This window comes from Cervus elaphus, chromosome 9 (genome assembly GCF_910594005.1).
Source record: "Cervus elaphus chromosome 9, mCerEla1.1, whole genome shotgun sequence".
Taxonomy (NCBI): domain Eukaryota; kingdom Metazoa; phylum Chordata; class Mammalia; order Artiodactyla; family Cervidae; genus Cervus; species Cervus elaphus.
The window spans coordinates 21,944,122-22,075,770 of record NC_057823.1 but is presented as its reverse complement, the minus strand read 5'-3'; the positions used below and the strand labels follow the sequence as shown (position 1 = coordinate 22,075,770).

Genomic DNA, 131,649 nt, shown 5'->3' with positions numbered 1-131,649 from the left:
AGAGATGACCGGGAGACTGCAGTGTCGGGAACCCCGAGGGTCTACATGGCCCTCTTCATTTATGAGGTCATTTACTCAGTCCACAAATTATATTTAACAACACTCAACAGGCACGTAAGGAAACTGAGGCATGGGAAGCATCTTGTCCAAGGTCACCCAGTTAGAAAGTGGCTGAACTGGGGTTGAACAGAGCAAGCTGGCTGCAGAGACTATGGTACACAGCCCTGGAGACTCTGATCCCAGCGCCCAAAGGAACCTGACCAAGAAAGAGATTGTGTGTGTGTGTGTTGGGGGGGAGGTTGGCTGCAGCGTCCTCATAGCTGGTGGGGAGCACTCCTCTCGCCTGCCTTTGGGACTCCAAGACAAACTGGTCTTCCTGCTTCAGAGACCTCCCGAGGACCTCCCTGCCTCCCTGTGACCTCAGAACAGCAGGAGCCTTTGAGCACCTCAGTGTCCCTCTGTGTCCAAAGCACGTCCCCATGTGGGTGTGACCATGGATGTCTTCCCCACTAGGTTGCATGCTGTCCTGGTCCCTCTGACAGCTCCAGTATACAAGAGGTGCTCAATAAAAGTTTGACCATTCTGTGTGGTTCAGATGGTAAAGAATTCACTTGCAATGCAGGAGACCAGGGTTCAATCCTTGGGTTGAGAAGATTCCCTATAGAAAGGAATGGCTACCCACTTCAGTATTCTTGCTTGGAGAATCCCATGGACAGAGGAGCCTGTTGGGCTACAGTCTGTTGTGTATTTATCTAGTGACATCTCTTGCACACCTGCTGAGTGCTTATGTTAGATGCATAAATGGCACTGTTCAGTCTTCAAGGCAGTCATATGAGGCTCCCATAGACTTGGCACAGAAAGATCCACCAGCTGGCACAGGTCTGCTTGCCTCTGCTTCCTGAACACCTTTGGTGTATAAGTCCGGGGGCTCAGGCAAGCTGTGTGGCTTCCCAGTGGCATACACACTGGGACACTAGATCCTGGGCCACCTGCAGCCTCCCTGACATCCATGGAGACAACCCCGTCCTTCCAGGCCCCGGGCATCTGCCCAGGGGCCGTCCTGTCGACCACAAACCTCCGCCAGCAGCCAGGCCTTCCTGCCGGTGGTTTTGCTCTGACCAGCTTTCCGGCTGAGCCAGAGTCCCAGGCAAATCAGCCTGCACCTGCCTGCAGCCATTCAGACTTGATCCCCTTGCATCCTGGGGAGACTGAGGCCTGCCTTGCAAAGGGGATGGGGGACAGGAACCCCAGCTTGGCTTCTAGGCTCTGCATTTTCCTCCCACCTCTGAACCATTCTTGGCCCAATTGGGCTTCTCTGCAAAACCGTTCCTTCAGTGAACATTTATTATCTACTGTGCACCAAGAGGAGAAGGGGATACAGAGGACGAGATGGTTGTATGGCATCACCAATTCGATGGACATGAGTTTGAGCAAGCTCTGGGAGTTGGTGAAGGACAGGGAAGCCTGGAGTGCTGCAGTCCATGGAGCCGCTAAGAGTCAGGTACGACTGAATGACTGAACAACTTTGTGCCAAGTACTGAGCTGAGCAGTCAGCAAGGCAAACTGGCTCGTGCCTACAGTCTAGGAGGGGAGACAGAAGAATCTGCTGGAGAGTTCAAGGTATAGATAGATGAGAGCGGCCCAGAAGGAAGAGGAGGTGACCTGGGGGCCACAGAAGGACCCTGGGCAGATCTGACGGAACACACAGGGTCCAGGGGGTGGTGGGAAGTCAGCTCGTACTAGGCAGAGGGACCCGCCAGGACAAAGGGCCCTGAGGGGGCCCCACCCCCGCGGCCCGGCTCAGCTGCCACCCAGGCTTCAGCACTCATGAATGAGTCTTTCATGCCCTGGACGGGGGCAAGGTCAGACTTGGCTGCTCCCTCCCCCGCCCTGGGCTCCTGACTGTCTGAGCCTTGACCTGGAAGAGGGTGGCAGGAAGTTCACAGCTTGCCCGCCGGGTGAGCCAGGGAGGCCCAGGGAAGGGGCAGAACCAGCAGCGTCCTCACAATTGTGTGACACTGAGCGAAGCCCCGCCCCTCCGGGCCTCAGTTTCTCAGGCCAGGTGGGTCAGCGCGGCGCTCCAGTCCAGCTCCGACCCAGGAAGAATCCAGCGCGGGTTTTGCGGGTGCCCGGCGGCCACCAACACCTTCCTCCCTGGGCGTCCCGGCTGCGGCCCCGGGTCCGAGGGGTCCCGGGGAGACCTGGAGTGGGTCAAGCGGCCTTTGGGTTCCCCGGGATGGGCTGAGGCTTATCCCGGCCTTGGTGTCTAGCGCCTGGGGGGTGCTAGGAAACCCCGCCCCGCTGCGTGCGCGCCCCCAATCAGCGCTCCCCATCTAGCCGCCCCACTGTGTGACTCCGGCCGTGCCTGTCCCTCTCTGGGCCTCGCAGGAGCCTGGCGGCTGGACTGAGGCTCTCAGGGGGGGTCAACTGGGTTCCTCCCCCTTCCTGGAGCGTCCCAGCCTTGGTTTCCCCAGTCAGGTCTGGGCCCTCTTTTAAGTCCATGTTGGGGGTCGTAGGTGCTGGGTCGCGGCCCCGGCTACTGCCTGGGAATCCCCCGGGGGTTCGGAAAGGGCAGCTCCGATTGGCTGAGACCGTCTGTGACGTCAGGGCCTCCCCGACGCCCCCTCCCCCCAAGGCACGTGGGGGTGGCCGCCGCAGGGGAGGGGCTCGGGGTCCGGGCGGATTCGGGGTGTCCCCCTAGTCTGAGCCGGCAGCTGGGCAGCGCAGACGCGATTCTCCTCGGACAGATTTTTCACTCGTCCCAAATCCCCCTCCAGCTCCCCCCAGAACGGCAGCTGTTCCGGCGGCAGATGCGCTGGCTAAATCCGCCCAGCTGGTCCTTCCGCAGACCTAACCAACCTAGAGCCAGTGAGGGGGTAGGGGTGTGCGTGTGCGTGTGCGGCTTGGCCTTGACCTATCCCTGCCCCTTGCCCTTTGACCTCTGCCCGCTGTAGGCATTTTGGGGGACTCCTCACCTCAGGTTCAAAAGCACTCCTGGGGCCCTGGGGGACCTGGTGCCCAGAGAGAGTGTGGCTCTTTCCCGAAATGAAACAGCCACTCCTAGGCCTGCTGCCTAGAAAATGACCCATATGATGAATATATTAAATATTACAATGAAGAGTTAAGACTTAGTGAGCACCTACTATAAGTAGCCCCATGATTCTAGAGCGTGACTACATTTTTTTATCCCATTTTCAGGTGTGGAAACAGACCAGAGAGAAACGACTTGGCCACTCACATAGCCAGGAAATAAAGCTGGAAGTTGAACCCCATGCTTTAAAAAAATACTTAATTAAATTTCTTTATTTGTGGCCACGCTGGGTTTTTCTTACAGCACATGAGCTTTTGGGGGCTACTTTCTCATTGAGGTGCGCATGCTTCTCATTGCCTTGGCTTCTCTTGTGGAGCACAGGCTCTAGGGCAGACGGGTTTCAGTAGTTGTGGCTCACAGGCTTAGCTGCCCTGTGGCATGTGGAACCTTAGTTTTTGGATCAGGGATTGAACTCGTGTCCCCTGCATTAGCAGGCGGATTCTTAACCACTGGGCCACCACGGAGGTCCTGAACCCCATGTTTTTAATCATTTCCAGGAACTCAGGGACTTCCTAGCTTGGAAGGTGCTTAAAGCAAGTGACTTGGGATCCCTCACTTGAGGTGATCCCAAGGAGGGTCTTGATGACTTCCTCCTCACCCTCTGCCTGTGCACTGCTGAGCCTGACTTTGTTGCACCATGCAGCATGTGGGATCTTAGCTCTCCAACCAGGGATCGAACCCGTGCCTCCTGCACTGGGAGCATTGGGAATGTGAAGTTTTAACCACTGGACTGCCCAGGGACTCCTATGGGTGCCTCTGTCATCTGGAAACACTGAGGATCCTGGGGGGCCACCTGGAAGAGGAAACTCCACTCTGAAACGCTGGGACATAACTTTTAAGGGCTTGATGGTGTCTCTGAATGGGTTTCTCTGGTGGCTCAGATGGTAAAGAATCTGCCTGCAATGCGGGAGACGTGGGTTTGATCCCTGGGTTGGGAAGATCCCCTGGAGAAGAGAATAGAAATGCCTCCAGTGTCCTTGCTGGGAAATCCCACAGACAGAGAAGCTGAGTCGGACACAACTGAGCGACTAACACTTTCACTGAAAGTAGTTTTTGTACTGAGCTTGACCTGCCCCCAGGGCCTTTGCACTTTCTCTTCTTTACCTGGAATGGTTTTCCCTCTCCCACAGATATCCATGTGGCCCCTTTGCTCTTCCAAGTCTCAGATCTCAAATGTTACCTCCAAAGCAAGGCCACCCTGACCTTGCACCTACAGCAACACACTGTCCCTTTTTATCTTCTTACCCTGCTCTGGTTTTCTTCATCCTATTTTTCACAACCAAACATTGTTTATTATCTCCCCCACAGCACTGTTTTATTCCCTGATGAATTTCTATTGACTAGAACAACACCTAGCAGTCAGTTGTTGTTGTTTAGTCACTAAGTGGTGTCCCAACTCTTTGCGACCCCATGGACTGCAGCACGCCAGGCTTCCCCATCCTTCACTATTTCCCAGAGTTTGCTCTAACCCATGTCCATTGAGCCGATGATGCCATCCAATCATCTCAGCCTCTGTTGTCCCCTTCTGCTCCTGCCCTCAGTCTTTCCCAGCATCAAGTTCTTTTCCACTGAGTTGACTCTTCGCATCAGGTGGCCAAAGTATTGGAGCTTCAACTTCAGCATCAGTCCTTCCAATGAATATTCAGGGTTGATTTCCTTTAGGATTGACTGGTTTGATCTCCCTGCAGTCCAAGAGACTCTCAAGAGTCTTCTCCAGCACCACAGTTCGAAGGCATCAATTATTCAGTGCTTAGCCTTCTTTATGGTCCCATTTCCAGAGTACTTAATAATTGTTTGTTATACAGAAATCTTAGGGACATAGATGTGAATGGGGGCTGGAGGGCAGAAGGCAGCCCTCAGGAAGGCCCATAGAGTAGTTCTTTTTTTTGTTTCATTTTTTTAGTATTTATTTATTTATTTGTGGCACGCAGGATCTTTTAGTTGTGGTGTGTGAACTCTTAGTCGTGGCCTGTGGGATCTAGTTCCCTGACCAGGGATTGAACCCAGGCCCCCTCCACTGAGAGCACGGAGTCTTAGCCACTGGACCACCAGGGAAGTCCCTGGTAGTTCTGGCTTGCTGTGTGTCTAGGAGCCTCAGTCATGACCCTGTCTTGTGCCCCTTTCATCCGGTCCTCCCCAGGACCCCCTCCATCACTCTGCTTCAGCCCACACTGAATTACTTCTTCCTCGCTGTTCCTCCAACTTGTCAGTCAGGCCTCAGGGCCTTTGCACTGGCTGTCCCTGCCCCCAGTAGAGTCATTTTTCCCTCAGATATCTGAATGGCTCCAGGTCTCAGCTCAATGTTCCCCCAACACACCCTCTGTCTAAACAATCACTCCCTTTTCTCTGTTTGGATTGCTTTGTTGTACAATTTTTTAAATTTAATCTTTTATTCTTTTTTTTTTTTTTCGGCTACATGGTGTAGCACATGACATTTATTCCCTAACCAGGGATTGAACCCATGCTCCCTACAATGGGAGCACAGAGTCTTAACCCCTGGACTGCTAGGGAAGTCCCTTCTCGGCTGTACTTTTTTACCAAGAGTATTTCTTTTATCTATTACTTGTTTCTCTTCCCATTTCCCCCTCCCCACACCCCTGCCCCCAGTCAGCTCTACCAGGGCAGGGCCAGAGTCTCCCTTGGTCATGGCTGTGTCCCTGAGGTCTAGAACAGGGTCTGGCACACAGTAAGCATTCAACAAATGTGTTGAACAAATGAGTGAATGAATGAATGGGAGCCTGAAAGCTCTATCTTCATTGTTCGGATGGGGAAACTGAGGCCAAGCTGGGCAGGAGCTCTGGGTCATTCAGTTTCCTGGGCAGCAAAATGGGGCAATGAGGCCAACTCTTCAGGCTTGGGGAGGGGCATCCAGTGAAGTAATAACTTCAGGAGCACTTATTAAGTGTGCGCCCCGCACAGCTCCAGGTACAATACACATTTTGAGCCAGAGCAAGGATTTCAACCCAGCATGCCTGGCCCCGGAGTTTGCCCAAGTACCCCTCCACTGCAGGGGAGAGGGTATGTGTTAGTCAGGCCAGCCTGTATGCATAGCAGGCCTTCAGCCAGGCAGCCAGTCGGGATGGCTGGGGGTTGCCCAGCCTGAGACCCTCTCTCCAGCCCCTTGGATTGAGCTGATTGTGTGTCTGGCTGGAACTCTAAGCACCACACTCACATACCCCTGGGAAACAGTAGAGAGAGAAGTGGCAGGAGCCACTGCCTGATTTGTAAGTAAAACTTCAAGCAATTACAGGGCTTTCTTCCTGTCAGAATCAGCAACATCCCCAGAAAGGCCTGGGTGTGTCCAGGGTCCTCCCAGAAGCCCATGCTCCAAGGCCTCATCTGCATATGCAAATGAGGCAAGGGGTATCCTAGTCCCCAGATGGAGGAAGTGACAAGGGGCCTAGGGACCACTGAGCTCCCCAGCATCTGTCCTGGGGGTGGATAGGAAACTGAGGCACAGAGGGGTCAGTGTCACTTGGAGGGAGGGGGAAAAGGTGTCACATTCTCCCTGTTCAAAATCCACCCTCCACTGTGGGCTTCCCTTCCCAGCCGAGATGACACCAGGGCCTTTGCACTTGCTGTTCCCGCTTCTTGGGAGATCCTCATGTGTTTGGCCAATGTCCTACTCTCTAAGAGGCCTTTTGTTAATTAATTTTTTTAATCCACGATGGAGTGGTGAGCTGCACCTCATCAGGAGCAAGCAAACTGGAGGTAGAATGAAATGAGCGTGGACTCTGCAGGAAATCTGAAAACTCCTACAACACGGATGAACCTCGAGGAGTGATGTTCAGTGAGAGAAGCCAGACACAGAAGGACACACACTGTCTGATTCCACTCACAGGATGTCCCTGGAGGAGTCAGATCCAGAGAGATGGTGGGGTCAGGGGCTGGGGGAGGGGATGGGGAGTCAGTGTTTCACGGGGACAGAGTTTCCATCTGGGAAGATGGAAAAGTTCTAGGCCGAGGTAGTGGTGATGGTTGAACAACAATGAGGAGGTATTTCATGTAACTGAACTGAACTCTTATAAATGGGTAAAATAATGTACTGTTAGGTATATTATCGCACAATTAAAAAAAACAAAGAAAATCAAAACTGTTATGGAGGGAAAAAAGAAACAGCCAGCAACAGTAAGGGTGTGTGTGAATGACCTCAGCTGGTAGCGACTCCGTCATTGCCACCAAGGCTCTCGACTCAACTGATGCTGATGGCAGTGTGGAGGTGCAGTTAGTGAGCTCTGAGCTCACCCTCCACACCCAGGCTCCTTCGGCCCCACCTGGCATGAGCTCAGCTCCAGCTACAAACCCTCCAATGCCTTAAGGAAGCAAAGCCGAATCCTGAGGTCTTGACCCTCATTGGTCTATTTATTCAGCTGACTTTATTGAGCACCTACTGTGTTCCAGGCTCTGCTGGGTGGTGCTGGCGACACAGTGGTGACCAAGACAGAGCCAGGTCCTGTCCTGGCCTGCTCACAGCTCAGGGCAGGATTAGATAGACTTATTTAACAAGTATTGATTACCTGCTGGATGCCCAGCTGGTTCTAGTCATTGGGGACACAGCAGCGAACAGAAGAGACAGAAGTCTCTGGCCTTGTGGAGCTGACATCCCAGTGGGGTTGACAAACAAGAAGCAACATAAATGAGTGAGATCTATTCTGGGCTTAGAGGGTAAAGTGAAAAAACTGAGCAAGGGAAGAAGATGAGGGGACTTCCCTGGTGGTCCAGTGGTTATGACTCCAGCTTTCAATGCAGGGGTGTGGGTTCAATCCCTAATCAGGGAACCAAGGTCCCACATGCTGGGGTATGTGGCAAAACAAGCTTTTTTTAATTAAAAAAAGATGGGGGCCTTGCCTAAGGTGGGGGGGATATTTAGCAGGTGGTAGTCAGTGAAGGCCTCATGGAGGAGGTGACATCTGAACAGAGACCTGAAGAAGATAATGGAGAAAATCATGCAGGTATGTGGGGGGAAGTCAGCTTCGGATCGAGGGAACAGCCAGTGCAAAGGCCCTGGGGCAGGACCATTCCTGATCTGTTAGGGGAGGTCTCTGTGGCAGGAGCAGCCTGATCCAGGAGGAGAGAGGGAGGAGGTGAAGGTGAGGAAGTGACAAAGATTCTGGGGGCAGACCATGCAGGGCCTTATGGGCCATGGAGACCACTTTGGAATTTATCTGGCTTCTCAAATGCCCCCAGCTTTCTTAGACAAGGCGCTTGGTCTTGGTCCTAACACTGCCCAGCACAGGCCTGTAACACAGTAGGCATCAATAAAAACAATGGAGTATTGGCTAAGGTCCAAGTGAGCATCAAGGAAGTTTCCCGGCCCCCAGGGTCCCATGGAGGGATGGGCCAGTCCTCATCGCGGACCTGCCCTGGAATAGCCAGTGAGGCCAGTGGTTCCCCTTGTCCTGCCTCAGTTTCCCCTTCCAGAAGATCCCAGTAGGTGATGATCAGAGTGAAGGCAGGAAGTAACTCTACTGATCCAAATGTGTAATGGGGATCAGGTATGTCCCCAGCATGCCCTGAGGTGGCAGGGGGCCCCTACCCAGGTCTCCAACCGCATCCCTCCCACTTCATCCCTTCCAGTCTCCCTCTCTTTCTGTCTCCTCTCCTCTCTGTGGAGATGTTTCTCCATCTCCCCACCCTCTTCATCTCCCCATCTTGCTCTTTTACTGTCTTGGTCTCAGTTTTCCCCCAGGTCTCTAGATTTATATTCCTCACCCCCATTCCTGCCCTTTTCCTGCCTGCCCTCAAGACTGCCCCCCTACCCCCAAGGATCTCCAAGGGACGGTGGGGGGGAGGGGGGCTGAGACAGCTACCCACCCTCAGCTTCTGGGTCCCTTAGGCCCTAAGGGAATTTGTGTGGGGTGGGGAAGGAGGAGGAGAAATAAATACTCATGTTATTTACATAAATCTGCATCAATTAGCATATCGATTACAAGCAGTTTGTAAGGGAAACAAGTGACTTTAATAGCAAATAAAGCAGACAGCTTGCCCAAGGGAGTTGCTTGTCACAAGCCCACCTATTACAGACAGGGCAAGCCCACGGATGTGAGGTCTCTGACAGGATCTCTGTCCTCTTGGGACACCCATGGACAGACCACAAAGAAATGAGTGAATGATTAAAAAATAATTTCAGATCATTATGAAGGCCAGGAAGAAATGAAGGTGAAGAGCAGCAGCTGACTGGAGGCATCAGGGAGGGCTTCTCTGAGGAAGTGACTTTTGAGCTGAAACCTGAACTAGGAGCCAGTCTGAGGAAAAAGAAATAGGGGAAGGGTAGAGAGAACAACATGTGCAAAGACCCTGGGACAGGATTATGTTGGAGGAAACGTGAATAGGTCCCTGTGGCTGGGCCAGAGTGAGGCAGGGGGGCAGAGGGAGGAGGGGGAGGGCACAGTGGTGGGTGTTGGGGACACGGGGAAAAGTTTGGATTTTATTTTAAGGGCACTAGGAAGCCATGGGAGAGTTTATAGTGAGCAAGTGAGATGATCTGGTTTGACTTTTTAAAAGGTCCCTCTAGTTTGACTTTTTAAAAAGGCTGCCTGGCAGAAAACGATGTACCCAGGACAGGAATGGGCCCCAGGGGAGGAGGGAATAGCCTAGGGGAGCAGCATGGGGACCTAGGCCAGGGTAGGGAGTGAGGAGGTAAAGAGAAATAGGCAGGTTTGAGAGGCATTTTACATGTAAAGATACAGGACTTGGGGAACCAGGAAGTGGGAATACTCCAGGAAGACTCTGAATTCCTTTCTGTGTAGCCTCCTCCTCTGTCTCACTCTTCTCGCCCCATCTCTCCCATCTTCCATTGGGCTCAGCTCATGTCACCTCCTCCAGGAAGCCCTCCTGACTGCCTTGGCCAAGTCGAAACTGTATACCAGAAGTTGGTCCTGCCAGCTTCCCAGCACCCAATACAGCACAGAAACCCTACGTGTTCCCTGAGAAAGAGAGAAGATTCTAGGGTCCTGGAATTTGAAGATGTCTACAAACAAGTAACATTCATCTCTGGTTTTAGCATCTCATGTGGACCTCCCAGGGGCAGGCCCAGTGATATCCCTCTTTTCTTAGTCCCCTGGCAGGGGAAGGGGAGAGCAGAAGAGTTTTGATTTCATTGGGGGAAACTGAAGCATTGCCAGCTTCTTCCCTCACTGTTTTCCTGTAGGGGTCCCTGTGGCTGGGGGCTTCAGCCCTGCTACTGCAATATGAATGAGCCTAGCTGGGAAAGATCTGGAGTGGGAGAGAGGAAAGGCCGGGAGGGGCTAGAAAAATGTCTATTTTTCCTCCTGCAGCTGTATTTATAGATTCCCTTTGATGTCCCAGCGGTTGGTTGACCTGGTTCTCTGCCACTGCGGGAAGACAGGTTCTCAGAGCTGCTTCTGGGAGCTGTGCTGGGAGTGCCTGAATGTGGAGAGCCAGGTGTATAATGACTGGGCCCCTGGGCTCAGGATGGGGGAGGCAGGGAGCTGGCCTCAGTTTCCCTCTTTGCAAAATGGGGCTGTCACGATACCGTTCTCAGAAGGTTGAAAATGTGACTCATCTCAACGTAAATTCTGGTCAATGATTAATTGACTCATTATTCAGGGAACCAATTAAATGGTCAAGTTGGTTCTGAGAGCGTTTAAGGGACTGGGTATTTATCAAGATCTTCCTTCCTTCCTTCCTTTTTTTTTTTTTTTTGCCGCACCAGGCAGCATACAGGATCTTAGTTCCCCGACCGAGGATTGAACTGGTGCCTCTTGCACTGGAAGCATGGAGTCTTAACCACTGGACCACCAGGGCAGTCCCCAGGATATTTATTTCTTCAGTAAGTCAGAATAAGATTAGACTGGTTACAAACTAGTGAATGGCCTACATGTAACAAAACCATAACTGGAGATTTCTTTTTCCTACCAGACAGAAATCTACAAGTTAACTGTAACTTACCAGGGACTGGGCTCCTAACAGACAGCAGAGAGCAAAGTCAAATAGAAGCATTTGCTCATAGAGCAATGCTCACCAGTAGAACTTTCTATGATGATGTGTGTTCAAATTTATACAGCTCTGTGGGTTTGGGCAAATTGCTTATTTTCTCTGGGCCCCAGTTTCTACATCTGTAAAAAGGGACTTCTATTAGTGGTCCCCATGACCTCATTTGGTTTTGGGGAGAATTAAATGAGCTAATCCATATAAAGCAGGCACCCAGTGAGCACGCAATATGTGCTATTGTATTGTTGTCGTTCAGTTGCTAAGTCATATCCATCTCTTTGCGATGACCCCATGGATTACAACTCGCCAGGCTTTCCTGTCCTTCACCATCTCCCGGAGTTTGCTCAAACTCATATCCATTGAGTCAGTGATGCCATCCAATCATCTCATCCTGTCACCCACTTCTCCTCCTGCCCTCAATCTTTCCCAGCATCAGTCTTTTTGAATGAGTCAACTCATCATATCAGGTGGCCAAAGAACTGGAGCTTCAGCTTCAGCATCAGTCCTTCCAATGAATATTCAGGATTGATTTCCTTTAGGACTGACTGATTTGATTTCCTTGCTGTTCAAGTGACTCTCAAGAGTCTTCTCCAGCACCAGCGTTATTGTATTGAGTTAGTGGAAAAGTTCTCTATGGTTTTTCTCTAAGATTGTGCAGAAAAACCCAAACAAACTTTTGGGCCAACCCAACAGTGATTACTCATTGGATCATTTCACCCTGCGAGTCATATAACCTTACTCTGTGCCTCAGTTTTCAATCTTTAAAATGGGGTCAACAATACTTGGGAACTCAGAATCCTGCTAGAAGACAGAGTTCATTCACAGAAAGGCTCTAAACATGGCCTTAGGCACATCATATGCACTGAAGATGTGTCAGCTCTTATTAGTATTGGTTGTGGCAGTAACCAGAGAGGTTGACTAACATTCCCAAAGCCACACAGCTGAGCAATGCCAGAGCTAGGAGTTGAAGTGGGGTCTTTCCAGCTAAGGTTGGGAGCGGTGCCAGAGCTTTCTACGGAGTCAAGAGGGATGATGTTGGGCCTCTGAAGACCCGGCGCCCAGGCTCCAGGGTTAAGCCCCCATGGCAGCTGAACTTCCGTGCATCTACCCCTCTGAAATCCCTGGGAAGCAAGGCATCAGGTGTTCCGGAACAGGCGCCTGCTCTTGACAGGCGGGCTCACACATGGAGAGACAGCTGGTGGAGGACGGGTGGGCCTGGGGGAGGGGCCCAGGGGACAGGGGCACCTTGGCCAGAAAAAGAGGTCACAAGCTGACCCAACCCACCCACCCCCAGGCAGGGGCCATGAAGCCTTCTCTTTCATGACAACCCTCTAGAACCACAGTTCCTTCATCAACATTCAGCAAATATTTATGGAGCGTCTCTGGTGTACCAGGTGCCCAGCTGAGCCCTTCCATTGAGCACTGGTAACAACGAGAAAGAAACAGTCACTTGTCCAGGTCACACAGCAAATAAACAGCAAAGCCGGGACTGAAAGCCAGGGGCTCTTGCTCCTGCCTCAGGGCCTTTGCACTTGTGGTTCTCTGCTAGGTACACCCTCTCTTGGGCCCTAATATCTTTAGCCTTCAGTTTGGATGACACCTCCTGTGGGACGCCTTCCCTCTGGGACTCATCACCTCTCTGATCCCTATTGCCCCCCCCATCACAGCCCTCTGACCTCCATCACCCCACTGACTATCTTCCTCACTGGTCAATGAGCTGTATCCCCAACCCCCACCCAGCACAGGCTTGCAGGCAGTAGGTGCTCATTCAATGTTTGTTAAAGAATATGAATGAAAAAATGAATGAATGAAATCAGGATTTCTACCCATCCCCCATTTCAAAAATTGGCTCCTAGGTCTGGAAGCAAGGGGTGAGAGGTCTAAGGCGGGAACTTGAAGGGGGTGTGCCTGCGTGAAGGTCTTTCTGGCAGTTTCTGATAAGGAGCCTAGCCCCGGACTGGGTGTCGGAGGTAGGAGATGATCGGGCATGAGGGGCGATCGGGGAGGGCGGAACCCCGAAAGCTCCGGCTGTTCTAGTCACAGAATATGAGGGTGATACTGCACATGAGGAGGAGCCAGGGTAGCCCCCACCAGCCAAGGAGTCAAGTTCCTACCTAAACAGCCGGAAGGGGCTGTCCCAGGACACCTCTCCCCTCAAGGAACTGAAAGGTGCATGGGGTGCTTAGAAAGGGGGAGCTGAGAGAGGAAGGGCTGAGACAGAAGAGGAGACTCAGCGAGGGGAGGGGGCTAAAGATGAGGAGAGGGCGACGGAAGGGGAGGGGCTGAGAGAGTGGAGTGGGCTCAGACCCGGAGGGGGCTCGGCGAGGGGGCGGGGCTCGGCGAGGGGCGGGGCTCAGAAAGGTTATGGACACGCCCAGTTCTGCCCTCCCCTGGGTCCCCAGGACGCCAGGGTCTGGAATGTATCACGTCACCGGGTTTCGCATCCTCCCAGAAGCTTGGCCTCGTCCCCAAGCTCAGGGTCGCCCGCCATCCCGCATCCTCCGCCCCACTTCTCGGGTCCTTCAGGTCCCCTCCCCCTAGTCAGCTGTGACCGTATTTATAGCGGTGCGGGGCCCCGATGCCGCTTCACTTCCGAAAGGGATTGTGCCCCTTCGTCCTGCCTTCAGAACCCCCCGACACCTGTTCCCTGCACGAGCCCAGTGGGTGGGGGGAGTGGGCGGCCCCACCTCCCGGAGCCGCCGTGGGGGAAGGGTCTAAGCTCCCCGGCCTCCGCGAGCTCCCTCCTGGTTGGGTGCGCCTCACTCCCCTCCACCCGCCCCGAGCTCGCTCTCCTCCGGGAGCCTCTGTCTGATCGCAGGACCCCCCTCCCTGCACACCGACCCCGAGCCGCTCGGTTCCCAGGCCCCCCGAGGCCCCAGCCCCGCCTGTCTCCCCTCCTCCCTCCGGCCTGCCTATTGTTCTGGATCCGGGGTCCTGGGGCCTAGGCGGGCAGGGCTCTGCGTGCCGGGGGCGAGGGCCCGCCGACAGCCCACCCGTCTCTGGGCAACGCTGAGAAACCTGGAGCGACGCTGGCCCCGCGCCGGACACAGAGGCGGCGCTGTTCCTGCGAGGGGCTGGAGGGCACTTAAGTGACCGCCAGAGAAGGGGATCTCATGCGCGGGGCGGGAGGGTGGGGGTGGCAGATTTAACTGTCCCAGGTTGGAGAGAGGTTGATTGACGGCGGCCATGGGAAAATTTTTCCCTGCCTCCGTCCCCATTGTGTCAACTCACGCAAATCAGACCCTCCTATTTGGCCAGACCCCTCAAGGGGCTCTTTACAAGCCTGCTCGTAGGTGGTGCTCATAAGCTGGATTATGCAATGAACCCCACCTTAAGGATGCTGAAATGGAGGCTGGAGAACCTTTGGTGACTGGAGTGGTTAAGAGACCAGGTTCTGGGTACCCGACTTGGGACCAGAGCCTCAGTCATGCTGTCTCCTTCCTAGCACAGCCCAGCAACCCCTCTGAGCCTCAGTTTCCTCATCTGCACAACTAGTGGAATATAGAACCCACCTGGTGGATGGTTCTGTGGATCCCACTGTCCCTGCACGGGAAATAAGATATTTAGCACAGTCAGGCCTCTCAACTCAAAGAGTGCCTGCATACCAAGTCAGTCAGTCATGTCTGACTCTTTGTGACCCCATGAACTGTAGCCCACCAGACTCCTCTGTTCATGGAGATTCTCTAGGCAAGAATGCTGGAGTGGGTTGCTACGCCCTCCTCCAGGAAATCTTCCCCACCCAGGGACTGAACCTCTGTCTCTTATGTCTCCTGCATTAGCAGGCGGGTTTTGTTTTTTTTTTTCTTTTTTACCACTAGTGCCACCTGGGAAGCCCCAACTCAGAGACAGAAGGGTTCAAACTAGGGGTTGCCACTTACCAGCTCTGTGACTAGCCCGGCGATTGTGTCTCTCTGCCTGTTTCCCCAATTGCTCTTACAATTGAAGCAGTTATGATACAAACTCACTAGTATGGAGTACACCTTCATAAGTGTTAGCTGGCTCTCCAGTTTTCCCTCTTATCCTGTGTTCTTCATGAGAGAGGCTGGGTGTGCCTATATGTGTGGGTGCGGGGCAGGGGTGGGGGGGTGGTGTGGGGAGGGTGTGGTCATATGCCCAGGGCTTCCCAGGCCCCAGACTTGAAGTCAGGGGCTGAGGTAAGTGAGTCTGAGACTGGTCCTGCTGCCTGGCGAGTGATCCCCTATCCCAGAGCCCTCCAGGGCAGCCCCTCCAGCCCTCTTCTTCCAGGCAGTGCTGGTGGCAGCTTCTGTTTCCTCCTGCCAGGCAGTCACCAAGGTGGGTGCCCCTGCCAGGGGCATCTTTTTCCAGAATGCAGATTCCTGGTGTGGGGGCCCTTAGTGGGGAGGAGATTCTGAAGGGGATGGGAGGAAGATGAGTGTAGACAGCGGACTCTCAGAAACCGGGTGGTCAGTGGAGAGGAATGTGGGATCAAGAAAAGGGTTTTAGGATTTCCCTGGCAGTTCAGTGGCTGAGACACCATGCTCCCAATGGAAGGGGTTTGACCCCTGGTTGGGGAATGAGATCCCACTTGCTGCAACTAAGAGGTCTCATGTCACAATGAAGATGCAACTAAGACCCGGCACAGCCAGATAAAAATAAACAAATATTAAAAAAAAAAAAGAAGAAGAAGAAAAGGGTTTTAGGGACTTCCCTGGCAGTCCAGTGGTTAGCACTCTGCACCTTCACAGCAAGGGGGTATGGGTTCAATCCCTGGTCAGGGAACTAAGATCCTGCAAGCAAGGTGCAGTCAATTAAAAAAAAATTTTTTTTAAGTGGATGGAAAAAAAAAGTGGGTAAAAAAGAGAAGGGTTTTTTTTAAAGTGCCTTGAAGGGATTCCCTGGTCCAGAGGTTAGGACTCTGCACTTTCCCTGCCAAGGGTGCAGGTTCGATCCCTGGTGTGGCCGAAAAAAGAAAGTGCCCCAAACCATGTAAACGCTCACAAAAGGGATGCTGCTAAATATACTTTTATTAGATAATAATTAAAATCATTATCCTAATGACAGCGATTACCAGTTCCCGAGGCTCTGAGCTCCAAAGTCTGTCATCCCCTTCAGCTCACAAAGGAGGAGCTAGAAGCTACAGCAGGCGGCCGGAGGCCTGCAGCCCAAGGTTTAGGCCCCAGGTTGTCCACGTGGCAGCATCGATTTCTATTTTAATGTATTGCTTTGGAAGCCCAGGGGGCTGCAGATTCCTGTCTCTTGGGCTGGGAGTGGTAATGAGGCCTCTCCAGGGAGGATAAAAAGCTAGGAACAGGTTCTAGAAGCGTGGTGGTGGTGGCTGAGGAGGGGACTGCCCAGATCAAAGCTGGGAGGTGGGAGGGAGGCCCCCAGCTTGAACTCCCCCAGCTGCCAGTTTGCAGGTTCTCAGGAGCGGGGCTGAGCCCCAGGGCCACTGTGCATTCATAGAGCACACACTGTGTGCTGGGCTCTGGGAACTCAGGGGCAGCTATGACAGATATTAATGAAAGAAGTTCCCTAGTCAAACGCAGCCACAGCTAAGCAAGTTTCAAGGAGTCAGGGGACAGAGGGACTCCAAAGGTGACCTTGAGGAAGTGACACTTGAGCTGAGGACAGAAGAATGAGGACCTGGGAGGGGTGCCTGGTAGTGGGCAACAGGGCAAAGGCCCTGGGGCCAAATGAAGTGTTGACTGTTTCAGAAACTGCATGGCCCCAAATTAAACTCATTTCCCTTCTGTCTCTGAGCCTCATTTATTCCATCTGTGAAATGGAAATAATCATAGAAACTCAGAGAGTGTCTCTCCAGGTGTGTGTGTGTATGGGTCCACCTATGTCCTCCCAGCACACTCCAACAATTACTCTTTTATTACTTTTATTACTCACTCTCCCCCTCCCGAGTCAGATTCCATGCTCCCCAGGACAGAGTGTGTGCATGTCAAGTCCAACTCCGTATGACCCCATGGACTGTAGCCCGCCAGATTCCTCTGTCCATGGGATTTTGTAGGCAAAAATATTGGAGTGGGTTGCCATTTCCTACTCCAAGGGATCTTCCCAACCCAGGGATTGAGCCTGCATCTCTTGCATCTCCTACATTGGCAGGCAGATTTTTTTTTTTTTACCACTGGCACCACCTGGGAAGGAAGTTATGTGAATCTTGTTCACTGCTGTAATTTCTAGGCCTGGCATGCATTAAGTGCTCCATCAATACCTGTCAAATGCATACATAATAAGCCTTATAGAACCACATCCTGGGTTAAGCATTTTCTAACTATTAACCTATTTATCTCTCCCAGAAGCCCCATGAATGTGTGTGTGTCGGGTGGGGGCGGGGTGGTGGGGACCATTATAAACCCATTTTACAGGCAGAAAGGCTGAGTCACAGAGATATTATGTTCCCACATGTCTCACCACCATGTTACATCACCTCTTGGTCTGGATCTGTGGGTTGTGGGTTTGCGTGTGTTTGCATGTCTGTGTACATCTAGATGTGTTTTTAGTGTTAGCAACTATATGAAGATCAAACTTACCAACGGCTTGCACAAGCTGGGAGGGCACCCTGAGCCTGAGGATAGTCGGTGCCCCAGTGTTGGAGGCCAGAGAGGGAGGGCAGGTGGGCAGCAGGTCACCTCCAGTGAGACCGAAGTTCCAGCCTTCAGGCCTTGTTTCCTGTCCTGGAGCCGGTCTCCTTCCCACCTGCCGTGGTCTGGCCCTGGCCCAACTGCCAACCTCGGGAACTTGAGTCCCCCCAGGGATGTAGGCAGTCAATTAGAACTGGCAGCGCCTGTCTAAGTAAAAGGCCTGCTTTAATGAGGAGGCTGGGAGGGGTGCTTGGAGCAGCAGGCAGCAGGCTTAGCCAGGCCTAGCCAGGAATATGGGGTCCTGCGGCCACCAGTGCCCACCTGCCTGCCAAATCAGTGAGTCAATGTGTATGCTCTTATTTGATTTATCCTCACCAGGCTAGAGCTATTTACAGACCTGAGTGGAGCAGCCTCCAACTCATGCAGGCTACACATTTATTGGGTGTCGATTGTGTGCTAGGTCCTGTGCTAGATGTGAGGACACAGCAGGGACAAGAGATACCTCCTAATGATCTAGTGGGAGTGACAGGCATCACTAGGTAACCCACAGAGTGGTAAGAGCTGTGATGATGACACAGGTGGCTTTGGGGACTAAAGGAAGCATCAGGGTAGGCTTCCAGGTGATCCATAAACTGAAATCTGAGGTATAAATAGAAGCAAGTTCCAAAGGAAGGCAGGGAAGAGGAATACTATGGCATAATTAGGAATAATCTCCATGTGTCCTGGGAGATTAAAGCTACATAACCAGTTGTGTTAGGCAAAATAATGCTCCCCAAAGAAGGCTGAGCACCGAAGAATGGGTGCTTTCGAATTGTGCTGGAGAAGACTCTTGAGAATCCCTTGGATAGCAAGGAGATCAAACCAGTCAATCCTAAAGGAAACCAACCCTGAATATTCACTGGAAGGACTGATGCTGAAGCTGAAGCTCCAATACTTTGGCCACCTGATGCAAAGAGCCAACTCAGTGGAAAGATTGAAGGCAGGAAAAGAAGGGAGTGGCAGAGGATGAGATGCTTGGACGGCATCACCGACTCAACGGACATGAATCTGGGCAAACTCTGGGAGACAGTGAAGGACAGGGAAGCCTGGCATGGTGCAGTCCGTGGGGTCACAGAGTCGGACATGACTTAACAACTGAACAACAACAAAGATGTCCTCATCTGAATCCCTGGAATCTGTGAATATTAAACCTGGAATGGCAAAGGGGAATTAAAGTTGCAAATGGAATTAAAGTTGCTAAATCAGTTGACAGTTAAATTAAAGAGATTATCTTGGATTATCCCAGTGAGCCCAGTGTAATAGCTGTGATGAACTTAACACATTAAAAAGCAGAGACATCACTTTGCTGACAAAGGTCCATCTAGGCAAAGCTATGATTTTTCCAGTAGTCATGTACGGATGTGAGAACTGGACCGTTAAAGAAAGCTGAGTGCCGAAGAATTGATGCTTTTGAATTGTGGTATCGGAGAAGACTCTCGACAGTCCCTCGGGCTGCGTGAAGATCAAATCAGTCAATCCTAAAGGAAATCAACCCTGAATATTCATTGGAAGGACTGATGCTGAAGTTGAAGCTCCAATACTTTAGCTACCTGATGCAAAGAGCTGATTCATTGGAAAATATCCTCATGCTGGGACAGATTGGAGGGAAAAGGAGAAGGGGGTGGCAGAGGATGAGATGATTGGAAAGCACCACCGACTCGATGGATATGAATTTGAGCAAACTCCAGAAGACAGTAAAAGATAGGGGAGCCGGGCGTGCTGCAATCCATGGGGTTGCAAAGAGTCCGACACAACTTAGCAACAAACAACAATAACCAGGGTAACCACAGGGACCCTTATCAGAGGGATGTAATGGGAGGAAGACTGCACCAGCTGTGAAGATGAAGGAAGGACTCCCCTCCCCTGCGCCTCCCCACAACTGTTTTTTTTCTTTTTTGAGGTCTTACTTGTTTGAAGTTCTTTTTCTTTTTTTCATTTATTTTTATTAGTTGGAGGATAATTACTTTACAATATTGTAGTGGTTTTTGCCATACATCTTACTTGAGCCGAGGAATGCAGAAGGCCTCAAGAAGTTGAAAAAGGCTAGGAAACAATTCTCCCTGGAACCACCCTGCCCACACCAGGATTTTAGCTCCAGAAGTTTAAAATAATAAATCTGGGCTGTTTCAAGCCAGTACTTTAGAGGCAGCCTTGGTGTTCTCTGGCTGGTAGCCATATCACCCCAGTCTCTGCCTCCATCATTTCATGACTGTCTTCCCTGTGTGTCCAAAGCGGCCTCTCCTTTCTCATGAACACACTGATCAGTGAATTTATGTGCTCAGTTGCTCAGTCATGTCTGACTCTTTGCAGCCCCATGGACTGTAGCCCACCAGACTCTTCTGTCCATGGGGATTCTCCAGGCAAGAATACTAGAGTGGATTGCCATGCCCTCCTCTAGGGGATCTTCCCAACCCAGGGATCAAACCCAGGTCTCCTATATCGCAGGCGGATTCTTGACCATCTGGGCCACCAGGGAAGCACAGTGGATTTAGGCCCCACCCTAAGTCTGGATGATTCCATCTGGAGATCCTTAATTACATCTGCAAGGATAAATAAAATCCCATTCTGAGGTTCCAAGTGGTCATGAATTTGTCCAGGGGCAGTGGGAGTGGCAGGGCAGACAGGCACCATTCAATCAGTACCGTGTGTGTGTGTGTGTGTGTGTGTGTGTGTGTGTGTGTGTGTGTGTGTGTGTGTGTGTGTGTGTGTGTGTGTATGTGCTTAAATAGCATCAAATATATGTATTTATTTGGCTGTTGTTGGGTCTTAATTGCAGCAGGCAGATTGTTGCTCCATGTGGGATTTTTTGGCGTGGCACAGGAACTCTATAGTTGTTGCAGAATCAGTAGTTCTGGCACATGGGAATCTTAGTTCTCTGACTTAGGGATTGAACCTGCACCCCTAAACTGCAAGGTGGAGTCTTAACTACTGGACCACCAGGGAAGTCCCTACAATGTGTGCCTGATTTTGGTTTTCTGCTTTGTCAGCTCCTGCAGGGCAAGAATTCTGCCCATCTTGGAGAGGACATTGAGGCCTAAAGATGGAGAGGAGCTGTTGAGGGGTACAGATTCATTTGGGCTTCGCTGTTAGCTCAGTTGGTAAAGAATCACCACCCGTGCAGAGGTGAGCCTGGCTCTTTTGGGAGCTCATATTTCCCTAGTAAATCCTTTTCTATTCTTTAATTTTTAAGCTTATCTGCATCATTCTTTTTTTTTAAATAAAAACATTTTATGATGGGAAATTTTAAACATATAAATGTAGAGATTAATGCAATGAAACCTATGTAAGCATTGTCAATGTCAAAACTTATCAATTCATGACTGATCTTATTTCATCTTTATTAGTATTATTTTGAAGACAATTCTGGAATCATATAATGTAGACATACACAGATCAGTTTGTATCTCTAAAAGATAAAGATTCACTGTTAAAATATTAATATTTCCGTAATATCATCCAGCAGTCCATCAGCTTTTAAACTTCTAGTTGCATGAAGAGTCATAATTTTTTCTTTGGCCATGCTGTGTGGCATGTGGGATCTTAGTTCCCCAACCAGGGATCAAATGCACACCCCCTGCATTGGAAACGCTGAGTCTTAGCCAGTGGACCACCAAGAAAGTCCAAAAAAAGTAAAAAAAAAAAAAAAAAATCCTACACTTTGAAGTGGATCCAAACAAGATCCACACACATAATTGTTTGATTTCTCTTTACGTCTCTTTATGTCTTTTTATCCTTGCAATTTATTTGCTGATGATCAGCATTCTGTTTTAGGTGTGTGTCCTCAAAAGAACATAGTGATGGATTTTGTTTCTTTGTTGCTGTTTTTATGTGTCTAACCTGAGAGTCTGTGTCTTTCGAGCAGTGAGTTTAATCCATTTATATTTGTTGAATTTACAGAAGTATTTGGATATATTTCCATCACTTTCTTTTATGGTGTTTTATGATCAACACTATTTTTTCCCGTTACTTCCTTTTTACCTTCTCTTCAACCTCCTGCTGAACGTGTGGGATTTTCTCTATTTCCTTTTGTTATTCCCTCTAGTGGCTTGAAAATTATTCACTCTATTTCTGTCCTCTAAGTAGTCATTCTTATCATACTTGTTAAAAAATCAGGCATACTTAGCTTACTATAGCAGAAAGTTAATCAGCGTCTCTTTGTCTCGCTCAATAAGACGAGATCTTAGGATTCATAAACACTGCAGCCTCCCCCACCCACTACCCAACACTCACACTCACACACACACACACTCACACACACACACACACATACACACAGTGAATGTCACTCTTGCTGGTATTTGAGCCCTGCCTTGGCACACCCAAGGATGGAAGTGAGCTGGGAGATGCCCTTGTGGGTTGTCAGTGTCTGCAGCCGCGGTTGAAGAGGCGCAGATGGATTCCAGAGGCCCTAACTTTCTGTGTGACAGGTCCTATTTTGGGCCTCAATTTCCCCATCTGTAGGGAAGTGTTGAGTCCCTCCTATGCTAACATCTGAAGATTCTGCCTTCACCTCCACGTCTTTATTCCCACCATTCAAAAGACCATGCAGGAAATGAATACAGGACTGAAGTGGGGGACGGGGGCTCCAGGAACTCGCAGGAGATGCTAATGTCATTATTTACTTCACTGAGCTAAATAATCTCGGGAATTGCTCATCAGGGCCTGATAATTCGATTGGATTCACGCACAATTAGGCCTTCAGAGCTGAGGAATTCGTTGTCACGTTCAGGGAAAAGCTAGGCTCCCTGCCAGAAAGAATAAGGTGAGGGGGCAGTGACGTGGGTGCCCAGACCCAGGAAATGGCCAACTGTGCCGGAGGGAGGCCTTGGATGTCCTGGTTAGTGGCTCCAGCTGGGGTTGGAGGTGAAGATCCACCAATCAAATTCAACTTGTCGCTGTTCATGTATTATTAATAGTTGATTTATATTTGGGGAATTTTTCTTTCTCTTTTTCAACATCAAGTCCAGAGAATACTATTGCATAAGAACCAACCTCAATTAAGGAACGCAGTTAATGTTTTGTCACTTTTTTCCAGTCTATTATTTTGTTTGTGTTGTTGTTCAGTCACTAATCCGTGTTTAACTCTTTGCAACCCCGTGGACTGTAGCACGCCAGGCTCCTCTGTCCTCCGCTATCTCCTAGAATTTGATCAAATTCTATGTTCACTGAGTCAGTGAGTATTTTTTTTTAATTGGAGTATAATTGTTTTACAATGTTGTGTTAGGTTCTGCTGTAAAACATGGTGAATCAGCTATTATATATGGACACACAGATCCTCTTCCTCTTGAACTTCCCTTCCACCACTCCCTCCCCATTCTTCCCCTCTAGGTCTTCACAGAGTGCTGAGCTGAGCTTCCTGAGCTATATAGCAGGTCTCCACTAACTATTTTACACATAATAGAGTACATATGTCAATATTAGTCTCCCCATTTTGTTACTTTTGCCTGAGATTTTTGGTTTTCTTCTGTGAAATAATTCAGAATGATCAATTTAAAATCTAAGTCAGATCCATCCTTCCTCTGCCCACAGCCCTTCAGGGCTCCCACCTCCCTTGAGATAAAAAACCCACGTCTTCTCCATGGCCCACAGGGCCCTGAATGACCTGCCCCATTCCCTCCCTCCCCTCTTCCTTCTCTCCTCTCTCTCACTTTGCTCCAGCCACACAGGCCTCCTCCCTGTTCCTCTAACACACCAGGCCGGGTCCTGCCCCAGGGCCTTTGCACCTGCTGTGCGCTCTGCTAGGACGCCTTTCCCCCAAAATCTTTCCTTCCTAGTGATTGGTCACCAATTTATCTTTTAATGCCCCTGTTCCAAGTCCCTCTTTGGTGCAGCCTTAATTCTCCCAACGAAACCAGAGCCTCCTCTCTCCTCAATGCCTGGCTAGGAGTCGGGGTGGGGGACAAGAAAGGGAAAGAGACCTCCCCAAGGTCACACAGTACCTCGCCTGGGACTCCCTGAAGCCTCAGATGTGAGTCCCACTGGTCCTTGCTTGCTGTGCCCCTCCTTTGACAGTTCAGCTTCCTCATCTGTATGGGGGAAGATGAGAGTGTCACCTCAGTGGGTGATGATTAAGCAAATCTGCACAGAGAAAGCGCTTAGAACACATGAAAGATGGAGTCAGAGGGATCACTATAGACTTGGATGATCCTGGGGAAGTGGAGAGGAATGAGGGAGGGGCTGGCTTGCATTGGGACCCTCACTCAGAAGCCAATTTGGTTCAGAAGGGGTGGTCAGGGGTGTAGTAGGGGCTAGTGGGGAGGAGGTGGGTTGGTGGGACAAGCTAGTCTGTTCTATTCCAAGAAAAGAATGTGGATTAAGGGGCTGGGGGTGGGGAAGTCAAGAGCATTGGGTTGCCTAGCAACAAAGATGAAGCTGACAGACAGGATCAAGACCACTGATGTCCCAGAGTCTGAGGTTGGGGGTGGAGGTGGCATATAAGAAAAGAGTTGACATTCAGGATTTTCATCAGGGAGAAGACATTAAGCAAAGAATCTGTGGGGAGGGGACATGTTTGTCTAAATCCATTTGTTCAATCCATTTTTATCGAGCACCTACTGTGTGCCAGGTGGTGGGAACACAGCAGTGAACAGAACAGACAGAAGTCCCCGCTTCTGTGGAGCTGATATTCCAGTGGGAAGTGGAGAACTAACAAGATAAATATGTAAAGTCAAATGGTGAGCTGAGCTGGGGACCGAACAAAGTAGGGGGGATAGGGGATGGAAGGTGATCAGGGAGGGCCTCTCCAATGTTGAGCACAAATCTGAAAGAAATAAAGGAGGGAGCCACACAAAGATGTGAAGGAGAGGGCATTCCAGGGAGAGGGCATAGCACTTGCAAAGGCCCTGAGACAGGAACATTACTAGATTAGGAGGGATAGTAACAGGGTAATAGTAACAGGGTACTATTCCTTTTTTCTTTTTTTTACAGATTTTTCACCTCCCTTCTCTTCTCTCTAGTTTTATTTATTTCAGTTGTGCTGGGTCTTCATTACTGCAAACAGGCTTTCTCTAGTTGCTGAAGTGGGGGCTACATTTCATTGTGGTGCATGGGCTTCTCACTGCAGTGGCTTCTCTTGTTGCAGAGCATGGAATCTAGGTGCACAGGCTTCGGTAGTTATGGCACCTGGGCTTAGCTGCCCGGCAGCATGTGCGATCTTCCTGGACCAGGGATCAAACCTGTGTCCCCTGAATTGGCAGGCAGATTCTTATCCATTGTACCACTAGGAAAATCCAACAGAATAACATTCTAACTCAAAACTCCCCTATCAACAGCTGTGTAGCATTCCACAGCATGAACCTAAGGTGATACCCTTAATGAAGCCCCAGTTCTAGAATGGCCCTCCAAGGATCCCCACCTCCTCCTTTATCACACGTTGTTCAATTCCCTCCAACTGGGTGTTAATGGGGTCTCTGACACTTCTTTTTTTAATTATTAATTAATTAGGCTGTGCTGGGCCTTAATTGTAGCATGCAGGATCTTTTTTGGCCGCATGCAAACTCTTAGTTGTAGCATGCGGGATCTAGTTCCCTGATCAGGGATCAAACCTGGGCCCCCTGCATTGGGAGAGTGGGAGTCTTAGCCACTGGACCACCAAAGAAGTCCCTCAGATTCACTTCTCAACAACAGGATATAGCAAAATGTGATGGGATGGTACTTCTGAAGTTCATTAAATTACATGAGATTGTAAATTCAGCTTTGCTATTTCTTTCTGTCTCGCCACAAGCCTGCCCCGATGGAGAAGGCCCCTGGCAGGAGTCTGAACACCACTAAGAGCATGCGACCAGTCTGCGGGGCTGAACCTGTCCCAGTTGTGCTGCGGATGAGATGGGGTCCTCAGGTGTCTCCTTGAAGGAAGTCTCACCAGACCCTAAAGAAAGGCATCTGGTTAAGCCAAGCTGGGTTCCTGACCCACAGAAACTACAGGCAGTGACGTGCGTTGCTTACAGTCTTTACATTTGGGGTCATTTCTTGGCCGCCAGCACGTGTGCTTTCTTTAGACCGGAAGGCGGTTTTCCCAGTCCGGGCAGGAACACAGTGTGGGGCGAGGAGAGAGGAGTCTGTGTCTTGCTGGCAGGGCAGTGGGGAACCTTGGGCATTTGGGGGCAGCGTGGGATGGGATGGAGCTGGATTTTAACTTGGTCATTCTCATTACTCGTTATGTCTGTGCAGGGACAGAGCTGTCAGCGGGGCAGCACTGGAGAAGGCGGGGAATCCAGGATGGGACCCCTGAAGCCTTCTGCCCCAGCAGGCCATATCGTATAGTTCCTCTGGGAGTTTTACGTCTTCCTCATCCTCCAGTCCACCCCACCTCCATCTCTCCCTGCTCCACTCCCTCTGCTGCTGCCCATGACGGAAAATGGAATTATATTTTTATAACTCCTTGTTTTTCCCCTGAACTGCGTTCCATGAGCACTGGGCTAAATTTAAAATCAGATGGATATAGGGTGATCGTGTTCACGCTCGCTCTCCTTTGGGGGAAAAAAATAAGCGCTTCTATTCAGGTGCTGTTTCTCTCAAGAACGTGGGGAAGTGGGAGGGGGGCATTTTTGCTGTGGTGGGCTGAATTGCCACCCCTAGAGACCCCCAGCACGGCCTTGCTCACCGTGTGCTGCAAACCACCAGTTTATATGTTTGTTGCTTCCTCAGGGCCTCCGCCCTTGCTGTTCCCTCTGCCTGGCACACATTTCCCACACATCTCCAGGGCCAGCTCCCCCTTCAGGTCTCAGCTCAAGTGTCACCTCCTCCGAGAAGCTCTCCCTGACCAGCTGGCTCAAAAGGCTCCTCGGCTGCTTCCTATCCCATCATCTTCTTGCATTTTCTTTCTTTCTTTTGTTAAACAATTTAACAAGAACAATTTATTATTTAAAGTGTTATCAACAGACATTGAAGAAGATATGATTAATTTCATTATTATCTGCATTTTCTTTACAGCACTTGTTATCACCTGGAATTCTCTTAGGTTGATGATGGCCTCTCCCAAGTCCAAATGACAGGCTGGCAGAGGCCTGTCCATCCCCCTCAGCTTCTCTATGACTCTCAGCAAACAAGTATTAAGTGGCTACTGCACTAGACTGTGTATTCAGTGGTTCCCAACAATGTGCGCATGCTAGAATCACCTGGGACATGTTAAACCCTGCCATTGTCCTCCACCCTGCCCCTGCTTGCCCTCAGATTCTGAGTTAATTGGTCTGAAGTGGGGGGTGGGTACATGATCCAAAGGTGCCACCAGGGTGTAGAATGAGAGGTTCTAGGTTTCCTCATTGCCCCAAAAGACCAAGCTCACTGCGGTCTTCAGGCCTTTGTGAAGCTGGTGCGTCTGCCTGGAACCTCCTTCCACTTGCTCCCTTCCCATTTAAGTCCTCCACCACTGACTTTCTCTCTTCCTTATAATCATTTATTTTTCATTTTGAGAAAAGTGCAAAGATGAATATAGCAAACACCTGTGTGTCTCCCACCCAGGGCTGACAATGATGGTTAATGTTTGTCATATTTGCTTCAGGTCATTTTTCATTTTTTAAGAAACAAACAAAATGTGGGAGTGCTTATATCTGTATGTTCTCTCAAGCACACTTATATCTAGGAACAGTGAATAGGATTATTTTGTGCATTTAAAAAATGCAGGGAATTCCCTGGTGGTCTGGTGGTTAGGACTCTTGTGTTTTCACTGCCAAGGGCCTGGGTTCAATCTTTGGCTGGGAAACTAAGATCCCACAAATTGTGCAGTGCTGGGAGAAAAAAAAAAAAAGACATTAATGTACTCGTGGCATATATAATTGTGCAACTTATTATTATTATTTTACTAATGTTGTATTTTTGACTGCCTGGGTTCGAATTCAAGCTCTGCCATGTGAAGACTCTGTGACTTTGGGAAAGTTCCTTAACCTCTCTGTGTCTCAGTTTCCTCACCATCTATTGCAGAATAATGAAATATTCTGAAACGTAACAGTTTAAAACAATAAACACTTATTATTGTCTCATTTCTAAGGGTCAGAAATCTGAAAGTGGTTTAGCCAGATGGTTCTGGGTTGGGGTCCCTCATGAGGTTGCAGTCAAGACATTGATTGGGGTGCATCATCTGAAGGCTCAACTGGGGCTGAAGGAGCCACTTTCAAGGCAGTCCGTGCACACCGCTGTTGGCAGGAGGCTTCAGTTCCTCTCCACATGGACCTTGCCATAGTGCTGCTTGAGCATCCTCACAACATGGTGGCTGGCTCCCCCCACCTGCCCCCATCCACTGAGTGATCCAAGAAAGACACCAAGAAGGAAGCCAGAGAGCCTTTTACATCCTAGTCACTCCTGCCTTATTTTATGCATTAAAAGCCAGTCGCTGGGTCCACTCACCCTCAGAAAGAGGAGGATTGGGCTCCACCTCTTGAATAAACTGTCAAAGAATTCATGGACTTATTTTAAAATTGCTACATTTGGAAAAATACAGATACTAATACTCTCTTCTTTTTAGTGGGTACTTTTTAGTAGTCGTTTCAGGATTGCTTTCTAAGAGTTACTATGTGTTATCACACATAGCGTGCTTAGCACAGTACCTGGTACTTAGTAGGTGCTCAATAAATGTTAGAAATCATTATTTTTAAAAAATTCTTTTTATTTATTTAATGAATTTATTTGGCTGTACCAGGTCTTTGTTGTGCCATACGGGATCTTAGTTTCCTGACCAGGGATTGAATCCAGGCCCCCTGCATTGGGAGCATGGAGTCTTAGCCTTTGGACCACCAGGGAAGTCCCTAGAAATCATTATTGTATGGATTTAATTATGTCCTTTTTGCCTATTCCACACTATTGCATTGTTAGAATATGCCCTAATTTACTCAATGGATTTTTTAGGTCAATTCCTGCTTTTCTGTTGTTGTTGTTTTAGTTATATGAAATTCCTTTATTATTATTATTATTAAACCTTTTATTTTTCTATTCGAGTATAGCTGATTAACGGAGAAGGAAATGGCAATCCACTCCAGTATTCTTGCCTAGAGAATCCCACGGGCAGAGGAGCCTGGTGGGCTACAGTCCTCAGAGATGCAGAGCCAGGCACAAGTGAAACGACTTAGCACACACACCTCTCTTTATGTATTAGGTCAAGTGTTTCTCTGAGGACCATGACTAAATATGGAATCAGTGGGTCATTGGCTGGATGCACTCGGCAACATCAACTCTCCTCCATCATTTCCCAAATCCACGGCTCACCAGAGTTAATGCCTCAGGGCCTTTGCACGTGTGTTGCCTCTGCCCGGATATCTACACAGCTTCCTCCTCACTTCCTTTAGGTCTCTGCTCAAATGTCATCTCCTCAGAGAAGCCTTGCATAATCACCCTGTCCCTCCAGCAATCGGCTTCGTGTTTGATGAGAGAACTTGCCATTGTATTGTGCATTTTATTGGATTGTTGATTATATGTCTTCCCCACTGGAATGTCAGCCCTTTGAGGGCAGGGATTTATCTCTGTTTCCTCCACTGCTGCAGTCCCAGCATCCAGAACAATGCCTGGGAGTAAATACTGGCTGAGTGGACACCAGTTCTGGGTACAGCTCTCCCCGGTCCTGACTCCTCTTCTCTTTCCACTGGGTTCCATCCTGAGCTCCCCTGAACTGAAATTAAGGATTTTACTCCTTCTGAAGGCTCTAGGAAAGAACCCACTTTCTGGCTTTCCCAACTTCTAGAGACTGCCTGCATTCCTTGGTCCATGGCCTCTTTCTCCATCTTCAAAGCCAGCCAAGACTGATCATGTCTCTCTCAAACTATTGCTCGCTTTCTCACTTTGCCTTTGTTGCTTCTGTTATCACATCTCATTCTCAGGCTCTGGCATTTCTGCGTCCCTCCTGGGGTGACACTGAGCTCACCCAGGTAATCCTAGCTCACCTCCCCATCTCAAGATCCTTAACTTAATTGCATCTGCAAAAAGTCACTTTTGCCACATAAAGTGATATATGCAGAGGTTGTGGGGATTAAGATGGGGACCTCTTTTTTGAGGGGGAGTTATTATCCTGCCAGCCACAAAGAGATGCAGACATGGATACATTCATTAATTCCACCAACATTATTGAGCACCTACTGTATGCCAAGCTGTCTTGGGTACTGAAGACAGCAGGCGACAAGGCAGACAACCATTCTGGCCTTTGTGAAACATAAGTTCTACTGAGAGAGACAGAAAACACAGTCAGGGAAGCAGACAGAATATCTGATGTTTGCTACTAGGATGAGTCTGCCTGAGGGAGCGATATCTTGGCACCTGACCCTAGAATGGGGGGTCAGTGTTGCCCAGAGTTGCATGCCCCTTGTTCAAGAACAACATGACTTCAGAGAGTGCTCAGCAGAAATAACCTCAAACTCCAGTTGCAAAGAGACTGTTCTTAAACGTCATTTCCATCTTCCCGAAGTCTCAGTTGGGCCCTGGGGGAGGGGGTGTCTGTAACACATTTTCTACCTGCTAATCCCGTCACAGGATCCTGCAGGCATCAGTAACCAATGAGATTCAGATTAAATTGGATTTTCAGTTACCTTCTAGATATGATGAGAAATGCTGATCTTTCTTTGTGTTTGTGATTAAGAGAAAAGGACTTTGAAAAACTCATACAGGGAATTTCTTGGCAGTCCAGTGGTTAAGACTTTGCCTTCCAACGCAGGAAGTACTGGTTCGATCCCTGGTCGAGGGAGCTAAGATCCCACATGCCTTCTAGCCAAAAACCCAAAACATAAAATAGAGCAATAGTGTAACAAATTCAACAAACACTTTTTAAAAAAACCTTAAAAAAATCCATACAGGTATTGATGTTTTAATGTGAGCGGGTATAAAGGAAAATATTAATCAAACACTTATGGGTATAGGGAAAATTGAATATGTAAGAAGTCATTGGCGCAGGTTTGTGAAATATTACCTGTCCATTTTACAGATCCCTATATTAGAGATTCCCTGATAGCTCAGTCGGTAAAGAGTCTGCCTGCAGTGCTGGAGACCCAGGTCAATCCCTGGGCTGGGAAGATCCCCTGGAGAAGGAAATGGCAACCCATTGCAGTATTCTTGCCTGGAAAATCCCATGGATGGAGGAACCTTACAGGCTACAGTCCATGGGGTTGCAAAGAGTTGAACATGATTGGGCGACTTCACTTCATTTTAACCCTATCACAGATCCAATACTTTGGCTATTGGAAAAGACCGTGATGCTGGGAAAGACTGAAAGTAGGAAGAGAAGGGGATGACAGAGGACGAGATGGTTGGATGGCATCATTGACTCAATGGACATGAGTGTGAACAAACTCCAGGAGATGGTGAAGGACAGGGAAGCCTGGTGTGCTGCAGTCTATGAGGGCGCAAAGAGTTGGACACAGCTGAGCGACTGAACAACAACCTGCCCATTTTACAGATTGAAAAAGAGAGTCCTGAGAAAGAGGAAGGACTTCCTATGATCACAACCCACTGGCGGGCGGAAGGTCTTTTCTCCAGGAGGGGAAGGGTGAAGGAGCAAAAAGCTTGGGCTTTGACCTCCGGGAGGTGGAAGACCTAGAGGGCTGTGGGCAGCGGAGGCGCGCGGCCTCACTCAGGTGCTCATGGGCGCCCTCTAGCAGGCGCGGGGAAAATGCATTGAAGAGGAAGCGCAATGGCCGAGGGGAGACCAGTCCCAGCTTTGTCTCTCATTTGCTCTGTATCCCCAGGCGAGTGAAATCCCTCTCTGGGCTCAGTTTTTATCTGCTAACGATGGACCATAACAACTCCTTCTTCCTGGGGCTGCGGCAGGGACTCTGAGATAACGCGCAGAAGGTGCCTGTTGTCCCAGATTCCGGCTGGGTGTGCTGCCGCTGAGTTATTTTAGGGTGTCAAGGTTATGCTCACACACCCTCCCGAAGGTGGGAGGATGAGGTCAGCGGCACCCCCAGCTCAGGCCCCGATGAAGTCACCAAGACAGACGGGTGGGTGTAAGGACAGCGGTGGAAATAGATTTCCCACCTGCGCCCCGTGTCTGCCGGAGAGGTGAGGATGAACAAACATCACACCCCACAGGCTGTGAGACACACCCCCAGCACACTTCGCTGCCCAGGAGACCCCTGCTGCAGGAAGCCTTCCCAGTTGCCCTGACTCTCAGGGGTCTTGCAGGGAGCTGTTAGGGGGAGGATCTTAGAGAAACAGTAGGGACCCAGAGGCTGGTCAGATGGGGGAAAGGATAGTCAGAGGACCGCGAGAAGTGCCCAGAATGCGGGAAAGCAGGATCGGAAATTAGGCAGGTTTGAGTTAGAATCCTAGTTCAGGCTCATTCGCTTTGAAACTCTAGAGCAGTCCTTTCTGGACTCTGCTTTCTCAGCCACAAAGTGGAAAGAAAAGTCTCCTTAAGGAACTTAACAAATATTTAGTGAGTGCCTACTGTGTACTAAGCCCTGTTTTGGGCACCAGGGACACAGGAGTGAACAAGATAGACCCAGCTCTGCCTTCCCAGGGCTCTCAGGCTGGGGGAGACAGACATGTCACTGGGCTGCTAAAATACTGGGGGACTATGGTTGTGGTAGGGGGCACCTAGGGTTCTGTGAACCCCAGCGGAGGACTAGATTCAGCTTGGGGAGGGAGATCAGGGAAAAAAGCTCCTTCTAAGATGACCCCTGGGGAGTGAACAGTTCTCCAGGCCAAGGGGTGCAGAAGAGGGTATCTGGCAGCAGTCTCAGCATGGGCAAAGGCCTGGAGAGGAGAGAAGTTCTGGATGATGTGGTGATGTGACTGCACCTGAAAGAGAGCGGTGGATGAAGTTGTGCCTGGTCACGGACAGACTTTTTTTTTTTTGGACTGTACTGGGTCTTCGTTGGGGCACATCCCATGGCATGTGGGATCTTAGTTCCTTCAACCAGGACTCAAACCCACATCCTCTGGCTTGGAAGGTGGATTCTTTTTTTTTTTTTTTTTTGGTTGGAGGCTAATTACTTTACAATATTGTAGTGGTTTTTGCCATACATTGACATGGATCAGCCATGGATTTACATGTGTTCCCCATCCTGAACCCCCCTCCTACCTCCCTCCCCATCCCATTCCTCTGGGTCATCCCAGTGCACCAACCCTGAGCACTTGTCTGATGCATCCAACCTGGACTGGCGATCTGTTTCACACTTGATATTACACATGTTTTGATGCTGTTCTCTCAGATCATCCCACCCTCGCCTTCTCCCATAGAGTCCAAAAGTCTGTTCTATACATCTGTGTCTCTTTTTCTGTCTTGCATATAGGGTTATCGTTACCATCTTTCTAAATTCCATATATATGCATTAGTATACTGTATTGGTGTTTATCTTTCTGGCTTACTTCACTCTGTATAATGGGCTCCAGTTTCATCCATCTCATTAGAACTGATTCAAATGTATTCTTTTTAATGGCTGGGTAATATTCCATTGTGTATAGGAAGGTGGATTCTTGACCTCTGGATCACCAGGAAAGTCCTCACGGGGCAGATTAAACAAGAAGATCATCCTCAAGTGCCCAGCTCACAGCAGCAGCCCCGGTTTCTAGGCTGTGAGCTTGACCAGAGCAGAGGCTGTCCCCAGCTCTGTCCCCAGAGACTGTACTTCCAGCCAATACCAGGCCCAGCACACTAAGTGCTCATTGTATAGATGAGAAAATTGAGGCTCAGAGAGCACAAATGATTTGTCCGGGTCATACAGCAAGTAGCTGGCAGAGCAGGGATTTGAACCCATCTAATGACGGTTTGTTCAGGAAAGAAATGATTATGGGTTCACGGTGATTATGGGCTGTACTTGGTGCCCATTTAGAGCCCCTAAATGATTATGGGCTCTACTTCCATTGGAACTCCTTTGAGGCTCCCTTTTGTGTTGAGATTAAATCTCAGGTCAAGATTTCTATGGTTCCTGTGGATCCTTTAACTCAACCATTGTGAGTGAATTGCTGTTTTCACACCTTTAAGCCTTTTGCCTGGGATGTCCCCTCTTCCTGAAACACTCTCCTTTTCTGCTTCTATTTTATCTTCAAAAACTCCTATTCAAACATCAAAACCCTAGCTCCCATGCCCCCGCTTCCATGCAGCCCACTGGGACATTCACAGGCAAATTCTTTCTCCCTTCTACTACTTGAACTCTGGAGCCTCCCTCTGCAGGAAGAGTCTGAGTAGAGCTCTGTTTTCCCCAAGAGTGGGGAGTCTTTGAAGCCTACGTCTGGAGAATGAAGCCACTCTGGCTCTGTAATCTCCTAGCACAGGGCTGGGCACATAAAGAGAAAGGGAGTTTACAGTGTGAAAATGAAATGAATAAAGACAGTTTTAAGGTTTTTTATTCTGGAGGTCTATAGTGCTACAAACCTTTTCCCTGATTCACAGCTCCTGCCCGCTACCCTATGCATACATCCTATGAAGTGCCAAGACGATGTCCTTGGCTGGATCTACAGGTTCTAGATGCTAGAACGTCCAGGGCCTTCAGGCATAGTTTGATCAAAAGCCTCAGAACTCAGTCTCCTTCTCTGCCTTGCTTCTGCTGTCCTCCATTGACTTCTGTGTCCAGCAGACCAACCTCTCAGCTGATCTTTAGCAGCTCCCAGCTCTTGTTTCCCCAGGTTAGAGATTCCTGTCTTATAATTATCAATCACGTCCCAGGGCAGGTTCCCCTTGACTAATACTGAGCTGTGTGCTACAGCAGATGCCCTTGGAGCCCTATGTCTCCGCGGCACTGGCAAACACTTATAAGGCTCATCCTGGAGTTTTCACTCTGCCCACAGCCAACATTCCTGGCAGCAGCCCTCAGGCAATGCTGGTTTAGGGCTGGAGGATGACTGTCCCAGCTCCCTCGCTCTTGGGGTGGAACAACTCTGTGGGGTAGTCTACACTGTCTTCCAGAAGCTCGGCACGACTGAACCTCAAGTGGCTCATGACAAACCATGTATCAACTGACTTCTCTATCTAATTTTCTACTCTCCTACCAGTGCTGAGCAGACACCAAGGCAAGGCTGCAGGTAGTTTATCTGGGAGGTGGTGGCGTTTTAAAAATATGCCCACAGGGACTTTCCTGGTGATCCAGTGGCTAAGACTCTACACTCCCAATGCAGGGGGCCTGGGGTCTATCCCTGGTGGGAGAACTAGATCCCACAAGCCGCATCTAAGAGTTTGCATGGCGCAACTAAAGATTCCACATGCTGCAACTAAGACCTGGTGCAGCCAAATAAATAAATAAAAATATTAAAATACACAGTTACTTTTAAAAATAAATTTAAAATGCCCCCAAATTCTTTAACACACCTCCCTTCAGAAAGTGAAGCTTATTTCCCCTCCTCTTGAGTGTAGGCTGAATTGAGTGACTCACTTCTAAAAAATAGAACATGGCAGAAGTGACAGTGTGACTTCTGAGATGAGGTCACACACACAGAAAGCCAGGGCTTTCTCTTGGCTCCCTCTTGCTCTCTTTCTGATCATCCATTCTGGGGAAAGCCAGCTGCCATGTTGAAAGGACACTCAAGCAGCGCATGGCGATGCGCAAGTGGCAAAGAATTGAGGCCCTCCTGCCAACAGCCAAGTGCGGAAGTCAGCTTGGAGGCACAGCACAGACACGGGGACATACACACCAGCTATGTGACACACTCTCGTGTGTGCACACAGGCCACCTCCAGCCTCATATCCACCCCACACCAGAGACATGTCAGGACATGGACTGGCAGATCAGGGGCTGTGGGGAGGCCTGGAGGTCCCAGAGGAGCAGCTGACATTGAAAACTGAGGGTGTGCCAGGACAGGAGAGAAATCATCTGATGAATTTCAGAGTCACACCTACCTCCCCACCCCAGCCACACCAGTGCTCTGCTAAAAGCACTCACGGCCCCCTGATCTTTGCCTTTCTTTTTCTCTTTTGGCATAATTTAGACTTACAGAAAAGTTGTGGTGATAGTACAGACAGTTTCTACTAAGCTTTCCCTAATGTTAAAACCTTAACATCTGTCCCAATGAACAAAGCAGCCTGGGCACGCTAAGATGCACAGATGCTCCCGATGTCCTTTGGATGTCTCCCTTTATTCCATGAGTGCCCTTTTTTCTGTTCCAGGTTCCAATCCAGGATCCCACATTGCACTGAGTGCTCACTCTCTTTTAGAATTGCACGATGCAGTTTTTTTGTTTAAGATATATTTATTTATTTTTGTTTTTGGCTGTGCTAGGTCTTCCTTATTGCCCACAGGCTTTCTCTAGTTGCAGAGATTGGGGACTATTTTCTGAGCAATGTGTAGGCTTCTCATTGCGGTGGCTTCTCTTATTGTGGCACGGGATTAGTTGCACCAGCAAGTGAGATCTTCCCAGACCAGGGATTGAACCCATGTCCCCTACACTGGCAGTTGGATTCTTAAGCACTAGACCACCAGTGAAGCCCACGATTGCAGTTTTGAAATGCTTTGCATTATTCCTATTTCAAGCCCCTCTGGGAAGTCAGCTTTGTGAAGGCAGTGGATAAAAGAAACCAAGGCTGTTGGGACTTCCCCAGCAGTCCAGTGGTTAAGACTCCAACACTTCCAATGTAGGAAACACGGGTTCGATCCCTAGTCAGAGAAGTTCTCCATGGCCACCCTCCCCCTCCCCACCCCACTGGAAAAAAAGGAAAAAAAGGAACTGAGGCTGATCGACAGATAGGAAGTCACTCCAGTCTGAGCCAGAAACAGCTGGGTCTGTGTGATGATTCAGGAGCTACACCTGCTCCCTTGCGGAGCTATCTCACCTGCCGAGGAGAAGGGTGCGAGGAGGGTTCTGAGGGTGGAGAGAACTGCATGAGCACTGGCGTAGCCGTGCGTCCTCGGCAAACCAGGAGAACACGGTCGGGCGGCAGGGTGATGGGGTGGCGGGTGGGGAGGGGGGTGGCGGGTGGGGGGAGGGGAGGGGATGCCCGGGCACTCCGGGATAAGGTCTGTAGGACCCTGTTACAGCGCTGCAGGTGATGATCTGAACAAGGGCGGTGGATCTTGGGAGTTTCTTATCTTCTCGCTGATCAGGGCCAGTCTAGATCTCTGGGAGGAGGGAGTAAGGGGAGGGCGGGGAGGCAGATTCTTTGGATGTGGGGTTGACACAGCCCTGGGAGGGAAGTAGGTGGCCTGCGACGATCTGGAAGAGGTAAATCCTGGGGAGACTGTGGAATCTGGGATCCCTAGAGTCGGACCGGGGAGGGGGGGGCGGGGCGCGGAAATCACAGAGGAAACAGGCTGAGCCCCAAACTCCACCCTTTACCTCCCTCTCTCTGCCTTTACCTTATCCTCACCTCCAGTCATGTCCTCAAACATCTGGATTCCAAATCTTGCCAATGACCTCCCAACTGTCCCTCACCCCAACTATCTCTCCCAGGAGAGACAGCTCAGGCAGATCCTCTGCACCCTGGTGCTGCCTGCCGGCTACCCTCCTCAAGATCTCCAACAGCTTCTCCTCCTCCCCTCTGGGGTGCAATGGGGGCAGGGCATCCCAGGGCAGCCCCCTTCTTCCCCACAGCCCCCTCCTTCCTTGCCCCCCAACTCCAGTCTTGCACACTGCTGTCTACCCACTCTGGCCAGTAGAGAGATATTCCAATATTCTCATCTCACCCAAGCTCTGACATCTTCTGAGGCTCCCTATTACCCTCAGGATGAATTCTGGATTATTATTATTATTATTTATCTTTTGGCCACCCGAGTGGCATGTGGGATCTTAGTTTCTGGACCAGGGATTGAACATGTGCTCTCTGCCTTGGCAGCAAGGAGTCTTAACTACTGGACTGCCAGAAAATCCTGAATTCTGGATTTTTATATCCAACGTTTGATGTCCTGAAGGTCTCTGTGGTCCCATCAGCACACACACTTTTCCCTGTCAGCCCCTAGAACTTCCTAACCCCCCTCTCCCTTGTTCACACCTGGGGAGCCTTTCCATCATCAGCATTTCAGCCCTTTCTACTGTTCTTATTCCTCCAGAGCCTGGGAGTTCCTGGGGGCAGATGATAATCACCCATCCTCACACTGGGTTGAGCACATCCCTACATCCTCTCAGGACAGTCTTTGCAACTGCCCTGCAAGGTGGGTATCATGAGTCTGATTCACAGATGAAGACACAGTGGCTCAGGGGCTTCCATGGTGGTCCAGTGGTTAAGAATCTGCCTTGCAACTCAGGGGATGTTGGGGAACTAAGATCCTACATGCAGAGGAACTAAGCCTGTTCACCACAATTACTAAGCCCTTAGGCCACAACTAGAGTCCTGTTCCACAGCAAAAGATCCTGCATGAGGCAACGAAGATCCCTCAGGCTGGGACTAAGAACCCAAGCAAACCAAATAAATGAATAGTTAAAAAATAAAAATAAAGACAAAAACAAAAACGGGGGCGGTGGGAAGAAAGTAAGAGAAACAGAGGCTCAGAGTGGACCTATGAGATGCCCAAGATCAGTAAGCCAAGAATAAAAGAGACCCTCCTTCCAGTTTCTTCCCTGTGACTGACTCCTGCTCTTTCTTTTTCAGCTCAGCTGTCACTTCCCCCTGGAAGCCACCCTGGTTGCCAGGTGGGCTCAGGTACCTCCTGTGGGCCCCCAAAGCTGCCTGTGTTTTCCCATCACAGCTCTGACATGATGCCCGGGGCCGTGACTCTGTGCACCCGTCTTCCAGATGGAGCAACTGAGACTCTAAGAAGTGAAGCTTCCTCCAGCCGGGAATAACGGAGGGAGGGTGGGGCTCACCACCCTCAGAAGCAGCTGCAGATCCGGCCCTCCCCTCCCCCACTACCCGCGTACCCACAGACCCACACCTGACCGTTTATCTACGCAGACGCCCGCCTCCCACACGCAGGCGGCCGACTGGCGTCTGAGCGGCGGAAGCTTGTAAACACATCCTAACGCTGGGACCGACTCGTTGCTGCGCTCCTTCACTGCCACGGGGAGGGAGATGCGGGGAATGCGGGGTGGGGGGACGCAGGCAGAGGGCTGAAATATGGTTCTTAGGACCTTGCGGTCCCACTTTCCTTCTGCTTCCCTGATAGTTGGGCCGGGGGTGGGGGGTATGGGGAGACGGGCCCTGAGCCCCCACTCCCGGCTGAGCCCGTGACCCTGGGATGAAGACAGCTTCCCACGCTCAGTGCCCTTGGAAAAGTTCCACGGGACTTCCTGGCCTGGTCTGGAGGCTCAAGTAAGGTCCGCCCCTCCTCCCGTCCCCCATCTGTGTCCGACCACCCACTCCCTTTCCTAAGTGGCGTTGGGAGGGGTCTTGCGGGGACAGATTGATGGGTTGGGGACAGATGGATCGCGGCACGTGGGAGTTACGCCTGGGTTTGGAGCGGGGGAGGGTGGCGCGCTGGTCACCGCCACCATCGGCCCCTGGAGCGCTCCGGCTGCGGGGAAGCCGCCAGGCGGAGGAGAAGGGGCTCCCGGAGGTTCCTGGAGAACAGGCTTTCCTACCTCCCATCCTTCCATCGCCCCCGCCGCTACTGTGGTCCCATTGCGCAGGCGCGAGGGAGAGGCCCAGAGAAGGGGGTCGGCCGTCGCGAAACACACAGCACCGCCGGGTGCGAGGTCTGATCTCGGGGTGCAGATGACGCTGGGTGGGTCTAGGATCTGGGGTGACTTAGACTTGGGGCCCCTGTGTCGTGCATTGCGTATCCCGCCCACCTGGGCGACCCATTCCGGGGAGAGCCAGAGCTCAGCCGGCCCTGGCTGTGGGCAGAGCACGCCCCCTGCTGGGCACGGCCGGAATCCGCGCAGCTACGAACATTGGTACTCTGGATAGAGCCCCCCACTCAAAATTGAGCACCCACCCAGCTCCCCGCTCCCCGGCTGAAACTGACCCCTGATACAGAGCTCCCGACGCTGCGCTGAGCCCCAACTCTGAGCTAAGCTCTAGACCCCGAGTCACTGGTCCCAGGCTTAGCCTCCAACCCCGGATAGAGACCCTGGTCTGTTCAGACCATCACTCCCTAAGGATGTCCGACCACCTAGAGGAGCTGTATCCATTGCTCCCAACTCACTAATCCCACCTCTGCCATGACCTGTCTGAGTGGCCTGGGACAGGTTACTTGTTTTTCATCATCTGTGAAATGAGACACCTGTAGGGTATCACAGCATTGTAGGGTTGCTGTGAGAATTTGGTGAGTTAATGTATGTAAAGTCCTCACAGTGACTGGAACATAGTAGGTGCTCAGTAAATATTAACTATAGTAGTAGTAGTGTCAGTCACTCTGTGGTATCCAACTCTTTGCGACTCCATGGACTGTAGCCCACTAGACTCCTCTGTCCATAGAATTCTCCAGGCAAGAATACTGGAGTAGGTAGCCATTCCCTTCTCCAGTGGATCTTCCTGATCCAGGGATCAAATTCATGTATCCTGCATGGCAGGCAGATTCTCTATGGTCTGAGCCACCATGGAAGTCATCAACTATAGTATTGTTATTATTGCCAGATATACTGCTAGGCACTTTAAAAGAAAAATAACTTTGTCAAGACATAATTTATATATCACACAATTCGCCCACTTAAAGCATACAATTCAGTGGTTTGGGATGTTACAGTATTCATTTTCTAAAATTATGGCAAATATATAATAAAAATTACCATTGTAAGCCTTTTTAAATGCACAGTTCAGTGGCATGAAGTGCCTTCACAATGTCGTGAATCCCCACCATCATCTCCAGAACTTTTCCATCATCCACAACACAAATGCTGTCCTCATGAAACCCTAACTCCCCATTCCTGTCCCCCCCAGCCTCTGGTCACCTCTATTCTACTTTCTGTCTGTGGATTCTCTCCTTCAAGGTCCCTCATATAAGTGGATCATACAATATTTATTATCTTTTTTTTTTCTTAAATTTTGACTGCACCTCACGGCATGCAGATCTTCCCTGACCAGGGATCGAACTTGTGCCCCATGTAGTGAAAGCGAGGAGTCTTAACCACTAGACCACCAAAGAAGTACCGAATGTTGATCATCTTATGTTTGGCACCTTAAACCTATTTTTAAGGTTCATTCATGTTAGCATGAATAACTTCCTTCCTTTTTATGACTGAATTATATTTCACTGTTTGGAGAAGGAAATGACAACCCACTCCAGTATTCTTGCCTGGAGAATCCTATGAGCAGAGGAGCCTGGCGGGCTACAGTCCATGGGGTCGTAAGAGTCGGACACGACTTAGTGACTAAACCACCACCACCACCATATCTCACTGTATGGGTGGATTGGGTTTTCCAGGTGGATCAGTGGTAAAGAACCTGCCTGCCAACACAAGAGACGTGGGTTTGATCCCTGGGTGGGGAAGATCCCCTGAGGAAGGAAATGGCAACCCACTCCAGTATTCTTCCCTGGGAAAGTCCATGGACAGAGAAGCCTGGTGAGCTATAGTCCATGGGGTGGGTCACAAAGGCTTAGCAACTGAACAATAACAAATGGATGGATCACATTTTGTTTACCTATTCCTCTGTCGATGGACATTTGGGTTATTTTGTCTTTAGGCTAGTGTAAATCATACTGCTATTAAAATTGTTATGAAAAAATATACTTGTTAAAGTCCTTCCTTTTAACTCCTTGGGGTATATACCTAGGAGTGGAATTGCTGGGCAATATGGTAATTCTATGTTTACTTTTCTGAGAAATGACCAAGCTGTTTTCCACAGAAGTTTCACCATTTTTTATCCCTATCACAAAGTATAAAGGTTCTAATTTCTTCATATCCTCCTGGACATTTTTCTTTTTTGGCTGCACTGCCCAGCATGTGGAATCTTAGTTTCCCAGGATCGAACCCATGCCCCCTGCAGTTGAAGTATGGAGTCTTACCCACTGTACCACCAGGGAAGTCCCTCCTGGGCACTTCTTATTCATTCTTTTATTTTTTGGCCTCGTTGCTTGTGGGATCCTAATTTCCTGACCAAGGATTTAACCTGTGTCCTCCTTTGTGAAATCACGGAGTCCTAGTCACTGGACCACCAAGGAATTCCCTTTATTCATTCTTATTTGTGGGCTTGTAGGCTTTATTTTTTAATTTTTTATTAAAAATTTATTATTTTAATTAATTTTTTATTTTATTGTTTTAAATTATGAAAGTATGATAACATATTTATAGGAGACTTGGAAAATGCAGAACAAGGTTACATATAGTTCCACTATATATTACAATTATCTTTTTAAGTAGATAAAGATTTTTAGTTGGAGTTTCAATATCAAACTCTCAAAAATTAACAGAATGAATATACAGAAGAGTAGAAGGATATGAAGTGAAGAAGTGAAGTGAAGTCGCTCAGTCGTGTCCGACTCTTTGTGACCCTATAGACTGTAGCCTACAAAGCTCCTCCGTCCATGGAATTTTCCAGGCAAGAGTACTGGAGTGGGTTGCCATTTCCTTCTCCAAGGGATCTTCCCAAGCTAGGGATCGAGCCCGGGTCGCCCGCATTGCAGGCAGACGCTTCACCGTCTGAGCCACCAGGGAAGCCCCTGTAGAAGGATATAATAGACCTGAAAATCACTATGAACCAATTCAACATAATGAAGATTTATACAATTTCCACACAACAGTAGAATGCAAACTCTATTATTATTTCCATGTCAGTGCATAGGAACGCCAATACAGAGCATCCGGGATGAGAAACTAGTACCTGGCTGTGAATGGGAGGAGGTGGGACAAAAATTACTGGGTTAAAATCCTGGACCTGCCACTTTCGCTTGCAGGTCCTCAGGCAAGTCTCTTCCACTCTCTGGGTCTCAGTCACCTGATTTAAAAAACAACCAAAAAAAGGGTGGGATAAAGAGACATTTCATCTCTTTTTGCCTCCTGAAGTCTGTGCCAGGGTTGTGTGTGCCCCACGTAGAGGACAGAACTCAAGCTGCACTGGTTGTGCAGCCTGCTCTGGCTCCCCCTGGTCCTAGCTGCAACTGGGACCCAGGGGTTGGAGATTCGGGGAGGAAATGGAGCGGCAGGGACTCTGGGAGCTGCTCCTGGGTCCTGTTCCCAGGACTCACAGCTGCATCCTCTGGGGGCCCCAGCTGGCCCCACCGCCCCACCCGCCAGCGGCCTGGAGGCTCCTGCAGATCTCTCTGGCTCATTCCCACGGACATCGTGCCTGGATCTGGGAAGTCCCCTGGTGGGATCTCCAGGGTCCATCCGCGTAGCGACTGCATTAAACCTAACCTGGAGAAGTTATCTGCAACCCAGAAAGATGTATCTTCAACATTGGGTTAGATTCAGCCCGTCTGGAGGGTACAGCAATCTACATTTTTTATCTACATTTTTTTTTTTCATTTTTTATCTACATTTTTTAATGGACTCCCTGGTCATTATGTAGTAAAGGGTTCCCCGGGGCCGTACTTTAAACGGAGTCCCAGTGGGAGAAAGGGGCAGTCCCAGAGCCACAGAATTGTTGCTTTTCTTTCTGGCTCGCTTTGTCTCCATGGTCCTCATATCTCTGTTTTTGACTCTAAGTCTCCTTCCTCTCCTTTCTTGGACTGGCCCCGGGTTTGGCCTCTCCCCTGGCATCCGGCCCCTTTCGAGATTCCGGAGGAATCCCCCGAGCCGCCTGGCCCCGCCCTAGGCCCCACCCCACCGCGCGGCGATCTGCTTCCATTGGACTCTTCGTACACCGCCCGCGCTGCCATTGGCTGAGCCTACGTCCTCGCTCGCCCCCACCTCTGCCGGCCCCACTGCGATCCTTTCCGGGCGGGCGGGGGCGGGGCGGGGCCGCACAGAAGGGCGGGGCAATTGGAGGGCGGGACCGAGCTTCCTGCTCCGCCCCGCCGGGTCCCAGTCCTCAGGCACGAGTCTCGCAGCCACAGCAACGGCCTCTCAGAGGCGGCCGGACAGAACCTCGACGGTCGAACCAACGACTGAATCCCAGAGTACAGGTAAGCGAGCGGTGCTGGGGCGCCCCGCATCTCAGCATACCTCGGGGGCCACTTGGTCTCTCTGTTTCTGTCGCTCCCTCTGCTCTGACAACCCCCGGTCGATCAGTATTCCTGCCTCAGTTTCCATCTCCCTCTCTGTTTCTCCCTTTCCCTCTGTCTCTCCTGCTGTGTGGGTCAGGGGAGGCGGACTGGATCTGATCTGCCTCCCCCCACCCCCCGCATGGGTAGTGCTCTGAGACCAGAGCACACCCAACAAGGACTCTGATGGACTCTGCCCGTTTCACAGTGCAGGGTGCCAAGCCCCAGGGCCAGATTTCAGAGCCAGGAGGGCATTCCAGGTGTGGGCAGCCAGGCCAGAGACGTGGAGGTGAGGATGTGTGTGACTTCTGGCTGATCCAGGCAGCTGAGGGCGTCCGGAGCCAGGCCCACCCAGACTGGCCACCTGGGAGTTCCCCAATAGCCTGAAGCCTTGGGCTCAGTTTTGTCAGCTGTGAACTGGGGCTTCGTCACTGAGGTAATTGGTAGTTGACCTGACCCAGATCTGTGTGCATCACAACCCCCAATATCCTGGGGGGGCTCAGCTGGAGGAGGGGCAGCCCCATCTGTAAACAGGCCTCTGAGGTTACTTCCTGAGCAGGTCTCAGCCCAGCTGGGGGAGGTGAACGTCCTGGGTTTGGGGGTGGGTGGGTAGCATGGGTGAGGGCAGTTCAGCCCAGTGGTTGGGGAGCTCGGACTTTGGAATCAGACAAACCGGAGTTCCTGCTCGGCCGCTCACCACCAGTACCTTGAACAAGTTGATTCCATTCTCCCAGCTTCAGTTTCCTGTCTGAGGGACATAACAACTCCCCCAGGGGTGAGGGCAGCTTGCAGGATTAAATGCAGGAACATGGGCCCTGCGTGTCTCTCCCCTGATCCCCACCTCCTCCTTCTCACCCCCTTCACTCACTCTGCTCCAGCCACACAGCCGCCACACTCCACCAACGCACCAGGCACTCTCCTGCCTCGGGGTCTTTGCAGGAGCTGTTCCCTCTACCTGAATGCCAGGTGCCCAGGAGCCAACTTTAAAACATAACAAGTTGCTAGATGGGCCGGGCCAAGGGCCAGCGGGGCCAGGGCTGGGCAGCTGGGTGGCTGGGAGGGGCGGAGGAGGAGCCGTCCCAGGGACGCTGTACCTATGGAAACCAGAACAAAGAACTGTCGTCCCAGCCACAGGAACACCTGGGCTGAGCTTCTCCCACTTGGCAGGCCTAGTGGCCTGGGACGCCAGTGGTGGGTGAGTGCCCAAATCTCTTGGGGGAGGCAAACTGGGGACTCAAACCCCACTCTGATGGAGGGTGGGGGTTCCTAAAAGACCAGTCAGGCAGGCCCCGTGGAGGCCCCATGATATCCCCTTCTGCTGTGTGGCCTTAGGCAGGTCAAGGGCTGCCTGAGCCTCAGTTTCCTCACCTGAGACCTGGGGAGGGGAGGGGCCTTTTGGTTGCTTGGTGATCTGATGTGATGGGTTCAGAAGGCCTCAATGTCCCTGTCTGTCAAATGGGGCCACAACAGGGTGCCTAGGACATAACTCCGGCTATTGTCATGGAAATAGCTCCAGAGGCAGGTGCTGAAGAAATGACTCATGCTTGTGCAGGTGTTACAGACTGAGATGACCTAGAGACAGGCAGGACTTGGCCTTACAGAGAATTTGGGCTTTCACCCCAGAATCTGCGACGTATACCCCTCCATCAGATGACTTCCTCCAGCATCTCACCACGTGAGGCATTCAGGACTGGTCTTGGCATCCTCTGGTCAAGTCCTTGGGATCTTCCAAGGCTCCATCCTGCAGGTCTCACTTTTCCCTTCTGTCCAAAGGGGCGGTGGAGGTTGGGGAGTGTCCACCTGGAAGAGACCCTTTCAGAAGTGTTCGCGCTTTGCTTCTATGTGACCTTAGGATATCTGTCTTTCTCTTTGCCTCAGTTTCCCTGGCTGGATAGTGGGGCCCTTGGATGACATCTCTGACTTCCTTTCTGGCACTGAAAGGCCATCTATTCATTCAACAACCTGGTTCTGAGTGCCTACTGTAAGCCAAGCCTGGTGCAGGGTGCCCAGAACCCAGCAATGACCCAAGTCCATGTGGTGCACCCCTTCCTGCCCCCTGGATTCAGCTCACATTCATCCAGAGAAAGTCATTAGGCTTAGCTGTAATTGCATGAAGGACTGGAGGGGCAGATGGATGGGGAAGTTAGTTGAGATGGGGAATTTGGGAGGGACTCCTGAGGAAGTGACATTTGAATTGAAGCTCAATGGCAAGAAATAAATAGCCATGCAGAGACGAGGGGCAATCCAGGCAGAGGGCACAACCCATGCAAAGGCCCTGGGGTAGCACCAGGCTCCATGTGCTGGTGGAACAACCAGGAGGCCTGTGTGTCAGGAGCAAAGTGAGTGAGGGGGAGAGAGGAAGGAGGGGAGGGCAGGGAGGGGACGGAGTAGGTCGTGCATGGCCTTGTGGGCCCCGGGAGGACTTGGGATTTTACTTTGAGGGAGGTGGGAGCCCTGAGGGGAGGACTAAGGTGTTCGCTGGCGCCCTCTGGCGGCTTCTCCAGAGAGGAACCCGGACCGGGGACGCGGACCAGAGACACGATGGAGGCTGCGGAGAGGTGAGAAGTGGGTGGAGCCAGGACTCTAAAGGGCTGTGTCTACAGTCCTGCCAGGTGACCCTCGAACCTCTGCCACTTGCTGTTAAAAATCAACCTGAGTCCCAGCCTCTCCTGTCCTCTGCAGTGGGGTGGGCTTCGGTCTCCCAACATTCATTTTTGCCCATCCGTTCCTTACCCTCAACCCCCGTCCCTCGCCCAATCCCTGCTCTTTCTTCAGTGGAGATCTGACCACCGTGGAAAGTGTCCTAGTTCTTGCCGCAGTCCGGCAGGCAGGCAGACCCTGCCCATCTTTGGGGTGGCCCCCGAAGGCTCTGGGAAACCCCGTTTGAGAACCACTGGTATCCCCTCCCCCCGCTCAGACAAACAGGTAGCCCTCAGCCCCGCTTTCTCCATATCCAAATGGGCGCCAGATGTGAGGTCTGAGTGATGGTTGATAAAGGGCTGGAAGCAGCGGGTACCCTGGTGTTGGCTGGAAGCAGCAGGTGCTCTGGTGTTAGCGAAGAGTATGGAATGGGAACAAAGACCGTGGGGGCATTTACCATGGCGAGCAGAGACCCGGAGCCCCCCGCCATCCAACCCCACCCCAGGCTGCCCTGGGCCCCTGCAGCCAGGGCTGAGGGAGAAAGGTGGGGCGGCAGCCCTGGCCCCGCTGAGCGGGCCCATCAATTATTGATGCCCTTTGTTGGGACATGAAGAATTCATGTGGAGGGCAGGCTGCTCCGTGGACCAGTGGCATGCCGGAGCCGGCCTCACCCCAATCATCAGTCACGTGCTGTATTGTTGGGAATTTTGCCACCCAGTTGTTAATATCCCCGTTATTAAAAATGACAGACTGTCAATAAAACTGGAAGAAAAAATAAATTTAAAAAAATGACAGGCTGTGAACTTACAGTCAAATACATTATGTTTAAAACAAAGGTATGGATGGGAATTCCCTGGCGGTCCAGTGGTTAGGGCTCCCAGCTGTCACTGCAGGGGACCCAGGTTCCATCCCTGGTGGATAAATGAACGGCACAAGCTGCGTGGCACTGCCAAAAAGAAGAAAAACACCCACAGAGCTACAGAATACTGTCCATCCATAAAAAGGAGTGAAGGGCTGACACTCGTTACAATGCTGATAAACCTTGAAAACGGGATGCCCAGTGAGAGAAGCCAGACACAGAAGGACACAGAGTGTGTGATTCCATTTATGTGAAAAAACAGGCAAATCCATGGAGATGGAAAGTAAATTAGTGGTTGCCAGGGCCTGGGGGAGGGGATAGGGAGTGACTGCTGATGGGGATGGGGTTTCTTTTTTTTTTTTTTAAAAGGGACTTCCCTGGTGGTCCAGTGGTTAAGAATCTGCCTTGTAATGCAGAGGACACTGGTTTGATCTCTGGTCCAGGACGATCCATATGCCTCAGGGCAACTAAACCCATGCACCACAGCACTGAGCCAGCTCTCCAGAGCCTGTGAGTGGCAACTGCTGAAGCCTGAGCACCTAGAGCCCATGGGCCCCACCAAGAGGAGCCACCGCAGTGAGAAGCCCACGCCCTGCAACAAAGAGTATCCCCCGCTTGCCGCAACTAGAGAAAGCCCAGGTGCAGCAATGCAGACCCACCATTCCTTCCCCCCAGATAAGAATAATAAATTAAAAAATAGATATTTTATTTACTGGGTTGCACTGGGATCTCTGAACTTTGTTGTGGCTTACAGACTCTTATATGCCATGCATGCGGGATCCAGTTCCCTGAGCAGGGATCGAACCTGGGTCCCATTCTTGGAATCTTAGCCACTGGACAACCAGGGAAGTTCAAGGGATGGGCTTTCTTTCTGGAGGGATGAGAATGTTTCGGAATTAAATAGTGGTGATGGTTACCCAGGTCAGTGAATATATAAAATCCACTGAACTGTACACTTTAAAAGCATGGATTTGATGGTATGTGACTTAAATACTTCAAAATAACTTATAAAAAAGCAAAGGTCATAAATGGTCAAAAATCCTAACTTTCAGGACTTCCTTGGTGGTCCAGTGCTTAAGACTCTGACCTTCCAATGAAGGGGGCACAGGTTCCATCTCTGGTCTGGAAACTAAGATCCCACATGCCAGGCAGTGCAGACAAAAAAAGAAAATATATATCCTTTCTAATTATTTTACTGCATTGCACAATGACCTCTATGCTCTCGAGGTTATTTCTGTTTGGTGGAAATGGTGAGCAGTTTGTTCCAACTCCGTGGTCAAGTTGGAAGCTTGAAACTGGCCATGGCAAGAGAATTTACACCATGGATATTGGCAGATGCTACAAATCAGGGTTTGATGTATTGTTCAGTCATCCTCTAATCCAGAGGCTGGTCAGCCTTTTTCTATAAAGGGCCAGATAGTAAATATTTTTGGCTTTGCAAGCCACATGGCCTCTGTTGCCTCTATTCAAGACTGTGCTTTGATATGTACACAAGTGGGCATGGCTGAGTGCCAACAAAACTTTATAAAAACAGGCAGCCGGACAGAGTTTGCCACCCCCAGTATAATTCCAGGTAATGTCAATAATGAAAATTAAATGTTAAAGGGTGGTGTGTCTCTAGTTGCTTGCTTTCGAATAGCACAAAAAAACCTTGAGGGGATATTCCCTCACTATTGGAAAACCACTGTTGGATTCTGCAAAAAAAAAGTCACTCACTTGGCCAGTGAGTGAGTAAGTGAAGTCCAAGTTTTCTCTTCTCATATGAAAGAGAAGATCCAGCGACATCCATGTCAGAACTGCTTTCATTTATCCATAGCAACCACAGATTGGCTATTGGAACCAATTTTACAACTGGGCTTCCCTCATGGCTCAGCGGTAAAGAACCCGTCTGCCAATACAGGAGACATGGGTTCGATCCCTGGGTCAAGAAGATACCCTGGAGGAGGAAACGGCAACCCACTCCAGTATTCTTGCCTGGGTAATCCCATGGACAGAGGAGCCTGATGGGCTGTAGTCCATGGAGTCACAAGACAGACACGACTTAGCCACTAAACACCACCACCACCACCAGTTAGGCAAAACTGAGAACATTTATCAAGCATCGATTGGCTGCGTGAAATTTACAACGAGGTTTGCTATTTTCTTAAGTTGCACGGCGCACATCCTTTATGTCAGTAAAGTTTATGGAAAACATACGTATGTACCTACATGCCTACTTCCCGCCCCCCCCGGAGAGCTGGTGGCTAAGAACTTTCCAGCAGGTGGTGAATGGGATGAGATGTAGCATTCCCAGTGTACCTAGGGAGGAGTTAGGGCCCCTGGGAGTCGGGGTGGAATCCCCATCACCTCCACGCCCAGCGTCCAGCACCAGGAATGTGTGGGTGGAGAGGCCACGCCCACCTGGTGGAGACCCCGAGGCTGGACCATGCCTAGCATGTTACAGGGACAGTGAGAGAGGAGATGAAGTGGGGAAGGTCGCTGATGGGGCAGGGGTGGGGGCTGGCCCTCCCCCAGAGTTTGCGGACTGAAAGGATTGGGAGGAACAGATCTGCCAGGCCGAGTGCCCTTCCCCTCTGGGAGGGCTCACATAGAGTCCTGCCTCCCCGCCTCTGCCTGGGCAAGGAAAGGATGCTGTCATGTCTAGAGCAACCCGAGGCTCCAGGTCGATGTCTGGTCAGTTTAGGAGCTGGAGTGTCCAAAATGGGGACAGGGACAAAGGTCAGAGCCGAAGAGACAAAGTGGGGTTGGCAGAGGGCATAAGTCTGAGGTAGGGATGGAGGCCAGGGTTCTGGGAAGAACATGGAGTATAGGAGTTGACAGAGTCAGAGATTCAGCAACTGGACACACATTTCACAGATGGGAAAGCTGCCCTCAGGGGCTGGGGCTGGTCCGGGGTCTTGGTGGGGAGACCTCAGAGCTGTGGCAGACTTGGACGGTGGGCTCCTAGGAGGCTGGGGACCAGTCTCCGGTCTCCTCGCTGCGCTGCCGTGCCCCAGGGCCTTTGTACGTGCTGTCCCCTCTGCCTGGCTCATTTTGCCTCAGGCCCCGTCCTTCCAGTCCCAGCTACAGGGGCTCCTCCTCCAGGAAGACTTCCCGACCACTGGCCTAGGTCACCTGCTGTCCCTGGCTGTCACTGCCCCCAACCCAGGCCTTAACTGTCTCTGAAATTATCCTGTTTATTCCACATTCATTGGTTCCTGCTGTCTCCTCCGTCCAGCAGGGGTGACCCCTCTTAGGCGGCTGTTTTGGAAATTCGGAGGGTTTTTTCCCCCACTTGTGATAATAACAGGATGTGCTTGCATTTCAGGGGCAGGGGCCAGGGACACTAGGCATCCAGCTATGCTCAGGGCAGCCCCTCAGCCCACAACTTCCTAATGTCCTGCCAGAAATGTAAACCAATGACCGGGAGTTTTAATTTTCAGTGAACATACCTGAAATGCAACTCCTGGGCAAATCAGGGGAAGATGGAGTTTTGGTCTGTTTGTTTGTTTGTTATGTTTTTGTATTATGGTACAAGTCACATAATAACCACGTTTAACTTGTACATTTCAGTGCTACTAAGTACATCCACGTTGTTGTGCAACCGTCACCATCATCGGTCGCCCGAATCTTTCACTTTCCTAAACTGAAACTCAGTCCCCGTTAAATACTAAATCCCCATTCTGCTCCCCATCTCCCTACCCCATGGCCCCTGGCATCTACCAATGTACTTTCTATGAATTTGACTATTCTAGGTATAATGGAGTCAAACAGTATTTGTCTGCACCTGATGTATACTGGAATGCATTTTTAAGGTTAACCTGCGATATGTCCTACAAACAGATGGGACCTTTGGAGTTCTTTTTGTGATAGAAATTTGTATCTTCGTGTTCACTGCAGTGCTGCATCAAGGGGCAAACCTCTGACAGATTCACTCTGTCATTGAGTGCAGTGGGCCTGAGGTTTTCTTTTTTGAAGATTTCTGTCTTCTTATGTGGACCATTTTCATTTATTTATTTTATAATTTTATTTATTTTTGGCTGTGCTGGGTCTTCGTTGCTGTGTGGGCTTTTCTGTAGTTGCTCTAGTGCTCGGGCTTATTGCAGTGACTTCCCCTGTTGCGGAGGACGGGCCCTGGGGCGCTCGGGCTTCAGTAATTGCAGTCCCCGGGCTCCAGAGCACAGGCTCGATGGTCATGGCTCACGAGCTTAGTTGCTTCGCAGCATGTGGGGTCTTCCCACACCAGGGATCAAACCCATGTCTCCTGCATTGGCAGGCAGATTTGTTATCACTGAGCCACCAGGGGAAGCCCTTAAAGTCTTTGTTGGAATTTTGTTACAATATTGGTTTTATTTTATGTTTTGGGGTTCTTTTTTGGCCATGAGACATGTGGGGTCTTAGCTCCCCAGCTAGAGATTGAACCCACATCTCCAGGATTAGAAGCACAGTCTTAACCACTGGACCTCCAGGGAAGTCCCAATGTATTTAGCATTTTTAAAAAATTATTTATTATTTTTGGTTGTGCTGCGCCTTTGTTGCTGTGTGGGCTTTCTCTAGTTGGGGCAAGCAGGGGCTGCTCTCTAGTTGAGGTACACAGGCTTCTCGTTACGGTGGTTTCTCGTTGCAGAGCACGGGCTCAGGACACACAGGCTTCAGTAGTTGTGGCTCATGGGCTTAGTTGCTCCCAGATCAGGGATCGAACCTATTTCTCCTGAGTTGGCAAGCAGATTCTTTACCACTGAGACATCAGGAAAATCCTATTTAACATGTTTAAAGTGAGGCATTATATATGTGTGTGTGTGTGTGTGTGTGTGTGTACATACATATATATATATATAGGCTTCCCTGGTGGCTCAGTGGTAAAGAATCCGCCTGTCAATGCAGGAGATGCCGGTTTGTTTGATTCCTGGGTTGGGAAGATCCCCTGGAGAAGGAAATGGCAATCCACTCCAGTATTCTCGCTTGGGAAATCCCCTGGACAGAGACACCTGGTGGCCTATAGTCCAGGTGTCACAAAGAGTCAGACACGACTTAGTGACTAAACAACAAATATATAGTAAGGGGCACAAAGGTATAAAATATGCCCACTGGGTATAGGTGCATTGAGTGTTCCGCTTGATGATGTGTAATTCACGTATTGTAAAATTCACTAAGGTGTTCACATCCCAAAACATTCTTCAACTGCCAAAAGACATCCTGTCTCCATTAGCAGTCACTCTCCATTCTGTGCTCCCCAGCCCCTGACAACAGGAACCCACTCTCTGCGTCTGTGGATCTTCCTGTTCTGGACGTTTCCTGTCAGTGGAATCACACCCTGTTGTGTCCTTCTGTGTCTGCGTCTCTCACTGAGCATCGTGTCCTCAGGGTCCATCCATGTGGTAGCGAGTGTCAGGGCTTCACTGCTTTTCAGGGCTGAGTGATGCTCCCGTGTGTGGAGGGACCACATTTGTTTGTCCATCTATATGTGGGTGGGTGTTTGTGTCATTTCCATGTTTTGGCTAGTACAAATGTGCTGCTATCTATGCCCATGTGTGTTTATGTTTTTATGTGAACATATATTTTCATTTCTTGGGGGGGGTTGATGCTTAGGAGCGGAATTGCTGGGTCATGTGGTAACTGTGTTTGTTCGAGGACCTGCCAGAAAACTGTTCCCCACAGTGGCTGCACCATCTTCTGTTTCTACCAGCCTTGGATGAGGGCTTGTTTCTCCCAACCTCGCCAGCCCTGCTTCTTGTCTGTATTTCTGGCAGTAGCCATTCTTGTGGGGTGAGGTATTATATTATTATGAGCTCGACTTCCATTTTCCTCCTAGCCAGTGATGTTGAGCATCTTTTCACCTGCTTATCGGCCATTTATATACCTTCTTTGGAGAAATGTTAGATTTTTTTAACTGAGGTCTAATTCATACACCATAAAATTCACCCCTTGAAAGTCGACAATTTGCTGGGTTTTAGTGTATTCACATTGCTTTGCAGCCACCCAGCTCGATGACGTTTTACATTCATGTAGACCCAGATTGAGGCACAGAACTGGCAACACTCCAGGGACTCCCCTGGTGGCCCAGTGGCTAATATGCCCAACTGCAAACGCTGGGGGCACAGGTTCTCTCCCTGTTTGGGGAACTAGGGTCCCGCATCCTGTGTGGCATGGCCAAAATAAAATTTCTTTTTTTTTAAAGAAATATTCCAGAGTTTGCCTGTACAATCCTGCTCACTATTCTCACCACCTATTAATTTTATTTTTATACCGGCGGGTGGAGATAGACAGTGCTGCCTGTGGACTCTGTTTCAGGGAAGTGAGGGCACCCAAATTATTTTGGAACAAGGAGGTGGCATGGGGTCTAGCCGGCCGGGATCCCTGGGGAGGCGGGGACCCAATCTCTTTTGGTCCAGGTATAGAATCTGCCTGATGAGCAGGAGAACCAGGTTCAATCCCTGGGTCAGGAAAATCCCCTAAAGGAGGAAATGGCAACCCACTCTAGTATTCTTGCTTGTGAAATCCCCTGGAAAAGGAGCCTGGCGGGTTACAGTCCATGGGGTCACAAAGAGTCAGACACGACTGAAGCGACTTAGCACACACATATTCCCAGCCCTAAGACACAGCTGGTGCTCTATAAACGCTCACTGAGGACCTGAATGAGCGTCCCAGCCGAGCCCTGGAAGCTTCATCGGGCATTTCTGGCTCGTGACGACAGTGGGGTGATCTGGCATTGGGTCCGCTGGGCAGTCCCTGGGAAGGCCCTGCCCCCGCCAGGCCCCTCCCGCCGGCCTGCCCTTGGACCTGGATGAGCACAGCTGGCAGGAAGGAAGGCTGGGGTCTATTTTGGTCCCCAGAGTGCTCCCCGGGGAAAGCAGTCATCTCCCTGTCTGGCTGCTTGGAGGGGGGTGCGTTTCTGATAGAACAATGGACGGAGGAGAAGGGGGGTGGGCCACCATGCAGCTGGGCTGGTCCAGGTGTCACAGATCTGGGGACTGGCCCGAGGGGCTAAGAGTATGGAGTCTCCCCCTCCACCCCCACCCCTCTTCCTCCTATGCTTGGCAGGGTGGGGGTCGGGCAGCGCTGCTGCCGTGGGCCCAGGCTCTTCCTGAAGCCAGTCAGTAGGACCAGCCTCCCCTCTGAACCAACACGCACAAGCTCAGGACTTGCAGACGGGAAGGTCAAGGCCCAGCGAGGGGCAGAGCCCTGCCTGGGGCCACACAGTAACGGAATAGGGCAGAAAGACCTGAGCGCCAGGGTTCTTGGGATCCAGGGAAAGGCCTTCTCCTCTCTCTGAGACTCAGTTTATCCATCTGTAAACTGGGGGACCCAGGGTGTTGGGAGTTCCCTCCGGGTTTCAATGTCTGCAGACACCCCCCCGCTTATTCATTCAGCAAACACTTACTGGGTGCCTGCTGAGTACCAGGCCCCAGGCTGGCCACCAGAGCAAGAAACATACAGTCCCTGCCCACGCCGTCAGGCCTGGTGTGACGGACACTGAGACCAAGTGCTCAGAACTGCAATGGAGGACGGACGCTGGGGAACCAGCATAGCCTGGGACATCCGGAAGTCTTCCGGGAGGAGGTGACAGTCACTCTGAGACTTGAATGAGGAGCAGGAGTTTACAGGTGATGAGACCAGGAGGGGTCCACATAGAGGGAACAGAATAGAATGCCCTAGGGACTTCCCTGGCGGTCCAGTGGTTAAGACTCTGTGCTTCCAATGCAGGGGGTGTGGATTTGATCCCAGGTTGGGAAGCTAAGATCCCATATGCCACCTAGTGTGACCAAAAAGAAAAATAAAGAATAGAATGTTCTAGAGAAATTGGTGAGAAGGCATCCTTGCTGAGAACATAGCGGAGAAATAGGTCTGTTCAGAGAGCTAAAGGACGCAGAGCCTGAAGGTCAGAAGTCGGGACAGTGGTCCAGCCTCTTGCACAGGGAAATCTCACAGCCTGGGGGGCCCTCAGGTTGGCCACACGTTTCTGTCCTGAGATGGAGTCAGTTCTCCATCCTGACAGTCACCATCCTCCATTTTACAGACGGGGAAACTGAGGCATAGGGCAGTTATATTGCTTGGCCATGGGGTCAGAGCCAGGAGCAAGCCCCAGATATCAGGGCTGGTTGTGTCACGGGGGATATCTCCCAGCCCCCCAAGACTGAGGGCGACTCCCAGGCATCAGCTAGGGAAGGCAGAGGTAGCTGGGTGCAGAGAGGGTGGGGCAGGCGGTCCCTGTGTTGCTGTGTGGCCTTGGGGAAATGGCTAAGCCTCTCTGAGCCTGGTCTGAGCCATTCTGCAAATGGGCAGCCAGCTCAGTACAATATCAGGCAGAAGTGATGAAATAGGCACCAGCCACTGCTCAGGGCCTGCCATGTGATGCTGAGTCACCCGCACCCCGCTCTGGCCCCAGCCTGTGGACAGGGTCTGGGACTGGTGTAGGGGGCAGGGAGGCCCGGGTCATTCATCACCAGGCCTGTCCTGACCTCTGTGGGCAGCAAGAGGGCGGCTGAGGGTTGGGACTCCTCCCAGCGTCTGAGCTCACACAAAGAGGGGCTTTGTGGGGGCTCCCATGGCTGAGTGGGCACCCACATGGCATTCCTGGTCAGGCTGGCCCGCAGCTGGGGTGGCGGTGGATTCTGACCAGAGCCTGGGGCAGCAGTGGGGGAGGGCTGGGGGTGGGCCTCAGGCTCCCTCATTCATTGGGCAGATGCTTCTGGAGTCTCCAGAAACAGAGTGGATAGGGAATCAGGCCATTATCTCCCCTGGGGCCTGTGGTGATGCAGACCACTGAGGCAGCAAAGCCAGAGTGTGGAGCAGAGATGGGGGATGCCTGGGGTGCTGGGTGACTCATAGGAGGTGCCTCACTGTCAGTTTGGCTGTTCAGGGATGGCTTCCCAGAGGTGGTGTTCAGGCTGAGCTGAGGGATGAAGCTGCCAGGGGAAGAGGCAGGGGCTTGGAGGCCAGGGCTTTGGGGCATATATATGAGTCCGCCAAGGAAGAGGCAGGGGTTTGGGGGCTAAGGTATTGAGGGATGTATAGGAGTTCACCAGGGAAGAGGCAGGGACCCAAATGGAGTGTGGGGCTTGGTCTCAAGAGCCATGAGGAGCTTCCAGCTGGTTCTTAGAAGGAAAGGACTATGCCCAGATGTGCAGTTTAGGAAGAATTCTGGTGCTGAGGGGGAGGCTTCAGAGCCTGGGAAATCTGGAAGACGGCCATGGCAGGAGGGACATGAGGGACAGGCTTCTGCAGTCGGAGGCGTGGTTGCTGATCCAGGAGCACCAGCCTGCCACTCACCTCGGCCACCTGCCCGGTCCTTTCCTGGGCGCAAGCTGACGCATGTCAGTGTTTCTGTATCAGAGGAGTCATCAGAACTCTGTGCTTCCCAAAACCCCACAAATGGCCCTGGGGAGCCCCCACCCAGCTGCTGCCCCCCTGACTCATCTAGGGCCTGACTAAGGCCTCAGGGGTGTCTGCTGTAAACTCATGGGGCTGGGGAGATGGGGTGTTGCTAACTGCGCTCCTCCCCTACCCTGAACAGCCTGAGGCGGGGGCTGGGACCCTGTCTCATGGAGCTGTGGAGTGAGGCCAGGACCCCCGTGGTCACGCAGCCTGAGCCCTTCTCAGCTCAGAGCAAGGCTACAGTGGGTCTGCGAGGCTGGAGCCAGGGCCCGCACGTAGTGGGATTCAGAAAGCCCTACTCATTAATATCCAAAATATATAATCAGTTCATACAGCTCAGTAACAGAAAAAACAAACATCCCAATCAGAAAATGGACAGACCTAAATAGACATTTCTTCAAGGACATACAGATGGCCAATAGGCACAAGAAAAGATGCTCAACATTGCTAATAGAAGAGAAATGCAAATCACAACTACAGTGAGGTATCACCCCACACCTCTTAGAATCAGTTCAGTTCAGTTGCTCAGTTGTATCCAACTCTTGGTGACCCCATAGACTGCAGCATGCCAGGCTTCCCTGTCCATCACCAACTCCCAGAGCTTACTCAAACTCATGTCCATTGAGTCGGTGGTGCCATCCAACCAACTCATCCTCTGTTGTCCTCTTAGAATGGCCATCGTTAAAAAGTCTATAAATAACAAATGCTGGACAGGGTGTGGAGAAAAGGGAACCCTTCCATACTATTAGTGGAAATGGAAATTGGTGCAGTCACTATGGAGAACAGTATGCAGGGTCCTCAAAAATCTAAAAATAGCGCTGCCAGATGATCTAGCAATCCCACTCCTGGGCATATACCTGGACAAAACTATAACTCAAAAAGATACATGCACTCCTATGTTCATAGCAGCACTATTTACAATAGCCAGGACATGGGAGCAACCTAAATGTCCATCAACAGATGAGTGGATAAAGATGTGGTGTATATATATAATGGACTACCACTCAGCCATAAAAAAGAATGAAATAATGCCATATGCAGCAACATGGACGGACCCAGAGATTCTCATACTAAGAGGACTAAGTCAGAGAAAGACAAATACCATATATGATATCACTTATATGTGGAACCTAAAGTATGGCACAAATGAACTTATCTACGAAACAGAGATACCAAAGGAACATTTAGAGATACCAAGGGAACATTTCATGCAAAGATGGGCACAAAAAAGGACAGATCTGGACCTAACAGAAGCAGAAGATATTAAGAAGAGGTGGCAAGAATACACAAGAGAGCTATACAAAAAAGATCTTTATGACCCAGATAACCACGATGGTGTGATCACTCACCTAGAGCCAGACATCCTGGAATGCGAAGTCAAGTGGGACTTAGGAAGCATCATTACAAACAAAGCTAGTGGAGGTGATGGAATTCCAGTTGAGCTATTTCAAATCCTAAAAGATGATGCTATGAAAGCGCTGCACTCAATATGCCAGCAAATTTGGAAAATTCAGCAGTGGTCACAGGACTGGAAAAGGTCAGTTTTCACTGCAATCCCAAAGAAAGGCAATGCCAAAGAATGCTCAAACTACCACACAATTGCACTCATCTCACACGCTAGTAAAGAAATGCTCAAAATTCTCCAAGTCAGGCTTCAACAGTATGTGAACTGTCAACTTCAAGCTGGATTTAGAAAAAGCAGAGGAACCAGAGATCAAATTGCCAACATCCGCTGGATCATCGAAAAAGCAAGAGAGTTCCAGAAAAACATCTACTACTGCTTTATTGACTATGCCAAAGCCTTTGACTGTGTGGATCACAACAAACTGTGGAAAATTCTTCAGGAGATGGGAATACCAGACCACTTTACCTGCCTCCTGAGAAATCTGTATGCAGGTCAAAAAGCATCAGGTAGAACTGGACATGGAACAATAGACTGGTTCCAAATCAGGAAAGGAGTACGTCAAGGCTGTATATTGTCACCCTGCTTATTTAACTTATATGGAGAGCATATCATGCTTTCGCATGGGCTGGATGAAGCACAAGTTGGAATCAAGATCACCAGGAGAAATATCAATAACCTTAGATATGCAGATAGCACCACCCTTATGGCAGAAAGTGAAGAATTCAAGAGCCTCTTGATGAAAATGAAAGAGGAGAGTGAAAAAGCTGGCTTGAAACTCAACATTCAGAAAACTAAGATCATGGCATCTAGTCCCATCACTTCATGGCAAACAGATGGGGAACATGGAAACAGTGACAGACTTTATTTTGGGGGCTCCAAAATCACTCCAGATAGCGACTGCAGCCATGAAATTAAAAGATGCTTGCTCCTTGGAAGAAAACCTATGACCAACCTAGACAGCATATTAAAAAGCAGAGACATTACTTTGCCAACAAAGATCTGTCTAGTCAAAGCTATGGTTTTTCCAGTGGTCATGTATGGATGTGAGAGTTGGACTATAAAGAAAGCTGAGCGCCTTTTGAACTGTGGTGTTGGAGAAGACTCTTGAGAGTCCCTTGGACTGCAAGAAGATCCAACCAGTCCCCTAAAGGAAATCAGTCCTGAATATTCTTTGGAAGGACTGATGCTGAAGCTGAAGCTCCAGTACTTTGGCCACCTGTTGCAAGACCTGACTCACTGGAAAAGACCCTGATGCTGGGAAAGATTGAAGGCAGGAGAAGGGGATGACAGAGGATGAGATGGTTGGATGGCATCATCAACTCGATGGACAAGAGTCTGAGCAAGCTCTGGGAGTTGGTGACGGACAGGGAGGCCTGGCAGTGCTGCAGTCCATGGGGTTGCAAAGATCGGACATAAGTGAGTGACTGAACTGAACTGAATGAAACAGAAACAGACCCACAGACATAGAGAACAGGACTTCCCTGGTGGCACAGTTTAAGAATCTGCCTGCCAATGCAGGAGACGCATGTTCAATACCTGATCTTGGAAGATCCCACATGCCACGGAGCAACTAAGTCCTGTCCATCACAGCTACTGACGCCTATGCGCCCAGAGCCCAAGCTCAGAAACAAGAGAAGCCACCACAATGAGAAGTCCGCGATCCAAAACTAGAGAGTAGCCCCCACCTTCTACAACTAGAGAAAGCCCGCGCAGCAACAAAGACCCACAACAGCCAAAAATAAAGACATAGACAACAGACTTGCAGTTGCAAGTCTGGGATTAGTTGGGAGTTTGGGATTAGCAGGTGCAAAGTATTGTTTACAGAAATGGCTAAACCACAGGTCCTAGGGTATAACACAGGGAACTATATTCTGTAATAAACCATAACAGAAGGCCCTGCCCAGATTCCACCACTACACATTAATTCCTTTAAGAAACAAATTCCCTTAGGTCCCATCATCTCTTCAGTGTGAATGTTGTTTGTTTTTACAAGCTTTTCCTAAAAATAGGTTTTGCTATTTGTTCATAAGTTTCTGCATCCGGTCCTCCAACAACTCTGAATTTCCCTTCCCTAGGCCTTGGAGCCTGTGATTCCCTCCCCATCTTGTTACCTGTCCTCTTGTCCAGGGCCTTCTTGGGCCTTCTTGATCTGCTCAGGAGTCCCTGCTAAGGGCTCTTGCAGCTTCTCTGATGGCGGCACTTGCTGTTTGGTGGAGGGGGGCGGGGTGGGGGGGGGTGGAAGGGTCTCGAGGTCAGCTCTGCGCACCCAGTACGTCTGTGGAGTGGGCACATGGGCTCTCCTGGGGATGGGCTGGTGGCGCGCGTGCCCATTTCTCCCATGCGGAAGACAGAGGTCGCCAGCATTAGCCGCCCACCGGTGCAAGGCCCCCACAGCTGGGCACCACGGGCTGATGGCGGGTCTGTGTGTCTCCCCCCACAGGACAGATGGACACCTTCAGCACCAAGAGCCTGGCCCTCCAGGCCCAGAAGAAGCTCCTGAGCAAGATGGCCTCCCGGGCAGTGGCGTCCGCCTTCATCGACGACACCAGCAGCGAGGTGCTGGACGAGCTGTACCGCGCCACCAAGGAGTTCACCCGCAGCCGCAAGGAGGCCCAGAAGCTGGTCAAGAACCTGGTCAAGGTGGCAGTGAAGCTGGGCGTTCTGCTGCGCGCCGGGCAGCTGGGCGCCGAGGAGCTGGCGCGGCTACAGCGCTTGCGGCAGCAGGCGCGCCGTCTGGCCATGACTGCTGTCAGCTTCCACCAGGTGGACTTCACCTTCGACAGGCGCGTGCTGGCCGCCGCCCTGCTTGAGTGCCGGGACCTGCTGCACCAGGCGGCTGGCGCACACCTAACCGCCAAGTCCCACGGCCGCATCAACCACGTGTTCGGCCACCTGGCCGACTGCGACTTCCTGGCGGCCCTCTACAGCCCCGTGGAGCCCTACCGCTCCCACCTGCGCCGGATCTGCGACGGCCTCACCCGGATGCTGGATGAGGACAGCATATGATGACCTCCGACCCCGCTGCGGTTGCCTGCGGGGGGGCGGGGCTCGAAGTGGGGCGGAGCTAACCCTTTCCTTCCTATCTGACTCTGGCCAATCACCCCTCCTCCAACACATACACACAGGTGACTGCAGCTCCAAGGACCCGGGTCCCCTGTCCTCGGGCCCAATCTCACCGGGCTCGGAGCCCGGCTCAGTCTGCCTGTGCCTGCGGCCTCCCCCAGGCACCTGGAGACCTCTGCCTGCTGTGGCACCATCTGAACAATGCCCCTTGAGCCACTGTCTGTACCCCTCAAATCACTGGGTGTCTCTGACAGCTGGGGGCTTCTCACTTCAGTGTTGCTTGGGCTTTTTCATTCCCGCAGAGAGGGTTACAGGGAACCAAGAGGGGGTGTTACAGAGTGAGCTGTAACCTCCCATTTCCCAGATGGAAGTCCTAACCCCTGGGACCTGTGAATATGACCTGATCTGAAAATAGGGTGATTGCTGATGTGATTGGTTGCAGTGAGTTCATATTGGAGCTGGGCAGCCCCTAATCCACATGACTGGGTCCTTTTGAGAAGGGGACATGTGGAGACAGTCTCAGAGGGAGAATGCTATGTGAAGGTGGAGGCAGAGACTGGGCGGATGTGTCTACAAGACAAGGAATGCCAAGAGCTGCAAGCCAGCACCAGAAGCTGGGAGAGAGCCTGGGACACCGGCCAGGCCCACACCTTGATGTTGGGCCTCCCGAGCTGAGCAAACAAGCTTCCGTTGTGTCAGCCTCCCAGGCTGGGCACTTTGCTCCGCACCTTAGGAAATGAGGCCAGGGAGCCGTGGTGAGAGCTGTGGTGGGCTCAGGCCTACTGGCGAGGATGCCCCTCTGTCTGCTTGGCATCGTGGCCCTGACTCCCAGGAGGGAGGGGTTGGAGTGCACCTCTGATGGGAGGCCGTCGGGAAAGCCATCTTAGACGCATGCCTGTTTTTAAAGGATCATTTCATATTTGGGAAACAAATACACATAACACTTGTTTTTATGACAGGCCTCAGAGACAAAGCTCAACAAACCTTGGCTTTGGCAACACCCAGCAGGTGGGACAATGCTTAACTTGGGGCACGGATGGACACGTGGGGGTGTGGGGAGGTATTTGCAATTTGGTCAGAAGTGGGCAGAGGTTTTAAAAGATTGCAAACCCTGCTGCAGGTCTGGCTGTGTCCGGTTGTTCTGAGCACCCTGGGGGGAGGGGGGAACTGTGTCCGTTTCTGTAGAACCTGGTCTGCTTAGGGGAAACGTTGCCAACAGGAGGTCCGCAGGCCATATTAGGTGAGACGATGGGTTTGCTTAGCCTCAGTGTTTGAAACATTTGGAATTAGTTGCCAACACCTGAAACCAAGGAAATTGCATGTCCCAATCTATCAATAGATCATGAAAACTGTAGAAAACCTACCTGTACTGCCCACTGGTGAAGCTGCAGAGGTGGCCCATCTTTGCTCCGCCACAGTCCTCACCACTCCCTTTTGCCTCTCCATGCCATGCTGGGCTGGCTGGTACAGTAGGACCCCAGATCCAGGGCAGCATTTCTGTTTGGTTTCAGCTGCCTTGAAAAAGCCAAAGGCTTCCACCCAATAGTCAGCTGTTCCCCTACCTTCCACTTCCAAGGCAAACTTCCCCTCTTCTTGTGTGCCAAGAGACAGATCCTCCAATTCAAGAGCAAATGTGTATTTTGATTACACCAAGAAGCCCCAGATGAAATCCTTTGCCCTCTGCTCTGCTGGCTGAAGGACATTCATGTGACAAGGCTTTGGACTTGTTGTCTTGACTCTTTTCATACACTTGAGATTTAATTTAGAAAAAAAAAAAAGAACTGGGACTTCCCTGGTGGTCCAGTGGCTAAGACTTACGCTTCCAATGCAGGGCGCCCGGGTTCAATCCCTGGTCAGGGTACTAGATCCCACATGCCACAACAAAGACCTGGTGCAGCCAAATAAATAAAAAGAATTTTTAAAAAAAGAACCAAAGAGAACTATGTAAATAAAAGCATCTTATAGCTTTTTCTCACCTGCCCGGGGTTTCTACCTATTAAAAATCAAGGTTGGGGTCTTCCCTGGTTGTCCAGTGGTTGAGAATCTGCCTTCCAATGCAGGGGACACAGCCTCCATCTGCGGTCCAGGAACTAAGATCCCACCTGCTACGGGGCAACTTAAGCTTGAGCGTGGCAATGAAGACGCAGCACAGCCAAAATAAAAAAAGAAAAGAACTCCAGGTTGCACACAAATGTTATAGGTTTGCAGCCTACTGGCAGGCTTTATTCCTGCTGAGCTTGATGACAGCCTAGCAGCGGTGGCAGAGCTTGGCTTTGGCAGCCCAGAGGTGGCTCGGTCCTGCTCCTCATCGTGACCTGGGGCCGGGCGGCTCTGCTCACCAGGCCCTTGGGGTAGAGGGGAGGCTTCTTTGTGTCCAGAGATGCTCCGCCCTGCCCCGCCACATCACACCCACCACTCTGCATCTCTGCCAGCGCCCAGGATGTGGAAGTGGTAAGTGATTCCCAACTGAACATATAAAAATTAATATTCCTCTTGGCTGGGGTCTGGCCCTCACGCAGCTCAGGGCCCAGGGAGCACCACTGCCTCTGCCTGTGTCCTGCTGCCTAGTTTCTGCAGGCAGCCTCGGGGAAGCATCTCCTGGGCCCTGTTGAGACCTGCAGGTTGCCATGCTCGGTGGAGCGAGCATCCCCTAGGACATGTGTGCGTCCAGAGCTGCTCTGGACTTGTGTGCTGTCCAGCGGGCAAGACAGGACAGAGGACGAGATGGTTGGATGGCATCACCGAATCAACGGACGGGAGTTTGAACAAGCTCCAGGAGACGGTGAAGGACAGGGAAGCCTGTCATGCTGTGGAACGTGGAGTCGCAAAGAGTCGGACATAACTGAGCAACTGAACAAAAAGAGAGCTGCTCCTGAAGTGGCGCAGGTCGTGTGCATTTGACCACTGAGGCTGCTGCTTCTTTCCTCAAGTCCTGTGGGCCCAAGGTCCCTGTCAGTCACTGGTTCTGAGTGCAGCTGTTCTTCTTGCCTGCGCCTCCCTTGGAATGGCTCCTACACCAGTAGTGCTGGAGCCCTGGGGCTGGACCCCATGCCCTTGGTCAGCCGGCTGCTTCTCTGGCTGGCGGGGTCCCAGCAGCACCTGACTCCTTGATCGCACGAGGGGCGGGCCAGGTGAGTGACAGACACAGAGAGGCCTCAGCCAGCCCAATGCGGTGATTCTGATCATCAAGGACCCGACTCACAGCCACAGGTTTCTTTCCTCCTGGTCAGAGGCCAGGCAGACAGTCCACTGGGGGTCAGACTCCCAGGCCCTGCTGCTAGAACTGGCTGAGGCATTTGGGGATTTCATTTATTTATTTTTGTTTGCCTGGGGTGTTTCATTATTTTTTTTAAGTCACCGAGTTTGCAATCCAGCTTCAAAAAAAATAAGCAGAGCCAACTATAGGGTGCAGAACAGTTGATCTGGGAACTTCCCTGGTGGTCCAGTGGTTAAGACTCCACACATCCAAAGCAGGGGACGCTGGTTCAATCCCTGGTTGGGAAAGTAAGATCCCACATGCCATGCCAAAAATAAAAAGAGCCAGGCTTCCCCAGTGCGTTCCCCTTCGGCTAGGAGTGGCCCCACAGGTGAGGCCATGTGAGCCTTGGTGAGGCTGCCTTGGGTCCGGCACGTCTGCGCCTGTAGGAAAGTCCTGCCAGAAGGTTCCCTCTGCCCGGGGGTGACTCAGTTCGCCTGTCTTCAGCAGCAAAGGACAGTAGGGGACCCCGGCCCTGCAAGCCCAGCCAGTGGGGGGGCACCAGTGCCGGACGCCAAGACTGTGGGTGCTTTTTAGTTGCCTTATTTATTTAAATATGAAAGAACATTTCATTTCTGCCCAGTCTGAAAGTTGGTCCCCTGGGGAGTGAGAAGGCGGCTGGTGTGGGATCACAGGCGGCGGGGGGCTCCCCCGCAGAACATCCTGGAGCCTGGCCTGATCCCAGTGGGTAGGAGGGGATGCTCTGGCTTCAGAAAAGCCATGATCCCGGGAGACGCCCCCCCTGGCCCCCCACCATGTGTCCTGATGCCTCTTCTGATGAGAAGAGCTGTGGGTCTCAGACCCACAATCTTCGGGGTGAGGGAAGGTGGGAGCCAGGTGAGTCCTAGCCCTCCAGACTCCACTCTGGGGCCTTAGCTGTCCTCCAAATGGGGCAACGTCAGCTGGGACAGAAAACCAAGAGCCCCCCAATCCCACCTAGAAAACAAGCACTGGGCCCTCTTGGGGTCCAGCACCTTGTGTGGAGAGGAGCCACCCTCAGAGGGGCTTCAGGTCACAGTTCGCTGCGTGTTGCCTTGGCCACGATCACCAGCTTGGACAGCTCAGCCTTGAAGGCCCCAGGCCTGTGGGACACTGCAAAGGAAGAGACCCTGGGTTGGTGCTCGCCTCTGCAAGGCCTCTGGGTCCTGAGTTGGGGGGTGGGGTGGGGGCAACGATGGGGGCAGGGCAGGGGAGGGGCCTCCAAGTGGACTCCATAAGGAAAGGCTCCTGGCCCTGAGAGGCTTATGGGTGATGGACAGGGGAAAGGTGGGGAAGTCGAGGGCCTGTCTGGAGGGCAACGAGAGGCCATGGGAGAGGCTGAGGTGGGAAGAGCTGTGATCACTTCAGCCACGTTGAGAATAGGTGAGGGTCGGAGGTTTGCCCTGGCAAACTTGTCTGGCCGTGCCCTGCTCTGCAGCCCCAGCCTGTCTCCCACTCCCTGTCTATCCTCCCCATTGGCACTTCCTGGGGCTCAGGGTCTGCCAGCATCCCAGGCCCCTCTGTCCTTGATCTACACTCGGAACAGGCCCTGTGCCCTGGAGGACCTGAGGGCAGGGCGGGCCTCCTTCCAGGCCCTCCTAAAACCCCCAATCACACTACCACCTTCCCTCCCCTCCCACTTTCCACTGTGGTGCCTGGTGGCACCCATGGCCACATGGGTTCCTCATCTCACTTCTCCCCTGTCCCTCAGGACTCTCAGGCTCCCTGACTCAGCTCAACTCCACATCCACTGTCTCACTCACTCATCCCCCATTGCTCTCACCCCTCCGAGCCCCAACTCTAGCACCTACTCTTTCTGCTCTGCATTTGGCCTGCATGGCGGTAGCTGAACAGGGGTCAGAGGCCACAGGGGTCTCGGAGCCTCAGGACGTGACCCCCGGCCTCTCCCGTCACGTGGCACACACGAGGTCCCAACTTCGATGCCTGAACCTGTCACAGGGCCCAGGACGCCCCCTCCCCCACACCCCACGGTGGAGCTGAGCAGACTTCACACCCTCTGTTCTCTGCAAGGGATGGGCCAAGCGTGCCTGCCACCTGTAAGCAAAAAGTGGCTTCTACGTTTATAAACAGAAAGGGAAAATGGCATCCTGTGATACGGGAATGTAGTATGACATTCACATGTCAGTGTTCACAGAACAAGGTCTCATTAGCATGCAGCCACCACATGCGCTGATGAGTGGGTCATGCCTGCCTTGGCCCTGCGGGGGCAGGCCGAGTTATTTCAGAGGGGGTGTTTGCCCCTAAAGCCGAAAATATTTACCAGGTGGCCCTTTTTACAGGAAGGATAGGCGCCTCCTCTCACCAGTGGCCCCTGGATCGACCCCTCATGGGGGTCTTGTCCCCTCTCTCACCTTCCCTGCTGGAGAACCTGGGTTACAGCCCCACAAACTCCTCCACCTACCTGCTGTTTTGGTCACCTCAAACTCCTCATTTTTCAGGGGAACGTCGCTCTCTTTCTCAAAAGCAGCTTTCGACTGAAAGGGAACAAGTGGAAACTTTTCTAATCAGGAAAGAACACGGCTCGGTTTGCTTCCTGGAGCAACAGAGACGACAGACTCGAGATGCTTTTTTAAGCACAGAAAAGAGAATCCAGTGGAAGTAGCGGGTTAATCCACTTACGAGACCGTCAGCTGGCTTCAAACCTCATGCCTTGCTGCAAATCCGAGGAGGGAGGCATCTAATTCAGTTTTTCCCTTTAGCTGATGTATGGAAATGGCATACAAGCATGGCTGTCTCTTGAATGTAATTTTTAAAAATCAGAACTGTGTCTTTCTCAGATCAGTTAGAGTAATGGAGTTTTACAGTAAGAATAGATTACTTTAGACACAATTTTGTGGTTGTAGTTTGGTCGCTAAGTCGTGTCTGACTCTTGCGACCCCATAGACTATAGCCTGCTAGGCTCCTGTTCTTTAAGAAGTGGAGATTCCCAGGTGGTGCAGGGGTAAAGACTCCACCTGCCAATGCAGGAGAGGTAAGAGATGTGGGTTCAATTCCCTGAGTTGGGAAGATCCCCTGGAGGAGGGCATGGCAACTCACTCCAGTATTCTTGCTTGGAGACTCCTCATGGACAGAGGGGCCTGGCAGGCTACAGTCCATGGGGTTCCAAAAGATATGGACATGACTGAGTGATGGAGCATGAATGCATGCAAAGAAGAGACCCAAGAGAGTGATGAATTAACAGACTGATGGTCAGTCTGATGTGTCAACTGGGAGGAGCCATGGTAGCGTTAGGCAATCAGACCCTGGTGGGGGCTGCTGGGGGGGCCACTGCTGTGACAGAGGTTCATCCTGAGCTGACTTTAAGTCAAAGAGATGGTCCTTGATGACCTGGGGATGCCTAGGGGAAGAGCTGAGGCTTCCCTGGACGAAACCCCGCCAACAGCCAGGCCCCCACAGCGGAAGCCAGTTCCTACAGTGAATCTCTCATGTCTGTCTCTTGTTGGTTCTGCTTCTTGGGTTGATAAAGTAGTTTTCACACTGTTCCTGACTCAGATGCAGAAGCAGGCATGGGCTCTGCAGAGTGGCTGGGCTCTGAAGGGGGTTGTGGAGGTCAGGAGCATGGCAGAAGGTGCTGGCAGAGCTGTGAACCACAGGTCACTGGCGCCAAAGGATGTGGGGCCCTCCCAATACCAGTGAGCCTGCCCCCTGGGCCCACTTCTGCCCTATCCCCAGGGCTGAGCCCCCCTGCCTCCTGGCTTCCTGCCAGCTTGGCCAGCAGGGGACATAAGTGGGAGGCTGGTAAAGCCTTACTGGAGGAAGACCAGTCTCTAGGGGCCAACTGGGATCCCCTCTGGGTACTGCAACCTGCGACCCCCAGGCCTCCTTCTAAGGGCTTGGTATCCATCTCCTCATTATTGCCACCTCCTCACCCCCAACCTGGGGGTTGTCAAGGCACAGTCCATGGTGGGCCAGCCAGACAGCCCCCAGTCTGGGCAACACTCACGTAGGCCATGCCGTACTCGATCTCGGCACCCCGCACCTCTGCCTTGAACTGTGTGAAGTACAGGTAGGACTTGCCCTGGGGCCTGCGAAGAAAGGTCGGGAGACAGATCAGCCTGGGTCTACGTGTCCTCCATTCCCTAAGAATCTACTTGGGGATTCCATTTTTGGGAAGGACAGACTGGGTGCCCTCAACATGATTTGCTCTTTGCCAGAACATTCTTCCAGCTCCATGATGGACAAGCCTCTTCCCTTTCTGCACGGGAGCTATTTGAGGACAGGAACACTTGCGTCCATTTGCTGAGCACTTCTCATCCCCTGGACAACATCCTAGGTTTGCAGTGGGGGCGGGGCAGGGTGACATCCCCAGAGGGTGAGAAGTACAGTGGTTACCTAGGTAGCAGAGGAGGGTGCTTACAGCTGAGTGTGCCCCTAAGGGGGTGCTGCTGGGTGGGTCAGCTAAGAGGCAGCAGGATGAGGACCCTGCTCTGGGCCTGTGTGGCCCAAGTCTGCCCACCTGGAGGGCTGGCACTCCCAAGTCCATGTGAGATGGTGGTCTACAGGCAGGGGGATGCAGCTTGGATGACTAACCTGTAATGAGGGGGCCCCACCCCAGCTCCTCTCCTCTAGATGCTTTCCTCTGAGGCCAGGAAGGGGCACAGACAGGCTCTCAACAGGGCTGGTGGTGGCACGTTGAGGACATGGGGCTCCCACCCTCACACTACTCGGTACCCTGGAGTGGGGTACTGCTGTAAGGTACCTCGCAGGAGACGGGGACTGTGCACTGAGGCCAGCACACATTTTCTTAATTAAATGTCACCCTCCCTGTTCTCTATCATATCCCATTTCTTGATCTGTCCCCTGCATTGACCCCGGTCCCTGAGGGTGAGAGCGTAGCTGGGAATTCTGCTGTGTCGGACACGTGTCGATGCTTGAGAAATCGGTCCTGTGGGACCTCTCTGGAAGTCCAGTGATTAAGAATCCACCCGCCAATGCAGGGGATGCCGGTTCGATCCCACATTCCATGGAGCAACTGAGCCTGTGTGCCACAAGAGAAGCCCCCGCACCGTAACAAAGATTCTACATGCAGAAACTAAGACCCAACACAGCTAAATTAAAAAAAAAAAAAAAAATCAGTTCTGCTCGGGCGATCCATTCCAGGCCATGGGGCCCAGAGGAGAAGGGCCAGGATCCGATGACACTGCAGCCCCTCAGGGGGCTGAGCGCCTCCTTCTCAGGCTCCTCGAGCTGGGCTCCAGGCCGTGGGGTTACGAGAAGGGTGGGCATGGTGTCAGCCCCAGGGCGGGAGGTTAAGCCCTTGAATGATGAATGTAACTGAGGGTGATGAAGAAGGGGGCGGCGTCTGGGGACTGCGGCCACTGCCTGAACGCTCCTGCCCCCCGCCCCCCAACCCCCTCTTGGCCTCAGTGTCAACGTGATCTCCTGGAGAGCCCTCCCAGGGAGCTCTCCACACCCCAGAGGATCGCAGGACTCTGTGGGCCGCCTAGAGCAAAGGTGCCTCATCTGAGGAGGGGGAGATCCCACCCCCAGGACCCTGGCTTACCTCCAGATGGTGCAGGTAAAGTGCTGGTGGTCTTCGCTGGTCCCCAGACTCATCTGCCACTTCTGGGGAGAGAGGACAGCAGGTCAACCCAGGACACGCAGCCTCATCATCACGTACACAGCCCGCAGCACACCGGGAATGAACCCCGATGTCTACTCTGGACTTGGGGTGTTGATGTGTCAGTGCAGGGTCACTGGCCCTCACAAATCCAAGTGGCTGCACTCTGATCAGGGGTGATGGGTGAAGGGAACGGGGATACGGGAAATCCCTGGGCCTCCTGCTCAATTTTGCTGTAAAAAATAAAGCCGGTTGGGAAAAATAAAAACAAAAATAAAAGAAGGAAAGACTGTATGCTCATGCTTGCTTGTGTAAGTGCAGAGCAGTTCTTAGAGAAGATGCAAGACTGTGATAACCAAGGCGACACGCAGGACGTGGGTGGAGGCTGGGCAGATGGAAGGTGCCGGAGAGCTTTTCATGTTTTGTTTTTTTTCTTTTCTCTTTCTGAATGACATGTATTAGCTTTTTAAAAAAATTTAATTAAGAAAATAATACTTTAGGGACTTGCCTGGTGGACCAGTACTTAGGTCTTTGTGCTTCCACTGCAGGGGCACAGGTTTGATCCCTGTGAGAACTAGGATCCCACATACCACTCGGTGTGGCCAAAACATTTTTAAAATGAATAATAATACTTTATGATGGTTCCAAAACACACCACTACCAGTTTATTCTCATTTTCAGGGCCTCCAAAAAGTTGGCCAAATGCAAGGTCTGGTGGCCTGAGGTGTTTCTGAGCTTTGCTAGTAAAATGAGAGTGTCTTGTCTTTCCGAAAGAGTAAAGATGGACTCCAATCGCTGATAATTTGTTTTAACACTAGAGCTTTTCCACTAATAAAAACAAGGCCATTTTTATGTTAATTATGATGGGAGTAAATGGTCACTTATAAGCTTTCTGCCTGCAGCATGAAGGCCGGAGCCAATTACTTAGGTGGGGCAGGCAAGGCAAGTGGACCCATATATTTATTTTCTATTTAAAAACTACTGGGACTTCCCTGGGGGTCCAGTGGTTAAGACTCTGCACTTCTACTGCAGGGGGTGTGGATTTGATCTCTGGTCGGCAAACTAAGAACCCTCATGCTGCACGGTGCGGCCAAAAAATAAAATTGAACAAAAAACCAGAAAAAAAACTCCTGCCCACAGTTTCAAGGGCTCACAGTTTTATGCTGTGAAATATACCTGGGATGGTCTTCCATAGCTCTTAAAAGTTCCATGACAGGCAAATCTTTAAACTTTTTTTTTTTTAAGACTATGAAAGCAAACTAAATTAAAACCAAGAGTTTCTTAGCAATACAGCCAACCTCCCTCTGAGTGGTTTGTTAAACAAATTTGACTGTGGTCTTGAGGCTGCAGGCTAGGGTGGGCGGTAGGCGCCCTTGGTGAGGCTCATATTTTGGCATCAGATACGCACATAAGGGTGTGTTTTGGGGTAGCCTGTTCAGATGGAGCCTCTGTGACCTTCTTCAGGAGGCTGGGGAGATCACGATCTAAGTGACCAGGTGTAAGTGATACACGTAAATGGTCACTGCTGTTGTTTTTCATTAAGATATATTGATAAGTAACAGATGGTGAAATGGACCTATTTGTGTATTTTTTAAAGATTTTTTTATGTAGACCATTTTTAAAGTCTTTATTGAATTTGTTACAATATTGCTTTTGTTTTATGTTTTGGTTTTTTGGTCAGGAGGCATGTGGGATCCTAGTTCCCCAACCAGGGATTGAACACTCACCCCCTGTATTGGAAGGCGAAATCTTAACCAGGATCACCAGGGAAGTCCCTGTGTCTGTTCTGAGTTACCCAACTGCGACACAGATCCGTTCTGTCTCTGCAGTTGTCTATTCACCATCCCTGTGGAGTCAGTCCCTTCCTGCAAATTCCCAGTAATCACTGATCTGCTTTATCCTCATAGTTGTGCCTTTGCACAATGCCACCTGAGTGGAATCACAGCCGCGGTCTCCTGAGTTGGTCAGTCTCACTCTGCCTAACACATGTCTGATTAATCTGAGTGGTTGCATGTGTATCAACAGTTCACTTACCTTTAATAGCTTTACTGAGAAACAGTTTATATAATACACAATATGCTCTTTTTAATTGCACATTTCAGTGTTTCCTAGTACTTTCAGAGCTGTGCAACCATCACCTGTATAGCCACTCCCTTTTCCCGGGGATCTTCCCTGCCCAGGGATCAAACCCAGGTCTCCTGCATTGCAGGCAGATTCTTTGCTGTTTGAGCCACAAAGGAAACCCCTACCTAATTCTCACCATCCCCCAAAGAAGTCCTAAACCCATGAGCAGTCACCCCCACTCTCTCCCCCAAGCCCTGACAACCAGGAAACCACCGTGTCTGTGGATCGGCCTGTTCCGGACGTTTCCCATCAGTGGAATCACACCCTGTGTGCCCTTCTGTGCCTGCTTCTCTCACTGACCATTGTGTTCTCAGGATCTGTCCACATAGTAGCGAGCGTCTGGGCCTCACCCCTTTCCATTGCAGAGTGATGTTCCTGTGTGTGAAGGACCATGCTGTGCTCATTCATCACCTGTTGAGGGACACTTGGGTGGCTTCCACTTGTTAGCTATGACGAAATCACACTGCTCTGAACAGTCACGTGCGAGCTTTGTGTGGACTTAAGTTCTCATTTCTAACAGGCGGATACAGAGGATCCAGTGGGCTGTTTCCTGCCAACAGGGCAGTGGGCCAGCAGCCAGAGAGCCGGTGGGTCACACTGTCGTGTTCCCGTGCTCCGCTGTGGCCCATGGTCTCTGATGATCATTGTTCTGGCTGGTGCTGCTGGAACAGGTCGTGCTGGATACGTCTGCTCTGAGGTGTTTCCCTCGGGAAGAATTCCCTCATCCGAAATGGAAGAACTGAGCCTGTCGCTGGCTCAGAATTTGTGACCTAGCCACTGTCCCAGGAGTGAGCCTGGCTCTCCCGTGAACTGTCCACCCGCAGGATCCTGTCAGGGAGGCACTGCTGGTGATGCAGGCTGTGTCCTGCCTCAGGGTAGTGGTCAAAGGGCTGCACCTTGGGGACTTCAGTCACATTCCAGTTGAGGGGACCTGGGTCCTCAGCCTTAGGGGCTGCCATGTCCTCGTGTGTGAAGTGGGGGTAATGACAGCCTCCCAGGGTTCTGAAGATGAAACATGATATGTGCCTGGCTTAGCACCGCTCGGGGTGCCTGGTAAACTGCAAGGTGGGTGGGGACATCATGATTTTATTATCCAATGAACTGACCATGGACACAACCATGGGCTTCCCTGGTAGCTCGGATGGTAAAGAATCCACCTGCAATGCAGGAAACCTGGTTTCGTTCCCTGGGTCAGGAAGATGCCCTGGAGAAGGAAATGGCAACCCATGCCAATATTCTTGCCTGGAGAATTCCACGGACAGAGGAGCCTAGTGGGTTACAGTCCATGGGGTAGCAAAGAGTCGGACATGACTGAGTGACTAACAGTTTCACTTTCACAACCAAAGAGGCAGGGAATGCGCTGATGAGGAGAAGGTGCTTTGGGACTAATCAGGAGCCTGAGATGGGGCATGGCTCTACCAAGAGGTATGGACTGGGGTAGAATGTTCTACCACCTGTCACCACCCCACAGTGGACTGGACTGCTTGGAGAAGCAGTGAGGCCTGGAGGTGTCTGAGGGAGCGGTGAACAATCCCAGGATGCCCGTGGTCCTGGCGGCAGGAGGAAGGGCTGCAACAACCCTTGGTTCCATTGGGAAGGGTGTCACCAGGCGTTCACTACATTTCATTACAATACTGTTGCTGGGAGTCATTTACTTTTATTTACAAATCGGATGTATCCAAAATAAGGAAAGTGGATTTCATGTCACTCTTTTATTTTAATTATCTATTTATTTATTTGGCTGCGCTGGGTCTTGGTTGGGGCTTGTGGGATCTAGTTCCCTGACAAGAGATTGAACCTGGGTCTCCTGCATTCGGAGCGCAGAGTCTTAGTCACTGGACCACCAGGGAAGCCCCAACTTCATATCATCCTTGCCCAGTGGCTTTCGCCTTGGGGTAATTTTGTCCTCCAGCAGACACTGAAGGACACTTAGACATTGTCTAAATTCACAGGTTCTAGGAAGTAGGAAGTGGACACATCTATTTTGGAGGACCTCATTCAACTCACTACATTATGTGAAGAATTACCACAAATTTAGTAGCTTAAAAGCATGCCCATTCATTAGCTTATAGCTCTGTAGGTCAGAAGTCTGGGTGTGGCAGGGCTGGGTCCTTTGTTCAGTCTCACAAGCTAAATCAGTGTCAGCCAGGGGCTTCCCTGGTGGTCCAGTGGTTAAGACTCTGCCTTGCAATGCAGGGGATGCAGGTTTGATCCCTGGTCGGGGAACTGAGATCCCACATGCTGCATGGCATGGTCAATAAAAAAAATGAAATAAAAATGGAAGCCAGACTGCATTCCCACCTAGAGATCTGGAGATTGGGGTCCTCTTCTAACTCACCTGGATGTGGTGGGGTTCAGTTCCTTGTGATTGGAGGGGTGAAGCCCTGATCTCCCTGCCACCAGCCAGGGGCTGCTCTGTGCTTCTAGAGGCCATACATCCTACCTCCTCAAAGTCAGCTGTGGTGCTCTGGTGCACTATTCCTGTCTTATGCTTCCAATCTCTCTCATTCTGTCTTCTGCCATCAGCTGGAGAAACCAGCCAGCATGGAACTCGGGACCTCAGTCGCACACGGAAAGGAATTCTGCCAACCACTTAGATCAGTATGGACGAGGGCTCTCCCCAGAGCCTGCAGGTGAGAGCCCAGCCGGACTGACACCTGGATCTTGGCTTTGTGAAGCATCCAGCTGAGCCGACAGGGACTTCTGACCTTCAGAACCGCGGGATAGGTACTTCCTCTGTGGTCCAGTGGATAAGACTATACTCCCAATGCAGGGAGCCTGGGTTCCATCCCAGGTTGGGGAACTAAGATCTCACACACTGTAACTAAGTCCTCGTGCCACAACTACTGAGCCCTCATGCTCCAGAGTCCATGCACCACAATTAGAGAAGCCCATATGCCCCAACAAAGACCCAGGGTAGCCAAAATAAATAACTGGAAAAAAAAAAAAGAATGATGCGATAATAATTGGGCACTGTTTTAAGCTGTTCAGTCCGTGTTACTCAGCACAGAAGATGAACATGATACTGCTCACAGAGGCTCATGAGAATGGCAGATTCAGGTCTCACATCCCTCTTTCTGTCCATATGTCTGTTCACTCTATGGAATTATGAGTAGAATCTGCCATCACCATTGGACTTGAGCACTATCTTTTATTGCTTAGGCAAGAATAGTCCAGTGTCCTCTAGAGAGCAGGTCTGTATGACAATGGATGCTGTCGTACTAAACTACATGGAGTTTTGAACAACTCACCTCATTGGTCCCTCCTTGAGATGCATAGGTGAACACACAGGTATATTTGTCCTAGAGAATTGAAGGGAAAACGTCTCAGTAGCAGATAACTTAGTAGTAGATAGCATTGGAGGTTCAGGGTCTCAGAATGTCCCTCTGAGATCCAGAATCAAGAAGATCCTGCTTTTGAGTATCTACACTCAGAGGAAGGAGGCAGAGTCAGAGCCTTCTGGCTGATGTCCCTGGAGGCCAATATCCTTGGAGGCCAGGAACTTCCCCACCAGCCTCCCCACTTGGGGAGCTTCTGGCTCTGGACAAACAACCCATATGGCTTCCAGAAGGGGAGATCACATCTCCTCCACAACCCACCCATTTAGGAACATGAAATCCGGAAGTAGGGACACCTGCGGTCCATCTCTGCTCCACTGTGGGCCTTGGGCAAGTGCAAAGCTTTCTGTTTCTTCACCTGGAAAATGGGCCTCACATAAAGAGTCTGGCACAATATCGGGTTGTAAGGAAGTAATAAACAAATAATGACTATTGATATCGTTGTTAGAGTGGAAAGCAGGACTGGGAGAGGAAGCAATTTCTCCAACAAGCTGAGGATGGGCTAGACTAGACCTAGGCCTGCTGCCTCTAGATAAAGAGGGTCTGGCCTCAGATTTCAATGAAAAAGATGGGGGACCTTCTGCAATGGAAGAAAAGAGCAACATCTGTCTACTTCCTTCCTGGTCAGAGCTGAGGCAGAACGACCTTCTGTGGGGCCTGGAGGCATATGCCCCAGGGCTTCCTGCTCTCCTCTCCCCACCTCTGCGCCCATCATGCCCTCCAATAAGGAGGGACTCACTTGAGTCTAAACCAGACAATCCTGAAGGAAATCAACCCTGAATACTCATTGGAAGGACGAATGACTGATACTGAAGCTGAAGCTCCAGTACTTTGGCCACCTGGTGTGAAGAGCCGACTCATTAGAAAAGACCCTGATGCTGGGAAAGACAGAATGCAGGAGGAGAAGGGGACGACAGACGACGAGATGGTTGGATAGCATCACTGACTCAATGAACAAGAGTTTGCGCAAAATGCGGGAGATAGTACAGGAAAGGGAAACCTGGCATGTTGCAGTCCATGGGGTCGCAGACTCGGACACAACTGAGCGACTGAAGAACAACACTTGGGTCTGAGGGATGGGGCTGCTTGGGCACGATGGGCAAGTGAGATGAGTTAGGGACTGAGGCTAGTGACCCAGCCCCCTCAAAGAAGCCAGCCCCCAGGAACCTCGCCTCCTCTTCATTCATTCTAGCTTCCCTACCAAGTCCCGCCCCCTAACCTAAGGCCCTGCCCCTACCGGGGCTGCCCTCCTGGTCCCGCCCCCACCGGTCAGCACCCCCTCCCCAGGCCATGCCCCGCCTAGCACCATCCCTCAAGCCCCCGGGGTGTCTGAGGCACGTACCCCAGGGCCCACGTTCTGGGAGAAAGAATGCACCACGCCGCCAGGCCGCACGTCAAACGCCACCGTCGTGGGCTCGGACACCGCCTCCACCGGCCTCAGCGCCACGGCCGCCAGGAGCAACGAGACCCACAAGTTCGCGCCGCCGCTGCCATTCCTTCTTCCGCTGGGCGCTGCCATCTTGGGATCAGGTTCACGGGGGCAGGGACGGCGGACGGAGCGCGGTGAGGGACACGTAGGGAGTCTGGCGGAGGCCACGTCGTCGTCGGCGCGACCACGTGATCCGGAGGGCCCCGCCCCTCCTACCCGGGCTGCCATCTTGGGGGCGGGGCTTGGAAGTCCCAGGAGCGTTCTGGGGTTGATGGAATTGAAACAGGTTTCTTGGTTTGGGGTCCATTCGTCCCTCACTAGGTAAGTGACTGACCCTTCAACTCTTCTAGTTAGTACGTGTACAACGAATGAAGGATATAAAGGAGCACCACTGAAATTCAGGTTAATGCATGTAGGCAGAATGAGGGAAATGGAAGATCACCATTGAGCAAACAACTCTTTGATTGTTACTCCAAGATTCGTGGATCCATGCTAAAAACTGGTGGGGAAGAGGATTTTTGCATTATCTCAAAGTATTTCCCCCCGAGATACATGATAGCTACAAAGAGAAAAGTAGTAATTTTAGAGGGGCGACACCATCTTTATAGCCCATTGAGCAAAGTCAACGTCGTTAAAAAAAGACGGTGACTTCATGGAGCCACCATGGGATACAGAGAAGGACATTCTGAGTGGCATCTCCGTGGAATTTCTGTGCAAAGTGCACGGCCTCAATCTGATCAGAGCAGATACCAGAGGGACCCAAGTTGAGGGACATTCGACCTAGGTAGCTGGCAGTTAGTTCTCTTTAAAAATGTCATGAAAGACAAAGGCTGAGGAACCATCACAGAATGAGGAGACCAAGACGTCGAAAGGCAACTGGGATCCAGGATTGGATCCTTGCCTTAGTCTGGGTTGTTACAACAATATCTCGCAGACTGGCTGGCTTAAACAACACATTTATTTCTTACAGCCTGTTCTGAGTGGGGGTACCTGCTCATGTTAAGAAATGCTTCCCTCTTTGCAGCTGGCTGCCGTGGACCTGTTAGGAATTGGCTCCATAAATTGGAGGACAGCAGACTATTTGGTGTTTCACACAGCGCAGTTCTTTTGATGTCTCCATTTCCCTACCTCCTGTGTTTGACCTTCAGCATATCCCTATGAAGGATTCAATTAGTGGCCAAACGCTGTAGGTGACAAGGTATTTGGTTGTGAGTAGTTTTGAGTTTCCTCCTCAAGAGGGGTAGGTGTGTGTATGTGTGTTGTCTTCTCAGACTGAACCCCGGCCTCTTGTTTCTGTTTTTCCTTTTTGCCTATAAAACAAAACCCAAAATAGAAACAAACAAAAAACTAAAGGGATTTAAAGAAAAAAACCATCATTCCCAAGATTCTGCTTTTTAATCATGACATGAAATCTAGCAGTCAAAAAAGATTTGGTAACACAACTGCCACGGCTTCTGTCTCCATGGTTAGGACACCATAAACAGGGTGAGTGTGGACATCATAGAGGGTGCATGAAGGAACTCCCTTGTGGTAAATTAACAGCTCTGTATATATATATATATATATATTTTTTTTTTTTTTCTTCTGGATATGAGGCATGTGGGATCCTAGTTCCCTGGCCCAGGGATCAAACCTGGGTCCCTTGAAGTGGAAGCTCAGTCTTAACCAACAGACTGACTACCAGGGGATTTCCCAACAGCTCTGTATTTTGACTGTGGTGGTGGTTCTAGGAATCTGTACAGGTGACAGAATGGAATAGAACTACACACATATATGAGTGCCTGTGAAAGCTGATAAAATCTGAATAAGGTCTAGAGTTTAGTTCATTGTGCTGTATTCACATCATGTTCTTGGCATGACAGTGTATTAGGGTTAGGTAAGATGTAAGCTGAGTACATGAGACTCTGCACTGTTTTTTGCAACTTCTTATGTGTCTATGGTTAATTTAAAACAAACAGGAACTTCCCTGGTGGTCCAGTGCATAGAACTCGAATGCTTACACTGCAGGGGGCACTTGTTTGATCCTTGGTCAGGGAACTAGGATCCAGCATGCCACAAGGCAGCCGCCGCCCCCCCCCCCCAAAAAAAAAGTTTCTGCTTGAGATGGTTGTGGGTTGCCAACTGCCAAGCCTTCTGGGCAACCCTAGTGACTCCTTTCTCATCAACTTCTGTCATTCTGTGACTTGTGATGAGTTGCCTCTCCACTTTCACAGTGGATTATGGGCAAGATATATTCTTATTCCTGAGATGATTCTTAACATTCATTGGCTGAGCTTCCTACCCATCAAACATTTTGAAATCAGCAACATTGTTCAGTTTGCAACATGTTTGACAATGAGCTTATTTCCTTCATATATATAGAGTGTCTACAAATGAATGAAGCCAACATATCAAAAGAAAGGTGGGCAAGGAATTCCCTGGTGGTCCAGTGGTTAGGACTCTGAGCTCTCACTACCAAGGGCTTGGATTCCATCCCTGACTGGGGAACTAAGATCCTGCAAGCCAAAAAGAAATTGAAAAAGGTTGACAAATGATTAGCAGTAAACAAGTGCCTTAAAGCATGAAAATATTCATACACACATAAAAGAAAAATGAGTTCAGATTACAGTGAGCTGCTGTGTTTCACTCCCTAAGCTTTTCAAAAATAACAGGTGGTACTGAAGACTCTTGAGAGTCCCTTGGACTGCAAGGAGATCGTCCCAGTCAATCCTAAAGGAAAGCAACCCTGATATTCACTGGAATGACTGATATTGAGGCTAAAGTCGCAATACTTTGACCACCTTTTCCAGCCAGCTCACTGGAAAAGATTCTGATGGTGGGAAACATTGAAGGCAAAAGGAGAAAGGGATGGTAGAGGATGGCATCATTGGATGGATGGTTGGATGGCATCATTGACTCAATGGACATGAACTTGGGCAAACTCCAGGAGATAGTGAAGGACAGGGAAGCCTGGCGTACTGCAGTCCATGGGATCACAAAGAGTCAGACATGACCTAGCAACTGAACAAGAGCAACACTGAAGGAATGGAACAAGGGGCACACTTCACCAAGAGGTGTGTACATGGAGGCGTTCTCCTTAGAAGGCAATATTGCAATATTCTTCAAAATTAAAAATGAATATGCCTTTCAATAATTCTAGGAAATTAGCCTATAAATTCAGACATGCCAAAAACATGTACAAGGCTGTTTGTTGCAGGATCTTTTGTAGTAGAGGTTGGTCAATGACAACCTGTGGGCCAAATTTGGCCAGCTGTGTGGCTTTGTAAATAAAGTTTTATTGGCACACAGCCACATCCACTCATTTATACATTACCCTTGGCTGCTTTTGAGTTGCAAGGGCCAGAGCTGAGCAATTGGAACGGAGACTGCCTGGCCTACAAACCCTGAAATATTTACTCTCTGGTCCTTGACAGTCTGTTGACCCCTGATTTATACAAAAAGCCCAGAATAATCCTATCCCTTGATAAGTGCCTGGCAAAATAAATTATGGCATTCCCAGAGCAAAACAGAAGGCAGGTATTAAAAAGAGAGACTGGGGGACTTCCCTATGGTCCAGTGGTTAAGAATTTTCCTGCCAATGCAGGTGACACAGGTTCAATCCCTGGTCCGGGAAGATTCCACATAACATGGGACAGCTAAGCCTGTGAGCCAAACTGCTGAGCCCAGGCACTGCAACTACATAAGCCTGCATGTTCTAGAGCCCATGCTCCACAAGAGAAGCCACTGCAACTAGAGAGTAGCCACTGCTTGCCACAACCAGAGACACCCTGAGCACATAAACGAAGACCCAGCACAGCCAAAAATAATTTTTCTGACGAGAGACTGGGGAGGGCTTACCTCTCGTGGAGGTGGGGAGGGCATCGTTTTCCTCTCTGTACCCTTTTGTACTGGTTTATTTATTTTTGGCCACACTGCAGCATGTGGAACTTCCCCATCCAAGGATCAAACTTGTGCCCCCTGCAGTGGATGCATGGTTTCTTAACCACTGGACCACCCAGGGGAGTCCCTGGTTTATTCTTTAAGCCATTGAAAATAAAATTGGACCTTCGCAAAGGATGGAGCGGGTGGTGGCCCTGGGGCCGAGGTCATTGTGCCATTAGACACTCAAGTACCACGAGTGCGCTCGGCACGGGCAGGGTCTCCAGCCTCCTCTCTCAGCTGTTGGGACAGACGAAGAGTCCGCCCCCTGCCCCCACTTGTCGGCGTGTCCTGATGCTCCAACCACCAAATCAAGCCTCTGGACAAGAAAAGATGCAAAAGGAAGTCAGGGCCAGGCTGCCCACGACAGCCTGGGCTGGGTCCCTCAGTGGCACCCACGAGCTGCCTCAGGACCTCTGAGACTGTCCTTTGGGCATCTTCTAGCTGTGGCATGGGGCCCCCTGCTATTTTGTGCCAGGGCAGCAAGGCTGAGCAAGCAACCCCTCTCCCACCACTGCCAAGACTGCCCTGCCCTTGGCTCAGTCACCTCCTGGGACTTCCCTGCCCACCCACGGAACCCCCATCACCAGCCCTGGGGAGTTTAGCTTAGAAGGAACCTCAGGCAGGTGGCAACGCTTCCATCTGGAATTGTTTAATGTGTCTACTTCTTACACGCATAATTATAAAAGAATAAGAATTGACAAAAATATTTTCTTTCCATAATATGTAGAGGTGGTTCGTCTCTCTGGTGGGATTTTTTTTTTTGTTGGGTTTTCTTTTTTTTTTTAACCCGCCCCTGGCAGAATTCTTGGCGGGAGGGAAAGGAAGAGTAAGGATAACCCTGAGGCGGGGAGGGTTCCACTCCCAACCCTGGAAGCCCGGTTAGTGCGGGCCAGGCAGAAACGTGGGACCAGATGGCCGGGCTGGAGAGGGGGCAGCAGTTGCTGGCCAGCAGAGCCTCAGCCGGTCACATTTCAGAGCCTGCCTAAAAGCCGGGGGAGAGCCGGGCCGGAGGGCTGCCCGCTCCCCTGCGCACTACTTGGGTCTGTTGGGTGCATGGCTCCTGTTTCGAGTGCTGGCTGGGGTGAACCCGGCGGCCAGCGGCAGACCCAGATTCTAGATTTAGGCACCCCTAGCTTTCTGTCTTTTAAATAATAAAACACGCCCCACACCCCGCCAAAAAAAAAAAAAAAAATCACAAGAAGTGGGCGCAGGTGGGGAGGACAGGCAACCGCATGCTTCTGCACCTGTGGCTGGGCCCGAGCCTAGGCCTGGCCATCCCCCACCCGACCCTGCCCCCGGGGGTGAGTGGTGCAAAGGCCAGGCTTCTCTGAGTCTCTTCAGGCCTCCAGTGCCCAGTGGAGTTGAGGCTCCCAGACAATGGGGAGTGGAGGGATGGCTTGAGGAAGTGCTTTGTGGACGTTGGCCTCAGTGCTCCATCCTGGCAACCCAGAAGCAGCAGGCAAAAAACCCAGGAGCGTGAACAAAAATGATCAAAGGTGTGGGGGCGAAGGTGGTGGCTCCCGGGGCAGGCAGTCCCACGGGCTGGTGGGAGGAGGCGCGGTGCGGGGCCCGCGAGGCCACTCGGTCCCTCCTGCCCCCAGCATGCGCGATGGCGGCTGTGGAGCCACTTGTGCTCTGACTGTGCAGGCCCCTCCCGAGGTGGCCCCAGGCTCAGAGGTGTTCCTGAAGAAAGTGCAGCAGTGTGACTTCATAGTGCTCGCCGGACTCGGGGCAGCGGATGCTGTGTCTCTCGTTGGGGTAGATCTGGGTGGAAAGAGAAGGCAGGCTGGTGGCACCGAGGACCCTGCACTCCAAACCTCGCCCTCTGAGTCTGGCTCCCAGCATCTCCCCTCAGGGCCTCGGTCCCACCCTCGCCCCCCTGGGAAGAGGTGTTGCTCTGGAACTGAGGGATCCAAGTTCGAATCCCCCCTCCACAGACAACTTGCTGGGCAAGTGATTCTGGGCAGGTGACAGCCTCCCCCCATGACAGCTGAGTGAAAAACTCAGACCTTGTAGGGTCTGTGTGACCTGGGCCAGATAATGCAGGTATGTAAGCACACATGAAAGCCTTGAGAAGCTGTGCTGCTCCTCTGTCCCCCAAACCCAGGGAGCGTGAGGAACTCATATCAGCAGAGGGGCTGGGGCTTCAAATCATGGAGACATTTGCTGCCCTCCACTTGAGCCACTGCATTTTACCAACAGGCCCCACTGGGGATTGGACACACTGAGGCTACAGGAAGGCCTCGCTCTAGGAGGGCGTCCCCCCAGGCTTTGCAAAGTGCTTCCTGGGCCCTCTCAGTAACCAAGGGTGGGACCATCCCCTGAGGGAAGTGGCAGTGTGCTGGTGACAGGGGCCACACCCAAGGAATCACCCAGTCCGAGACCTGGCTGAGTAGCAGCAGGTGGATGGTGACAGACAGCAAGGCAGGCCTTGCCTCTGGCCATGGAGTAAGGGTTCCTGGGGCAGGTGTGAGACCTGCTTCACACCCTAGGAATACATCTAACTGCTCAGAGATCTCCCCTCCTCTACCTTTGCCTTAGTAATCCATCCTGGATGAGTCACAAGTCTCATCATACTGTCCCCAGCTCAGAGGAGTTGCCAGGCTGAGATCAAGACCTGGATTCCTGGATCCTACTGCTCCCACAGCTTCATAGGTCCCACTCTTTCAGGGCCCGGGGCAGTGGCACGCCCTGGGACAGACACCCACCCCTCTACGCCACCCTGGGTCCTGGGTGCCTGGTCACTTCCTCCTCCTGGGCTGTGAGGGCAAGGAGAAGCTCATCTGGTTCCCCACTACGCTCCCAACCCCCGGTCGCGGGCCTGGTCTGTGGCAACAATGTGACGTGGGAACAAGTTTGGCCTGTCAGCCTCCAGGCCAAGTGTTTCTGGGTGTCTGAAGCACAAAGTGGGTGTGCTCCATCCCCCCTCTCCCACCCCCCAAGGGAGCATCCTGTCTCACTTTCAACTTCCCCTGGGAGGCAGAGGCACAAGTCTCCAGGCCCCCATGTGCCAAATGTTTTTCCTGAGAGCACTCATTTGACCCTCAACACCTCTCAGAGGCAGGGGTTATCAAGCCCATTTCATAGATAAGGAGACCAGGCCCAAGGTTAAAGGACCTGCCACCTGTGGTCACTCAGGGAGAGAGGGGCTACCCCAACCAGGAGACTCAGGCCTTCAGGCTCAGAAGGGACACTTGAGGATCCACCCTGGCCCTGCCTGACTCCTCAGCTCTGAAGCGCAGCTGCCGCTGGCCTGTGCTGGGGGTGCATGTGAGGCCGGGGCGGGGCTGCTCCCAACAGCTCTTCACCCTGTGGGAGCCCCGCCGCCCCCCTGCCCTGTCGGCCCGCGCATGCGCAGCCATAGATCCCTGAGGCCTGTCCCTCCTGCCCGGCGACCCTCAGCGTTTCCATCTGTTGAATGGCAACGTGTCCTCCCCTGACAGGACTGAGCACGTGAAGGCGTCCAGGAAGCAGAAAGACTGCGTGGCAGCAGCAGGTAATCAAATCTGTCCTTCTTACCTCCAGCATCAGGCCTCCCCCAACCAACCCCCTGACCACATCCCGCCCCTGGAGTCCACCAGGCCTCTCGCTCCCCACTCCCGGCCCCTTTCCTGCTGGGACAACTGACTGGTGCATGTCCCATGGGCATGTCTACATGGCTGCCTGAAAGATGACGGACTTTTCCTCACCCTTAGGAAAAAATACAGCCCTCCCCTGAGACCCACTCCCAAAGCCGGGCCCTTTACCACAAAAGCCCCACCCTTACCACCGAAGCCCCACCCTCTCGAGAGGGCCCGCCCCCGCCTGAGACCCCGCCCTTACTGCTTAAGCCCCGCCCACCACCGGAGGGCCCACCTGCCTCGTCACCTGGCCCTGGTCCTCAACTCTTCTGCTGGCTGCAACCACGCTGGTTTCTTGTCGCTGAGCTGCTCCCTTTCACTAATTTCCTGTGTCTAGTGTCCTCCACAGCCGACCCCTAGGCCTAGCTGAGTCCCCACTCATTAGCATCCTTAAATGTCACCTCCTCAGGGAATTCCTCTCCAACCCCTGTTCAAGGTAACCCCTCCCCCACCCGGCCACCACCAAGCCTCATACTTTCTGGGTGGGGTTCTGAACTTCAAAGCAAGCTGCTTGGTTTAAAATAACGCGTGTGCTCCCCCAAGTTCCCAGAGGTGGCCAGCAGAGGGCGGAGTGGACCGCGAGACATCTACTGAATGGACTCGGGGACCCAGAGAGCCAGGGTAATTACCAATTACCCTGAGGAGCCAGGCAGTCAGATGTGAGGATGGGGACAGGGATATGGGTTCCCCCTACTGCCCCCCTCCCCATCCACGCTGCTGCCCACCCTGGGAGCTCCTGGGAGGAGCCACTCACCTGGAGCTGGTAAGGCTTTCCTGCGCGGATCAGCTGGGAGACGAGGAAATTTGTATGGAAAAAGTGCACGTTCTCATCCAGGAAGCCGTGCAGGATGAGCAGGCGGTTGGGCCTGGAAGACAAGGTTGGGGTGAGGGTCTGAGGCTGAACCCCCTTCTCCCACCCTGCCCCATGGCAGTGAGGAGGCAGCAGCAGCAACTTGGCAGCAGATGGTGGAGCAACCCAATGATCTGGTGTGACTGGCATGTCTGGGAAATGCCTGGCCAGGAGGGGAGGGTGTGGCTGGTGGTACCTGGAATGCCCTGAGGTCCCAGAAGCTTCTGGAATGTGCTAGGCCTGCCCCACCCAACACCACCAGTGGCTACCAAGTACTTGACATGTGGCATGGGTGGTGGAGGTTGATTCCTTTTGAAATTTTGACATAAAAATAGCTTACTAAGGTGACACATGATTTAAAATTCACTCATTTTAAAGGGAACAATTCAGGGGCATTTGGTGCATTCATAATGTCATGTAGCCATCACGTGGATCCTAAGTTACAGAACATTTCCATCACTCTGAAGCAAACTCTATGCCCATGAGCAGTTGCTCCCAGCCCCTGGCAACCACCAAGCTTCTGTCTTTTATTATTCCAGTGAACTGAGATGAATGCAAAAGTGAATGGAAGTGGCTGCAGAGCTGTGGGTTCTGAGCTTGGCTGCACCATGGCAGCCCCTGGAGTCCAGGTCACCCTCTAGACTGAAGAGAATGGCCTCGCAGGGAGAGAGGCCAGGACGGGGTCAGTCTGGGACAACAACCTTGGTACTAAAGGTGGGGCCAGGGTGGACGTTCACCAGACAAAAGGCACATGAGAAATGGCCCTGCCATTTTCTTTCCAATGGGAGAATCAGAAACCAGTGCCCAAAGCACACATGGAATATCACAGCTGGGCCAACACACGTAGGTTTTACAACCATTGTGGACGTGGGTTCTGAGGCAGAACCCGCAAGACAGAGGCGGTTAGGGTTCAAGACCAACACACGGGGCCCACAGCAGGCCACGTGCTTAGGAGGTGAGGGGTGCCAGGGTGTCCAAAGCAGTGTCACTGTAGATCTTCCTCTCCATGTTTCTGGGGGCAGGGCTGGGGGGCTTCCCTCTCTCCTTGGTCCAAGAGGACCTGGAGGCCTGCTTTCTGTGAGGAGCGGTGAGGGAGGGAGGATAGAGGAAGAGGAGGGGGCGCCAGCGCAGACAGAGAGGGGGTGTGGAAGCCATGCCCACCCAGCCCCAGGAGAACTCAGCTTCAGTAGAGGGCCGGCCTTGGTGACCGGGCAGGCGGGCGGAAGGGGCCTTACTCATTGGGCAGCTTCTCCACGTGCAGGGCCACAGAACCCGCCTCGTAGCCAAGCTGGTTGTTCTCTGGGACATCCATGTAGCGTTCTGTGTAGCCCGTGTCATAGGCCATCCACACTGTGACCGGGGCGCCTGCGATGGCCACCTGGGGGCCACCGTGGGTGAAGGGGTGGCGGGAGAAAGAGACATACACACAGAGGTCACGTCCTGGGAGCCTGCGTTTGGCCTGTGGTCCCGGGGCCTCCCCCGGAGGACATGAGGAGCGGGCATGCACACGGGGGCTGGCGGGGAGGGGCCCTCCGACGTGTCTCCCCCGTGGACCGTGCACTGTCGTGGGAGGGTGGGTGAGCTGGGCGAGCGCTCAGGCTGGACTCGGCCCCTCCCTGGGCCCACTGCCTTCCTGCCTCCTCCTCCTCATCGCCCTGGCAGCGCCGCCGGCCTGGGGGCCCCTCCCCCGACGCTCTCCACACCATGCCCCACCTCTGCCCGTCCGGGGCCGGGGTCCCGAGCTCAGCCTCCCACAGAGAGCTGCTGGCGGGGTTTTGTGCAGCCGGACGCCATCCTGGGGTCAGCAGTGGCGGGCAATGAGGAGGGGGGCTCGGCCCCGTGGGGCTGCTGCGGGGAGAAACAGCCACGTGGCAAGGCCCCTGCCGAGATGCCTCCCCCGGGGGGGCGGGCTCCAAGGGGCACGGGGGCGCTGGCAGATGGGGGAGAAGGCGGGGCGGGACCCACCTTGAACACCTGGGGCTTGTGGATCAGCCCCATCAGCGAGAGGAAGCCTCCGTAAGACCAGCCGTGGATGGCCACCCGGCTCAGATCAATGAAGCCGTACTTCTCGGCCACGAACTGCAAGCCCTCCACCTGGTCCTCGATTTCCACCTGGCCCTGGGGGATGAGGCCAGGTACCCCTCAGTGGCCTCCTCCCAGGCCCATGCCCCACTGTCTCCCTTCCTTCGCAGGAGGCCCTCTCTGGAAGTCACCCTCTCTCCAGGCCCCATGCAAACCTCTCAGGGTGGTGGTCAGCCAGACCTGGCACCAACCCTGCCCTGCCATCTCCTGGCTGGCTCTGATACAGTCACATCCCCTCTCTGGGCCTCAGTTTCCCCATCCCCAAAATGAGGTTAACATGAAGATTTTACAGTGGGTGTGAAGATGAAATGAGATGCGAGGTGCCCTGTATTCAGAGGCCTGGTGTGTGCCAAGACTCAAACAGCTGGTGTTTCACCACCACCTCCATCCTCATCACCACCACTATCACCATCAAGTTCCTCATCACCAGCATCACCCCCACCACCATCAGTACCCCCACCACCATCACCACCACCGCCACCACCACCACCACCTCCATCCTCACCACCACTATCACCATCAAATTCCTCCTCATCACCAGTATCACCCCCACCACCATCAGGACCCCACCATCCCCACCATCCCCACCACCCTCACCACCGCTAGCACCACCTCCACAGCCACCAGTGCCTGTCTGGCGTAGCCCTTGGGGCTTCCTGCTGATCGGGCCTATACTGACATGCCTGGCTGCATCTGGGTATTAGGCACCAGGTGGGGCATATGTGTATCTGTCTCCCCACGGGGCACCGCTCAGAGCTGAGCAGCAGAGTGGACATTTCTCTAGTTCCATAGGCCGCCCCACTTAGGACTGACACCCTGGCCAGGACTGTCCTTGAGGAAGATGCTTCAGGGCCGCCCCCAAACCCCAGGTCCCCCCACTTTCACCACACAAGAAGGGAATGGGAAGAGACATTACCATCTGGTTTTTCAGAGCCCCTTCAAATCGAAGCCCTCGCTGACAGGAGCCCCTGCCGTCAATCACGACCACAGCATAGCCCAGGGAGGCCAGGGTGTTGAGCCGTAAGTACTTGATTCCTTTGAAGGAGTTATTGACCAGCTGCACCTGTGGGGAAGGCAAGGCAGATGTGAGTCTAAAGAGGAGGCCTGCGCTCCATCATGAAGCCTATGGATGCCCCGAGAGGAGGCCGCTGCCCCAGGCCCTCCCTGGGATTACCCCCTCTCTCTTCAGCTACGTTTGCCTCCTTTCTACCCCCCTGTTATATCTAGAAACAGACACAGAAGCTGATGGGGAGGCTGGCAGGCTGGTGGTGCCAGGCGGTGTATCCCCCAAGTAATGTGGCTTATGCTGGTCCCCTACTTCACCACAATTCATGTTCGGGCCTCATCAAGTTCCGGGTGGTGTCCTGCTGGCTGTAGGGTGTTGACAGCACCTCCAGCCTCCACCCACTAGATGCCAGGAGCTCCCCCACCCCAGTTGTGATGGCTACAAATGTCCCCAGATGTCACCAAGCGTCTCCTGGGGGACAGCCACCCCAGCTGAGAACCACTGTCTTAGATGCACCTGCTTGCCAACCTGCCTGCCTGGCCTGTCCCCTTCTCAGAGAGCTGGGCCCAGGGCTCCAAGCTGGTGACCAAGGGTAAGAGTGGGTCACTGCTGGGTGGGTGGCCCAGACACATAGACGGGGTTTTGGGGGCTTCCCAGAGGGATGTAGAGTATCAGCAGGTGGAGCGGGGGAGGAGGCTGTGCAGCGAGCAGGTGGTCCCCAAGAATCCCGTGTGGTCAGTGGGGACGGGAAGCAGCACTAGGAGGGGCCCCTCAAGCCCTGGGTGGAGAGGGGGAGTATGGGGGGAGGGCGTGCCCACCTGTGGGCCTCCATACACAAAGAGAACAGTGGGGTGCTTCTTCCCCGGCTGCACGGCGTGGGGCTTGTAGATCATGCCGTAGAGCCGCACGTCTGACCGCGTGTGGAAATGGAAGATTTCTGGAGGCACGTAATCCGGGGGGCAGCCTGTGGAGACAGAGCGGCTGTGGCTCTGAGGGCCAGGGTGAGCCAAGGCAGGCTCAAATCTGAGTGGGGCCCCCGTCTGGCCAAACCCACACTCCCCCAAACCCAGAAGGTGGGCCAGAAGCACCCCGTCTTCTGTGCTTCCTGGAAGTTACAGAGTCTGCAGGCTGGAAGTGACCTGCACCCTGGGTGTCTGCTCAGGTCAGGCCACAGTCTGGTCTGGGACCCTCTCCGGAGCCCTCGACACTAGTTCCTCTCCCCTGGAGGTGACAGCAGCTCTGGGATCTGATTAAGATAGATTTTATGGTGGGGGGAGGGGTCTTCTCTCTGATTTTTATGGTTACCTCTGTTTTTGCAAAGCAACACTCGCTTTTCAATCCAGTGGTGAAGAGATTTTAAGTTTCTTAAAGTAAACAGGGTGTCAATTTAAAAGGCAAATGAGTCAACAGTGATATAGGCCAGGGGTCCACAGTGTTTACTACAAAAGGCCAGGTAGTATTTTTGGTTTTACGTGCAAAAGAGACATTCTGTGTGTCTGGGTTGTCACCACACTTGTCCCTCTGTATCCTCAGGGGACTGGGTCCAGGGCACCCCCCCCCCGATACCAAAAGCTGCAGATACTCAAGTCCCTCATATAAGATGTCATACACACACCCTCCCGTGTGCTTTCAGTCACCTGAGTTACTTATTATACCTGATACAACACAAACGCTACGTAACTAGTTGTAAACACAGTGTAAGTGCTACGTAAATGGTTGCCATGCACAAGTCAGGTTTTGCCTTTTGGCATGCTCTGTGGCTGGCTGAATCTGTGGCTGGGGGACCTGTGGCCACGAAGGGCTGGGTGCACTTGACTCTGCTGCGGCCGCCCAGAGCAGCCACAGATGAAGCCGGAACGACTGAGCGTGGTCAGGTGTGGCCAGGGGGCCAGTCTGCCCACTTCTCACAGAGGTGACCCACAAACACAGCCAGATTAGGCTTTGGGGGAAAACAGTGTCCCCATGGGCCTGCCTGCACATCCAGGGCTGGGCATCAGGACGCCTGAGCCCCCTTCGCTGCCCCTGTTCAGTGCTGGGTGGCACCTTGTCAGGCCCCTCTCTTCCCTCAGCTTCCTCATCTGTGAACCAGGGCCAAGTTCCAGGACTGTGCTGTCAGATGGAGGAGGCTGCTTATTTACTCATGTTCTGTGAGCAGTGATGGTAAGAGACTGCTTTCCAGCCCATTCAAAGTGTTGAAAGTATTAGTCGCTCGGTCGTATCTGACTCTTTGTGACCCCACGGGCTATGGCTTGCCAGGTTCCTCTGTCCATGGAATTCTCCAGGCAAGAATACTGGAGTGTGTTGCCATTTCCTTCCCCAGGGGATCTTCCCAACCCAAGGACTGAAACTGGGTCTCCTGCATTGCAGGCAGATTCTTTACCATCTGAGCCACAGGAAAGCCTGTTAACACCCACAACCCCCAGGGATCTTATGTCCTACGGTGGGTGTCCTGGAAATCTACAAGGGGCAGCCCTGCGCAGGGGAGGGCAGCCTTATTAGTAAGTGATCCCCATGCAGGGTGCCCTGCAGAGCGTTGTTTACATCTCGTGGGCTGCCACGGGGCCACTCAGTAGGTAATGAAGCATTTAAGAGAGATGAACTGAACTGACTGGCCTTTGCTTCCGCAGCTAGAATTGGAACCCGAGGTCACCCGGGTGGAGGCCTGGCCGCCCTGGAGGCTCCTGGGTTAACTGACCAGCTGCCTCCCACTCCCTGAGGCCCCTAGTGACCAACCCCAGGCAGGGGCCATCTGCTCTGCACAGGTGCACTTGGCTCTATGTAGGGACCCCTCCACCTGGCAGAGCCGGCTCCTGCCCTTTGCATGTGCTCTCTCTGGGACAGCAGCACAGAAACTTGAGGCTGTCTGGGGGGCCCCACGGGACAGTTCGGGGCTGTGGTTACACTTGATCGGTTCTTGGGGCTCTGGGCCACTTGCTGCCTTGCGCTCACCCACGTTATTCACCAGGGCTCGGGCAGCGATGCACTCGGTCAAGGTCTCGGGGGTCTGGGGTTACTCACTGGCTGCCTCCATCATGCTGGCCCAGAACCGGGGCTGCTTGTGCAGAGGGTCGTCGTCAGGGCCGCTCAGCTTGTAGACGTGCACGCAGGGTGGCGTACCCACACTGCTATAGTGGCTGATGAACATGTCGAAGTTCTGCAGGCGGGATGGGGCGCTGAGACCGCGGGGTGCCTCCCATCACCCACGCTGTGCCAGCACCTTCCCCCATCACCCCCACCTGCATTAACTGCCTGCCGTCTATACCCCGTGTGGTGTGTTTGCTCGTGTGACCCTGCTGTTACCACCACCCCTACCCTGAGAGGTGAGAAGAGCCTGTCCCCTGACCAGGGGGGCCCTGGGTGCTGACTGAGGGACCTGCCCATCTTGCTGGTCCTACAGCCAGCAGACTACACTGGCTACTTGTCTGGGTCAAGGGTGGCCCTGTGGTCATGTTCCAGACTGCTGCCTGACATCCTGGAATGTTCCAAGGGAGGGCACATTGGGGAGGGGCCCACCTGGCTCATGGAGCAGCTGTGGGAGAAGCCGGGCGTGGTGAGGCGCACAATCTCGCCGGCCACCTCGTAGCTGACCACATAAAGGTGATGCTCCAGGGGCGTGTCCTTCGTGCCTTGGAAGTACACCAGCTTCGTCTCCTCGTTGACCCAGATCTGCAGGTGGCATGGGGGCTCCTGGTGACATGGCCCCCGGGGCCTCCCTCCCCGCCCCCTGGGAGGGCTCAGTGTTCTGTGAACAGGGAGGACCGTTCTCCCAGAGCTGGCTTCAGCCCGCCGGCTGGAGAACTGTCTGGGAGACGGTCCTGGATCCCGTGGGGAAGAAGCCCACTCCACTAGAGCTGGGCTAACCACATGTCCTTGGTCCGACTTGGAATCAGAACTCCCAGTCTGGACAGCTCCTTCCAGGCGGGCCCAGAGCCGCCGGAGGGGGACTGAAGGTCTACAGTGTGGGGGTACCGAGGCTGAGGGAGAGCCTGTCCTGGGTCCAGCAGCCCCCAGTCCTGGTCCCTGGTGGGGACAGCCCACCCTCTGACCCAAGTGCTCAGGGTTAAGAAGTGTTAACTCCCTGCCCTGCTATTTCCCAGAGGAAAAGCCCATCAGACCTGGGCGTGGTTCTCAGGCAGTGACCTCAGGAGGAGGAAGAAAGAACCTCGTTCTGGGGACGGAAGAGGCACTGCCTTGCGGGGCTGACCGTGCAGCAGATGTTCTGAACAGGCCTTTGTGCCTGGGGACTGCTCCCAAGGATGGCAGTGGAGGGGCAAATTCCAGATGAAGGCACAGCGATGCCCCAAGTGCTCTTCAGATGAGAGAGCTGACAGCCAGAATGTCCTAAAGACAGGCTGGCTCCACTTTTACAGAACACCTCCCTGGGGCCACAAGAAGCCGTGCAACCCTACAAACCCTCTAAAATACTCATGTTCCTGTGCAAACAGGAAAGACCTATAGTGATTCCCCACTGTGGTCACTTCTGAGGACGGAGGCAGGTCATGGGGGCCTGGGGTGAGGATGGAAGGGGACCGTATAGAGAAGTTCAATTTTTACAACAAATGCTGATATGGTGGTTGTCATGTGCTCACTGGAAAATAAATGCAGGTTTTCTGAAAATGGAGGATGTCATCAGAAAATCCCAAACCACCTGTAGTTAAGTCGTGTGCTGGTTTTGTCACCAAGACTCTGCGAGAAGCTGTGTGGGTGGGAAGGAGGGTCTGCAGGTGAGGGACCCACTCAAGACCCGGGACACAAGGGTGGAGCATGTGGCTGTGGGCAGGGACGGCAAAGGGCATTCTTTCCTTTTTTCTTTCTTAAAATGTTGCTTTTTTATTTTAAAGAAAATTTCTAGGTAAAAAGATAGGGTGTGCAGAGGGTTAAACTTTGACCACGAAGAAAAGTTTTGTTTTTTTTTTTCCAGCCATGAGCAGGGCATGTGGGATCTTAGTTCCCCTACCAGGGACTGAACCCAGGCCCTGGCAGAGACAGCACTGAGTCCTAACCACTGGACCACCCAGCAAGTCCCGAGAGAAAGATTTTAATACTGTCCTGTGTGTCTGCCAGCTGCTAAAGGCCTTCAAAATACTTTAAAGCAGGGTTCTCACCTGGGGCACTCGCACCCTGGGCCATTTGGCAGCCACTGGACACATCTGTGGTCATCACAGCTGGGGTGGGGGCCAGGGAGGCTGCTCCACACCCACAGTGCCCACAGTTGCCCCGAGTGTCCACAGCACTGAGGGAGATACTGCTGTGGAGATGGGAGGGTTGGAGCTGTTTGATGGCCACATGTCACAGCAAGGAAACCCAGTCTTAGTGCCTGGCTGGCTGGGCCAAGTGAGGCCATGAGCCCAGGGGTGCCTCCAGCAAGACTCAAGCACAGCAGAGCCACCCAGTAGGGACAGCTGTGGTCCCACTGTCATGGGCACAGTGCCTTACATTATTCCTTACATTACATTCCAAGTCGGACTGCTATTTTCTACCGTATAAACAGTGCACATCTGTGCGCTAACCCGGGTGTGCCTTGGGTGCTCTTGCCTAGAATGGGGGCTGTCAGGTCAAATGAAGTGCAGGTTGACACTGTAATGGATGCCCTCTCTGCCCCCTGCCCAGGAGTGCCCAGACCCCTTCTCTTGGCAGCACACAGGCCACCCAGCTCTGGGCTTTAAAAAGGTTGGCCTACATCTCCTCTTGGGCACTTGGACAGTTTAGGTCTGTCTGAGTCTTTGGACCAGGAGACCTTTATAAAAGCTGGGAGGGCGGGAGGGCTCCAGGATGTCTGATTAAGGGGTCTCTCCATAAAATCAAGAATTCTGCAGACCTGGCCCCCAGTGATGAATGCAGGGTGGTTCCACGGTGGGCCCCACCATTGTCCACAGGTATCTTCATGCAGCCAAAGGAGGCCAAGTGGACACTCCTGGTGGCAGGGAGAATGGGCCAGGCCCCAACCACCAGGATCCAACAAAGGAAACACAGACAACCCTGCTTCCGGACCCAGGATCTCCTGCTGGTGGGAAGTGCAGCCCCCATGGCCCTGAGTTGCAGAGCAAGAGCAGGTGGCCAGGTGGGGGGCGTGGGGGTGGAGGAGAAGCCACAGGTCTAAGGGTCTGAAGGGGTCAGGACTGTGTGTGTGTGTCTGTGCACGTGTATGTATACAGGTGTGTGTGGAGACTCGGGTACCTTGGAGCCGTGCCTCGCCAAAACCTCCCACTCGCCGCTGGTCAGTGCGATCTCCTCCTTGATGGGGCATTTAAATTCATCTGGAAGGATAGGAAAAGAGGTGAAAGGGGCCCAGGGAAGCTGTGACGCGGACTCAAAGCACAAAATGGACTCACTGCAAAGCCCAGGCAGCTGGGGGACAGGCATGTGGAACAGCCGGGCCCCCAGCATGGGACGCAGACCTGAGATCGGCATTTTTATCAAAAACATCCAATTTTCAGGACTTCCCTGGCTGCCCAGTGGTTAGGACTCTGAGCTTCTCCTGACTCCAAGCTTCCACTGCAGGCGGTGTAGATTTGATTCCTTGTCAGGGAACTATTAATAAGATTCCACATGCAGACTGATAAGGCCAAAAAAAAAAAAACGGCGCCCAATTTTAGAACCCTGCGGGCCAAACCACCTCCTTCCAGGCCTTGGACTTGTGACTGGTTAGGACAGGTTGGGAACCAGGTCTTGACTAAACTCTGGGACTAAGCAAAGGCTCAGTGGAATTACAGTAGGTTTTTTGGGGTTTTTTTTTGGGGGGGGGGGTAGGTATCTCCTTTTTTATACATTTATTTACTTATTTTTGGTCGTGCTTGGTGTTTGTTGCTACACGTGGGTCCTCTCTAGTTGTGGTCAGCGGGCTTCTCATTGTGTTGAGAAGTACGGGCTCCAGGGCACACAGGCTTAGTTGCTCCGCAGCATGTGGAATCCTCCTGACCCAGGGATTGAACCTGTGTCCCCTGCATTGGCAGGTAGATTCTCAACGACTAGACCACCAGGGAAGTCCTCGCTTTAGAGTTCTTATCAGGTAAATAACAATATGTAATGTTTCTTGCCATGTGTTAGAAATTTTATATTAAAAACAGTTTATGAGCAGTGGTTACAGGTCTTTTCTATTCTCTTGGGTCTGAAGCAAACTACTGTCAACGTCTCCTATGGAGGGTCAGACGTCCCCACACAGATCCACAGGGTGTACAGAACAGAGACCTGGGCTGAGCGGCCATCACCAGAGGACCCAGGAGAGACAGACACTCCTCTGCCCCTCACTCACTGCGAGGTGGGTGCACCACTGCCTGCCCCCACACCTTCCCCGATGCCTTCACTGCTGGGCCCACATGGGGAGCCGAGTTGCACAGGCCTCCTCTGGGGCTGGTGGCCCTGCCGATGATGCACTGCTCCGGCTCTATAGCCTCTGTGCCTCTTGTTACCAAGCCGCCCCGAGACCCCCAGCGGGCCTGGGTGATGGCACAGCCTGCTGGTTCCCCTGCCTTGCTCCAACTCACTCTGAGCTCCTGAGCCTTCTGGGTTCAAGCCCATGCTTCTCACGGTCCAGAGGGTCCTACCGACCACACCAGGCCTTCCCTCCCTTGCCCCCCAACTACTCTGCACCAGCCACACGGGCCTCCTCACTGTCCCTCCCCCACACCAGGCCCGGTCCTACCCCCCAAGGCCTTTGCACCGGCTGGGCTCTCTGCCTGGAGCACTGTGCGGCCACCTCTGCTACAGGTCTCTGCCCTGTGTCACGTTATCCACTGATGTGCTCCAGGCCTCCTGGTGCCTTTCACAGTCTCTGGATGTCTGCCTGCCTCCCCTCTACAGCAGAGATGTCCACACTTGTCTCTTTCTACAGTGACCCTCCCTGTGTGCAAGGCAGGGCAGCTTCTCCTATAAAGGGTCAGATGGTACACAAAGGGCCTTGGTACACAAAGGGCCTTGGCATGCAGTCGGTGCTGGATGAAGCCTGCTGCCAAAAGAAACAGTCGTGGCTGTGACAGCCCTTCCAGACCAGGAACGGCATTAGGAAAGGCCAGTCTCTTAATCATAAACACCCACTCCCTGTGGGGTGGGACCCGTGAAAAAGCTATGCACTGAACCACCTGCTTGAACCGCAGGCAAGAGTGGTGAGTAAGTATCAGTTGGGCTTGCTCACCTTCCCCAGGGCTGAAGGGCTGGGTCCAGTCGTAGCCGCCGGGCTGCAGGACAGCGGTGACTTTGTACAGGTGGCAGAAGCCAGTCTTGCACTCGTTGGCGCGGATGAAGCAGAGCTCGTCCTCTCCCTCTGCTTGGGGGAAGGGGTAGAAGATGTCGTGAACCTGTCCGGGCAGAGAGGGGACATGTCATAAGTGGGGGCTGTGGCAGGAGTGGGTGGGGGGAAACTTGGGCTGTGTCTCTTTGACAAAGGGGAGGCTTGGACAGCCAGGCCAGAGGGCGGTCCCCGCCAACCCTCCCTCCTGAGCTGGCTTCTCCACATTGAGGAGCTGGGGACCTGGGCGCGGGGACATGGGAAACCAGGAGGTGCGGTAGGACAGAGCCTGCACACCCCAGCTCTTACATTGATCCACACGTCGGTGACCTCCTCATATACCACGTATGGCTGGACATCCCTGGGCACAGCCCTGGCGAAGGCTGCCCGCTGCTCCTCGTTGTCAGTGGTAGGGATGAACAGGGCTGGGGGCAGGAGGACCAGCTGGAGGTGCTGCTGGGGCCGGTCTAGGAACATGGCCCAGGCGCTGGAGGGCGAGATGGGAGGACGGGAAGCTCAGGGCCCGGTGCAGGCCAGCTGGGGCCAGACGCCCCCTGCCCGTCCATGTGCATGATCAGAATGGCTCCTCCTGTCGGCTTCAGGGACACAAGCAAGTGACTACGCAGCACATAAAGCCTCCCTGGCTGGCAGGCATGCCCAGGAGGGAGACGGGGGTGGTGGGGAGGGGGGTGGGGTGGGTGCTGACAAAACTGAACGATCCAGCTGTTCTGCAAACACCTTGCATCACTGGTGAACTTAGGCGACTTCTGCCAAATCTTCAGCCCTTATTTGTCCTTTGTTTCATATCTTGCTCTAAGTGGACAGTTAGTTTAAATCTTTTTTCTGTTTGTTTCTTTTTTTGTCGCAATGCACAGCATGCAGAATCTTAGTTCTCAGACCAGGGATTGAACCCTTGCCCTCTTGCAGTGAAAGTGCGGAGTCCTAACCACTGGACCACCAGGGAAGTCCCAACTTCAATGTATTGTAAACAAAGATCTGTTGGGGTCAGAGATGGAAAAGTTGACTCTCAACAGAAAGACAGACCAGATACCCTCATCACGGGCCACTGTTCCTTTCTCAACTACTCAACCCTGCCTGTGTGGGGTGAGTGGCCACAGAGGTGTGGCCATGTGCCAATAAAGCTTTATCTCTGGACACTGAAATATGGCTTTCCTATCATTTCCATGTGATGAAATACTCCTCTTTGGACCCCCGGCCCCCGCATCACTGGAAAACGGAAAAGCCATTCTTACAAGCTGCATGGTGATAGGCAGCCGACCAGGTCTGGTCCCCGGGTGTGCTTTGGGGCTCTGGTGTAGTGTGTCTGCCCCAACCCAGGACAGAAGTGACTGTGAGGGGTATCCTGGACTCTGAGGGATGACACTCACTACTTGCCGTCCTGGGTCCAGCCGGCCCTGGCGAGGTACTCGACCTTCGGGAAGAGCAAGCTGAATGGCTGCACCAGCTCCTTCTCCTGCGTCGACACAATCTAAAGGGGAACAGACAGACATGGGTTACCATCCAGCCTGGCCATGTGCTGCCACTGCTGTGAGGCGCTGTAACTCCCCAAAACCACACACTGAAGCCCTAACTCCTGGGACCCAAGGAGGGAGCCTGACTTGGAAACAGGGCAGTTACAGATGTAATCAGTTAAGATGAGGTCATACTGGGGTGTGGGGGCCCAAACCCACAAGATGAGTATCCTTATAAAAAGGGGAGATGTGTACACAGGCTCCACGCATCCCGTCTTGTGACATGATGCAGGGAGAAGGTGGCATCCCCAGGCCTCGGATAGCCAGGGACAGGTCTTTTGCCAGGTCTCTGGAGGAAGAAGCCCTGTCAACACTTTAGTTTCAGGCCTTCAGCCTCCAGAACAAATGACAGACTGAAGCCTCCCAGGGGTCTCTGCTATGACAGCCTGTTGACTGGAAACCAAGGGTTCTGGCATGGCTGTTGCTGAAGAGCCAGGTGGCCTTGGGCAAGACAAGCCTCTGGTCCCTGTGGCTTCCTGGCGGTGACACAAGGCTAGCGGGGCATCTCCTGGGGAGGGTGGATGGGAGAGAGGCCAGCAGGGCCCAGCACATCCCACACTCAGGCGTGCCCCCAACCTCTGCATCCCCCAGCTGTGGGTTAGTGGGCAAAACCTCCCAGCCATCTCAGGACCCTGCTCGTCTCAGGGGGGCCTGGAACCATTTGCAACAGCTGGTGGGGCTCGGCAAAGCCGCTTAGCACAGGTCCCTGGAGGATCCACCAGAACATTCCGGTCAGGAGTGGGGAAGGGGTTTGGTTGGTTAGGTCCTACTCGTGCCCAAACCAAAACCAACCCCTAGATCGTGAAAATAAATGTAGTTTATCTCAGGCATTTTTCTGAAACATTACATAAGAAGCCATTCTGGCTAAAATACGAAGGGGCTTCCCAGCTCACCAGCCTGCTCTGATCTCTGCCATGAGGAGCACCACCCAACATCCTCACGTGGAGTTGGGTATCCCCCCCTCCCACCCTTCTCCCCACAGCCTCCTCTGCCCTCCTGGCTATGGATCCTGAAGAGTGACTCCCTGGGTGATGATGACCCCCATCCAGGCTGACTAGGTGATGGAGAGAAGGATCCCAGAACACTGATGCATCTGCTGAGGTGACGGATAAGGAACTGCCCAGAGGCGGGGGCGGGGGTACCCTTGGTCTAAGGTCAGGTCCACCAGGTGACTGCACCCCCGCTCCCTGGATTCTCTGTTCCAGAAGCTCTGCAAGCCACTACCTTTCTGGGCAGCCCAACCCCTGCAGGGCCTCCGCTCGAAGCTCACTCACAGGGGTCCCCTCTCCGCACCTCAGGGCCACTCGCTGTCTGAGTCCAGGTTTAGGGTGATGGGTGGAAGGGTGCGGCCTGGAAGCCGGGGCTCCGGGTGGAGCCTCTTTTGAGTTCAGTTGGCCAGAGAAGCACCTGACCTGAAATGGGGGTGAGGGGCCACCTGATCTCCCAGCTCAGACCCCGGCTTCCCCTCCTCATCTGGACACTTCTTCCAGGCACCCCGGCCACACTTACCTTGCCCTGACTGTCGGTCTGGAACTCAGCCAGTTTCAAGGCAATCTTGGGGTTCTTGCTGCCTGCAGAAATGAGAGCGAGGTGGACCTGGCAGGTGGACCAAGAGGGCTGACAGCAGGAGTTGGGGCAGAGGCTGGCAGCAGGGGGTTCAGGTGATGCTCACGGGCTGTGACCCAGCTGACATGGGGGGAGGGAAGGCACCAACTGTCCAAAGGTCCCTCTGTGGGTGTGTCACCCTCTCTGGCCTGGGGAACAAAGGCCGCCAGGCAGGACTGACTGTGAGCCTGGACCATGGTCCCAATGGGGACGTGGCTACATCTTTGCTGTGTAAGAACAGAGATCAGACCTGGGCTGGTCGGGGATCACGGGGGGACACAAGACAGGAGGAAGACATCTCCCTGCCTTGGGAGACCCTGAAAGCAGCTGGGTGTAAAGACGGCACATGCCCCTAATGAAAGCACCCATGACGCAGAAACAGGGCCCATGTCTGGCGACAGCTGGTACTCAGCAGTCAGGAGGCAGGCAGCCTATAGGCTGGGGCGGCCGAGACAGGCTCTCCAGGGCAGGATTCAGTTCCTATGACATGTCTCAGCTCTGGCCTCATGGCTCTAGCACTCTGGCAGGTGATATCTTGGAGCTCTGCTTCCTCACCTTTCCAGCAATGGAAGGGAAAGACTGACCTCCCCATTCATACCAGGGCCTGGAAGTTTCCCCAGGAAGGCTCTGCCTAGCACGGCCCACAGTCGGCAGGAACAAGTCTATCAGAGGCTTCCACGGGGGCCCCGAAGATGCTAAACCTGGCCTGCATGAGTATCTTGTATGGCTCACCAAGTTCGTTTTTCTTTTTTAAAATTGTGTGACTGCGCCTAGCATGGCATGTGGGATCTTAGCTCTCCAACCAGGGATCGAACCTGCACCCCCTTGCATTAGAAGGCAAAGTCTTAACCACTGGACGCCAGGGAAGTCCTCCTAAAAGTATTTTTAAATAATTTGAGACATGTTTAAGAACTGGTAGATTTCTGGGTTCAGTGGTTAAGACTCGGAGCTTCCAATGCAGGGGGTGCAGGTTCAATCCCTGGTTGGGGGGCTAAGATCCCACAAGCCTCTTGGCCAAAAACTGAAATATAAAACAGAAGCAATGTTATAAAAAAATTCAATAAAAACTTTAAAAATGGTCCACATTAAAAAAAATAAATTGGGAGATTTCATGGGTGAGTCTGGATTTCTGGCTTCTCTTGAGACACGGGGCAAACTCTGTACTCTCACAGGCAGTGAGCGTCCCCAACGCCGTCAGAGGGGCCACACCCTCCACTACCTCCCCAGGGCTCCCGTTGTCTCCTGGGCCCCAAGGCAGGACACCAGTCACCTCTGATGGTGGCGCTGACCCGGCTGTTGTTCCCGAGCCCAGCCTGCTTCTCTGGGTCTATCCCTGCCTGGGTCCTGTGGGCCCATCCTGGTTGGTGCCTTACCATGTTCCAAGAGGCTTCAGACATCTCCGAGCTGCCCTGACCTATCCTGGGCCCTGACCTATCCCAGGCCCTCACCTGTCCGGGGGTACCGGTAGGAGTCCGTCTTCCTTTCCTCCAGTGCAGGGGAGGGCACGTGGATGATCTCCACCTCAGACTCATCCACTTCCTCGTACAGGATCCGCAGTGTCTTGTAGCCTTCTGACCCTGGGAAGGAGCGCGGTACCTGCTGAGGGTGCCAGGCATTCCCCTGCTGTCCCCCACCCCTGCCCACACAGGACTCTGCCCCTCCACGGTGGGGCCCAGACACCCAAAGTTGCCAATGCCTCCACCTAGGATATCCAGTCTCCAAGCTGTGATGTCCAAGCTGCCCCATCTGTGGGACTTGGTCACACCCACCCAAGCAGACCAGCACTCAGGGCTGGGGCAAGAAAGGGTGACATGAACATTGTCACAAGAAGGAAGCGAGTAGCCAGGAGCTGCTGGCTTAGCAAGCGGCATGGGGGCTGCCAGTGCCAAGGTCAAGGGGACGGAGCCCACAGCCACTGCTTTCTCAGTTGCTGAGAAGGGTCCCCTCTGCATGTTATACCCTCGTCTAACTCGCTAGGGTGGACCAACAACATCCGTCAAATGTGGTTAAGCCCCACTTGGCCTGCAGATCTCCACATCTGCTCTGTAGGGTGCTGGTTACAGCAAGCGGAGTGAGTGCCCCTGGGCTCCTGCATATGGGGGGCTTTATCTGAGGGGTTCTGAGCTGCTGAGAATAGCAGAGTAAGAACGCTGATGTCATCAAGGCCAGTGGATAACAGCAGGGGTCAATCTGTGTCCCCAAGGGACCTATGCTATGTCTGGAGACATCTGTGGTTGTCATGAAAGCTCAGGAGACCACAGCCCCCCAGAGAGAAGAAGCCCACCTCCATGCCCACAGGGATAAGGGGAGGAGACCTCATTTTACAGACCATGAAGTTCAAGGGTGGGACAGTCACCGGCTGCTGGTAGGCAGAGTCATGAGCAGAGTGACCAGACCCGACCCTGACTTCTGACCTGGAGCCCTTCTCCCTGGTGGGCCTCAGGCACACCAGGTGTTGTGATGGTGAAAATCACCGACCAGATGGAGGAGTGTGGACAGTGTCCTCCCCAGAAACATGCCGATCCCCGCCAGGTCTCAGGAGTGCCAGCAGCCTACCCAACCCTGACAATTCAACCTCTACCTGGGTGCTGGCTAGAGTGTATGGCACTGGTTTCTCCCCACTGCACAATTTTCAGGCCGATCTTGTATTCATGGTTGGACCATAAAGCTTTCTTTACAAATCAACTTAAGGAAAAGGTGAGCTGATGTAAAGGTGGGAGTGGATGGCCGATGGGGTGGTGCACGGCTACGGCGGTAGACACCAATACCTGGTCCCCAGGATCCTGGGTTTTGTGGCCCCATGCCCACTGGCACTCAGGTCAGAGGGACTCTGGGCAGCGGAGGCCTGGGCCAGTTCTGCTTATGCTGTGGAGGGTCTGACACTACTCACAGGCCCCGGAAATGACTGTTCCCTCACTCAGAAGACAGACTGTGCTCTGCTGAACAAGAGGTGACACATCCTGGCCTTAGGCAGCGCGAAGAAACACAGATACAAAAGGGCCCACTGCTCCGGCTTCTTCCTAACTCGCTGACAAAACCCATCAAACTTCCAGGTGCATGTAGCTTCAATTCACCTCTCTTCCAGCTGGGAATTTCTCCAAGGCGGGATTTTCTCTTCTTTCCTCTTTTTATTTTAAATTAATTTATAGCTGTGATGGGTCTTTACTGCTACAAATGGGCTTTCTCAAGTTTCAGCTAGTGGGGCTACTCTCTAGACACTCAAGACATCCACAGGTAGAGGACCAATTCTCTGTGTTCTGATTACAACGGACTAAATGTGTGCATCCCCCCAGAATTCAAATGGCAGATCCTAGCTCCCCACTACTCAGTGTGATGTACTGGGAAGTAGGGCCTTCGGGACGTGATCCAGTCATGAGGGTGGAGCCCTCATGAAGGGGATCAGTACCCTTACAAAAAGGAGACCCCAGAAAACTCCCTGCCCCTTCAGCACGTGAGGATAGGGAGATAAGACGGCACCCGGGAGCCAGGGAAAGTCCTTCACCAGACAACAAATCTGCCTTGGTCGTGGACTCCCAGGCCCTGCAACAGTGAGAAATAAATATCCATTGTTTATAAGCTGCCTGGCTGTGGTATTCTGTAACAGCGGCCTGAGTGTCAACAGCAAGCTGGCCAAGGCTAATATTAAATGAAAAGCGTGAAGGGTAGATTAGCACGTATACTGTGCTTCTGTTAATAGAAAAGCATTTGTAGAAGTGTGTTTATTTACTTATTTTTTGCAGCACCTTGCAGCATGAAGGATCTTAGTTCCCCAGCCAGGGATCAAACCCGCAGCCCCCGCAGTGGAAGCACAGAGGCTCAACCCCCGGATCACAGGGAAGTCCCTTGCACAAGTGTGTTTAAACCAGAGGCGCTTACCCTCCCAGGAGGCTGTGGGGCACCACCAGTAGCCAGTGAAGCGGTCAAATTCCTCCTGGATGACAAAGGTGGCCACACCCGCAGACTTGGGGTCATCGAGGACACTGGACAAGCCTGGAGGGGACACAGCCAGGTGGGAGATGAGGGTCTGGTTCAGAGGAGGGCTGCTCTCCTGGCACTGCTGATGTTGGGGGCCATCCTGGGCGCCATGGGATATAGAGCAGTATCGCCACCCCACCCACTCCATGCCAGGAACATCCTTGCCCCGCTGTGACAGCTAACAACGTCTCAGCACATGGTCAGTGTCCCAGGCACCCCAGCTGAGCGGCTCAGGCTTATCGAGAGGGCACCAGGCCCTGGGGCAGGATGGTAGGCAGGAGCAGCCACAGCCCTCAGATTTCCACCGGCTTCTGCACAGGGGTGACATCACCCGGGGCAGGCAGGGGCCTGAGGCAAGCCCGGGTCTGGTGAGCTCTGGGCTGGAAGCGTGGAGGACAAAGGGGCAGGGCTACGAAGGCTGAGATGGGCAGCATCTAGCGGGCAGGCCAGGCCCCCATGGCCTGGGTGATTCACACAGAGGAAAGCCAGGCAGCAGGACTCTGTGGGATTACTGTGGGGGTGGGGTGGGGAGTTGTGGTGGCTGGGAGACCAGGCTCTGAGCAGGTGCTCGTGGTCTGGTGGGGGTGCATGGTGGGGCAAGGGTCTCCAGCAGAAGCTGGAATGGTGGCTGTGGGGACTGACCACAAGGGAGAGCGGGTTCCCATCCGCCCCACCCTCCACACAGGGGCACAGGGAGGGGGCTGGTAGGTAGTGGTGGTGGTGTTCCATCGCCCCCGCGTCCCCCTCCCCACCGCTCGCCCGGCCTCACCCTTGTGGCAGAAGGTCAGCCTCCGCTCCTCGCCCGTCTCAATGTTGGCCACCCACAAGTCGCTGTTGTTGATAAAGGAGAAGAAGGCAGGGTCGGCAGGACAGATCTTAGGGTCCATCCGTGGCCCCGAACACTGGGTCTTGATCTCCAGGGGCTTCATGGGGGACACCTGCAGACAGAGAGGCCTGGCTCAGTGGGGCAGGAGGCCCCAGCCATTCCCCCGCCCTCCCCACCAGCAAGTGCGGCTCACCATGAAGCCATTCCTGCCGCCGTCCCCCCCAACGCCCTCCCCACCAGCGAGCACGGCTCACCACGAAGCCATTCCTGCCGCCGTCCCCCCCAACGCTCTCCCCACCAGCGAGCATGGCTCACCACGAAGCCATTCCTGCCGCCGTCCCCCCAACGCCCTCCCCACCAGCGAGCACAGCTCACCATGAAGCCATTCTTGCCACCATCCCGGCAGTGGAAGAGGCTATTGCTGGCCTGGAAAAGGAAGAGGCCGCTCTCGCTGTGGAAGTCGTAGGAGGTGATGCCGAAGACGCCCAGGCGTTTCCGCTCCCGCAGCAGTTCCTCCTCCCGGGAGTAGACCCCGTGGTGCGGCGTGGCCTGAGGACACAAGGGGGACATCAGTGTCAGCAGCCGAGGCCCCGGCCCCCTTTCCCCACCAACTCTCTCCCAGACAGATAGGGCCTGGCCCCCAACCAGTGCCACCCTACAGACCCCCACCCTCTGTCCTGGATCACAGCCCCTTCCTGTGAGAACATTTGAGCTAGTTCCACCCACCACCACATGTTCCCACTCTGTGCAGGGGAAGGGACGGGCAGATTCAGGACCACCCAGATGCCTGACCTGGGGTGGGAGGGCAGCAGGCGGGTGAGCAGGTGCTCTATGGGGGACACCATGCAGCTGCCCCATGAAGAATTCTGAACACCACATGGTAATTCAGAGAAACATTAAAAGGAAGAAACACATTTTTATTTTTTAAATTTCTTTTTCTCTGGCCATGCTGCGAGGTGTGCAGGATCTTAGTCCCCCAACTAGATATCGACCCTTTGCCCCCTGCAGTGGAAGCGTGGAGTCCTAACCACTAGACCGCAGAAGGGAGATCCCAGAAATGTGTTTTTAAAGAGCAGAATCCAAAGCAAAATGAACACACACACACCCCCTCCCCCGCTGCAAGGAAAGCCATGCAAATAGGAGTTGGTGAGCCTGGCAACTTCTGTCCAGGACAGGCAACAAGCAAAGGGAAGAGGGCTGCATGGGTCCTCTCCCTGGAGTACTGTCATATATTTATGATCCAAAAGCAGTCAATGTCAACCAGTACAAACGGCACTCTCCCTGCTCACCAGCCACATCCTCTTTGGAAGCGAGGTGACTTGGACCACATGGGTCATTAGCTAAACGTCTATAAAAGGGCCTCAAGCCCAAGTTATTCTCACGCTTTTGATGAGGCTTTTAAAGGGAGAGGTGCTTCCAGCCGGCACTGTCATCACAAGCCTGCGCTGCAGTTCGGGCGCCCCGGGGGGAGGGGAGGGCGGGCGTAGGGTAGGTGTCCAGGGCCGGGCACTCCTCCTGGCGGGGAAGGCTGGGACCCCTCAGAGGCCAAGTGCACCTGCCCGCCTCAGCCAGGGGGAGGGCCCGACTCAATCACGGGGCTCACCTGGAAGTGATCCAGCATCTGCTTCCACGACAGGAGCAGCAGCGCCTCCTTGCGGACCTTCCTGGGGATCTCGGAGTAGAGGAGGGAGTTCTCTCGGCTGCCATAAGGCATCCCTTGTGGGGGAAAGAAAAGCAGAGTGGCTGCCCTTGCCAACTCTAGCCTAGCCCAGCGCTAGAGGAGAGCCTCAGGTGGGACAGGCCTAGGACCCAGACTCCCCACAGCTCCTGGGGACTGGGCCTGGCTGGCTCCTCCTGCTTCTCCAGCCCCTTGGCCGCACATCCCTCCCCAGAGAATCCATAGATAGAATTTACACTGGCCAGCAGGAGCAGCAGGCTCCTCCACCTGAAATGTTAGAGCCAAATATGTCAGCCTCGGTTACTGAACAAAAAGCACCCAAGAGGACAAAAAATGGGGGGTCAGTGATCCCCGACTCCTCACAGGTTGGGCTCAGGTCGTGTATCCTGTTATACTATGGACCCTTGCAAAGGCCAGGAATTAGTCTTGGATCAGAGGAAGGGCAAAGCTCCAGAATGACAGGGAGAAGTGTATTCAGGCCCAGCCCCTCCCCCTCTGCAGTGCTGACTCCAGGTCAGTCAGCTTCTGCAGGGCCATCCTGGGCACAGGAGGGTGTGAAGCAGCCTCCCTGGCCCTACCTGCTGGATGCCAAGAGCCCCATCAGTGTGACAACCACAAGATGTCCCCAGACATGACTGAGCATCATCTCCTGGGGCAGGAGCACCTGACTGGGAGCCGCTGATCTGTAGAGCAGAGTGGCTGCCTGGGGAGAGCTCCATGTGGGTGAGTGAGGAAAGAAATACATAGTGCTCAGCACAGACAGCAGCCAATATGGCAAGGACACATCTTCCAACCTGGTGTCTTTGCCTTGATGGACAATGGCGTGATGGCTGTTAAGAATGTTAGCAGTGGGAACAAGACGGTTCTCTCGGGGAGTGTGGGGGTCCCAGCTCTCCAGGTACCAAGATGGGGGACTGGGGCAGGGCTCCCTGGAAGCAGGTTGTGGCCCAGGAATGCACCATGACCAACAGCAGATCACACAGAGTGGGCATCTCTCTTTGACCCCTTTCAATCCCAAACTCCTCCAGGAGGAAGACTGGGTTTGGTACTGGTCTCCTGTCCTCATACGCACCCTCACTTCTAAGACTGGAGGCTGAGGGCCCCAAGTTTGATGCCTCTAGAGCTAAACAGAGCTTCACAAGTAATACCCGTCCCACTGCAGTAACTCTTACAGGTAGCTTCTCAACACAGCAAGCGACTTGCATTTTCAACTCGTGACAGTCTGTTCATGAAATATAGTTGGAAAAGAAGTGAAAATGCAAAGCTAACTTGGATGTACAAGTGAGGAAGTGTTCACAATTCAACATCTAAGGACTTTAAGCCAGGGGTCCCTAGTCCCGTTTGGAACCAGGCCTCACATCAGGAGGGGAGCGCTAGTGAGCAAAACCTCATCTGTGTTTACAGTCGCTCCTTTTTGCTTGTGTTACCACCTGGGCCCTGCCCCCTGTCAGATGAGCGGCATTACTGTCAGGAGCAAATCCTACTGTGAACTGCACACGAGAAGAACCCAGGTTACAAGCTCCTCATGAGAATCTTCCTGAAACCATCCCACCTCCAGTCGGCGGAAAAACTGTCTTCCATGAAACTGGTCCCTGGTGCCAAAAACATTGGGGACCGCTGCTCTAAGCTGCTGCAGTTAGACTCACTCCCAGCTAGAGGCATGGACTTGACCCGCCCACCCGGGCCACCCATGGGGCCATCTTCCTTCCCAAGTTCACAAGACAAGTGGGGATGGGAATCATGTGGTGGGTGACTCCTTTCTTCTAAAATGTCCAGAACAGGCAAGTCCAGAGACAGGAAGCAAGTCAGTGGTTGCCGGGGCTGGGGGCTGGGATGGGGAGTGACCACTCATGGGGATGGGGATTGCCTTGGGTGATGGAATGTTCTGGAACTAGACAGTGAGGATGGTTGCACAATCCTGTGACTGTACCCAAAATCACCATGCCGTCTGCCTTTAAGAGAAGGGATTTGATGGGACGTGAATTACTTCTCAATTAAACAACAAACAAGGTCCAGTGTGGGGGCCAGAGTGGACAGCTGGGAGGGGGTAGGTGGCCATTCTCAACCAAGCGCCGTGGACTCTGAACAGCCCTGGTCCACAGACTCTCTGGGAGCCAAAGCCTTCCAGACAGGAAGTTGGTGGTGCAGTCCTACCAAAGAACACCAGAGACACCTCCCCTCCCCACTGACTAATAAGCACTGACATGAAAAGGGACACGCGCTCTGGCACATTCCCTGAGGCAGCTGCCAGGCCCTGGTGCTGATGGGGATCTGTGTGCACAGTGAGGGTCTGGGACGGCTGAGCATGGCCCCTGACTTCTGCTGTCGCTTCTTGTACCGGCTCCACCATCTCAGTGCCCCATCCCAGAGTCCCCCCAGCATGTCAGGTGGCCCAGGACCTGGACCCAGAACACGAGAGATCTCCCTTACGCCTGAAGGGACTCCCAGTGCCATCTGGGCCCCGCGCCCTCCTCCGCTGGACATGCGACACCCATTTGCAGCAGGAAGAGCCGACCCACTAGGAGCAGTGGAGCCCTGGAACCGGAGCCCGTCTTCTGGGACAGCAGCAGGCACATTCCCTTCTCTGCTCTGTCCCACATGCATTGGGCTCCAAGAGAGACTTCCCAAAGGGGTGTGATGGGGCCTGCCAGGGAGGTAGGGGTCCCGGAGGAACAGGGGGACAGGCCACATGCTCAGGGCACCCGAGCAGGCTGGCCATCAACCTGGGAGGTCCTTTCTGTTCAATCCATAAAAGTGTCTCACTACCAGCACTCCCCCAGCACTGAGCTATAAATGCATGGGGGCCTGGGGGAGACCTGATCCAGGAATCTGGACGTGATGTGAGGTCAAGGGCACCCCAGGGTGCTGAGTGATACAGACTGGATCAGCTCAAGGGTGATCTAGCCCAAGAGAAGCAGGATGTCTCTAGGCTGTTCTAGGCACGTTTCGGGGTCTCAGTGGCTCTACAGCCCTTGTCTGGAGCTGGCCCAGACCTCTGGGGTGGGCTCTCAGAACCTTCTGCAGACCCCAGGCCCAGACCCACGCACAGGCCAAGGCTGACCAAAGGAGCGGACATCTGACCTACATCGAGCCCGTCATATTCAGAGAAAGGTGGTCCATTTCTGCTGGTGGCCGGAACCAGACGTGTGATCCTGGGAGTGTGGCAGCAGAAGGCAGGTGGGAAGTGAGGGTAGAGCCGCAGAGAGAAACACATGAAGCGGATGCCTGGACTCCATTTAGCTCAGGCTTTTCAGTGTCGGGAGGCACGGGGCGGGCTGGAAGAGGTCCCTGACGCACTTACGTCTTTACTATGAGGCTCAGAGTAACTCAGAGCGTTTCTGCTCTTTCAGCAGCTCTGTGGTTGGCTTAATGATGGCTCCCAAAGACGCCCAGATCCTAACTCCAGGAGCTGGTGAGCATGGTACCTGCCTGGCAAGAGGGCCTTTACCATTAGGATTATAGTAAAGAGCTGGGGAGATCAGGCTGGATTATGCAGGGGGCCCTAATGAGCCTGATAAGAGGGAGGCAGGGAGATTTCAGACACACAGGAGAGGAGAAGGTAATGTGACCAGGGAGGCAAAAACTGCAGCAATGCAGCCACAAGCCGAGGAATACCGATGGCTGCCAAGAGCCGGAAGCGGCAAAGAACACATCCCCCAACCTCTTGAGCCTCAGGAAGATGACCAGCCCTGCAGACACCCGGCTCTTGGCCGAGAAACTGTTTTCAGACTTCTGGCCTCCAGCACTGAGACAAAATACACTTCTGTCATTTTAAACCACCAGGTCAGTGGTCACTAGTGTTAGCAGCTGTCCTGGGACACTCTTACAAGTACCTTGACCTGGGAGGGCAACTTGAACTTGAGCGAGCGAGGGACCCAAGTGAGACTGCATGCAGGACAGGGGAGGGACTGGGGAACACAGAACCACAGGAAAAAGAAAGAGAGGCTGTGGCTTGCCACAGTCACAGAGTCTGGGCCACATTCAGTCCTCTCTCTTTCCTCTCCCCGGGGTAAATGAAACCTGAAGCCCGCCCTAATCTCTCCTAGGCTAGAGCTGGCAAACTTTTTTCCACAGGGGCCAGAAACAGTAAGTATTTTTGGCTGTGCAGCCCACATAACCTCTGTCCCAGTTACGCCTGAAAGCCGCCCGATATGGTCTGTACACCCACGGGTGTGGCCGCACACCAGCACAACTGGATTTCTAAAAACAGCCGGCTGCCGCGCACGGACCCTTCTAGACCACTCCTCTCTCTGACTCCGCCTGCCCAACTGCCATCTGGTCTCCACGCGGGCCTCCGCAGGGAGGGAGGGCATCCGCAGCCCCTGAACTCACTGTCACGGGCCTCGGCGTGAGGGCAGCACGGGGTGGGGGATGACCTTCACTTGTACGTTCGCTCCATCACTCACTCCAATACTGACTGAGGGCTGACCGGGGTCAGGCTGAAGGTATGTGGAGGGTGACCCGGCCCCAGAGGTTCAGAGCTGGGGTTAAAAACCTGCCTCGGAGCAACAATCGCGGGTCAGGCTGTGTCCAAACGAACATGACTGGCGCCATTCCTTCTTGGCCTGGAAGACCCTCAGGCAATATTCATTTGTTCAGCAGGTATCTGTCATCCACCTCCGAGGAGCCAGGCTGGGGCCCGGCTGTCGAGGCCACAGGTGTGTGTGAGGCCACACCGTGCCCCAAAGGCCAGCGGGGAACACAAGCGCAGAAGTAACTGCTGATGATGTAGGAAGCCCTGCATCGAGGCACACCCCAGGGGGCGGAAGTGAGCAGCAACTGACATGCTTATCCGGGAATCCAGGGCTGGGGGAGCAAACCCCCAACCACCCGCCCATGGTGATGCAATTTTGCCACCTCTCTGTGAGCCTCAAGGTCCTTCTCAACACACCACGAGCCGGCAGCCTCCACGGGAGTGACCTTCCGCTTCCACTGTGGGGAGTCACGTTGCTCACCAGCCATCCCGGCCCAGCCCAGGCCGCTGGGAAGTGACTCAGGGGGCAGGCCTAGCTGACAGGCACTGGAAACAATCTCAGGGCCTTGTGCCCACCTACCAGGCCCAAACCTGGAGCTGCTACTACACGGATGGGGCAGGACTGCCCTCTGTGCTGGCCACCACACAGCTGAGGCCCTGGGGGACCCTTGCCCCAGGCTGTCACTGTTCATAGCCGTCACCTGTGGGTGGGACCACATCATTGGTAGAACAGCTTGCCCCAGGCTCAGCCCTCTGTCTGGACCTTCTGACTCACTGATCTCTGGGGATGAGAGGACGTCTTAACAGCTGGCCCGGAAACGTGGCGTGGGGGCGGGGAGCCCAGGGGCCTTACCCAGGTAGTAGAGGCGGTGGGAGTGGGGGCCTGACTCGTCAGTCTTCTGCACAAACTGGAAGTCGTGAGGCGCCTTGTTGACCACGAGGCCCGAGTTCTTGCGGCTACCGTGGATGATGCTGCGGAGCCCCTCCCACGAGTGCTTCTGCACCTGGAAGCGGGACGCTGGGTCCTCCGTCTCCGCCGCGTCGCCCCGCTCAGACGTCGGCGACCCGGTGGCCATCCTCTCCGCCCCCTGGGAATTCAGCGAGAAGCTACAAGGAGGGTGGGAGAGGGAGGGAAGGACAGGCGGGAAGACGATGAGAAGCAGGGTGGCACCCAAGTTCCGCTCACAAGCCGCCCCCTACCCCCAACTCCCCTGGTCAGGTCCCACCTCTGGGCACCCTGCCTCACCCCCTGAGGATGCCTCAAATTCCTCCACTTCTTTCAAGCCAGGAACCCGCAGACCCCCACCACCAGCACCTCCTGGCTGAAACACTGACACTGTCTCCCAGCTCAACCTCGCACATGTTGCAAATCTGATCCTGCGACTTAAAACCCTTCCTTGGTTTCCCACACTTAGCTGGGGTAAAACCAAGCACTCACATGGCCTTTGCTGGCTTTTGCCTTCTGACCTCTGCCAGGCCTTCAAACCTCACCCACCTTCATCAATCTAGGCCTTCTCTCAGCTTCAAAAACAAGCCAGGCTCCTTCCCACCCCAGAGCCTTTGTCTGTGCTGGCCTTCTGCCTGGAACACCTCTGCCCCACTCCATACTGGACTAGCTTCTAATCAGATCTCAGTGTAACTGTCTGTCAGGGCTGTGGATGGCCATCTGGACCAAAACTGTCCATCTATCTTTCACTTGCCCCCTGGCTGCTCCACCCTCAGAGTGTTTCATCATGGTGACTGTTCACGGATCTCCTGCCTGTTCCTGCCCAGGACCACCCCCCCCCCCCCAACACTGTGTCTGTCCTGGCCACGGCAGTGTCCCTGGAACCTCACACAGCCCCTGGCGCACAGGAGGAGTTCCTTGGAGAGCCACAGCGTGATGATCTCCGCCGGGAAACACTCTCTCATTCCCCAAGAACTGAGAATAAGGGGCAGGTGGGCAAATCTCATGGCCCATGCCATCAGCTCACCAGCCAGCAGGGGAAGCTGTCCCGTCTCACCAGAGGGGCTCAGAGAGCCAGGCAGACATCTGCTGGTCATCAGAGAGCCTCAGGTGAGAGGATGGACAGGCACCCCCTTCCCCAGAGGCCACTCCACTCTCTCCGCCCACTCCAGGAAAGGTTGCTGCTGTGTAATACCCTCCCCACCCCCCGCACTAGGGCTTCTTGACTGAACTAGACTGGCCAGGCAAATATTTATTTTATGGAAATCTAAACACAGCCTTGGTGACCTGATTATAGAAGAGCCAGGGTCGTCTGGTGAGGCCAGCCAACATGGGCAGGCCAGCTTGGATTTCCTGTGAGGGTACCAAAGAGCCAAAGGTCTTGCTTAGACTCCTGGATACCTCATCCTGTGGGATCAGTGCCTCTGTGGGCACACGTACATGTTCCCTTTTAGGAGGAACTGGCTTTCAAGAAGTCGTGGACAGAGCTAGGGCTCCACCTTCACGTGGGGGCCTTAAGACTTCCAGAAGGCTTTGCCCCTTACTAGTACAAGATCCCTGCCCGCTGTGAGAGGCGACAGGAGAAAGAGACACGGGGAGGCACCCATGGCTGCTGACCACCCACTGTAGGCTGATCTTCAGACTCCTCTTTCCAACTGGGCCCCTGCTTGGTCCTTTCTGACCCAGCTGAGCTGGGGGAGGGGCAACAAACTGACATGGCCTGCCACCCCAAACACTTCAGCTGCCCCCACGCTGGCTCTGAAGACATGGACCACAGACCATCAGAGCCTTTGGGGCCCTCGGGTCAAATAAAGCAAACCCTGGCAGGATGGCACCCTTGCTGAGGGGCACCCATGGCCTGTCCTGGCCTGCCACAGAGCTGCGGTTCACCTCGAGGGCAGCAGGGGCCACAGGCAGGGCCGGGAAGGGGCCGGGCCAGGACCAGCTGGGCGCTACAGAGCCCACGCGGCCCCGACACTGTTGGCAACAAGCTCAGAAAACCAAGTCAGGGCAAGTCCCCTAACCACCAAGCCCCGCCTCCCCCCCCCCCCCCCCCCACCACGCTGCCACCACAATTCCAGCTGCGATCACAGCAGAAAAACAAACTGGCCTCGGGTGCTCCCATGGGGAATCCCAGAGGCAGAAAGTAAGCCTGGCAAAAACCCTCATGGAATCTCATGGCTTATGTCCACAGCAAAGGAAAATAAAAATGATCTTGCCTCCGATCAGTGCAGAGAGCCCAGGAAGCAAAAACACGATCCAGGAGATGAGAAACGAAATGAAACATCGGGAGGACCTTCTAGGAACCTTCTAGACGTGGCTGGGCAGCCCAAGCTCGCAGGCAGGCCAACACTTGCTGCTGGGCCCTGGCCCTCAGCTCGCCTCTCTCCTCCCCAGGGGCAGAAAGAGATGCTTGGAGAGGGGAACAGGTGAACAGAATGCAGTCCTCGGGAAGCAAGCCTGTGCCGGCCCTGCCTCATTCAGCGCCAGCTGGGGCTCGGCTTCTTGAGTCAAGAGTTTACACAGCTGGGGAAATGAAAGCGGATTCCAAGCCACCTAGGTCAGACCCACCTACGCCTTCCTTCTGCCAATCGATAGGACGGCCCACAGCCCATACCACCCACCACCAGCACCCAGGTCAGGACCTGCCAGCAGGGTCGCTGTCAAGGCCCGCTCGGCTTCTGAGATGTGAGCTTGTTGCCAACAGTGCCGGGGCCGTGTGGGCTCTGTAGCGCCCAGAGCCTCTCAAGCTGGGACCACCTGCCCCCGGGTTATCAGCCAGAGTCCCAGGTGATGAGGCAAGCAGGCGGAGGCAAGAAGGCAGGAGGGGCCAGGCGAAGGGAGGTGGGGGCCGCGGCCACCACGCTTAGAAACGCCTGGGAGCAGCCTAGGGACCTCACAGCACCCCTCCTGCTGGGGGCTCCCCTGGAATAGCAGGCCATCCTCCACTCTATGAGGGCCACCCCCAGCACCGCCCAGGCCTTCAGCTTCTACCAGTCCATGAGCAGCCCAGCCCATGCCCGCCCCAGATCTGGTGCACAGGAGAGAGGAGACTCCAACCCCATTGGGAACTGACGCCCGAATGCGCGGGCACCACACAAGCTCAGAGTCACATCTGGGAAACAAATCACGCACTTAATGCCAGCCCTGTCTTCCAGAACCGTCTTTTGTTCCCTTCCTGCCCACCCCATCCCGATCCTTGCACTCATGGAAAGCAGGTGAGCCTGCAGATCAGAAAAGAAGGCAATGGCACCCCACTCCAGTACTTTTGCCTGGAAAATCCCATGGACAGAGGAGCCTGGTGGGCTGCAGTCCATGGGGTTGCTGGGAGTCGGACACGACTGAGGGACTTCACTTTCACTTTCATGCATTGGAGAAGGAAGTGGCAACCCACTCCAGTGTTCTTGCCTGCAGAATCCCAGGGACAGGGGAGCCTGGTGGGCTGCCATCTATGGGGTTGCACAAGAGTCGGACACGACTGAAGCGACTTAGCAGCAGCAGCAGCAGCTGCAGATCAGAAAACTGATACTGACAGAGATCGGCTCAGCTGAGGAATTTTCACGGTCCCTTCCTCTCGTGTCAGGCCCCACACGGAGAACAGATGAGTGACTGAGCCTTGTGAGGATAATTGTATTTGATCCTCACTGAAACCTTGGGAAGTGAGTTCTGGGCTCTTCCCTAAAGGTGACTGGAAAGCAGGTTCTGAGGTCAAGTGGCCCACCCAACCTTCCCCACAAGAAAGGGCAGGAGCCCCAAGCCCACATCCTGACCATCTGGCCAGCGGTTCTCAATCCCCTCCCCAGGGGACACTGGGTGATGTCTGGGGACACTTGGGGTTGTCATGACTGGGGGTGGGGGTGGATGCTCCACTCCTGCAATGCCAGGGCAAGCACTGAAGGACCTAGCCCAGTGGAGAAAATATCAAGGCTAGAACTTCCACATTCCCAATGGAGGGGGCCCGAGTCGATCCTTGGTCAGGGAACTATATCCCTCATGCCGCAACTAAGAGTTTGAAGGCCACAACTAAGACCCGGCATGGCCAGATAAATAAATAAAAATCTATTTTTTAAATGCTGAGGCTGAGTAACCCTGCCAGCCCACACTGCTGCCCTCACAGAAGAGCCAGAAGCACACTGTGGGGAAAACCAGAAAGCTGGGAACAGCCAGTTTGTCTTAGACCCTCCAGACCTATGATTCGATTAGAAATTTGGGAACCTCTGCGATGTCACCACCGACCAGGGATCCCCAAGCACCCCTTACCTTCTCCAATGTCCTGTGTTCACGTTGTCCAGCCGCAGCTTCTTAACCTTCCGCATTAACCACTTGACTGACCTCGAGGTGGGGGAGCCTGCGAGGGGGCAGACCACAGGGCTGCAGCTCTGGCAGTGTGGAGGGGTGAGGCCTCACTCCCCTTCAAATGCAGCCCTCCCGGGACTTTCTCGGCTATACAGTGGGCTCAAGTTTGATCCCCAGTCAGGCAACTAAGATCCCACATGCCATATGGGGTGACCAAAAAAAAACCCAGAAAAACCAAAGGCAGCCCTCTGGTTTGCAAGGAACACTCAACGCCAAGGGCCTTCTCGTGCTCAGCTGTGTCTGACTCTTTGCCACCCAGTGGACTGTAGCCCGCCAGGCTCCTCTGTCCATGGGATTTTCAGGTAAGAATACTGGAGAGGGCTGCCATTTTCCTTCTCCAGGGCATCTTCCCGACCCAGGGATCAAACCTGTGTCTTTGCATCTCCTGCATATACAGGGGGATTCTTTATCACTGCACCACCAGGGAAGTCCCTCTCATGGGGCAGATGTTAAGAAATCTGAAGGCCTATCCAGATGTTTGCCAGGAAGCGGGCAGTTCTCCCCAGCTAAGAGTCCTGAGAAGATGCGAGTTTCACATGACTAGGGAGATACCACCCACAGCACTTTTGGGGAATCAAATAAACCCACATTCCCCACTGCGGTTGCTCCCCGATGGCTGTCCCAACCCCACTCCTCCCAGATCTTGACCACCATCTCCAACCACACTGGCCTTAACCTCCCTAAACACACAGACAAGCCCACCTCCAGGATTTTGCACTCCGCAGCCCCTCTGCCTAGAACACCCCTGCCCTGCTTTTTGTGAGACCTGCTCCCTCTTGTCCTTTGGGTCCCAGTATCAGCTGTTCAGGGGTCATTCCTGGCACTCGGTCCAGAGTGCTACCCTGTCAGCCCCATCTCATTGCCTGGGCATTTCTGCAGGCACTCATTCTAAGACAGCAGTTCTCAGTGAGAGTAATTTCTGCCCTCCACCCTTGCCCAGGGCATCTTTGGTGATGTCTGTTGATATTTTTTGTTGTTCTGATGGGGGGGCGGTTACCCCCAGTGGGCGGGGTCTAGGATGCTACTTGTCACCCTAGGGTGTCCAGGACAGCCCACTCCCACTCTCTCCAAGAATGATCTGGTCTCAGTGTCCTAAGTGCCAAGGGGGAGAAACTGTGTTTACTGTCTGGGGGGCAAAAACTGAGTGAGATTCTTAGACTCATACTAGACACCAAAGTGACACTAGACACCAGACACTGAGCTTCCCTTGTAGCTCAGTCGGTAAAGAATCCGCCTGCAGTGCAGGAGACCCAGATTCGATCCCTGGGTTGGGAAGATCCCCTGGAGAAGGAAATGGCAACGCACTCCAGTATCCTTGCCTGGAAAATCTCATGGACAGAGGAGCCTGGTGGGCTGCAGTCCACGCGGTCGCAAAGAGTCAGGCATGACTGAGCGACTAACACTTAGACACCAAAGTAAATCACCTGTGGTTTAGGTGGTATACCAGGGTGGCCCCCAGGGCCTGTGAGTCACCCCTTCTCTGTTTGTGTGCTTAGATGTGTGCAGCCTCCCAGGGCCTCTGCAGGTCAGGTAATCCTGGTACGCAGACGCCTCTCAACGAGACCCAGTGTCCCCAGGGGACAGTTTTGGTTGTCAGGACTGGGAGGCAAGCGGCTGGCATCTGGTGGGTGGAGACCAGGGATGCTGCTAAGCCCCCACAATAAGCAGGATAAACCCCCTCCACCGCAAAGAATAATCTGGCCCCTAACACCACTAGAGCTGAGGCTGAGAACCCCTCTCTGGGTAGATGACCACTCCCAACAGGATGTCAGCTCCATGGAAGCAGACCTTCACCTGTCTCTTCCCATTGTGGCCCTGACAGACAGGATGCACTCAACAGACATCTCAGGTTGAATGAGCACGTCCTTGTCCTCACTTGAATGCTGTCTAAAGTCAAAGGGACCGTTGGTGTGGGGGGCACTCCACCACCTTCTTGACAAGACAGGTGCCCCGATGGTTAAAGAAAAATAAAGCAGTGGAATTTCCCTGGCGGTCCAGTGGCTAAGACTCTGTGCTCCCAACACAGGGATCCCGGGTTCGATCCCTGGTCAGGGAACTAGATCCTGCACGCCACAGTGAAGATCCAGCGCAGTCAAGTAAATATTTGAAAGAGAAAAAGAAAGCAGCGCCTGGTCCCAGGATAATCACCTGGAAGTGAAGCAAACTGTCACTAGAAAGCAGCACCAATTTCACCGCAGACCAGGGAAGAAAACTGTGGGCTCTGGTGTCAGAGAGGTTTGGGGTCAAATCCTGATTCCACTAATCGTGGGTTCTGTGACCTTGAAGGAGTCGCCTAACATCCCTGTGCCTCAATTTCCCCAGTTGTAAAACAGGACCAACGCCCTGTTTGTTGGCAGGGCCAACACCTAAGACTACTGTGAGGATTGAATGAGATTACAGGGGTAAAATCACACACATAGAAACCACAGGGCAGCTAATACTGTCATCTGAACAAATTATTTAAAGTCAATAGTTACTTAAATAACAAGTACTTAATAACAAAGTAACAAGTTACTTAAAATCTCCAAGAGGAGAACTGGACTCAAGCCCCTTTCAGAGCAAGAATCCACACCATTCCAGAACCGAGTGCCAGGCACCCTATTAGATGGGGGGTGGGGGGTGGAGGGTGGGCGTGGTGTGTATGTCTGCATGTGTAGCCACACATCCACCAAATACTTTTTTTCCTCCTCCTGGATAGAAAGAAAAGTCTCCAACCAGAGCAAAGCTGAAGCCACTAGCCTGGGGCCAGGCTAACTGTCCCCCAGGGCAAGTGACACCAGGGCTGTAGAAAACCACTTCCTCCCAGATTCTATATCCTGGAACAGACAAATGAATCCCACCCACCCATACCCAGCAGTCCAGCCACCCCACCCCATCGCCACTGACCTTCTAAAGGGTCCAGAGAGCCTCCATTTCAGCTGCAGATGTGGTTCACAGACCTTGACAGAGTAAATGTGTCATTAACACTGCGACTTAACAGAAGGACTGACTAACCCCCTCACGCTCCTGCCATTGGCGAGTCCCCAGTGGTTGAGCCTGATTCACTGTACCCAGTAGATCTTAATGATGCCTCACAGCCCCGCAGCGCTGTTTGCACGCCCTGGACCACACCCCGCAGGAAAGTCCTGCCACCAGGCGCCAAATCGACCAGGATCCAACAAGGGACTACAGGGACTGGTGACCACATTGCACCCTTCCTGGGCTTTTAGTCCCAGCTCCTGTAAAGGTTTATGCTTGCCGCTCAGGCAAGTGACTTCCTCACAGTCGGGGGCGGGGATGAGCTCAAAGGGAAAGGGGCCACTTCTGCCGCACAGATGGGGAAGTGTCAAGACTCTGTTGGAAGAGGGTGGATAGCTGGACAGGGCTGGGAAGGGGGCTCAGAGAAGCGGGCTGGACCCAGTGGGGATGCGGGATGAAGGAGTGGGGGCCGGACGCAGGGCGGGGCGGTGGCCTCTGCTCTCATATAGGTAGCATGTGTCTGCATGAAGAGAGGACAAGGTAGGGACCTCCAGAGCCGACGGGGAAGAGAAGGCGTTATTGAGTCCGGCCACCCCGGGAAAGGGGTCAGAGCCCAGTGGCCCGGGCAGCAACGGGATGGGAGAGGACGTCGGGTTAGGCTGGGCAGAGGAGAGATTGAGAGCTGGCCGGGCAAGCGGAGGGAACGCGCGGGCGAGGAGTGAGGAGAGGCGCGGGGCGAAGGGGAAACGGAGGCGGGGACTGGAGGAACCGCGCGTAAGGTCAACGGCAGGGCCGGGGAGCGCGGACGCCGGGACGGAGGGTTCCACGTAGGGTCCAGAGTCGGGAATGAAGCGGGGCGGGTCAATGGCGGGTTCAGGGTTGCGGCCAAGGCCGGACGGGGCGTGGGGGTGCTGCTTACCGGGACTTGGGGCCGGCACGAGGGAGGCGGCCGAGCTGGGCAGGGCGTCCCGGGGCCGGCGGCACCTCAAACTCGCGGCTCCATGCCCGGGACTGCGGCCCCGGAAGTGGCGGGCGCGGGGCACAGCGGCGCCGGCGGACACGGGGTACCCGGCAGCCCAGGCCCCTTTGACCCGGAAGTCGAGCGGCCCAGGCGGCGCCCTGGGATTGGTCGCGGCCCGGCCAGTACCAAGAAGCCAGGGGCGCTTGGGGGAGACGCGTCAGCAGGGCCCCCCCGCAGTAAGTGGGGTGAGACGTGCCACGGGTGGCGTCTTCCTGTGCGAGAAAGGGACACTGGGAAGAGACACCCCTGGTAACTTGGTATCACCCAACCAAACCACTAAGACTTTTACTAAGGGCATTGTGAGAAATCTTAGGCTGTCCAGGCGTTGGTGGTATAGTGGTTAGCATAGCTGCCTTCCAAGCAGTTGACCCGGGTTCGATTCCCGGCCAACGCAACAGTTGCTTAATTCTTTTTTTAAAAGCTTCTCTTACTGTCTATTTAAAATTTCCTAAACATCAAGCTAGTATTTCTATTACTTTGCAATAACTTCTACAATTCCAGAATAGCTTTAAAAAAACAAGAATAAATTTTAAAAGCGCCTAATCTGAATTTCTACTGTAGTAAATTTTAAAGTCCCATAGTAAAAATATCTAAGTGTTTCCATCTGGGTTTATGAACCAGGGATCTTTCTTGTGGGAGGTGACAGTGATAACCGCTACACTAGGGAAACGGACAAGAGTCACACTTCTTGAGTTTACTATAGGCAATATTACAGAAGTTGTTACATTGTAGCTCCTGAAATGACTGTTATTTGGCTCCGTCCCCCCACGTTGATTTCCACTCTTCCTAAATGTCCATCACTCTGTCTGATGTGGAAGCTAGAAGGAGGAAAATAACCCCCTCTCAACAAGCACAAACACACTATTAAAACAATCTAAGACAGAAATTGCTCTCAAACCTATCCTGAAGTCAACGTTTCATTAGTTCGTCTCATAGATTTCTTATTTTAAACTCTTTCCTGCCTACAAATATTAACCATGCTGTTTCAGCCCAAACCACTTTCTAGAGTAATTTTCTGTAAAAGATCTCGCTGCTGGGTGCATCGAATTTGGAAGTGGAGGGGGGTGGAATCAGGACATAGGAAGAAGTTAATTGAAGATAATTTAAATGAGTTTTCATCTTAACTGGAGTTAACTCATTTTAGAGCATTTCTTTTTGTAAGAGAGATAGTGGAAGGAAGGGAGGTAATCATAAGGATTTAGATTCAAGTTACTGTAAAATCTGCTTTTTTTTTTTTTTTTGCCCCTTGCAGGGCCAGGATTAGAAGGAGAGTGAGGCGGCACAGACCTCAGGTGCAAAAATTAAGGTGGCTCTAAAAAATTCAACAATCAAGATAAATAATATTTTAATACATTATCCCAATATATTAATATCAAATTAATGGCAAAAAGCAACCTCACAGTGGACAAAATATCAAAATCTTAAATCAAGACAGGTTTTGGCAGTGTCTTACCAAGCCGTATTGCAGTCTGAGGCAAGAACAAAAATGTGTGCCCTTCTATGTCTGGTTTTACATATTTTTAAGTCCTATTTCCCCCCAGAACATCATTGAGAATATTGAAACTTAAAAGTAGGTATGTTAAAATTCACAACATTAAGAACTTACAATTTTATGTTTCTGTGTTTAATGGAAGCAAACATATTGATAACACTTTCCACATAGGCTCGAGGCGGGGATTTACTATTAAAAATTACTTAAAACATACTGAATGACTTCCCTGGTGGTCCAGTGGCTAACTCTCCAAGCTCCCTGTGCAGGGGGCCCTGATTTGATCCCTGGTTAGGGCACTAGATCTCACATGCTGCACGTGAAAGTTCCAACATGCTGCAACTAAGACACGGGACAGCAAAATATATAATTTTTTTTTTAATCATATTGAGAAGCACACAGTTTTCCTTTTCCTGCACTAGGTCTTAGTTGCAGCACACAAGATCTTTGATCTTTGTTGTGACGTGTGAACTCTTAGTCACAACAAGCAGGGTCTAGTTCCCTGACCAGGGATTGAAACTGTGCCCCCTGCTTTGGGAGTATGGGGTCTTAACCACTGGACCCCCAGGGAAGTCCCCTCTTCTGCTTACAAGGATCCCTTTGATTACAGTAGGCCCACTCAGATAATGCAAAATAATCACTCCAGCTCAAGACCCTGAACTTAATCTCACCTGCAAAGTACCTTGTGCCATGGAAGGAAGCATCTTCATAGGTTCTGGACATTAGGACGTGGACATTGTGGGGGGTATTATTCTGCCAACTACACCTCCCCCTGCCATTAAAAATTCTTCTGCGGCATCCTTTTTGACAGCTGCATAGTATTCCACCTATTCATTCATTCAGTAAGTATTTACTGACTACATACTATATGACCATCTCTCTCATCCTCCCCCTCATGGCCCACATGGACCAGTGTGGTCACCTGCATCCTCTCAACCCTCACAGCATGTTATTTCTTGCAGCAGCCACTGCACCTGTGATCACCTGACTGAGGCCCCACCCCTCCCCTGCCACAGCCCTCCAGGACTCCCATTTCCCTTGGGATAAAAGACCACATCCTCCCATGGCTCATAAGGTCCCGCACGACCTGCCCCATCCTCTCCCTGCCCTCCTCTCCTTCCTCTCTTCTTCCCCCTCACTCTGCTCCAGTCACATGGGCCTGCTCGCTGTCCCTCCACCATACTAGGTGTGGTCCTGCCCCAAGGACCATACAGTTTTGCACAAGCTGTGCCTGCCACATTCTCCCACTTATTTCCAGGGCTTGCTCCTCCTTCTCCTCCAAGTCATGGTTTTAATGCTACCTCTGAAGAGTGGCCTTCCTTGAGCCCAGCTAACCTTAATCTTCTCCCCTAACTTTGGCAGTCCCTATCACGTCACTGTTCCTTCAATGACTTATCAGTCTCTGAAACAACCCCATATGTAGATCTGTTTACTTCTTTCTCCTCTGTCTACCCCACTGGACTGTGAGCTTCACCAGTTCAGGGGTTTTGTTGTTGTTATTTGTTTGTTTAAATCTATTTTGTTCCCTACATGTCACTATGGGCTCAGGAAACATGTGTTGAAATTACAAACAAATGAACAGCTGCTCAGAGGAGAGAAAATACCAAGGGATGGCGTGAAAATACCTGGTTTTGGGGATGGAGTAACACAGGTGGCTTCCTGGTGAAGGACAAAACCTTGCAAAGCCTGTTCTTTCCTGCATCAAGGTCTGAGAGGTCACTTATCTGCAAACAAAACAAAAACAAAAAGCAACAAAAAGAAAATCTTCTTTAAAATTATTTCTTGTACTTCCCTGATGGACCAGTGGTTAAGAATCCACCTGCTGGGGCTTCCCTAGTGGCTCAGTAGTGAAGAGTCCACCCGCCAATGTAGGAGACTCGAGTTGGATCCCTGATCCAGGAGGATCCCACATGCCACAGAGCAACTCAGCTCATTGGCCACAACAACTGAGCCTGTGCTGTAGGTCCTGGGAACTGCAACTATTGAAGTTCGGGGCCCTTGAGCCTCTGCTCCACAACGGGGGAGGCCACTGCAATAAGAAGCCTGCGCAGTGCAATGAAGAGTAGCCTCTGCTCGCTGCAAGTAGAGAAAAGCCCGCACAGCAGCAAAGACCTGCATAAAAGAATCTGCCTGCCAATGCAGGGGATACAGGTTCGATCCCTGGTCCAGAAAGATTCCACATGCCACAGGACAACTAAGCCCACGTGCCACAACTACTGAAGCCTGCACGCCTAGAACCTGTGCTCTGCAACAAGAGAAGCCACTAAATGAGAAGCCCACCTATCCCAACTAGAGAGCAGCCCCCACTTGCTGCAACTAGAGAAAGCCTGAGCACAGCAATGAAGACGCAGCCCAGCCAAAATATAAATAATTTTTAAAAATAAAAATAAAACATTCACTTAAAAAAGCTCATTGAAGGAATTCATTAAAAAATCATTTCTTGTGTCCTTCAAACTGACTCAAGGCAGCCAGTCTGCTGTGTGATGCCCAGAAAGTTGCTCCCCTTTTCTGAGTCTGTGTCCAGTAGATGTCCTTGAGGAGGCTAGAAACTCAGGTGCCTCGAATGAAAACAACGATAATTCCATCTTTCCACTAGGTGTCAGCAGGAGCCCAGACCACAGGCATCTTGCAGTATCCACCCCACCCCACCATTATCCCCTTCCTACCACACATCCCATCCTTCTTCTAGCTCCTCACTGAGGCCCAGATTTCTCTCCCCTAACACCCACCCCCAGTATTTACAGAAGTGTCCTTGTCCCCAAGCAGGCAGCATCAGCAGGCAGAGTCTATTCTACCAAAGTGCTCAGCCTTCCAGGGGCCTTCAGGAAGGTTGGAGGGAAGAAGAGGAAAGAGGAAAGAAAGAAGGGAAGTGGGTAAGGATTCAGTGTTTCCAGTCTGGGAAACATCTCTTGTAACTGGCTGTCTGCAACAGATCCCTTTGTACTTCCAGCAAATGTGAGCTGAGAAACTTTCTAAGAAAATGTCACATTTTACACTCTTTTAGGGGACTTCCCAAGTAGTCCTAAGGAGTCCTAAGACTCCAAACTCCCAATGCAGGGGACCCAGGTTCCATCCCTGGTCAGGGAACTGGATCCCACACACCACAACTAAGATCTGGCACAGCCAAGTAAATAAATAAACTCCCAACAACCCCCTAGCAGCCCCCTTTTTAATAGGGGAAGAGACCCAGGTATGGAGAGTATAGTAACATGCTCAAGGAGACACAGAGAGGTTAAGTAACTTGCCCAAGGTCACACAGCTTATAAGTAGTAGATGGTGGCTCAGTGGTAAAGAATCTGCCTGCCAATGCAGAAGACGTGGTTTCAGTCCCTGGGTTGGGGAAGATCCCCTGGAGGAGGAAATGGCAATCCACTCCAGTGTTCTTGCCCGGGAAATTCCATGGACAGAGGAGCCTGGCAGGCTATAGTCCATGGGGTCTCAAGAGTCGGACATGACTTAGTGACTAATCGACAACAACTTGATGATAGACGAGAGATTCAAAGACAGGTGGTCTGGCTCCAAAGTTCACGGCACAAAACTAGACTGCATACCACATAGATGAAGTTCAAGGTAATCAAGATGACTAAAGATAAAATAAAAGCTCATTGAACAGGAATCAGCCACTAGAACATTCGGCCTGGGCCATACCATGGTCATTCATGAGTATATTAAGACATAGTAGACCAAGAGCTTTCTGGGCAAAAGAACAGAAACCAGGACTTCCCAAGTGGCTCTGTGGCTAAGACCTTGTACTCCCAATTCAGGGGCCCTGGGTTTGACCATTCCTGGTCAGGGAACTAGATTCCGTATGCCACAACAAAGTTTGATGATCCCCCGTGTCACAACTAAAATCCAGTATAGCCAAATAAGTTTTTTTTTTTTTTTTTGAAGAGCAGAAACAGCCCAATTGTCCATCCATAGCTGTGTGATAAATGAGAAGACCCTTTATGTTCTGAACTGGGGCAGTCTGGGGAACTCTATAGCCTATGCCAGCGTTTATCAAAATAATCACAACTCAGAAAGGGCACCAATGTATATGAACATAGTGAGGTGTGCCCACAAAATAGCCCTGGAAGGAACCTGTGAAATGGGCAGCAAGGGTGACTGCCTATGACCTCTGGGTGAGAGGCTCCTGGAGGCTGGGGGCTGGGGGTTTGGGCAAGACTGACTTACTACTCCTCAGCTTGTATACAAGTTGCATCTCTATTTTGGAAATCATTCCAAACATACAGAAAAACTTGTGGGACAGAAGAATCGTGGCTCTAATGCAAAAACCTTTTTTTTTCCCTTCTTTTTTGGCTGCATCACTTGGCAGGTGAGACCTTAGTTCCCAGACCAGGGATCAATCACATTTTTTATTAGAAATTAGTTTACAAACATCATGATAGTGAACTACTAGCTAATGAATTGGTTAACTAGTAATTAAATAATGATAGTTAAGGTGCCAGGTCCTGAACTAGGGTTTTTGTTTTTTTTTTTATTGCTGTTAAATAACTTAATTTATTTATTTATTTTTGGCTGTGCCGGGTCTTCATTGCTCTAGTCACAGAGAGCGGGGACTCTTCTCTAGCTGTGGTCGAGGGCTTCTCACCGCGCTGGCTTCTCTTGTGGATCATGGGCTCTAGGGCACGTCGGCTTCAGCAGGCTCTAGGGCACAGGCTCAGCAGCTGTAGTGCTTAATTGCTCCGAGGCATGTGAGATCCTCCCAGACCAGAGATCGAACCCACATCTCCTGCCTTGGCAGGCAGATTCTTTACCACCAAGCCACCAGGGAAGCCCCTGAAGTACGTGTTTCCATAATTTCTTTATCACAACTCTCATTATGTCCATTTTACAGATGGGGAAACTAGGCTTGGTGATTTAAGTTACACAAGAAGCAGTGTACTGGGGAGACAGACACACAGAGAGATTAACTTCATAAACAACCTCACTCACTTGTTTTTTGCTATTGAGAAATATTTTTAAACTATTTATTCCATAAGTGTTGGAACCACAACAGTCATGTTTGAATGAATCAATTCTTTGACTGATTACCTGGGGAGGTTTGCAGTAGCTGGGAACTCCCCTGCCCACCTTATCTTTATAATTTTCATCAGTTTATGAAATGATGCCTTCTTGCCTGCAGCCCATGTGGATTCCTCCCCCCCCACCCCACCCCCCGCCATTTGAACACAATCCCTAGCACTGGGGGGTGGGTCCCATAAATTCTTTTTTTTTTATTATTTTTTTTTAATTGGAGTATAATTACTTTACAATGTGTTAGTATCTGCTGTACCACAATGTGTCAGTCACCCTTGTGACACTGAGAGGTATGATCATTAATCCCATTGTATAGATGGGGAAACTGAGGCCCAAAGAGATGAAGTCATCTGTCAGCCAGCTGGGGAGCACCGACTCTAACCTGGCATTCTGACTCCAGAACGCACGATTCTAAACCTCTCCATGGCTAACCCAGCGCCTATAAATATAGAAAGGACCTTCTCCATCAAGAGATGATGACACAGTGAGCTTGTTATTTCTGTCATGGGGATGCAGGGATGGTTGATGAGAGAAGCAGAAGCCTTGGGCTGCTGGCAGAAGCTGCAGAATGGAGAGCTTCTGGCACAGGGGTAGGGGGCATGTGTGGATGAGACCTGTCCCTTTCCCTGCCTCATTCCTACAGGCTCTGCCTCTCACCTCCCTGCATCTCCAGGGCACTTTACAGTTGAGGTTATTCTTAGCTCTGCACAATCAAACCGTCATTCTCTGAAGGCTAAATGTGGGGGGAGATGGGATGTGGTGAGGGCAGGGTATAGAGGGATGTGAGAAAGATTTTCTCATCCCCCAGATCTGTCTCCCCGACCCTCACACACACACACACACAAACACACACACACACACACACATATCCTACTGGAGTTTCCCCAGAACTACACTCCTCTCCCACTCTCTCTTGGGCAGCCTGGTGAACTCAGCCTCACTGTGTGCCACCGGGCAGGTGGTTTTCCCTCTCTGAGCCTCAACTTTCTCATCTCTGAAATGGAGATGATAAAAATAGTGCTCCCTCATGGAGGGTCGTGTGTGTGTATCTGTATGTGTGTGTGTGTGTGTGTGAATCACGATCAACTCTTTGTGACCCCATGGACTGCAGCCTGTCAGGGGATTCTCCATGTCCATGGGATTCTCCAGGCAAGGGAGTGGGGTGCTATTTCACTCTCCAAGGGATCTTCCCAACTCAGGGATCAAACCTGAGTCTCTTGCATCTCTCGAGTTGGCAGGCAGGTTCTTTACCACTAGCGCTACCTGGGAAGCGGTGAGTTCACAGCAAAGTGCAGGAAGGGTTTCCTCCCGCAGACCCCTGGCTCCTGGTGAGTCAATGGAGTCCTTTCTCCTGTTGCTCACCTCAGTCCCCTCCACACTTGTGCCCTGACCTGTCCCCGCTCAGGCAGGGAAACACCGCGGTCTCCACATTGTCCCTCGAACATCTCCTTGTCATTTCTGCTTCTCCCCAAGCCTTGCCTACCTATCTGAGCCATGGCTCTGTCCATAGTACACAGCCTGCGGTATTCAGGAAGGACTGAATGTGAATGAAGGTGAATTCACATAAACTATGTGAATGAATGAATGTTTTGTGACTTCCTTCTAGAAATCTCTTTCCTTTAGCCAGCTTGCCCTTGAGTCTACTACATTCAAAGTTCATCCCCAGGACCCCTGGTGGTCCAGTGTCTAAGACTCCTTGATCCCAATCCAGGGGGCCTGGGTTTGATCCCTGCTTAGGGAGCTAGATCTCACAAGCCACAACTAAAGATCCCACATGCTGAAATGAAGACCCTGCGCAGTCAAGTAAATAAATATTGAAAAACAAAAACAACCCCCTAAAACAAAGCCCATTCCCTAAGGCAAGTTCATCCTCTAAATTACTATAGCATGGTGATTAGGAACATGGGCATTGAATTCCTAAAGCCTTGGTTCAAATCTCAACCTTGCCCACATCCCCCACCTCTTTGTTTTTTTTTTTTGGCAGCACTATGCAGCCTGTGGGACCTTAGTTTCTGACCAGGGATAAACCCCACACCTCCTACCATGGGAACTCAGAGTCCTGATCACTGGACATTGGACCTCCAGGGAATTCCCTCAACCTTGCCCCTTAATTGCTGTGTGACATCAGATAGGTGTCTCACCCTCCCTGTGCTTCAAGCCATCATCAGGAGTGGTTTCATGTCAGTGTTAATTTATGTGAGGGGAGGAGTACCCAGTCTGGTGGGTCCACAGTCCTTTCCCAGATTCCCAGACCTTGACCTTGAATTGGGCGGGATGGAGTAAGAGAGATTCCACTAAAGAATGGGGCACATTGGTGTGCCTAGGACATGGCGGGGTGCTGATGTGAGCAAGCTACTGCTGCCCACACCCAACTCAAGGTGCAGGGGAGATGGATGGGCACCAGCTCCTGGGGACCCATGCGATAACCGTTTCCTAGATGGTTGAAAGGAGGTCCAACTAGTCCAACCTAAAGGAAATTAGTCCTGAATATTCTTTGGAAGGAGTGATGCTGAAGCTGAAACTCCAATACTTTGTCCACCTGATATGAAGAACTGACTCATTGAAAAAGACCCTGATGCTGGGAAAGATTGAAGGCGGGAGGAGGAGACAACAGAAGATGAGATGGTTGGATGGCATCACTGACGCAAGGAACATGAGTTTGAGTAAACTCTGGGAGTTGGTGATGGACGGGGAGGCCTGGTGTGCTGCAGTCCATGTGGTCGCAGAGTCAAATATGACTGAGAGACTGAACAGAACTGAACTGAGATGGCAAAACTGAGGCTTGGAGGCCCTGTCTGTTTTCCTGCCCTCTCCTGGCTGTGGGAAGGGAGACGAACAGAGCAGCTGGGGGGAAGGGTGGAAGCAGGATGCAAGGAAGCATGAGACAAAGGAGGGTTGGGGTCTATTTATTAGCTGTAATCGCTGTCTCCGGGGCTGAATTAGACCAAATTACAGCAGCCCGCCCCTAAGGACAGCAGGCTTCCAGCATTGTCTGCGGGAGCAAGCAGACAGCAGCGGGAGCGGGCGGTGGCTGGGGGGGGCCTCCTGTCGACAATGAAGCCCCCCAATTAGCCAGGGAGGGAGGCGGGAGAGCGGCAGCCGGGCCCCACCTCGCAGGGCTGTGCAGCGAGCGTCCCAGTGAATTCAGCTCCACAAAAGCCAATTAAAGACGGCAGGGGGCCGAGTGGGCCGAGGAGGAAGGAGGAGGGAACGGGGGAAGGGGACCACGTGATCCAGGGTGGGGGCACCTGGGCTGGGACTCCCAGGCCCACAGGGACCTGGGCAGTGGGGGCAGCTGAACGACCACCGCAAAGCATAGAAGGAGCGAGTTCTGTCCTTGGCCAGGCCTATTCCCTCAGACATTATTAGGAAGACAGGGATGCCCTGGGGACCTGGAAGGGCAACAGGGCCCCTTGGGGAAAGGTCCACAGGACAGCCTTGGGAAGTACACACACACACAGACACACACATACCCCTGAACAGGCCACTGGCTTTCTTTGGTCAACAAGGGTCAGCTGGTCAGTCCCTTGGTCATTAGCTGGTGGGCTCTGGGGTCCACTCCTTCAGGCTGGGAGGTGGGGTGGGAAGGACTCTCCAAGGGGGAAGCAGGCCAGGCCTCCTGGAAGCTCTCCAGGATTGCTGCGGGCCCTCTCTGGGGAGTCTTCAAGCCTGGGTGCTGTCCCCTCCCGACTCTGATCCTCGCTTTCAGAGCCCCCTCCCATTCTCTGAGCTCCTCTCTGACTTCTCCTCTCTTTGTGCCCCCTCCACTCCGAGTCCCCTCTGTTTCCAGAGCCCCTTCCCTCCTCTTCCTCCTCCTCTTGAACAGCCCACCACCACCACCAGCCTCCCTCCCTGGGATTCTAAAGATGGGAGTCCTCAGCCTGGCCTAGCTTGAGAGGCCCCACGATCCTTCCTCGGCCAGGTTTTGGGGGTTTTGAGGGAGACGGGCTCCCATCCATTTTCCCTTCTCAGTGTCAGAGCAGGCCACTTGTGAGTCTGCAGTCCACATTTGGTGGGTGAGATGGGGTGGGGGCTGCCATTTACCACACTGTGACTGTCAGCCGTGGGTGAGTCCTCCTGGGGATTCAGTGGCGGGGGCGGAGGAACTCCGATGTGAATGAGTGTGTGTGAGGCATCAGCCGCTGCCATGGGGACCCCACCCCCAAGGAGGTGCCTTCTGTGCCAACATACGCCCAACACTGGCTGCCAGGGAGATGCAGAGACTCTAAGACAAGAGATAGAGAGACAGGGGGAAAGCTGGGAGACCCAGGATGGGGAAGAGAGACTGGGAGAGAGGAGAAAGGATGCTTGCCCGGCCATAAGGCCAAATCGCTGCATCCACGCAGGGCCCTCACGTGCACACACACTGGTACATCTCAGCGCCCTCTCACGCATGCTCTGTACCCAGGTGCCTAGATTTGGAGTCTTGCTGCTTCTCCCCTTTCCCCGATCAGCATCAGTGTCTGATGATCTCATGGGCATTCCCCAGCCACCCATGTATTCAAAGCACGTACTAGGGACCTGGGACAAGTTTGTCTCCATCCATTGCTTTCTCTCTAATCCCTCTCTGTTTCTCTCTCTTTCCTTGATTCTTTCTCTGTCCCCTCCTCCCCGATTTGACCACATCATGGGGCATACGAGAGCTTAGTTCCCTCACCAGGGATGGAACCCATGCCCCTGCAGTTGAAGGGAGCGGCCTTAACCACTGGACCACCAGGAAGTCTCTCCCACTGCTTTTTTATTCCTACGTTGACTCTGTCTCTCCGCATATCTGGCGCCCTGCCCTGAATTCTCAACCCAGACTGCTAGTTGCTAGGGATCACAGGAGGTGACATTCAAGCACACAGCTGTGTCACAAGAAGCAGCCTCCATGACTATCTGGAGGTGGGGCTGGAGCCAGACGATCTGGCTTCAAATTTAGCCCAGATGACTTCAACACTCCATGTAGTATCTTCCCCATCTATAAAATGGGTGTAACAAGCATTGCTGTTTAGTCCCTAAGTCATGTCCAACTTTTTGAGACCCCATGAGCTGTAGCCCACCAGGCTCCTCTGTCCATAGGGATTCTCCAGGCAAGAATACTGGAGTGGGTTTCCATGTCCTCCTCCAGGGATTGAACCTGTCTGTATTGCAGGCAGATTCTTTACCAGCTGAGCCACCAGGGAAGCCTAAGAATACTGGAGTGGGTAGCCTACCCCTTCTCCAGGAGATCTTCCCAACCCAGGAATTGAACTGGGGTCTCCTGCACTGCAGGTGGATTTTTTAACAGCTGAGCTACCAGGGAATCCCTGTGTCCAAAGGATATCAGGAGAGAAAGGCACTCCATGCAGACAAGCTCTTTGCGGCAGATCAAGTGCCTGATGTACACTGAGCGCTGTCATCATGGTGATGATTATGAGTTTGATCCTCATGGTGATGGGACACGGAAAGATTTAGGTGAGGGAGGACAGGACCACGCTTCCCATTTGAAAGATTTCCCAGGAGCCCTCTGGGGGAGTCCCAGAGTGTTCCACACAACCAGCTGGATGGTGGTTACAACG

At 52.6% G+C, this 131,649-nt stretch overlaps 3 protein-coding genes, 1 long non-coding RNA gene and 1 other non-coding gene across 8 annotated transcripts; 3 read left to right on the top strand and 2 right to left on the bottom strand.

Annotated features, from left to right (window-relative positions):
* The first annotated feature begins 43,277 nt into the window (after positions 1-43,277).
* Positions 43,278-64,816, top strand: TNFAIP8L1 (TNF alpha induced protein 8 like 1). The gene is made up of 2 exons (XM_043911901.1): positions 43,278-43,421; positions 60,198-64,816. Exon 2 carries the CDS (start codon positions 60,203-60,205, stop codon positions 60,761-60,763), a length of 561 nt encoding a protein of 186 aa, XP_043767836.1. The 5' UTR covers positions 43,278-43,421; positions 60,198-60,202; the 3' UTR covers positions 60,764-64,816.
* On the bottom strand, positions 64,604-76,702 carry MYDGF (myeloid derived growth factor). Its single transcript, XM_043911899.1, has 6 exons — positions 76,441-76,702; positions 75,012-75,062; positions 69,580-69,641; positions 68,020-68,101; positions 66,478-66,550; positions 64,604-65,168 (listed from the first exon to the last, which is right to left on the bottom strand). Exons 1-6 carry the CDS (start codon positions 76,615-76,617, stop codon positions 65,089-65,091), a joined length of 525 nt encoding a protein of 174 aa, XP_043767834.1. The 5' UTR covers positions 76,618-76,702; the 3' UTR covers positions 64,604-65,088.
* A 17-nt stretch (positions 76,703-76,719) lies between these two features.
* LOC122699668 lies at positions 76,720-85,266 on the top strand. Of its 2 annotated transcripts, XR_006342660.1 has the most exons (4): positions 76,720-76,848; positions 77,552-77,725; positions 83,892-83,944; positions 84,612-85,266. It is a non-coding gene; the product is annotated as an uncharacterized LOC122699668 (long non-coding RNA). The 2 variants fall into 2 exon arrangements; XR_006342659.1 differs by having other exon boundaries at positions 76,737-77,725.
* Positions 81,082-119,696, bottom strand: DPP9 (dipeptidyl peptidase 9). 3 transcript variants are annotated; one of them, XM_043911897.1, is made up of 22 exons: positions 119,500-119,696; positions 118,509-118,561; positions 115,527-115,614; positions 111,174-111,427; positions 105,772-105,884; positions 104,544-104,717; positions 104,112-104,280; positions 103,244-103,357; positions 100,816-100,944; positions 99,272-99,333; positions 97,619-97,719; positions 96,540-96,717; positions 96,138-96,300; positions 94,184-94,263; positions 91,520-91,672; positions 91,025-91,160; positions 88,825-88,970; positions 87,917-88,063; positions 86,884-87,036; positions 86,154-86,296; positions 84,823-84,934; positions 81,082-82,212 (listed from the first exon to the last, which is right to left on the bottom strand). In XM_043911897.1, exons 3-22 carry the CDS (start codon positions 115,580-115,582, stop codon positions 82,120-82,122), a joined length of 2,676 nt encoding a protein of 891 aa, XP_043767832.1. In that variant the 5' UTR covers positions 115,583-115,614; positions 118,509-118,561; positions 119,500-119,696; the 3' UTR covers positions 81,082-82,119. The 3 variants fall into 3 exon arrangements, 2 of the variants coding, with proteins under 2 accessions (XP_043767832.1, XP_043767833.1); XM_043911898.1 differs by lacking the exons at positions 81,082-82,212; positions 84,823-84,934 and adding an exon at positions 86,632-86,766 and having other exon boundaries at positions 86,155-86,296; positions 119,500-119,686; XR_006342658.1 differs by lacking the exons at positions 81,082-82,212; positions 84,823-84,934; positions 86,154-86,296; ... (1 more) ...; positions 87,917-88,063; positions 94,184-94,263 and having other exon boundaries at positions 88,832-88,970; positions 119,500-119,687.
* Positions 119,697-119,923: 227 nt separating this feature from the next.
* TRNAG-UCC lies at positions 119,924-119,995 on the top strand. Its single transcript has one exon. It is a non-coding gene; the product is annotated as a tRNA-Gly (tRNA).
* The last annotated feature ends 11,654 nt before the right edge of the window (positions 119,996-131,649 follow it).

Bases quoted from the DNA above. Each gene is read 5' to 3' on its own strand.
- MYDGF (XM_043911899.1), bottom strand. From the start codon at position 76,617: ATGGCAGCGCCCAGCGGAAGAAGGAATGGCAGCGGCGGCGCGAACTTG. The intron at 69,642-75,011 runs GTGAGTTGTTCA...CTCTCTCCCCAG, and splicing joins CTCAAGGAGGGACCAATGAG to AAGTGGCAGATGAGTCTGGG. The intron at 65,169-66,477 runs GTAGGTGGAGGA...CTTCCTTTGCAG, and splicing joins TGAGGTGACCAAAACAGCAG to TGTCCCACAGGCCTGGGGCC.
- DPP9 (XM_043911897.1), bottom strand. From the start codon at position 115,582: ATGCGGAAGGTTAAGAAGCTGCGGCTGGACAACGTGAACACAGGACAT. The intron at 104,281-104,543 runs GTGAGCTGTGCT...CTCTGTCTGCAG, and splicing joins GTGGCAAGAATGGCTTCATG to GTGTCCCCCATGAAGCCCCT. The intron at 100,945-103,243 runs GTAAGCGCCTCT...GCTCCTTCCCAG, and splicing joins CCCCACAGCCTCCTGGGAGG to GGTCAGAAGGCTACAAGACA.
- TNFAIP8L1 (XM_043911901.1), top strand. From the start codon at position 60,203: ATGGACACCTTCAGCACCAAGAGCCTGGCCCTCCAGGCCCAGAAGAAG.